We start from the raw sequence: 125,925 nt of genomic DNA, 5'->3' as shown, positions 1-125,925 counted from the left end.
TGACTTCACCCTGCTCCCACCGCTGACATCACCCTCCTTTGCTCACCATTGACTTCACCCTCCTCCCACCGTTGACATCACCCTCCTTCGCTCACCATTGACATCACCCTCCTCCCACCATTGACTTCACCCTCCTCCCACCGTTGACATCACCCTCCTTCGCTCACCATTGACTTCACCCTCCTCCCACCGTTGACATCACCCTCCTTCGCTCACCATTGACTTCACCCTCCTCCCACCGTTGACATCACCCTCCTTCGCTCACCATTGACATCACCCTCCTCCCACCATTGACTTCACCCTCCTCCCACCGTTGAGATCACCCTCCTTCGCTCACCATTGACTTCACCCACCTTCGCTCACCGTTGACTTCACCCTCCTCCCACCGTTGACATCACCCTCCTTCGCTCACCATTGACTTCACCCACCTTCGCTCACCGTTGACTTCACCCTCCTCCCACTGCTGACATCACCCACCTTCGCTCACCAGTGACTTCACCCTCCTCCCACCGTTGACTTCACCCTCCTCCCACCGTTGACATCACCCTCCTTCGCTCACCATTGACTTCACCCTCCTCCCACTGCTGACATCACCCACCTTCGCTCACCATTGACATCACCCTCCTCCCACCGTTGACTTCACCCTCCTCCCACCATTGACATCACCCTCCTTCGCTCACCATTGACTTCACCCTCCTCCCACCGTTGACATCACCCTCCTTCGCTCACCATTGACTTCACCCTCCTCCCACCGCTGACCAGGACTGCTGTATCTCCTCTTGTTCCTTAGACCAAGCTAATAATTCTGGTCCCACGCTGATGACACCCTCTCATGCGTAGTCAGCCTACCTCCAGTTTCTCTTGCTTTGCATAATTTATTCTGCATTTGCATATATATCTGATGGTGCTGGGATGATTAAATCTGTTGGATATTGGGTTTTTTTTAAAAAAAATTGACAGTGTGTGGCATTTCTTTTCCAGAAGCAGACTGTGCTTGGTTTTGCTCTGTTCTTTAAATTGATATAGTTTCTTTGCAGAGTAATCAAAGAATTGCGGAGTTGGAAGGGATCCCCAAGGGTCATCTAGCCCAACCCCCCACAATGCAGGAGAGTGCTGCTTGCAGGTTGCCCAGAGGCATCCGGTTGCGTTGCTGCTGTTAAAAGAATGCTGGGTGGGACAGACCAAAGTCTAGTCCATCAGGGCTCTTCTGGACCCTACAAAATGTGACCAAGGCCATGCCTCTGAGCATGTGCAAAGTGCTTTCCCTTTCCTGTGCTGCCACCACCAGAACCCCACCAGCAGCATCTAAGAAACAGCATTGCCTTTAAAGCCCTAAACGGCCTTGGTCCAGTATACCTGAAGGAGCGCCTCCACCTCCATCATTCTGCCCGGACGCTGAGGTCCAGCGCTGAGGGCCTTCTGCCAGTTCCCTCCCTGCAAGAAGCAAAGCTACAGGGAACCAGGCAGAGGGCCTTCTCAGTGGTGGCTCCCGCCCTGTGGAACACCCTCCCACCAGATGTCAAAGAGATAAACAACTACCTGACATTTAGAAGACAGCTCTGTTCAGGGAAGTTTTTAATGTGTGACATTTTAATATATTTTTAATTTTTGTTGGAAGCTGCCCAGATGGGCAGGGTACAAATAACAAATTATTATTATTATTATTATTATTATTATTATTATTATTATTAAGAATGCTTAGAAGAGGCATCCCCTTCTGAGAGCAAGCCATGCCTCTTTTTGGAACCTTCCTGTTATTGCTGGACTCGAACCCCTATCAGCTCTGGACACAAATTATGGGAGCTGAATCCCAGCAAGATTTGGCAACCATATATGTTCCTCTCCCCTGTTCCAAGAGGCGGCAAGGAAGAGATGAGAGCATGCCTCTGTTTTTAAGAGGCATTCCACTCTGAGAGTGGGGAACCCCTCTTCTCAAATCAGGGATGGGGGAAAACCTGTATCCATCCAGATATAGTGGTGCCTCGCAAAACAAAAAACTCGCAAGATGAAAGAGTTTTCCATTTTTGAGTCGTTCCGCAAGACGAATTTCCCTATGGGCTTGCTTTGCAAGAAGAAAGCCCATAGGGAAATCTCCGGGGACCTCTTTTAAAATGCTGGCCATCGGGAGCAAAGACTTTCGCCCACCGCCGGCCTTCAGAAGAGGTCCTGGACCTCTTCTGAAGGCCGGTGGGGGGCAAAAGTCTTTGCTCCCCCCCGCCTGCCTTCCCGGGACAGCGGAGACTTCTCCGCTGTCCCGGTGCGATCTTAAAATGCTGGCGGGTGGCAGCGAAGCCCTCCTGTCCCCGGAGCTTGCGGGGCGGGAGGTGGGGAGAAGGGTTTTTCTTCCCACCGCCAGCCTTCAGAACAGCCTTCAGAAGGCTGGCGGTGGGAAGAAAAGCCCTTGTGTCCCCCCCCCGCCTTCAGAAGAGGTTGGGGGACAGACTGTCCCCGGACCTGGTCTGAAGGCGGTTTCCATAGGAACGCATTGATTGATTTTCAATGCATTCCTATGGGAAACGGTGCTTCGCAAGACGAAAAACTCGCAAGAAGAAAAAACTTGCGGAACGAATTAATTTCGTCTTGCGAGGCACCAGTGTACTGGATTCCTCTATTTCAGGCATCTCCAAAGTCAACAACTTCAATACTTCAACCCTAAGAGAACGTCAACAACTTTGGTTGGCCCTCATGCGTGTTCACTTCACCAAATCTGGCCCTTTTTGAAAAAAGTTTGGACACCGCTGCTCTATTTGGAAGAGTCCTGGTAGCAGAACATGTCTCTTCCGAACAGAGCAGCGTTTGGGAAATCTGTGCCCCTTCAGGTGCCCTTAAGTTCCACCTCCCAGCAGCCCCAGAAGGCAGAACTGCCCAGTGGCCAGAGATCCTCAGGGGATCGTCACTGCGTGGAAGAAAAAGAAGTGTCTATCCTACATGTCTGAAACTTTTATTTAACCGATGTATTATAAACAGATTTAAGCCAAAGGGGTGGGGAGAAAAGAGAAGAGTTCTTTTAAGGGGGAAAAATCGAGAAAATTGGCTGGAGAATAAAAGGTGGGAGCTGAATTTAAGACTGCAAACACGATGGAGAGGAATCAGGATTCACACCACCTCTGAAAACTGCTTTGTGACAAAGGAGGAATGGATGGTTCAATCTGTCTTTTTTTCCAGGCACTGATGTATGGGGTGTGGATGTGTGAGCCAACCCCACTGCTTAGGGGGCGATATCTCAAGGTTTCGGGGGGGGGGGGTCTTCCATCTACCAAAGCAGCAGAGTCTAGCACAAAGGCCTCACCGTCCGTCACAAGCCGGTTTAGCAAACACTGCAACTTCTCCTTGCCGTTGCGGGGCGCCTCCCCCTGCCCCGTTATTGGGAGGGAGGCGTGAACACCCCAAAAAAGAGAGAAGAAAATGGGGGTGGGGTGGGAGAGGCTTTCTTGAGGTCAGAGGGATCTCCTGGGCTGGGCAGACAAGTCCTTGGCCGTGGCCCAAGATCCCTCTGCAGGTGGCAGGGCCTCGGTATTACATGTCTGGGAAGTGGGGCCAAGGGGAAGTTTGTGAGACGCAAGCAAGCGGGTCTCGCACTGCTCCAGAGTTGCCTGGGCCCCTGCGCCCGCCTGTTCGAGGGGGCAGGGGGTGTTTGGGAGCGCTGCTTCCCACGGCGGAGGGGTCTCAGTCGTGCCGCCTGGCAGGCTTCTGCAGGGGGAAGAGCGGGCGCTGCACCCGCAAGGGCTTCCGGCCTCTCTGCTCGTGGGCCTTGTGGTCCCGCTCTTTCCCACGGTCGCGCCCGTCCTTGGGGCGCCCCTTCCCTTCCTCCTGCTTGTGGGCCTTGGCTTCGGGTTTGGGCTGTCGGCTCCTCCTCTCCTCGCGCTGCTCTTTCCGCTTCCCCTCCCGCAGAGGCCGCTTGCTGCGAACAGGCTCCTCTTCCTCTTCCTCCTCCTCCTCCTCTTCCTCTAGGTCCTTGCGACCTTTCTGGGACTTCTCCTTGGAGACCCTCTCTCTCCGGGTAGCTTTCTCCGGCCTTTTCCTCTGCTTGACTTTAGCTCCTCCCCCTCCCTCCTCTGGCTCCTCCTCCTCTTCCTCTGGCTCCTCCTCCTCTTCAGTGGGCTCCTCCTCTTCGACTTCGAGGCTTTCCTCTTCCTCCTCCTCCTCCTCCTCCTCCTCAATGTCAGGTGGTTCGTCCATGTCCGACCAGTTCAGCCACCTCTCATAAAACCAGAGTTCTTCCTGGAGTGGGAAGAAAACACACAAACAAACACAACGGGTGTCACCAAAAACAGCCTCTGGACATTGTGGGACCACAACTCCGGCGGTTCGAATCCCCGCGGCGGGGTGAGCTCCCGTCTTTCGGTCCCAGCTCCTGCCCAACTAGCAGTTCGAAAGCACTCTTAAGTGCAAGTAGATAAATAGGTACCGCTTTATAGCGGGAAGGTAAACGGCGTTTCCGTGTGCTGCGCTGGTGCCGGCTCGCCAGAGCAGCTTCGTCACGCTGGCCACGTGAGCCGGAAGTGTCTGCGGACAGCGCTGGCTCCCGGCCTCTTAAGTGAGATGAGCGCACAACCCTAGAGTCGGACACGACTGGCCCGTACGGGGAGGGGTACCTTTACCTTTAAAGGGACCCCTGACCATTAGGTCCAGTCGTGGCCGACTCTGGGGTTGCGGCGCTCATCTCGCTTTATTGGCCGGAGCGGTACCTATTTATCTACTTGCACTTTGACGTGCTTTCGAACTGCTAGGTTGGCAGGAGCAGGGACCGAGCAACAGGAGCTCACCCCGTCGTGGGGATTCGAACCGCTGACCTTCTGATCAGCAAGCCCTAGGCTCTGTGGTTTAACCCACAGCGCCACGAAAAAGCTATTATTCTGCCTCAAATACTGCTTTAATGGCTTGAGGCCACAAAGTATTCTATACATTTGATAAATAAATGCATTTGTTAAATAAAGAAATGCATAAACGCCTTGCGGGACATCTCTGGGAGAATAAACAGAGCAGCGGAGTCCCTAAGGCTTGAGTGTCTCCTTCGGGCAACTCCTTCAGCCAAGCTGGTGCCAAAGGTCTTCCACTGCTCTCCTTTGGACCCTGTCAGTGAGGATGAGAGAGGGGTCTTGTCTGGGCAGCCCAGGACCCCCAGACGCACTGCCCAGGATTGCGCCCCAGGGAGGGCATTGCAGTTCTGCTCACACAGCAGTTTGACCACCCCTGGATGCCAATAATAATAATAATAATAATAATAATAATAATAATAATATTACCCCACTCATCTGGCTGGGTTTCCCCAGCTACTCTGGAAGGCTCCCAACAGAGTTAAAAACACAATAAAACATCAAAACAACATCAGCAACAACAACTTTAATCTGGAGGGCATCAGCTTTTCCCACCCCCCGCTCCAGGATGAAGCATTCTCCTTAGAAGTAGCAGTAATAGAAGGGCAGTTTGCAGTGGGTGGGGCCCCAATTCAGCATCCTCTGCCATGGATGGACACAACCTGCTTTGCTGGAATTGGGCATATTTTCCTGCTTTCCATCCACCCATTTGTCATCTCGACTCACCGCTTCCCCAACGCTGCCGTCTTGAGATGTCCAAGCGCTCAACTCGGCCTCAAGGATTTCCCCACCGTAGTCGACAATGTCTGTGGGAAAGGAGAGGTGACCTTTGATGTGCTCCAATACCAAAAAGCAGGTGCACTTTTTTTGCGGATGTTGCAAATCTGGGAATTGCCTACATCCTCCATCTCTAAGATCCTAGTCCGAGCTGCTTCGCAGCTGAAGCAACATCTCCCTTTTAGCCCCAAGCACCAGCCTTCCTGAATTAGGGGGAAATGGGGATTGATCCTAGCCAGTGGCGGCTGGTGCACTTTGGGACTGGTTGGAGGGAAGGCAGGGAGCCCAACAGCAGGTGGCGCCAGAGACAACCGCAGGAAGAACCCACTGATTCTGGCTGGCAGGTGGAGCTGGATGAGAGTTTGAGAACTGCCACCCATGGGCCCGTGGGAAGCTACTCAGAGAAGGGTGTTGATCAGGCCTGCTTGGATCAGGGCCAGGCTGAGAGCCAGGAAGGAGTGGAGCTTGCAGATCCTACTCTGAGTTGCTTCCTTGCTGAAGCAACGTCTCCCACCGCGCTCCATGCTCCAGCCTTCCTGGACCCAGAGCCAGTGTTAGAAACACAGATATAACCTAGGTGCCAAATGGCTCCTTGAACCAGGGTTATAGTCGCCAAAACGGAATGTCTACTTTGGGGGCAAAGTCTTATTTTTCAAATGATGGACTGACTGTGATTGATTCTCGGTTCAGATGACAACCTTGAGCCCAGTTAAGAGCTTTGAGAACTTAGAAAAGTCACTTTGCCCAGTTCACATATCTATTGGCCTATTCCGACTCCTTTTTCTTAATGGAGACACAGACCATTCATAACGCAGGAATATTCTTCCCAACTCTGAGCAGGGCAGTGGGGAAAGCCAAGACAAGCGACGACAATTCACTAAAATGCTCTTCACGGCTCCTGCTCAGGCTGCACAGAAAAAGCAATTTGGTTCCTGAAATTCATTCTGATTGTGCGGATAAAATATAATGGATTGAATTCTACAGGATGGGACCTTAGTGTGTGAAAACAGGCCCGATCCAAGGATCCCCGGATGGTGGAGACGTCAGGCACCATCCTGGCACCCAGGAATCTTCACCTGGTCGCAAGTGGTTGATATCCAGGTGCAAAACGTGCCTGGCGCCTGGCTAATTTCAAACCCTGCCTGGAGGGAATCCTCTGGAGAAGAAGAGCCTTCTGTTCTTGACTGGCCAAGCAAGGCAGACACCTGGAACAAATTCTACTCAGAGTAGCACCCCCTCCCCCCCCCGAAATTAATAGATCTGAGACAGTGGTTCCCAAACCACTTCCTTGCCTCAAAAAAAATTAATGCCCAGAGCCTGCTACCTTATACAGTGGACATTCGGGTTGCGAATGTGATCCGTGCGGGATGCATGTTCGCAACCCACAGCATTTGCGACCTGCGCTATTTAGCACTTCTGTGCATGCGCGACCGCCAAAACCCGGAAGTAACGTGTTCTGGTACTTCCAGGTTTCGGTGGTCCGTAACCCGAAAAAACGCAACCTGAAGCAGCTGTAACCCGAGATATGACTGTAAAAGTGTTATTCAGAATGGATTTGAGTCCAGATTTTCACTTTCTGAAATATGGCAACGCTATCCAGTGTCCCCTTGATGCCCCCTCGCTTCTTAGCTCCCACCTAGGTAATCCCAACATCCCCCCCCCCCAGGGGACAGTACCACCCACTCTGAGGCAAAATAGAATAATAGAATCATAGGGTTGGAAGGGACCCCTGAGGGTCATCCAGTCCAACCCCTTGCAGTGCAGGAATATGCAGCTGTCCCTTGCAGGGATCGAACCTGCAACCTTGGCATTATCAGCACCACACTCTAATCATACTCTGAATATGACTAACATCAGGTACAAGGCAGAATTTGTGCTTTTTTTTTTGAACCATGAGGACAAGAAATTTGCGGTTTGGCTGCAACTTGGATAGGACCCCGAGCCCTTTTACTCCTGTGTCCCACTCAACAAATGTGGGGTTTTCCTAACTGCAAAAGGGGGTCCCTGAACAGAAGGAGCTCACTACCCAAGTGGATAGCTCAGCTGCTTGGAGAGTGGTGCTGATAACCCAAGGCTGCAGGTTCGATCCCTGCCTGGGACAGCTGCCTATTCCTGCCTTGCAGGGGGTTGGACTAGAATTCAGGGATCAGCAAACTTTTTCAGCAGGGGGCCAGTCCACCGTCCCTCAGACCTTGTGGGGGGCCAGACTATATTTTGAAGAAAAAAAAGAAGGAACAAATTCCTATGCCCCACAAATAACCCAGAGGTGCATTTTGAATAAAAGCACACATTCTACTCATGTAAAAACACACTGATTCCCAAACCATCCACGGGTCGGATTGAGAAGGCAATTGGGCCAGATCCAGCCCCTGGGCCTTAGTTTGCCTACCCATGGGCTAGATCAGGCTTTCTCAACCTGCGGGTCCCCATATGTTGTTGAACTACAACTCCCATCACCCCTAGCTAGCAAGGCCAGAGCTCAGGGATGATGGGAGTTGTAGTCCAAAACATCTGGGGACCCAAGGTTGAGAACTGCTGGACTAGATGATCCTCACAGTGCCTTCCAACTCTACAATTCCATGATTCTGTGTTCCAGTAAGCAGCTGGTCCTATCCTGAAACCGCTCTTCTCCCTTACCTTGAACCACCTGGCAGCTGACACTGAGGAGGGCGAGGCAGGAGGCGACCACGAGGCATTTGTTCAGGGTCAGGCCCTCCCAAGGGAGTGTGTCCTTTGTTGGCCCTGCAGTGCGGGCCTCTGCTTTCCTCTTAGCCGGGACAGTCTTTGTGGCTTCCAGGAGAGAACAGAGAGAGGGAGAGAGTTGGGCACACTGGACCTCCTGCTGTGACCCAAAGGCTGTTTTTGGTGGGTCCATCGGGGGGGACATTCAGTGTTAAGACACACATCATGATTTGCGATATTTTGCTAGGCCAAAAAATTATGAAACCAATATCACACTATGGACTTTGAACTAGTTTTGGACGATATATTGATATAATAAAGGTAAAGGTACCCCTGACCATTAGGTCCAGTCTTGGCCGACTCTGGGGTTGCGGTGCTCATCTCGCTTTATTGGCTGAGGGAGTCGGCGTACAGCTTCCGGGTCATGTGGCCAGCATGACTAAGCCGCTTCTGGCAAACCAGAGCAGCACATGGAAACGCCGTTTACCTTCCCTCCAGAGCGGTACCTATTTATCTACTTGCACTTTGAGGTGCTTTCGAACTGCTAGGTTGGCAGGAGCTGGGACCAAGCAACGGGAGCTCACCTCGTCGTGGGGATTCGAACTGCCGACCTTCTGATCGGCAAGCCCTAGGCTCTGTGGTTTAACCCACAGCGCCACCCGTGTCCCTTATATTGATATTTTACCCAGCCCTAATGAGCACAAGTGCCGCCTTGTTTGTGTTCCCTGTTGCTCATCTCCCTTGTCCCCCACCCCTCTTAGTTTTTCCCCGCCCTCCAAACCAAGAAAGCTGTCTGGACAGGCACACACACATGCTACAAGGAGGAAAGGACCTTGAGGACTAGCCTCTTACTGTAGTTTTAAGGAAAAGGCCACAATGCAGGAGTAGAACAGCTGCTCTGAATGCAGAATGTCCTGGGTTCAATCCTCAGTGTCTCCCAGTAAGGCTGGGAATGTCCCCTGTCTGATATCCTGGAGAGAGGCTTCTGAGTTTAAATTGGCTCAGGACCATGAAGGAAAGTCCCAAAATCTCCAGGTGGGTTCAGAAAGATTCCATTGTCTGAAACCCGGGAAAACCGCTGCCAGTCAGAGTAGGCAGCCCTGAGCTACATGGAATAATGGTCCGACTCGGTCTAAGGAAGCTTCCTATGCTGCTAAAGTGAAGGTTGGAAACCCACCCTCCTGCCCCCTGGCCTGGATCCAAATCCAGCCCCCAAGTCCCTGCAATTTCTGCCTTTACAAGTAGGAAGCAATGCTGTCGTCACGCGTGCATCCGGCCCCAAGGAAACCGCATACCTGCTGGAGCTGCAGGCCGCACTTTCTCTGCCGGCTTCTCTGCCCGTGCCGTCTTCTCAACACGGGGCGCCTTCTCCGATCGGGGAACCTTCTCAGCCACCTTATCCATCCCGGAGTTTTTTTCTGCTCGGGGTGCTCTCTCCACCACCCTTTCAGCCCGCAGGACTTTTTCCGCCACTTGCTCAGCTCGGGGCTGTTTTGCGGGGACCTTCTCGGGAGCTGGGGGCTCCTCCGCTTCCAGCGACGGCTCGGGAAGCGTGGAGGAAGCTGCTTCTCCGATGCTGTCCACGAACTCATCGAGGTCTTGCTCGACCACGTGAAGCCTGTCTACATCCTTCCTCTCTATACCCTGAAATGGGAGGAATTCTAGTGGTTTATTTCATCTGAACACTGAAGAGGCCCTCTAAGCAGTTTTCTAAAATAATACATACTATGGGCTCATAGAATCATAGAGTTGGAAGGGACCCCAAAGGTCATCCAGCCCAACCCCCTGCAATGCAGGAATCACAGCTAAACCATCCATGACAGCTGCTCATCCAGCTTCTGCTTAAAAACCTCCAAGGAAAGATAGTCCAGCACCTCCTTTTCACTGTCAAACAGCTCTTACCATCATAAATTTTTGTTTAGTCGGAATCTCCTTTCTTGTAACTTGAAGCCATGGGTTCGAGTCCTACCTTCCAGAGCAGGAGAAAACAAGCTTGCTCCATCCTCCATGTTACAGCCCTTGAGCTATTGGAAGATGGCTATCCTATCTCCTCTCTGTCTCCTCTTTTTCAGGCTGAACACACCCAGCTCCTTCAACCGTTCCTCACAAGGCTTGGTTTCCTTAATCATCTTGGTTGCCCACCTCTGCACACCTTTCGGCTTTGTCAACATCTTTTTAAAATTGTGGTGCCCAGAATTGGACACACTAGTAAGCTGATTTCTTCCCCAGAAATCAATGCGTATGACTCTTCATTATTTTCAATAGTTGCATCCCATGTTAGACAACTGGGGGGGGACACACAGGAGCTCCCCATTCCTGATCTAGGTAAAGGTAAAGGGACCCCTGACCATTAGGTCCAGTCGTGGCCGACTCTGGGGTTGCGGCGCTCATCTCGCTTTACTGGCCGAGGGAGCCGGCGTACAGCTTCCGGGTCATGTGGCCAGCAGGACTAAGCCGCTTCTGGCGAACCAGAGCAGCGCACGGAAACGCCGTTTACCTTCCCGCCGGAGTGGTACCTATTTATTTACTTGCACTTTGACGTACTTTCGAACTGCTAGGTTGGCAGGAGCAGGGACCGAGCAACAGGAGCTCACCCTGTCGCGGGGATTCGAACCGCCGACCTTCTGATCAGCAAGCCCTAGGCTCTGTGGTTTAACCCACAGCACCACCCGCGTCCCATCCATTCCTGATCTAGGAAGTAGCATTTCTCTGCTGCATGGAGGAAATGGAACAATGCCTCTATTCCAAAGAGGCCTTCTCTAAAGAGAGGGGAATGCATCTTCTTCTTCCATCAGGGATGGGGAAACCTGTCTCCCTGTTGCTGTTTTCTGACTCCCACATGGTTCTCTCCCCCCCCCCATTTTACCCTCACAACGCCCCTGCCAGGTAGGTTAAGGTGAGTGGCCCAAGGCCCACAAGCAAATGGATGAGCATGGGGTGGTGGGATTCGAATCCTGGTCTCCCCATCTCTAAACCAACCACTGCATTTCACTACAGGGATAACAATTTCTGGCGCTTTGAAGTGTTTGTCGATGCCTCGTGTTGCTAAAAGTCAGAGAGAGATTTCCAGGCGGGACTTGGGGAGAAGATCAAGAGCAATCTCCTTTCAATTTCAAGGATGCTGTTATGAAGGTTCACGGCTCTGTAGAAGAAATTACACAATAGCAGCCTTTGTGTGTGTGTGTGTCCGTTTGATTGGAATTTCAGGGTCCTTGGCTGCTGTTTTCAGCTTGCCTCAGATAAGATGCTCGGCATTGTGGGTTGTGCAACTTGGGGAGCGGGAATTTGGTTGTCTTAACACACACACACACACACACACACGGGAGAATGCTCTTCTGTTTGATTCTTGCTAATTCTGTCTGATTCTTCTGTTTGATTCTGTTTGATTCTTGTTCACTCCCCCCCCAATAATCTTTATTAATTTTTTCCAAATATCTTAAGCACAATACAGCCTAACAATATTATTCTCCTTTTAACCTATATCTTATCCGAATTAACTTCCCTCCACCCCTCCTCTGGCTTCTCTGCATTGCTCTTACTTAAGCGTGATTCTATAAATGTCTCTAATTCCTTAATAAATTTTTGTATCATACTTTAGACATACATTCCTTATTATATTACAGCATTACATCTTGTGGTCTAACCAAATGTTTACAATAAACGTTACGAGTTTTATTTCAGTCCTGTGAGTGCATTTATTTATGTACGGTTTTCTCTAAGCGTACCATAAATTTGGACCATTCTTTTTGGAATCTCTCCATCATCCTGCTATCGGATTCTTGCAGTTAGGTAAAGGGTAAAGGGACCCCTGACCATTAGGTCCAGTCATGGCTGACTCTGGGGTTGCAGCACTGATCTCGCTTTATTGGCCGAGGCCGGCGTACAGCTTCTGGGTCATGTGGCCAGCATGACTAAGCCGCTTCTGGCGAACCAGAGCAGTGCACGGAAACACTGTTTACCTTCCCGCCAGAGCGGTACCTATTTATCTACTGGCACTTTGATGTGCTTTCGAACTGCTAGGTGGGCAGGAGCAGGGACCGAGCAACAGGAGCTCACCCCGTCGCGGGGATTCGAACCGCTGACCTTCTGATCGGCAAGTCCTAGGCTCTGTGGTTTAGACCACAGCGCCACCTGTGCCACAGCGCCACCCGTGAAACCTTGCTATTTCTGCATACTCTTGATTCTTGCTTTGGGGCTTTCCAGGATGCTAGACTAGAGGGGGTCAGTGGCCTGATCCACCAGGCTTCTGTGTGTGTTATACGGGGTTGACTAAGGACATCATAGACTCATTGAGTTGGAAGGTACCCTGATGATCATCTAGCCCAACCCCTTGCAATTCAGGAATATTTTGCCTCATATGGGACTTGAACCCACCACCCTAAGATTAAGAGTTTCATGCTCTTATCAACTGAGCTACTGAGAGTTTGGGGAAAGGGCTGTAGCTAATTGGGAATGCACATCATTTGCATTCAGAGCTGGCACAAGGCAGCATTCTTAGTTTTGAAATAAAAAAATTAAGGTCTTATATATATAATAAATGTTCATAAATGTACCAAGCAAACACGTACATAAATATATAAACCACATGTCTGAAGCAGCACAGGAAAACATCCATGGAACCATTTTGACTCCCAAATTAACCAAATGATTTCTCTGCAAGGTCAAGGAAAATGGAAAAGCCTCTTGTCTTTTCCTTCACAAATCCTGTCTTAAGGGTATGTCTGTGTATGAATAGGGTGAGCCTGCGACCTGGCTCAGGAACTAAGTATTTATCATTACAAAAGACTGCGCAGGCTTCCCAGGGTATCCAATCAAGTGAGCATTAACAGGTAACCTGCCAGACAGGAGGTAAACAACGCACTCATATTTCTGCTGTAGACCACCCCTTTCTGTGATGTAGGTATGATGTGTCTGGGGATGGTCTTGGACTCCAGGGTGGGCAATTTAAAATGTCTATATAAGGGCGGGCACACATTGGTTCGGGGTCCTCCTCCTTTCCTGCATGTGAGGGGAGCACCCTGTTGCAACAGTTCAATAAAGATCAGGCTTACGAGCTGCTTTGCTTCTCAATATTCTCTGGTTGGCCTCTGTTCTTTTCTCTGACCGATGGAGAACCTGCAAAGGACTCTATATGGGCTCTTGTGTCCCCCATAAGGGAATAAGGGCAGATTTTCATTTATTACAGTTTCCTACTTAAAGCCGGTTCCTTGAGGACTAGAATCTTGCTCTATCCCAGGAACAGCTGCAAGGAGGGAGGAGGGAGGACAAGGTTCAAAAATCAGCCCAGCCACAAACTGGCTGCCTGAGCTGCTCAGCAGGACAGCTTGTCCTTAGGCAGAGACTGGTGAGCTCACGCAGGAACAATGTTGGGACAGGCTGCCAAGCGTGAGTCTCTCCTCTCGAGGGACAGGAGGGATTCTGTTTTCTCATTATTATCATCATTATTCCATCTATTAATTGCTTCCTATGAAGTTGGTGCTGGGAATCTCTTTGAAGGGGTTCGTAGGAAGCAATTAATAAATGAAATGATGATGATAAGGGGTGATATGATAGCCATGTTCAAATATAGAAAAGGATGTCACATAGAGGAGGGAGAAAGGTTGTTTTCTGCTGCTCCAGAGAAGCGGACACGGAGCAATGGATCCAAACTACAAGAAGGAGACTCCACCACACTCCTTGGCAGCAAATTCCACGGTCAAACAGCTCTTACTGTCAGGAAGTTCTTCCTAATGTTTAGGTGGAATCTTCTTTCCTGCAGTTTGGATCCATTGCTCCGTGTCCGCTTCTCTGGAGCAGCAGAAAACAACCTTTCTCCCTCCTCTATGTGCCTAACAATTCTCAGCACCCTTAACAAAATATAGTTCCTAACTTTTGTAAAAAACAACAACCCAGAAGCCTTTTTAATTAGGTATTTTAGGTCAAGACATACCAAAAGAAATGAGGACTTTATTTATGTATGCCACTACAGCAGCAAGAATGTTGATTGCACAAAATGGGAAGACTGGAGAAATACCAGCTAAAGAACAATGGCAAGAGAAGTTGATGAACTATGCAGAACTGGCAAAAAACGACAGAAAGACTAAGAGAAAAACACAACAGGCTTTGAAAAAGATTGGGAACCATTCATATTATATTTGCAGAAACAAAGAAAAGCAGTAGACGATGGCAGGATTTAAATAAACATCCACATTATCAGCATCAGAAAATGTTCAGAAGATAGTGAAATGGGATGGTGTATTTAATTTTATTTTTATGTTTTTAGGTTTGATGTTATGTTATTAACAATTTTTTCTTTTGAGAGATAGCAAAGTGGGTGAACATAGAAACAAACCAGAAGCAGAAGTTGGGGGAAGCCTTGGACGGGAGGGAGGGAGGAATATATAGTAAATGTTAAGAAGTTGAGATGTATGTCATGAATGAAAAATTAAAATTAAAATTAAAATTAAAATTAAAATTAAAATTAAAATTAAAAAAATTAAAATTAAAATTAAAATTAAAATTAAAATTAAAATTAAAATTAAAATTAAAAAAAATTAAAATTAAAATTAAAATTAAAATTAAAATTAAAATTAAAATTAAAATTAAAATTAAAATTAAAATTAAAAACTACAGTTTCCAGGATCCTTTGGAGGAATAATAATAATAATAATAAATTTTTATTTATATCCCGCCTGCCCCAGCCAAAGCCGGGCTCAGAGCGGCTAACAGCATTAAAATGATACAACATTCTAAAATAATAATAAAATTTTATTTAAGTCGCAACTGTTAAAGCGGCAGAAATGCTGCTTTCAATGTGAGGTGTGGATGTGGGCCAAGAGAGGACTTGGAAAGCAAGGGTCTTAAAGCATTGCCACACGCAGTCGTACTTACGTTTGGGGTGCTGTTGATCTCTTCTTTACTTACTGGTATTGCGGCATCTGTTAAAGAAACACACACCAATTAGCATCACTTTAATGGTGGGACTTGGGTGGCGCTGTGGGTTAAACCACAGAGCCTAGGACTTGCCAATCAGAAGGTTGGCTGTTCGAATCCCCGCGACGGGGTGAGCTCCCGTTGCTCGGTCCCTGCTCCTGCCAAGCTAGCAGTTCAAAAGCATGTCAACGTGCAAGTAGATAAATAGGTACCGCTCCAGCGGGAAGGTAAACGGCGTTTCCGTGCGCTGCTCTGGTTCGCCAGAAGCGGCTTAGTCCTGCTGGCCACATGACCTGGAAGCTGTACGCCGGCTCCCTTGGCCAATAAAGCAAGATGAGCGCCGCAACCCCAGAGTCGGTCACGACTGAACCTAATGGTCAGGGGTCCCTTTACCTTTACTTAATGGTGGGAACCAGCGCTGAGATGATGGGGGAGACGATGATCATGGCCAGGTGAGGAGACCCAGCAGCCTCATCTTCTGTTCTCATGGTGTTATGTACTGAGTTGAATAGGATTCAAAATGCAGCAGTCTGATTGGTCCTAGAACAGTAGGATCTAGAATGCAGCAGTCTGATTGGTCCTAGAACAGTAGGATCCAGAATGCAGCAGTCTGATTGGTCCTAGAACATTGGATCCAGAATGCAGCAGTCTGATTGGTCCTAGAACAATAGGATCCAGAATGCAGCAGTCTGATTGGTCCTAGGATCCAGAACACAGCAGTCTGATTGGTCCTAGAACAATAGGATCCAGAACACAGCAGTCTGATTGGTCCTAGAACAGTAGGATCCAGAATGCAGCAGTCTGATTGGTCCTAGAACAATAGGATCCAGAATGCAGCAGTCTGATTGGTCCACAGGAGCCACCCAATCCAACTCCAGGTGGAAGTGAATCCGCAACCTGATTGGCCTACAGGAGAATCCCGTAATTAGCCAATCACGTGGGGCCCATTGTGTAAATAATGTATATAAAGCAGACATTCTGGGGGAACTTCCATTCCTCCTCACCACTATGAGCTGAATAAAGAGCATGAAATCCACTCTCAACTCCGAGTAGATTTCACTGGCGACGAAGGTGGGATTTGAACCCACCTGTGCATAGTATATTTCACATGTTCTTCTGAAAGGGCGTAAGTTGCTTAGATTCCCTAAGCCATGCTCATATCCCCGCATTGCAGGGTCCCTTCCAACTCTACAATTCTATCATTAAAATACCTTCTTTTATCTCCTCCTTCAATGGCTTCTGGACCGGAGGCTCTTTCAAAGAATCTGGAGACTCCTCGCTCCGCTCCAGGATCTCGCAGGGACCCGTCGCCATGTCGTCGCTGAGGAACCCTTGCTAAACGCAACAGGAGAAACGAGGCAGAGATCTGTTGTCAGCATCCCGACCAGGTTAAGTCACGAAACAAGCAGAAGTGACCAGAGCCGTGCGAATCCCAGCTGGACTGCAACTTTTGCTCGCACTGTCTCTGAATAACTCTCAGCACCCTTAAGCTACAGGATTCATTGGGGCGGGGAGTTGAAACATGGCTCTTTAAAGTGCTCCAAGGCTTTTCTGTGTATATATATATGTGTGTATATATATATAAATTTTTTAACAACCAAATTATCAATCAATATATCCATTTACATCCCCCACTTTTTATCCCCTCCCCGGACTTCCCTCAGCTCCTCTCTCGGGTTCCTTTGCACATATTATCCTCTGCATATTGTAACCTAGTACATATCATTGCCTTATTTATCATATATTCAACAAATAAATTTGTGGATGTTTATTCAAAACCTGCCAAGGACTCCAAACCATTTTGTTGTCTTTTTAAATAATTTGTGAAAAATTCCCATTCTTCCTTGAATAATAATAATAATAATAATAATAATAATAATAATAATTTATTTGTACCCCGCCTATCTTGCTGGGTCAACCCAGCCACACTGGGCGGCTCCCAACAAAGATTAAAAATACATTAAAATCTTGAAGTCATGATTGTCCTTGTCACACAGTTTATATGTCAGCTTGGCCAGTTCCGCATAGCTCATTAGTCTTTCTTGCCACTGTTCTTTTGTTGGAATTTCCTCGTTCTTCCATTTTTGTGTTAACAAGACTCTTGCCGCTGTTGTAGCATACATATTTTTTTTTTCTTGGCAGGTCTAAGGCTGTTTTCAATGCATAGTGCAGAGGGGACCTTTATTGATCCACTGTGTGTGTGTCTGGAGGCGGTTGGAGGATGGATGGCGGCTAATGGACAGAGATTACTGTTTTGGGGGGACAGGAGGCGGGCAGGTGTGGGGGACTCCTTGGTCCTGAATGGGGTAACTGTGCTCTGGAAGGGCCTGAAAATCTCTTCAAAAGCGAAATACTTGGGTATTCGGATCACCCCCAAGAACATAAACTTATTTCAGGATAATTACACCAAAACTTGGTTAGAGATTAGAAAAAACTTGGTAATCTGGAGGAAACTAAAATTAACATTTCTGGGTAGGATTTCCATTATAAAGATGAATGTGCTTCCAAAATTAATCTTTTTATTTCAAATGATTCCGATACCGGGTGAAGCAGGTTGTCTGAAGATATGGCAAAGAGAAATTTCCAAATTCCTGTGGGAAGGGAAGAAACCTAGGATTAAACACCTGATCTTAATAGACATAAAAGAGAGAGGAGGCTTTTCCCTACCCGACCTAAAACTTTACTACGAGGCTGCCTGTTTCACCTGGCTAAAAGATTGGTGCACGTTGCAGGATCCGGACCTCCTGGACCTGGAAGGTTTTGACAACCGTTGGGGATGGCACGCCTACCTGATATATGGAAAAGCGAAAATTCATAAAAATTTTACCAACCATATAACAAGAAAGTCACTCTTTGCTGTATGGGAAAAATATAAAGACCTGATGGAGCCTAAAGTCCCGTGGTAGACTTCTCCAGTAGAAGCCATAGCAGTAAAACAGAAAAATACTCAGGAAAGCTGGCCAACATATAAAATACTTCTAAAAAATGAGGATAACCAAATAAAATTTAAAAACTTTGAGGAAATAAGAGAACACATTTCAGACTGGTTCCAATACCATCAGTTATTTCAAAAATTTAAATCTGACAAACAAAAGGGGTTCTCAGCAGAAATTTCCCGATTCGAATCTGATCTTGTAAATTCTAAAAGAAAAACTCTTTCCAAAACTTACCGACTGTCCAGTCAAGGAGGAGGAGGTAACAGTGGCAATGGTGAGGTGGTCCCAGGATTTTGGCCATTCAATAACCATGGCCCAATGGGAAAATTTATGGAAGATCAATTGGAAATTCACAAACTGTTACACGATTAGAGAGAACTTTCAAAAAATGCAACATCGATGGTATCTAACACCATGGAAACTTTCAAAAATGTATAAAAATGTGTCAAGTAATTGTTGGAGATGCGGAGACTCAGGAACGTTCTTCCATATGTGGTGGATATGTAGGAAAATACAGGTATTCTGGGAGAGCATACATGCAGAACTGCAAAAAATGCTAAAGATCTCTTTCAATAAAAAACCAGAGGCCTACCTCCTGGGAATAACAGATTTGGATATTCCACAAAAGAGGAAGGGTATCTTTTTATATGCGACGGCGGCAGCAAGAGTTTTGATCGCAGCAAAATGGAAGAGTAATGAAATCCCCTCTATACAAGATTGGATCCAAAAGCTGACAGAATATGCCGAATTAGATGGTTTATCAGAAAAAATAAAGAATAAATCAAAACAGGAATTTGTTTCTAAATGGGAGGTTTTCAAAGATATCTGAAAAATAAATATAGTAGCTTAAATTCTGTTGCAGCATTCGAGGAACTTCAGTGATAGTTGCTAGGTAGATAGAAGAAATTAGATTTATTGAGAATAAGTTTAATTATGAAAAAAATGTGTATTGGCAATAAGTAATATGAATTTGAAATATGGAATAGACGGGAAGTTGGGTCTTTAGTGTTAAGACCAATAGATGTTTTATTGTTTGCCAAGAAAATTATGTGTCTATGTTTATTTTTGTAATTTGTGTGTAATTTGGTATTTGTGGGTTTTTTTGTGTTTTTTTTTCTTGTTGTATAAATAAATATATAAAAAAAGAAGAAGGACCAGATGCGCAGCCTGAGGGTCATTTTGGACTCACAGCTGTCCATGGAGGCGCAGATCAATTCTGTGTCCAGGGCGGCTGTCTACCAGCACCATCTGAGACCCTACCTGCCTGCTCCCTGTCTCGCCAGAGTGGTGCATGCTCTAGTTATCTCCCGCTTGGACTACTGCAATGCGCTCTCCGTGGGGCTGCCTTTGAAGGTGACCCGGAAACTGCAACTAATCCAGAACGCGGCAGCCAGACTGGTGACTGGGAGGGGCCGCCGGGATCATATAACACTGGTCCTAAAGGTCCCTATTTTCATCCAAGAAATGTTGGAGTGTATGGGGTTAGCGACCCCCGAGCCAAGGAGATAAGCAACTGTACAACATTTAGGAGATGTCTGATGGCAGCCCTGGATAGGGAAGGTTTTTTTTTTAATGTTTAATGTTTTATTATAATGTTTTTGTATATGCTGGAAGCCACCCAGAGTGGCTGGGGCAAATAATAAAATTATTATTATTAAGGCTCCTGTCTCGAAAGTGGAGAATTGGTTCTAAGCCTAGGAGATTCCCTTTTTTAAAATACCGAGTTCTGTTGGAGGGGTGGGGTGGCTGCAGGTGGGCGGGGGGTGGGGGTGGTGTAAGTAATATCCCCGGGCCTTAAACGGCAGTCCAGTTTCCACCCCACCTCTCCTGCAAGATGCCACAGGCTTCATTCACACTCGGATATGTCAAACCAGAGCCTTGGCTGTGCAGTCATCGTCAAAAACCCCATGGCAGCCTTCTAAGAATAGGGATCTGAAACCCAGCACGCTGGACCCTGTCCAGCCTGCAAAACGAGCAGCCCCATTTCCCCGTCCCGTTCACAGCCCAAGCAGGTGTTCGGAGACGCAAGAGGAGCCTCGCCAGCCTCCTCCCTAGGTGCAGTGGGAAAGAGTGTGTCGGATTAGGCACCTGGGAGACCCGGGTTCGAATTCTGACCATGTCTCAGCCACAAGCTCACTGGGTGTGGCTGCTTGTTCCTTTTTTAATAAACTGATTTACTAACAACAACAACAACGTGCAAAAAAAAGACAAGCAGTCAAAAGATTTTAAACCTTAAAGCGCCACAGCCCAGAAAGACAAAAGAACAACAACAACGTGCAAAAAAAGACAAGCAATCAAAAGATTTTAAACATACAGCGCAGCTCCAAAGGGAGAATAAAGGGTCAACTCATACAAACATAGAATTATAGAATTGTAGGGTTGAAAGGATCATTCAGTCCAACCCCCTGCAATGCAATGTAGGAATATGCAGTTGTCTCATACAGGAATCGAACTTGCAACCTTGCTGTTATCAGCACCACGCTCTAGCCCACTGAGCTGCCCTTTACAAATAATAAAGATTCATTAAAAAATCAAAGCATTCTCCAGCTGCGGGCTTCATCACTATTGAGAATACAGGTTCTAATAAATATCTTAAGTAAGCCAGATGTTTGCATATACTGGTGGCATAAAATCGTGGCATATACAGTGCTACCTCGGGTTAAGAACTTAATTCATTCTGAAGGTCCGTTCTTAACCTGAAACTGTTCTTAACCTGAAGCACCACTTTAGCTAATGGGGCCTCCCGCTGCCGTCGCACCGCCGGAGCTCGATTTCTGTTCTCATCCTGAAGCAAAGTTCTTAACCCGAGGTACTATTTCTGGGTTAGCGGAGTCTGTAACCTGAAGCGTCTGTAACCTGAAGAGTCTGTAACCCGAGGTACCACTGTATTACAAAAAAATACTTTGTGTTTACGAGATATTTTTTGGAGAAGGGCAATTCCCAAACAATCCAGCGACCCATTCCAACAATCCAAATGATTTATTATCAATTATTATGATTACTGATTGCATTTATATGCCCCCTTTTTCTCCAAGAATTTCAAGGTGGTACACATGGTTGTTCCCTTCACAACAGGGTAAGTTAGTCTGGGAGGCAGTGACTGGCTCCCAAAGGATTCAAACTCAGGCCTCCCGTGTCCTAGTCTGTTGTCCCTCTCATCTTAGCCTACTCCACAGGGTGGTTGTGTGAGAATGAAACACGAAGGGGTGAAGATTCTGCATGGTGCTTTGAGCAGCCTGGCAAAAGGGCAATACAGTGGTACCTCGGGTTACATACGCTTCAGGTTACAGACTCCGCTAATCCAGAAATAGTGCTTCAGGTTAAGAACTTTGCTTCAGGATGAGAACAGAAATCGTGCTCCGGCGGCGCGGTGGCAGCAGGAGGCCCCATTAGCTAAAGTGGTGCTTCAGGTTAAGAACAGTTTCAGGTTAAGTACGGACCTTCGGAACGAAGTAAGAACCGTATTTTTCGCTCTAGTTTTTGGAGGAGGAAAACAAGAAAAAAAATATTTTGAATCCCAGAAGCCAGAACAGCAAGAGGGATTGCTGCGCAGTGAAAGCAGCAATCCCTCTTGCTGTTCTGGCTTCTGGGATAGCTGTGCAGCCTGCATTCGCTCCATGAGACGCACACACATTTCCCCTTACTTTTTAGGAGGGAAAAAGGGAGTGTTATAGAGCAAAAAATCCGGTACTTAACCTGAGGTACCACTGTAAAGAAATTAAGAAAACCGGAGGTGTGAAGGCTTTCAGCTTGTGGGACGGACATAATTTCTGAGCTGCCTTCTGCTGAGTCCCATGGCTGCCCCATTGAACGGGGAGCAAACTTGCTTTCTCCGGTTCTGGAGGGTGGGACTTGAATCTTCGGCTTAAAGTTAGAAGAAATGAGATTCCGACTCTATGATTATATGACTCTGTAAATCAGAGCGCTCTTCCAGTCTAGCTCAGCATCATCTACGGGGCTCTCTAAGATTTCAAGGTGGGCACCCGTCCCCAGCTCTGCCGGGAGGAGCCGGGGATTCAACCTGCCACCTTCTGCATGCCAAACAGGTGTCCAACAACTGCGTTATGGTCTTTCCTCTTAAAAAACAAAAAGCGGTGCAAGACTCCAGTCCTCAATCAAACCACATTCTTATGCTACTTATTTAAACTGAATATTCATTTAATTGAATCTGTGCCGCAGGTGATTCCACAGCTGAGGAGCAGACAGTCAGAATCTCACTGTGCTCCTGACTGGGGAGGCCCAATATGGCCCATGGAGCCCACTCTGTTATTATTATTATTACTATTATTACTATTGTTGTTGTTATCTGCCCATCTGACTGGGTTGCCCCAGCCACTCAGGGTGGCTTCCAGCAAAACATAAAAACACCACAAGACATCAAACATTAAAAACTTCCTTATTTATGTGTACAACGACAGCAGCAAGAGATGGGAAGAAGAGGAGGTTGCAACAAAGGGAGACTGGCTTTTGAAAACGATGGCGTTTGCGGAGCTGGCAAGATTAACAGCAAAGATTAGAGACCAAAATGAGGATAAATTCCTTGAGGACGGGAGAGCTGTTACTGAGTATTTAAAGAACTACAGTACCACGTGGAGATGGAAACGCAAGCAGGATTTGAAATATGAGCATCAGAATTAATTATTGGTTAGCAGAAAGCAATTTATCCTATTTTTGTAGGAGAAATGTTGGAGAAATGTCCCTTTGCTAGACTATGTAAAGCACATTTCTACACACACACACCAATAATCCTGTTAACTGTAGCTTACTCCTCACAGAAGTGCTTAGGTTCCCAGCAAACGTACCGTTTTTTTCCATGTATAAGACTAGGTTTTTTTTAACCGAAAAATTCTGTTTAAAATTGGGGCTCGTCTTATACACAGGTAGTGCTGAGGGGGTGTTTTCTTAATTTGGAGTACCCAAAAATAGGGGATGTCTTATACATGGGGGGCATCTTATACACGGAAAAATACGGTAACTAATCAGAGTTCTCAATATTCTTTGGTCTGGGTGTGAGTGTGTGTACACACACGTGTGCTTTCAATGATCTTGGTATCTGCGCAAGCTAAAAACTCCCTCCAAATCCTTCCGTTTTTAACCTATTTGCTCTTATTACATGGTTTTTCAGGATCAAGCTTTTGAATGTTGTAAAACACCCTGACTCCCTCACCTTGAACCCAGCACCTCTCAGGTGGGTGCCATTACCATTATAAGAGAACAAGGGCGAGTTCTGGCACCTCTCTCTAGCTATTGACCATTATTATTATTATTATTATTATTATTATTATTATTATTATTATCATCATCATCATTATCCACCCTTCATCCTAAGGTCCTAGGAGCGTTACAGCAATTACAACGCAACTTTAAATATTAGAACACAACATTAAAAGCAATTGGAAACAATTCAACATTGCAGAAGTAAGTCCTAAAAATACACCCCTCAAGCAGGTTGGAGAGGTGAGCATTCCTCAACATTTGCCAAAAGCTGTATAACGAAGGTGCCAGATGTTCGCAAATCACCTCAAGGCATAGGTAAAAGGCGATGGTGTTGATCAATCTATTAATTTCATTGACCCAGTAATCAATAACCACTGGTTTGGCAGTGGGCAGAAGTTAATACACTCTTTGCCTGTATCTTCCCAACGTCGATGGTTACTGGGCCAGGAACACGTCGAGGTTAGTCTGCTTCAGAAAATGGAAATAATAATAATAGAGTGCAATCTATAGTTATAGATACCTTGCCAGCTTCATGCCTGCATTCAATTTCTCAGATGGGGAGCAGCCTTCGCCGCAGCTCCCAGGGAGCTGGTGTGGGGCTTTTGCGTCGACGGCTGCTGACTCAACATCAAAGCGTCACCCAAAAATAGTTTCCTTCCCCATCCCGGGCGACCTGTGGAAGGCGGCCCAGCTGGAATCTAGCCACAGAGGCTGATCACAAGCCAGCGAAAGGGGAAACTGAATCTCTGGGAGATCTAGGCAGGCTGGCCGAAAGTTCGTGGGATTGTTGCAAGCAGACACACAGACAGACGTGGTTCAGAAACCAGAAGCTGAGAGTGCCAAGACGCAGACAGACAGACAGACGGCATGCAGTTCATACCCAGGTCCTTTAAATCCGGCCGTCTGGCCTTCAGATTGTCGCCTGGATCAATCCTGCCCTCTCTCTCTCTGTGTGTGTGTGTCTCTCTGCACAGCTGAAATATACAGCGACAGGTGTCCTTCCCTTCCAAGGAAAATTCCAGCCAATGACGGGGACTTTGCCGCAGTTTCGTTTTTCGAAAGGCAAGGGGCTTTGCCCTGGTGGGTGGGGAAGACATGCCCTCCAACATTTCTCCAATGAAAATCGGGATGTCAACAAGAAGAAGAAGAAGAAGAAGAAGAAGAAGAAGAAGAAGAAGAAGAAGTCGTCAATCTGGGCGCCTTCCAACACATTCTAAAACATAATACGTAAACATTAAACATTAAAAATCTTCCTTCTACAGGGCTGTCTTCAGATGTCTTCTAAAGGTTGTCTAGTTAGTTACCACCTTAGGCTTGAAGGCCACATAACTCCCTACTCTCCAACATTTCTCCAATGAAAATAGGAACGACCTAAGGAAAAGCGAGGAGGAACGCAGGCGGCGCTGTGGTCTAAACCACTGAGCCTCTTGGGTTTGCCGATCAGAAGGTCGGTGGTTCGAATCCCTGCGACGGGGTGAGCTCCCGTTGCTCAGTCCCTGCTCCTGCCAACCTAGCAGTTTGAAAGCACATCAAAGTGCAAGTAGATAAACAGGAAATCATAGAATCATAGAGTTGGAAGAGACCACAAGGGCCATCGAGTCCAACCCCCTGCCAAGCAGGAAACACCATCAGAGCACTCCTGACATATGGTTGTCAAGCCTCTGCTTAAAGACCTCCAAAGAAGGAGACTCCATCACACTCCTTGGCAGCAAATTCCACTGTCGAACAGCTCTTAGGGAAGGTAAACGGCGTTTCCGTGCGCTGCTCTGGTTCGCCAGAAGCGGCTTAGTCATGCTGGCCACATGACCCGGAAGCTGTCTGCGGACAAACGCCGGCTCCCTCGGCCAATAAAGCGAGATGAGCGCTGCAACCCCAGAGTCGTCCGCGACTGGACCTAACAGTCAGGGGTCCCTTTACCTTTAAGGAAAAGCGGGACATTCCAGGATCAAACCAGAAACCAAGATGGGCTGTCTTAAGCATATGTGGCGCCGGGGTGCAAAGATCCACCCAGCGCCCCCCCGGTTGCCCAGTCCCAGGCACGCAGGACGTCTCGCTGGCTCAGTTGCCCCCAAACTCCTGGTGCAGAGCTGCCCACAGCAGAAGAGCCCGCTGCTGTGCTCCGACCAACTGCTGGCTTTTTCCTGGGCTCAACTCTCAGGCCTGGCACCGCTGAGAGCCTGGCGCCCAGGTGCCCTGCACCCCTAGCACCTATGGGCAAGACGGCCCTGGCTTCTATAAATCTGGGACTATCCCTGGAAACTAGGGACCCTTGGAAGGTCTGGGGAAAGTGACAGGGGGTGGCAAAGGAAAAAGGTGCAGGAGGGAGGGGTTTCTTTCATATAGGAGCCGTTCGTTCAACGTCTTGGCTTCTCGTTTTTGCTGTCTCAAATCCCCCATTTCTGTGGTGGTTTAAGAGCTGGTCCAGCAGTTAGAGTTTTGAGCTGGGAGTGGATTTGAATCCCCCCGCAGGGCCAAGAAGCCTGGGTTTGTCCTTTGGGGGTGGTCACTGTCTCTCTCAGCCGCACCCACCTCACAGGGGTGTTATTGTGGGGGTTTAAAGGAGAACCACGTACGACACCGGGAGCTTCTTGGAGAGAAAAATGTGGGATATGAATGCAATAAAATAAAATATATATTGGGTTGTCACCCTCTATATTCCACTCAGAGCAGACCTGTTCAGATTAATAGACCTACATTAGTCAGGTCCATTAATTTAAATGGATCTACGGCAAAGTGTGACTGCCACTGGGTACGAACCCGCTTTAAAAATAGAAATAAAATAAAAGCATCCTCGTGGAAATTTTGTCATAATTTTTGTGGAAATCTCTCATGAAGTACACAGATTTTGACTGATGCACACAGTTTTGCAAGCAAGGATAACGCATGTAAAGGTAAAAGGACCCCTGAACATTTGGTCAGTCACGGACGACTCTGGGGTTGATGTGCTTATCTCGCTGTATTGGCCGAGGGAGCCGGTGTACAGCCAGCATGACCAAGCCGCTTCTGGCAAACCAGAGCAGCGCACGGAAACACCATTTACCTTCCCGCTGGAGCGGTACCTATTTATCTACCTGCACTTTGACGTGCTTCCGAACTGCTAGGTGGGCAGGAGCTGGGGTTGAGCAATGGGAGCTCACCCCGTCGCGGGGATTCGAACCGCCGACCTTCTGATCGGCAAGTCCTAGGCTCTGTGGTTTAGACCACAGCGCCACCCACGTCCCGGGATAATGCATGTAGCTTTCACTAATGCAGGTATATCTATGTGTTCTCAGAGCTGATCCATCGAAATGAATGGACCCAAGATTGTAATATCCATCAGGTTCAATGGGTCTACCCTGAGTAGGAAGAACATGGATTACAACCCACTTCCCCCGAAACAAATACATTTTTGTACACGCTGGTTGCAAAACTGCACAGGAAGATCAAGAGAGATGCAAATGTCAAATGATATTTGGCTTGTGTGCAGCATTAGTCATACTCAGAAGTGAACTTAATTGGCTCAACTAGCTGTGAACCGTTCGTTTCAATGGACTGCTCTGAGAACAACCTGGTTGGCGGCTTGGTTTGAGAAGTGCCCACTGGAGAGTTTCTCATGGAAACACAAATAAAATTCTCCCCCATCTGTTAACATTGCAAAATAAAAAAAATGGATAAAACTTACATCTTTCTCTCCACACACACGAGATGGGAAATACATTCACAAGAGTGATTGACAGCCTTCAAATTTATTTACTTATTTTAGTTTATTATATGCCCTTCATCCTAAGGTCCAAGGGTGACAACAATTTAAAATGCAACATTTAAAAGCAGTTCTTTAAAACGTAACCAGCGTTGACACAGCTGCTTGTATTAAATTCCATTTCCAATCTTTCTGCAGGGTGTCAAAATGCTAAAGCAAGGCTGTAGTCCTCATGATCCTGAATAAAGATCTGATTTAAACAGGAATAAGAGAAGCTGCCATTATCTAGCTCAATGATGTATAACACTGACTGGCAGAGGTGCTCAGGCCGGGAACGTTCCCAGTCATGCCTAGAGATGTTCTGCCTCTGATTCCCCCAAGAGCCCATATAGAGTCCTTACATAGGTTCCCTATTGGTAGGAGAAAATAACAGAGGCCAACCAGAGAATATTGAGAAGCAAAGCAACTCGTAAGCCTGATCTTTATTGATCTGTTGCAACAGGTTGCTCCCCTCACACGGAGGACAGAGGAGGACCCAGAACAAAGGTGTGCCCATCCTTATATAGAAATTTTAAATTCCCTGCCCTGGAGCTCCAGACCACCCCTCTATACATTATGCATACATCACAGAAGCGGTGTAACCCAAGACCACCACCCCAGATACATCATACCTACATCACAGAAAAGGCGGTCTACAGCAGAAATCTGAGTGCGTTGTTTATCTCGTCTGACAGGTTACCTGTTAATGCTCACTTGATTGGATACCCTGGGGAGCCTGGCCAGTCTTTTGTAATGATACTTAGTTCCTGAGTCAGGTCACAGGCTCACCCTATTCAAACACAGACAGACATGCCCTTAAGACAGGATTTGTGAAGGAAAAGACAATGGGAGGCTTTACCATTTTCCTTTGACCTCGCAGAGAAAACATTTGGTCAGTTTGGGAATCAAAAATGGTTTCAGGTCGGTCTTCCTGTGCTGATCTATGTACGTGCTTGGTTGGTACATTTATGAACATTTATTATATATCTAAGACTTTAAAATTCTTATCAAACTTGCAGCTCTTCAATTCTACAATTCTATGAGCTGCAGCTCTTCCCGAAGGCAAGAAGCTGATCATAGGGTTAAGATATCAACTCTGATTTTTCTACCCACCTACCCCTTTGTTCCACCAACCACTGGCTCATGCAACATCTTCCTTGATGGAGAGTTCTGCAGAATTTGAAACCGGTACCCCAAAGCAATGAACACATTAGAAATACATATTCTACAGTTTCTGAATCAAGGTTCTCTGATCGTGTCGAAGTTCCTGTTCGGATTGGAACAGGGGGAAAATTAAAAAGGCAAATCAAGTGAAAAAACAACTCCGTCCTTCTGCAGATTCCTGCATTGCAGGGGGTTGGACTAGATGACCCTTATGGTCCCTTCGGACTCAACAATTCCACGGTTCTTTGATTCCATTTAAATAGGCAGACAGCACCCTCTAGTGTTGGCACCAGGTGCTCTCATGTTCTGAGTAAATCACGCTGTTCTGTTCTGTCAATTGAACAGAATTTGTCATGCACGATGGAAGTGGAGGGAAATTATCCGGATAGATCTGCTTATTTTGCATACGCCTACCCAATTTGCACACTGTAATTTACCAGAATTGGGGTCTCCCTCCACCACATCAGAAGCTTAGCAATCATTAATATTCAGGACAGACAACAGACTAAATAGGAAGGACCTCTTTGCACAGCACAGTTAATCTAACGTCTACTTTTTTGTGTGAGCTGCTTATAGTTTCTATTTCTGACCCAGCGGCATGCGCTGAGCTGCCACTCAGAATGCATGAAGGTGCCTTAGGCGGAGTTGGGTCCCTGTTTCTGATCAGGGAAAACCTTCACAGTCCCTTGACTGGAGATGATGGCGACTGAATCTGGGACTGCACGCACCACCTTCCCATCTCCAGAGAAAGGGTGCATGCCAAGTGTTGTAAAAAAAATCTGCTCTTTTCCCCTTATCCAAGAGCCCATATAGAGTCCTTAAGTGGGTTCCCTATCGGTCGCAGAAAATAACAGAGGTGAACCAGAGAATATTGAGAAGCAAAGCAGCTATTAAGCCTGATCTTTATTAACTGTTGCAACAGAGTCCCCCACTCACCCCATGCAGGAGGGAGGAGGAACCCAGAGCATTGGTGTGCAAGCTCTTATATAGACTTTTGAAACTGCCCACCCTGTAGCCCAAGACCACCCCCCTGAAACATCATACATACATCACAGAAGGAGGCGGTCTACAGCAGAAATCCTGCCTGCCAGGATACCTGATAATGGCCACTGATTGTTCTACCTGGGCAGCCTGGCCATTCTTTTGTGATGGTTAATACTTTCGTTCCTGAATCCAGGTCACCCTATTCATAAAGAAATATGCCCTTAAGACAGGACACTGACAAACTGGAACGTGTCCAGAGGAGGGCAACCAAAATGGTCAAAGGCCTGGAAACGATGCCTTATGAGGAACGGCTAAGGGAGCTGGGCATGTTTAGCCTGGAGAAGAGGAGGCTAAGGGGTGATATGATAGCCATGTTCAAATATATAAAAGGATGTCACATAGAGGAGGGAGAAAGGTTGTTTTCTGCTGCTCCAGAGAAGCGGACACGGAGCAATGGATCCAAACTACAAGAAAGAAGATTCCACCTAAACCACGGGTGTCAAACACAAGGCCCGCGGGCCGAATCTGGCCCGCCAGACCTCGTCATGTGGCCCGTGTAGCCGCCGCCGGCCGCCAGCCTTCACCTTTTATTCTCGCTTTTTTTTTTTTGACACAAGAAAGCCGCCTCTTCAGCGCATGCGCGGCAGCCTACAAGCCAGAGAACATCTGCCCTCTAGCGGTGCCAGCCGTTCTACACAGGAAACCTCCACTTTACATGTCCTTTACATAGTCCTACAGATACAACCAGCCCTTTGAGGGTGACCAAACTGCTGATGCGGCCCCCGATGAATTTGAGTTTGACACCCCTGACCTAAACATTAGGAAGAACTTCCTGACAGTAAGAGCTGTTTGAGAGTGGAATTTGCTGCCAAGGAGTGTGGTGGAGTCTCCTTCTTTGGAGGTCTTTAAGCAGAGGCTTGACAACCATATGTCAGGAGTGCTCTGATGGTGTTTCCTGCTTGGCAGGGGGTTGGACTCGATGGCCCTTGTGGTCTCTTCCAACTCTAAGATTCTATGATTCTATGACAGGATTTGTAAGCCTGATCGTTATTAAACTGCTGCAACAGGGTTCTCACTCATCACACGCAGGAGGGAGGAGGAACCCAGAACAATGGTGTGCAAGCCCTTATATAGACTCCCCCCCACACACACTGTGGCTCAAGTCCACCCCTCAATACATCATACATACATCACAGAAGGGGTGTTCTACAGCAGAAATACATCACAAGAGGCAATCTACAGCAGAAATCTTGTCTGGCAGGAAACCTGTTAATGGTCACTGATTGCATTACCTGGGCTCACCCTAAAGGTAAAGGTAAAGGTCCCTTGACAGTTAAGTCCAGTTGCAGACGACTCTGGGGCTACGGCACTCATCTCGCTTTACAGGCTGAGGGAGCCGGTGTTTCTCTGCAGACACTTTTTCCGGGTCATGTGGCCAGCATGACTAAGCCGCTTCTGGCGAACCAGAGCAGCGCACAGAAACACCGTTTACCTTCCCGCCGGAGCGGTACCTCTTTATCTACTTGGACTTTGACGTGCTTTTGTACTGCTAGGTTGGCAGGAGCAGGGACTGAGCAACAGGAGCTCACTCCGTCGCCGACCTTCCGAACGGCAAGCCCAAGAGGCTCAGAGGCTTAGACCACAGCACCACCTGTGTCCCTATTCATACCCTAATTCATACCCAAATGTGCCCTTAACGCAGGATTTGTGAGCACAGAGACAATGGGGAGGAGGAGGCCCGTGCACATGCGCACAAGCTATTTCTGGTGCTCCTCCGACCCAGAAGTGCGCTGGAAATAGTGTATGCGCACGCGTATGGGCACGCGCTCCCCCGCCCTCTGGCCCGCCTTGCGATCAGCACTGGAGACACTGGCCCGAGGCGTGGTAAGTTTGCTGACCCCTGTCCTAGCTGTTCTCCACTCAGCTCTGCCCAGCTGTTGCTTCCTGAACTATGCCCCTCTGCAAACCAGTTCTCTAAATCTATGCTGCTCCATTGTTCCTGGGCAGCTTCAGGATCCTGGTCAGGAGCAGGGAGAAGGGGAGGTTTCCACCATTCCTCACCAGAGCTCTAATCCTGTCTGGTCTCTGACACCACCCAATCCAGTCTGATGGCGGGATATCATCATCATCATCATCATTATTATTATTATTGACAGGGCTTTTTTCAGCTTGAACTTGCCAGAACTCAGTTCCTGCACTTCTCAGGTGGGTGCCATTGCCATCATAAGAGAACAAGGGAGGTGTACATGGTGAGTTCCGGCACCTTTTCTAGAAAAATAGCACTGATTATGGAATAGGATGTCCCTATTTTCATCTGAGAAATGCTGGAGGGTATGTAATTATACCTGCCTCTCCCTCATTTGGGGATGTCTCAGAATACCTGTGCATTCTGTGTGGTGCAGCAGCAGCAGCGGCAACTGAGAAATCACATGATGCTTTCATCAGCAGTGCATGATGGGAGCTGTAGGCATGAGCATGGGAAACTGAGGACCTTAGCCACAGTACTCCCAGCATGCACCGGGGCATTTTGAAGACACAGCTTCTTTCGATTTCACCCTTTTCTGGCCTTCCCATCTGGATCACAACCAAAAAAGGGGAACAGCTCCCAGAAAAGGAGTCCTCTAGCAATTTTGTTTTGTACGTTTCTTTGGAACTGTCAATTTCAAGCTAGGTTCTGATAAATTTTACACCCAGTTCTTAAAAGTTTGATTTCATCAGTATTTTTCCTATGTATTTTTTATATTGCATACTGTAAAAAGCTCAGTGGGTCTTTGTTACCAATTAAGTGGCACTGTATTTACATTGTGATTAATAAATAAGGAAACAACTGAGTTATCTTTAACCATCTGCAAGATGAACTTTGCAAGATTTTCATTGCTCTGCTATGGTTAAGGGATCATGCATAGACGAGGTCGCATCCTGTTCAGGCCAGTAGCACTCCCTCCTGCTCCCAAGTTTCTCCACCCTGCTGCTCCATCGACAAAGAAGCCTTGCTTTCGCCCTGCTGATTTAGCAGCCGCCCAGGTGGCTGGTTCAGGTTTCCCCTGCCTGCTTTGCAATATGTTAAGTCACCATTTCCAATTGGAAACCAGAGAGGTCAGCTTTCTTTTCCTGGGCACCTGATTATCTAGATGGGCACCTGTCAGTCACTGTGCTTCGCTAGGTGAGGGATGCATTGAAACCCTCCGCCAGCAAAACTTGCAAGCCGCAGGTCACCCTGGCGACGTGTCTTGCCTGTGTGTGGCTCCCAGTCTTGAAACTTAAAGGTTCAAAAGAAAAATAAAACGGTCCAGAGGAAAGTTTGCTCGTTCTCGTTTTTTTAACAGATGTTTTGTAGAGCCAAAGTGTGCCTCCAAGTTGAGAGGTGAAATGGAAAACCACTGTCAACCGAGGCAACCCCCCACAAAGAAAACCCAGGTAGCCAATAGAAATGTTGAAATGAACTCCACCCTACAGAGCCTAAAAAATGAATAAATATGTAAACAGCAGGCTGCAGTTTTGTTATTTATTGACCAGATCAATTGGCCATTATTTATTTCTTATCAATTTATTTCTTTTTTCTTTTATATACTTTATTGGAAGATGAAAATAATGTATGTACCGTATTTTTCGCCCTATAGGACGCACTTTTTCCTCTCCAAAAATGAAGGGGAAATGTGTGTGCGTCCTATGGGGCGAATGCAGGCTTTCGCTGAAGCCTGGAGAGCGAGAGGGGTCGGTGCGCGCCCACCCCTCTCGCTCTCCAGGCTTCAGTAGAGCCCCAGCGCCAGCCCCACAAGGTCAGGGGACAGCGGGGAGGCGGAACGCCGCCATCCCGCTGTCTCCCGATGTGGTTTGGAGGCTGACGGCGGGGAGACGCGTGCTTCTCCCCGCTGCCAGCCCCGCAAGCTCCGGGGACAGCGGGGAGGCGCAGTGCGTCTTCCCGCTGTCCCTGGACCTGGTCTGAAGGCGGGCGGCGGGGAGAAGAGCGCTTCTCCCCGCTGCCTGCCCCACAAGCTCCAGGTACAGCAGGGAGGCGCAGCGCGTCCTGGTCTGAAGGCGGGACCTGGTCTGAAGGCGGGCGGCGGGGAGAAGAGTGCTTCTCCCCGCTGCCAGCCCCACAAGCGCCTGGGGGGGAAATATTTTTTTTTCTTTATTTCCCCCCCAAAAAAACTTGGTGCGTCCTATGGGCCGGTGCGTCCTATGGGGCGAAAAATACGGTAATTGTAAGTGCACACGGTAAAAAAAGATGTGAAAAAGGGGGGTAAGAAAAGAAAAATAACATTCAAATACAATACCAAAATAAAAACCCGCCGGAAACAGAACGTATGAACATTACCAGATTGTTATTGTTTAATCTGTGTTTTATATATATATATATTTTACTGAAGATAAAAAGCAATGTGTATATAATTGTAAGTGTACAGGGTAAAATATGATGTGAAAAAGGAGGAAAGGGAAAGGAAGAAAAAAAGAAAAGAACACCATATACAATATAATTCAAACTTCCAAACAAAACAAAAGCTACCAGATTAAAATTATTCTAAAACCAGATAACAACTCCTAAAAGCAATTAGGGTTAGAGTTAGATATAAGCAGCAGCATCACCACCACCCAGGACAACGATCAGTCACACATTTGTTTTCATGGTGTTAAAACCAGGAATGGGGCAAAAATCCCAAGCCCCCACCACAGCCTCAGACTAAGGCCAGGACAATTGACAATGACACAGGCACCATACCTACACAACAGCAAAGAGGTTCAGAAAAATAGCAATAAGCGGATCCCATGTACCGTATGGTTTCCTCTGACTATCCAATACAGAATCAAATAATCTCCAAAATTCTTTTGCTGACCAGAGGGACCCGCGGGGAGTGGCACCCCGGCGAGCTGGGCAGAGGAGTAAATCCACACCCCAGGATTTTTCCTTATCAGTTGTTTAATATAGAAATTTCAGTTTGGGTAACAAACGCCTTTTAAAAACAGAGGAGGGGCTGCATGCTTCGAAGACGGTGCCTGGAATGAGAGGCCTGTTAGGCCAGGTGTGATTCCCTTGAACATCGGTGGGAATGTGCCCAGTTGAGGGTCCCACACTTTAAAGGAGGATAGGGACAAACTGGAACAGGTGGGGAACAGTCTAGGTTGGAAGGGAGTGGACATGTTTAGCTTGGCCGGGGTCAAAGATGCCCCACTTGCGGGCAGAAGTCCTCCGCCCTTGCCGCCAACCCCCCATCTACAAGGATAACACAAGGCTGCCAGGGTGCCCAGTTGGTGGTGACCCAAGACGGCCACCGACATGACTCTGGCATGTCCTGTTTCATTATATATATATATTGATTTTAACATATAAATTGCAAAATGTACCACAAAACTTATCACTTATACAATCTTTTTAGACTTCCATCAGCACCTTTGATGATCCACTGTTTTAACCACTTCTTATGCATTTCTTAACTTTATATTGCCTTTACATCTCTTAACAAACCATCCTTCCCCTTCTCCATTTTTGCAATACTTGCAATAATACTCCTCACAAAACTTCTTGCAAACCGACATACGTTGTCTGATGGCATGTCCCGTTTCAAGGAGGAGCTGGGAGGCCTGTTTCTGAATCAAATTGTTTATATTCCAACCTATCTTTTCCTAAAAGCAATCAGCAGGTCCGTCCCCCCCTTCTTTTTGGCTTGGGAGTTCCAGTGAGTTGTGGCTACAAAAATCCCCAAGGGTCACCCCTTACAAGTCTGCAGCTGTTTGACAGCGGCAGGGGTGGAGCCCAAGTGGGGTGGACCAGAAGCAGCGTCTGAAAGGGCCTCAGTCCTTCCAGAAGCAAGTTGCTCGCTTGGAGCAATCTGTGGCGCTGCAGTCTCTGCCCTGCTTTTCCTTGAGGGCTCCTCCTCCGGCCAAGACACCTGCCAGGGGAGCTGTCAGGTGAGCACAGGCCATTCACGGGGCAGGAAAGAACGCGAGGCATGAAATGCAATGAGCTTTGATGTGCAGGAGAGTTCTTCTGGCTCGACTTGCTCTAGCTGGAGACTCGAGTTCCCCTGTCACTAGTTCCCCTGTCACTAGCTCTCCGGGTGCCTCCAGGACAAAGAGAGTTCGGATTCAGGGAGGTGCCCAGCAGGGCTCATAGTGGCTTGGAAGGGCAGGAGGTAAACACAAATACAGTCTAGTGGTGATACAATTGAATGAGTGGTTTTTTGTTTTTTTAAAAAGATATTTCTCTGTTGGTTCAGTATTTATTTTGTAAGTTGCATGTGTTTCCAGGTGGACAGGAAGAATATCCCTCCCGCAGATGGGCAGGGACCCCCCCACAGCAGCCCTCCGGCACCAGTGGCCAACACAAGCGGGAACTGTCTCCAGAAGAGGGAGCACCAAGGGGGCGTGGAGCAGGAGCAGGCCAGGCACAAGCGGGTCGTGCCAGGGACAGGGCGTTACGCTATCAAATGCCTGGTTTAAACAAGGATGCTTTTAAACTTCTCCTGGAAACTAATAGTGAGGGAGACGGATGCACCTCGTGAGTGAGGGCGGCTCACAAACAGGAAGCCGCCACCAAGGATGCCCTGTCTAGGGGCAGCACCAACTGGGCACCCTGGCAGCCTTATATTAACCTTGGGGGTGGGTTGGGTGGAGGACTTCTGCCCGCAAGTGGGGCATTTTTTACCCAGGCCAGGCTAAACATGTCCATGCCCTTCCAACCTAGACTGTTCCCCACCCGTTCCAGTTTGCCCCTATCCTCCTTTAAAGTGTGGCACCCTAAACTGGGCACATTCCCGCTGAAGTTCAAGGAAATCACACCTGGCCTAACAGGCCTCTCATTCCAGGCACCGTCTTCGAAGCATGCAGCTCCTCCTCTGTTTTTTAAAAGGCATTTGTTACCAACAGACAGCAACGGCCCCCGTCCCATCCACGGCTCCCAAGCTGCCGAAAAGAAGGGGCAAGGGACAAGGTGGTGCAGCTCACCCCCTCTGTATTTTAATGTTTGAAATGGTTTTGTTTCATATATATTTGTTTCAAAAACTTAATTAAAAAATTATATAGAGAGACAGAAAGCTGGAAAAAGAGTCCGCAGTGGAGGACATCTGCTCGGAGTTGCACCTCAGTAAAGGCACCATCTTTGAAGGATGCAGCCCCTCCTCTGTTTTTTAAAAGGCTGTATTGTATTGGCCAGTATTGGCTGGCTACCCTCCCGCTTCTTTCAGCGGCTTGAGAGCCGCGGTCGGGAGGGGTGCCATTGTCCCGCCCCCCCCCAATGGCCCTTATGGTGGCATCCTGGGTGGGGTGATAGGGCGCTCTCCTTTCCGGGCTTGGAAGGCAAGGCCAATTTTTGTAAGGTTGCCAATATAAGCCGCACTTTTAACTTTCCCCGGGCAGAATTTGGGGGGAAAGTGTGGCTTATATTCAGGCTGAAATGGGTAATTTCTAAATTAAACAATGAAAACCCATGTGTGACTGATCGTGCGTCACAACCTCTTTCTGCAGGTTCCTGGGTGGTGATGCTGCTGCTGCTCCTGGAAGCACGACATGCCAGGGACACATTGGCTGTGGGTGGACGCGACTGCGGTGCTGGCCAATCCACCATCTCAGCCACCTGGCCAGAAGCCTGCTCCCCACTTGAGCCCCGCTGCTGGCTAGGTTGCACCGATGCCAATGGCAGTGGGGCTTTCCTGAAGACCTTCCGGACCCAGGAGACAAGGGAACAGAGACCGAGGTGTGAGGGGTCGTGTGGGGCTCTGGTGGGGTGCCGGGAGTCTCCTTGACTGAGGTGTGACTCCAAGCAGATGGCTCCCGCTGGGGACTCTTTATTCCGCTTTACGTCTCTAGCCCGATCTGCGAGAAAAGCAAACAAGTCACATCCAGATTCTGGGAAACCGCCATGATAATTACTAATTAATTAATTAATTAATTAATTGGGGGAACCAGCTGGGGAATGCTGAAAAGTAGAAAGATCAGAGCCCAGGGAGTGGGGGTGGGACGACAGTCAGCAGTCAGTGGGAGAAGACTGGGAAGAGGAGGTGTCTTAAGCTGGAGAGGTAACAGGGCTTAGCGAACTGGGAGACTGTTGCAGAGAGAAATCCACAATAGAGGCAGAAGCTGCAGCAGGAGAATGGGATGAGAGAGGCCAAGAGGCAGAGATGAGTCCGGCTGGGGAAGACTCGCGATTGTCTCCTCCTCATGTTACAACAAGCTTGCCTCCCTCCTGTCTCCCAGAATAAGGAGAGGCATGAAAAGCGCAGAGCAGAGGTTGACTGCACGCAGGTGCAGTCTCCAATTGCTTGAGAAAAAGCCCTGGGGGGCAGTGGACTTTCAGCCTCGGCAACTGATTTTAACGGAGTAAGACGGAGGAATAAGCTGCTCTAGGCCAGACACAGGTATGTGGAGATCGTGTTTTTGCTAATAAAGAGTTAACTCCGTCTTTGAACTGTGTGATTAGTGACCGGCACTCTGCTGCAACACATATGTACATACGTAGGTGCCTTGTTCTAGGTCAACACCTATTGTCCATCTAGACCAGCTATGCCTACTTTGGCCGTGGCTCTCCAGGGTCTGAAGTTAAGACTTTCCTGATCCCTTTAACTAGAGATCATAGGGAATCAAACGTGGGACCTCCTGCCCTTCAAAGCCATTGTGCTACGAGCCCTGCTGGGCACCTCCCAGAATCCGAACTCACATCGCACCCTACCTGTTTCGCATCTCCAGCAGCCTCCATGCTGTAAGAACAAACACTGACAGTTTCCGCCTCCTCTAGGCTGGGCACAGAGAGCTGGTTCTGCAGCTGTGACTTCAATTCCCCTACTGCGGCCTTCTCCTTCTCTGAGCATCCTTGGTGCTTCCTCTTCTGGGTACGCTTCTTGCTCACATTGGCCACTGGTGGTGGTGGTGAAGGGCTGCCGTGGGGTCCCTGCCCATCTGCAGGAGGGGTAATCTTCCTGTCCACCTGGAAACACATACAAACAGACAACTTACAAAATAAATACTGAACCAAAAGCAACCTAAGAGAAATATCTTTTTTTTAAAAAAAAAACCCACTCTCAATTGTATCACCAAGAGCCTGTATTTTTGTTTACCTCCTGCCCTTCCAAGCCATTACCATTGCCTCCTTGATATTGCAGCACACATTGAGGGCTCCTGCCTCCTCCTCCGGGCTGGGGAGCAGAGAGCACTGGTTTTGCAGCTGTGGCTGCAGCTCCACTGCTGTGGCCTGCTCATGCGCCTTCTCTGAGTCCCCTCTGTGCTTCCTCTTCTGGGGACCCCTCCTGCTCCCGTTGGCCGCTGGCAGAGGCGACAGAGGGCTGTCGTGGGGTCCCTGCCCCTCTGTGAGAGGGATATTCTTCCTGCCCAGCCTGAGGCCCCCACCCTCTTTGTCCTGGAGGCACCCGGAGGGCTCTGGTTGTACTTGTGCAAATAAAACCATGTACCCTGAAGACACCAGTCTCCGCTGACCTTCAGTCCAAAGAAACTGAACCTACGTAAGCACCTGGAACCCTGGGAGATTGCGGCATGCACAGCCGCATCTCTGCATTTATTTGTGGATGGGTGGAAACCATAATTGTGAAGCAAGAAATGAAATTATTCTCCTTTTTTGATCTAATAAGTAACAACCTGGTATTAGTTCTCAGTCCTCCTTAACGTGGAGCCATAGGTTGTGTTTCTATTTAAATTTCAGTCCTTATTCCTAAACGTATTGGGAGCTTGGATCCTGCTTGGGGGTTCCCCCTTTGGGCATCTGGACACAGTGAGAACAGGATTCCGGACTAGGGGCGACATTGGCATGGGTGTCCGGTTTTTTCCTTCTTGAAAGAGCTTGCAGGGCAGCAGCTGAAGAAGGAGCAAAAGAGTTTTCTTGTGTGTGTGTTTCTTTGTGGCTGATTAGCTGCTCTCCCTGTGCAAAGGTCAGAGGGGGCAGGGTTTCTGTTGAGGCAGGGGATTAGCTGTGGGGGGAGCTTATCAGAGCTTGCAGGGCGGCGCACAGTTTGATCCATCTTTTAGATTTAGGGGAGCTAGTCTCAAACATTTGTTGGGGGAGACCTGGGTTTTTTTGGGGGGGTTATTTGTCCTGTCTTCACGCTTTTTAAGATGGAGGACCACTGTAGCCACCCCCAACGACACGTTCTCAAGATGGAGGGTGAGGGAACAGCTGCAGTCGCCTGCGGTTCCTGCGCAATGTTTGCCATCTTGCCAAAGGTTGCAGGCAGCTTTACCTGCAGCAATTGTATGTTGATTGCCCTCTTAGAAGACAAAGTCCAGCAACTGGAGGAACGTGTAGCTACGCTCCAAAGAATTAGAGAGCTGGAGCTCTTCTTGGAAGCAACAGAGAACACCGTCTCCACCAAGGAGGAGACAGGGGACACCCCTGAGAAAGAGGCTAGTTCACCAACACAGGTGCCAGATATATGGAGAAACGTGACTCAAAGAAGTAGGAGGCCCAGGGTTCACTCTGATTGTTTAGAAATACACAATCACTTTGAAGTCCTTTCCCCAACATGGAAGATGAATTTGAGGATCTCTCCCTCATTACAGTCGATCAGGTATATGAAGACGAGCAGCAAAGTCAGTCCTCAGGGAATGTGCAGGCGACCTTGGAACGGACAGCTCACGGAAGAACCCCGACCAGACCTAAGAGGAGGCATGTAGTGGTGATAGGGGATTCCCTACTGAGGGGAACAGAAGCAGTGATCTGTGGGCCTGACAAGATGTCTCGGGAAGTGTGCTGTCTCCCCGGGGCTAAGATCCAAGATGTAACTGAACGACTCCAAGGAATCATTAAACCCACTGACAAATACCCCTTCCTCTTGGTTCATGTGGGAACCAATGACACTGCAAGCAATAGCCTCCAGAAGATCAAAAGAGATTATGAGGCTCTGGGCAGGAAATTGAAGCAATTAAATGCACAAATTGTCATCTCATCTGTCCTCCCAGTTGAACGACGTGGCCCAGGGAGAGAGGGAAAAATAGTGGAAGTGAACAGCTGGCTTCGCAAATGGTGTAAACAGGAACGGTTTGGATTCTTAGATCACGGACTGCAGTTTCTTGAAGATGGACTTCTGGCAAGCGATGGGCTGCACCTCACAACGGTTGGGAGGAATGTTTTTGCCAAAAATCTCAGAAACCTCATCAGGAGGGCTTTAAACTGACTAATGTGGGGGAGGGAGACAGTGCTCCTGAAGGTAGGAGTCTATCAATTGATGAAGATGATCATCCAAATGTCATAGACCAAATGGAGCAAACAGCACGCAGACCTAGTGGTGGGAGGAAAAAATCCTTAAATAAGAGACACGGGGGAATGATTAATGGACTTCAATGTCTGTACACTAATGCACAAAGCATGGGAAATAAACAAGATGAGCTTGAGCTCTTGGTATAGCAAACTAAATATGACATAATAGGCATCACTGAAACCTGGTGGGATAAGTCCCACGATTGGAATGTAATAATGGAGGGATACAATCTATTTCAGAGAAACAGACCAGACAAAAAAGGAGGAGGAGTGGCGTTATATGTCAGGGATGTGTATACCTGTGAAGAGATCCAAGATTTAGAACCTCAAAGCCAAAGTGAGAGCATTTGGGTCAAAATTAAGGGAGAGAAGAATAACAGAGACCTCATTGTGGGAGTTTACTATAGATCCCCAAGCCAAACGGAGGACATAGATGATGCCTTCCTGGAACAGATGGCCAAGCATGCAAAAGGAAGGGAGATAGTAGTAATGGGGGACTTCAATTACCCGGATATTTGTTGGATGTCAAACTCAGCCAAGAGCATAAGGTCAAACAGATTCCTCACTGGCCTTGCAGACAACTTCATTGTCCAGAAAGTGGGAGAAGCAACAAGAGGAACAGCCATTTTAGATCTGGTCCTAACCAATGTTGATGACCTGGTTAGTGGGGTAGAAATGGAAGGATCATTAGGCGCGAGTGATCATGCTCTTCTGAAGTTTACTATACAGCGGAAAAGAGCAGCCAAGCATACTAGGACTCAATTTCTTGACTTTAAGAAAGCCGACTTCATAAAACTTAGGGAAGTACTGGGTGAGATCCCATGGACAGTAATACTAAAAGGAAAGGGAGTTCATGATGGCTGGGAGTTTGTTAAGAGGGAGATAGTAAAAGCACAACTTCAGGCAATACCAATGAGACGGAAACATGGAAGGTGCCTAAAGAAGCCAGGGTGGCTATCTAAAGAACTTTTAACTGAGTTAAGATTAAAAAAGGATGTGTACAAAAAATGGAAAAGGGGGGAAACCACCAAAGAGGAATTCAAACAAATAGCCAGCACGTGTAGACACAAAGTCAGAAAAGCTAAAGCACAGAATGAACTCAGGCTTGCTAGAGAGGTTAAAAGCAACAAAAAAGGCTTTTATGGGTATGTTCGTAGCAAAAGGAATAACAAAGAAACAGTGGGGTCACTCAGAGGAGAAGATGGTGAAATGCAAACAGGGGACACAGAAAGGGCTGAACTCCTCAATGCCTTCTTTGCCTCAGTCTTCTCCGATAAAGAAAACAATGCCCGACCTGAAGAATTTGGAGCAAATGATTCAGCAGAGGAAACACAGCCCAGAATAACTAAGGAGATAGTACAAGAATACTTGGCTAGTTTAGATGTATTCAAGTCTCCAGGGCCAGATGAACTGCATCCAAGAGTATTAAAAGAACTGGCAGATGTGATCTCAGAACCACTGGCAGTCATCTTTGAGAATTCCTGGAGAACAGGCGAAGTCCCGGCAGACTGGAGGAGGGCAAATGTCCCTATTTTCAAAAAGGGGAAAAGAGAGGACCCAAATAATTACCGCCCAGTCAGTCTGACATCAATACCAGGGAAGATTCTGGAGCAGATCATTAAGCAAACAGTCTGTGAGCACCTAGAAAGGAATGCTGTGATCACCAATAGTCAGCATGGATTTCTGAAAAATAAGTCATGTCAGACTAACCTGATCTCATTTTTTGACAGAATTACAAGCCTGGTAGATGAAGGGAACGCAGTGGATGCAGCCTACCTTGATTTCAGCAAGGCATTCAACAAGGTGCCCCATGATATTCTTGTAAAGAAGCTGGCAAAATGCGGTCTTGACTATGCTACCACTCAGTGGATTTGTTAACTGGCTGACTGACCGAACCCAAAGGGTGCTCATCAATGGTTCCTCTTCATCCTGGAGAAGAGTGACTAGTGGGGTGCCACAGGGTTCTGTCTTGGGCCCAGTCTTATTCAACATCTTTATCAACGACTTGGATGATGGACTCAAGGGCATCCTGATCAAATTTGCAGATGACACCAAACTGGGAGGGGTGGCTAACACCCCAGAGGACAGGATCACACTTCAAAACGACCTTGACAGATTAGAGAACTGGGCCAAAACAAACAAGATGAATTTTAACAGGGAGAAATGCAAAGTATTGCACTTGGGCAAAAAAAATGAGAGGCACAAATACAAGATGGGTGACACCTGGCTTGAGAGCAGTACATGGGAAAAGGATCTAGGAGTCTTGGTTGACCACAAACTTGACATGAGCCAACAGTGTGACACGGCAGCTAAAAAAGCCAATGCAATTCTGGGCTGCATCAATAGGAGTATAGCAACTAGATCAAGGGAAGTAATAGTGCCACTGTATTCTGCTCTGGTCAGACCTCACCTGGAGTACTGTGTCCAGTTCTGGGCACCACAGTTCAAGAAGGACACTGACAAACTGGAACGTGTCCAGAGGAGGGCAAGCAAAATGGTCAAAGGCCTGGAAACGATGCCTTATGAGGAACGGCTAAGGGAGCTGGGCATGTTTAGCCTGGAGAAGAGGAGGTTAAGGGGTGATATGATAGCCATGTTCAAATATATAAAAGGATGTCACATAGAGGAGGGAGAAAGGTTGTTTTCTGCTGCTCCAGAGAAGCGGACACGGAGCAATGGATCCAAACTACAAGAAAGAAGATTCCACCTAAACATTAGGAAGAACTTCCTGACAGTAAGAGCTGTTCGAGAGTGGAATTTGCTGCCAAGGAGTGTGGTGGAGTCTCCTTCTTTGGAGGTCTTTAAGCAGAGGCTTAACAACCATATGTCAGGAGTGCTCTGCAGGGGGTTGGACTCGATGGCCCTTGTGGTCTATTCCAACTCTATGATTCTATGAAATATAGCAACCCTAGTTAAGGGGCCACCGCCTCCGACTTATGAGTGTCTTCCGTCCCTTTTAAGGCCACCCAAGTCTGCCCACTCACCACTTCTGGTGGCAGGCAGTTCCTAGGACTGAATCCCTATGCGCTTCTGGCGTTATTCACTCTTGGCTGCAGGTGTTCTTCTGTGTTGCCTCCAGGTGGAAGTCACAGCCCCTCCAGAGCATCCCTGGCCGAATTATTGTGGGGCGGCCCTTGTCTGCTAATATCTTCCGGGGTGATGCCAGGTCGCTCCTGGAAGGACCCCTCTTCCTTATCCTGAAGCTGTGGGACAAAAATAGCAACGTGAAGAAGTCTGAAGGACTGAGCAGGCCAAGATGTCCTCAGAGGATCTCTATTTCCTAAATAACTCATAGGAAAGATCTGCCTAGTCCAGCCTCATTTTTCTCACATTGTATAACAAGATATTTCAACTGGAGATTGGCCACCAGAGACTTGCCACGCACCCACTTGAGGTGTCCCGAGTCCCCCAAGGTGTCGCTCTCGTAGGCTTCGTAGTCTAAGCTCAGGGGGCTGTCCGGGCCTGCGTCTCTCTGGGGGGGTGAGGGGATTCTTCCCATTTGGGGTCCTCCTGCACACAACCTCAGAGTTGCATATATCCATTTTGGGGAACTGCGGAGGAAGAGGGAGAAGCCCCGTCAGCAGCGCTGGGAAGAGGGGAGAGACTTCCCAGAATCTCCTGCAACCTGGCCTGACCCTGCAAGGCTGTCCTTCGTCTTCCCTGCCTGGGCTTCCCTCCTCCTCTGTCTGCCACGTACAGTACCTCCTTGAGATCTCTGAAGTCCCCCAAGGTGTCGCTCTCGCAGGCTTCGTAGTCTAAGCTCAGGGGGCTGTCCGGGCCAGCGTCTCTCTGGGGGGCGAGGGGATTATTCCCATTTGGGGTCCTCCTGCACACAACTTCAGAGTCGCCAATATCCATTTCGGGTAACTGCGGAGGAAGAGGGAAAAGCTCTACGAGCAGCGTTGGAAGAGGGGAGAGAACTTCTGCCTCCAAGCAGGCATATTTTACCCCGCTCAGGTTAACATGTCCTCTCCCTTCCAACCCTTCCTCATCAGACTGTTCCCCACTGTTAAGTTGTGGGCGAAAATATCAGATGACACAGCGATTCTTCCAAAGCAGCTCTTTATTTGTAAGCTGGAACAGAACTGAACCAAGGAGCTCAGTCAGCCTGCTTATATAGAGCTCCACTAGAACGCAACAGTAACCATTTTCTGTAACTAGCCAATTACTGAACGTCACTTTCGATCCTTCATTTGCATAACTATCTACAGTATCCCCCTGCTGGCCCAGGGTGAGAACTTCAGTACATAACACCCACCCATTCCAGTTTGTCCCTATCCTTCTTTAAAGTGTGGGACCCTCAACTGGGCACATTCCCACTGATGTGCAAGGAATCACACCTGGCCTAACAGGCCTCTCATTCCAGGCACCATCTTCGCAGCTCCTCCTGTTTTTTAAAAGGCGTTTGTTACCCAAACTGTAATTTCTATTTCTATATCAGACACGTCCAACCCACCGATCCAGATTGCTCAGTCAATCAGGGGGTTGATCTTGGTGGATCACGGGCCCAAGGCAGGCCGAGCACAGCACGCTCCTCAATAGCCAGAAAGACAATGACTCCAAAGCCGGGCACAAAAGAGCTCCACACCCAGCTGGTTTGAAGAGAGGGAGAGAGAGAGAGGGGGGATGGAGGTGAGAAGGAGCTGGGTCTCTGAAGAGGGAAGGTAGGACCAAGACCAGCAACAGCATCGCCTCTGCAGGGGCAGAGAGAGGGAGGGGGAGAAGGCAGGATCGGCATTGCCCGCCTACCCTGCACCCGTCCCTGTCCCCTTGAAGGAAGCAGCCAGTGCCCACCTGCCCACCCGACTCCCATCATGCATTGTCTCCCCCTTATGCTACGACAAGCTTGCCTCCCTCCTGTCAGAATAAGGAGAGGCATGAAAAGGGCAGAGCGGAGTTTGACTGCACGCAGATGCAGACTGCAATTGCTTGAGAAAAAGCCCTGGGGGGCAGTGGACTTTCAGCCTCAGCAGCTGATTTTCACGGAGTAAGATGGAGGAATAAAGCTGCTCTGCTCAATAGGCCTGACACTCCACAGGTCTGTGGAGATCGTGTTTTTGCTAATAAAGAGTTAACTCTGTCTTTGAACTGTGTGATTACTGACCAACTCTCTGCTGCAACACATATGTACATACGTAGGTGCCTTGTTCTAGGTCAACACCTATTGTCCATCTAGACAAGCTATGCCTACTCTGATTGGCTGTGGCTCTCCAGGGTCTGAAGTTAAGAGAGTCCTTTCCTGATCCCTTTACCTAGATCCTGGGGAATCAAACGTGGGACCTCCTGCCCTTCAAAGCCATTGCGCTACGAGCCCTGCTGGGCACCTACCAGAATCCGAACTCACATTGCACCCTACCTGTTTCGCATCTCCAGCAGCCTCCATGCTGTAAGAACAAACATTGACAGCTCCCGCCTCCTTCTCTAGGCTGGGCAGAGTGCTGGTCCTGCTCATCTGACCATCAAAGAGGTTTCTTCTTTTTTTTGCACTTCCATGCTTTGATTGGCGAGGGAGGGCTGCTGTGGGGTCGCCGGCCCGCAAGAGGGGTGCTCCTCCTTGTTCACTTGGAAACGCATGCAAACAGATAACTTACAAGAAAAATACTGAACCAAAAGCAACCTAAGAGAAATATCTTTTTTTTTAATGACTGGATAAACCACTCGTTCAATTGTATCACCACTTGACTGTATTTGTGTTTACCTCCTGCCCTTCCAAGCCAATATAATTGCCCTACGAGCCCTGCTGGGCACTTCTCAGAATCCGAACTCAAACCGCACCCTACCTGCTTCGCATCTCCAGCAGCCTCCACGCTGTCAGAACAAACATTGACGGCTCCCACCTGCTCCTCTGGGCTGGCAGAGAGCTCTGGTCCTTATAAGTAACAACCTTGTATTAGTTCTCAGTCCTTCTTAATGTGGAGTGATGGGTTGTGTTTCTATTTAAATTTCAGTCCTCATTCCTAAATCTATTGGGAGCTTGGGTCCTGCTTGGAAGTTTCCCCTTTGGGTATTTGGCTGGCCACAGTGAAAACAGTCAAGCCAGAGGCTCCTCCCAGCTCTGTCTTGCCCTGCCCAGTGGGCTGGACCACTCGCCTCTAAACCCCGCCCTGCCTCTACCCGCATTCCACTGCCCCCCTTCACAACCTATTGTCTTCTCCCCGCCTCCTTTCACAATGGCTCACCTGGATTGGCGCAGGCGGCCAACACTCTCACGAGCACCAGAGTTTGCCCCTCCCCTCCCCCTTACCTCATGCTGATTGGCCGAGACAAGGGCATAAGGGGCGTGGCCTGGCAGGACCAGCCTGGGGGGAGGCAAGGTGACAGAAGCAGCTGGAGGAAATTCACCCCCCCAAAAAAACTTAATTAACCAAGATAAAAAAAACAGGTTTTGAACCGAAAACCCCTGACCATTAGGTCCAGTCGTGACCGACTCTGGGGTTGCGGCATTCTTCTCGCTTTACTGGCCAAGGGAGCCGACATACAGCTTCCGGGTCATGTGGCCAGCATGACTGAGCCGCTTCTGGCGAACCAGAGCAGCACACGGAAACGCCGTTTACCTTCCTGCCAGAGTGGTACCTATTTATCTACTTGCACTTTGACATGCTTTTGAACTGCTAGGTTGGCAGGAGCTGGGACCAAACAACGGAAGCTCACCCCGTCGCGGGGATTCGAACCACCAACCTTCTGATCAGCAAGTCCTAGGCCCTGTGGTTTAACCCACAGCGCCACCCACATCCCCAAATATAAAATACATGTTCATGAATGCACGTGGCAAACACATACCTAAGTATATAAACCACGTATTTGAAATAGTACCGGAGAGCAGTCCGGAAGTCATTTTGGTTCTCCCAGTGACCTCAAATATTGCTCTGCAGTAAGGGAAGAAAATGGGAAAAGCTTTTGCTTACAAATCCTGTTTGTGTATGAATAGGGTGAACCTATAACCTAGATCCAGGAATTAAGAGTATTTACCATCACCAAAGAATGGCCAGGCTGCCCAGGTAAAGCAATCAGTGACCATCAACAGATATCCTGGCAAACAGGATTTCTGCTGTAGACTGCCTCTTGTGATGTATGTCTGCTGGAAACCACCTCCTGTGATGTATGTATGATGTCCTTGGGGTGGTCTTGGGCTACCGGTGGGCAATTTTAAAAGTCTATATAAGGGCTTGGCACACCATTGTTCTGGGTTACTCCTCCCTCCTGCGTGTGGTGAGTGAGGACCCTGTTGCAACAGAACAATAAAGATCAGACTTACTAGCCGCTTTGCTTCTCAATATTCTCTGGCTGGCCTCTGTTATTTTCTCCTACTGATAGGGAACCCCCTTAAGGACTCTATATGAGCTCTTGGACACCCCATAAGGGAAAAGGAGCAGTTTTTCTTCTTCTTATAACACAGATGTTTTCTCCTCCTGGTTATTCTCTCCAATATATATGGGAAGAGTATATAGTAAAATAGCAGGAGAGTCATAGCCCAGCAGGAACATCTGCTCTGCATGAAGATCCCAGGTTCAGTCCCAATCATCTCCAGGTAGGACTGGGAGAGCTGCTGCTGGTCAGTGTAGATCAGGGGTTGGCAACCTGCGGCCCATGGGCCACAAGTGGCCCACAGGGTTCATTTAAACGGCCCACAAGCCGCCCCCGAACCGAGCCGCCTGTTTGGCAAGTCCCTGCGCACTGCGCTAAACCAATGCAGCACGGAGTGGGGACTCACTTCCGTGGCACGAGAAATCGTGTCTGACAGATGCAGACGCGATCCAGTCTACGGAGCGATCTCTGCGGGAGTGAACCGGCCCAGGCGAGGAAAACCTTGCCAACCCCTGGTGTAGATGATACTGAGCGACGTGGAGTAATGCAAGGTCTGACTCTGCATAAGGCAGCCTATCAAGTTTCTAGATCTCTCTCCCTCTGGGATGGCACCCAGGGCACCCCCCCTCCTACACCCCTGCTCCATGTGGGTTCTTAGCTCTCCTCAGCTCTAACCCCCCACCCCGTCAGAACAAACTCTCCTGGCAGAATCCAGCTCCCAGACCCCATTAATCTCTTCCCTCCATTCAAACTGTCTCTCCATCCACTCCAACTGCCGCCTTCGGAACTGTTTTCAATCAGGAGCTGTTGCTAGTTAACTGTTTGCTGCAGTACGACTCATGCAACACGTTGGCGACTAATATACACACAATAATTACCAAAACAATTATGCATTCTTTATCAATCTCCCGAGAAAAATACAAAACCTTATGCAAAGCCACAGAGACTTGCAAACTACCCAACCTAAGATGAACTTATAATGTCTAATTTCAATGGATTTTCCAAGTGCTTAACTCAGTCTCTTAAACTTAAGCCAAGAAATAGTATTCTCTATGAAATTGAATATCAATATACGTAGCAAGGCTTTGAGATTAGACCACTGAAGCAGCCCGGAAAACTACCTTCATTATAAAATCAGTTCAAATCAAATTAATGGCAAATTAATTGGGCTACTTGCACTGCCAGGGCGAAAGAGGTGCAAAACGCCGGCACCCTGTCTACAACCTTATTAACATCCATCTACAACTTCACTAGCATCTCTCGGTATTGTGAACAACATCAAACTTACCTTTTGTTAGTATCTTCATGAACTTACCTAAAAAGATAAAGAAAACAAAAGACTGAGCTAAGAACTTGAAAAATCCATTTAAATAAGACATTATAAGCTCATCTTAGGTTGGGTAGTTCGTAAGCCTCTGTGGCTTTTGATAAGTTTTTGTATTTTTCTCAGAAGATTGATAAAGAATGCATAATCATTTTGGTAATTATTGTGAGTTAACTGTTCGCTGGCAGGGAAAAACCCACACATACTCAGTGACTCAACCTGCTCAGTAAACAAACTTTTCCATCACATGTCCCACCCCTGAAAATTATTGCATGGGCGAGGTTGCATATACCAGCATCGATGCAGCAATGGGCAGGAATGGTAAAAAAGTATTTTGGGGTTTCTGTTTCAATACGCAAATATACGTGCATCGTGCACACGATACCTTATACACCGTATTTTTCCGTCTATGACGCCCCCTATTTTTGTGGTAACAACCAATCACCAGTCCACCCTTGGCACTATCCGTGTATAAGACGCCCCCTAATTTTTGACATTATTTTTTAGGAAAAACCTAGTCTTATACACGGAAAAATATGGTACTTTATAATACTATTAAGCTATAAACACTATAAAGTTCCAAATGTAACTATATAGCATAACACTTAACTCTATATTCTTTTACATCTATAGACAGGCATTGCACTTTAAAAATACAGGATACAAATACATTTTAACCACTTCTAAATTTGCATTTTAACTAATTGCATTTCAAACAATTACAGCTCGTGGGCTTCCCAGTGGGGGCATCTGGTTGGCCACAGTAACAACAGGATGCTGGTTGGAACCAAGGTTGCAGGTTTGATTCCCGTATGGGACAACTTGCAGGGGGTTGGAATAGATGACCCTCAGAGTCCCTTCCAACACAAAAATTCTGTTTCTTGATGGGCTGTTGGCTGGATCCAGCAGACTGTGTTTATGCTGCACAATAAGCCCACCCACAGTAAAACCACACCAGTCTGGAGCTAGATTTCTCCCCAATCTTTGCAAAGATGCATTGCTTTCCCCTGTGTATATAGACTGAGCCTGACCGTGCCGGTACCGCCAGATGGGAGTTGGAGCCCAAACATCTGGATGGCACCAGGTTGACAAAGGATGGTCCGCACCCAAACCTGGGTTTCCAGCTGTTTTTGGACTACAACTCCCATCCCTAGGTAGCATGCTCAGTGGTCAGGGATGATGGGAATTGTAGTCCAAAAAAAAAGTCCTCTCCTCCATGAATTTCATCCAAATCTCCTTTAAAGTCATCAAAGTTGGTGGCCCCACTGTCTCCTGGAGGAGGGAGTTCCAGAGTTTAGCTACGCACTGTGCGCCTTTTGATGCTAACTTCCTTACCGGTCACGATCATTCATAACATCTCAACGTCCGCTCGTTTTGCATCACAGGGATTAGCTGTACTCAGGCCGGCAGAATGGTGCTTCCGTGTTTTGAAGGCAGATCCCTCCCTCGCCCTGTTCTCTTTTCTTCTTCCAGGAAGGGACGCCCTGTAGAATTAGCTGATCCCACTTAATCTCTCTGTTATAGTGGAGCTGATCCACATTATGAAGGGCTGAGTGCGCCACACTGGCCTGTTATTGCAACCCACAGCGTCTCCGGGAAATGCGTTGTCCAAGCAAGCAGATGCCTGCGTTGTATGCGCTTTGTCAGGAATGCACCGGGGCTCGCATTCCGCGTGCCTAAACACTTCTCTTCCAAATGCGCACATTAGGCAGTTCATGTACGGAAAGCACTGATGCTGGTTTTTAATTATTCCATTTCTCCATCAAGTAGCTGATCAATAGGCCGGTTCGTTCGGTTCCATGTACGATTATTTAATATATATTTTATTTTAAATTTTTCAAACCCTTAGTACATATTTGATACCATTCTTTCTAATACATATGAACTTACCCTCCATCCCATGGTTTATTTCTCCTTAACTTGCGGCATATCATACCTAACTGCCCTCTTCAACTTAGCTTAATATCTAAATTGTTTTTCATTGCTGTTCACAGTTTGAATCCTACTGGCAAATTTATCTATTATATATCTTCAAAAATTCTTTGAAAGGCTTCCCCTCCTCCCTTAACACTGACTCCTCCTGGTCTCTAATTTTTGTTGCCAGACTTGCCAACTCCACATGTAATTCAGCCTTAGAGCATCTCTTTTGTAGGCATGGAATCTTGAGTTCAAAGCTTGAGCTCCCCTCAAGCGGAGCCGCTGCCAGCCAGTGTAGGAAATACTGAATGAGATGCACCAATAATCTGACTCAGCATTAAGCAGCTGAATAAACTGGCCAAGATGTACAAGACTGTATCAGGTAAATTTTGGAAACGCTGAAGGGTCATTTTTTCATATGCGGTGGACTTGTAAAAAAGTGGCAGGCTTTTGGGAAATGATAAACAATGAATTGAAGATGTTTTAAATAGTCACCCCCCCTCAAAAAAGCCTGAAGCATTTCTTTTTGGGAATAATAGGGGAAGAGGTCCCAAAATTTGGTTAAATTGTGTATGTTTCTACTGCAGCCAGAAATTGAAAGAAGAAGTAGTTGCGACAAAAGAGGAGTGGACGTTAAAATGATTGTACTGTATGGAGATGGTGAAACTTATGGCAAAAAAATGTTTGTGGAAGAGTGGAGATCCTTTTCGGACTATATGAGAAAATATTATACTCAAATGAAATTGCAGGCATGGCTGGAAATATGAGAAAAAGGAATGAGAATGATAAAGTAATATAATGTACAATATGAGCTGCACCAATGATCTGACCCAATATGAAGCAGCTAAATTAAGAAGTCCTTATTCCCCACAGTTTCTCAATTTCCTGAGAAGAGGGATTGATAGTTAAATCTTCTGGGAACTGTAGCTCTGTGCAAATAGAGTCGCCTGGCAACTCTCAGCAATCCTTGTTGTTGTTTAGTTGTTGAGTCGTGTCCGACTCTGGACCAGAGCACGCCAGGCACTCCTGTTTTCCACTGCCTCCCGCAGTTTGGTCAAACTCATGTTAGTGGCTTCGAGAACACTGTCCCACCATCTCATCCTCTGTCCTCCCTTTCTCCTTGTGCCCTCCATCTTTCCCAGCATCAGTGTCTTCTCCAGGGAGTCTTCTCTTCTCATGAGGTGGCCAAAGTACTGGAGCCTCAGCTTCACAATCTGTCCTTCCAGTGAGCACTCAGGGCTGATTTCCTTAAGAATGGATGCGTTTGATCTTCTTGCAGTCCATGGGACTCTCAAGAGTCTCCTCCAGCACCAGAATTCAAAAGCATCCATTCTTTGGCGATCAGCCTTCTTGATGGTCCAGCTCTCACTTCCATACATCACTACTGGGAAAACCATAGCTTTTACTATACGGACCTTTGTTGGCAAGGTGATGTCTCTGCTTTTTAAGATGCTGTCTAGGTTTGTCATCGCTTTTCCCCCAAGAAGCAGGCGTCTTTTAATTTCATGACTGCTGTTACCATCTGCAGTGATCATGGAGCCCAAGAAAGTAAAATCTCTCACTGCCTCAATTTCTTCCCCTTCTGTTTGCCAGTGGCCGTGATCTTAGTTTTTTTTTATGTTGAGCAATCCTTAGCAAACTACATTTCCCAGGATCCTTTGCGGGAGGGAGGCCATGACTGTTTTAAGTGGTATGATAATGCTTTTAGATGTGTAGTGCTGACGGGGCCAAAGATTAAAATATGTCGACATCTGGATGGCCTTGCCTAACCAAAAGTGATTCAAGCAGGCACCAGAAAAAGCTCACCCATGGTATCAAGAGGCAGGGAGTTCCAAAGCCTAGGTGCCTCCACACTGAAAGATTTATTTCCTATGACTGATGTGCACAATGATGGCAGAATACAGCCACAAAGAAAAAAACAACCCCATATCAGTATGGAGGTGCCCTTTATTTAATTCAGTGCTGGCTGTTGTTTTTTCCCTTCCTTTTTTATGTTATGATTTTATGATTTTGCAGTGTTTAAATGTCTTCATCGTACACCAGCCTGAGTGTTTCCTGCCCCCCACAATAATTAGTTTGATGGTTGATAAATATATTTTTTAGAAGTAAATAAATGTACGGTTAAGGGTCAAGGGGTTTTTAAGTCTGAAAAAGGTTCTTTTTTTGGGGGTAGTGTGTGTTCTACATGGGTTTCTCAATGTAACCACAGGGAATTGAATAATAATAATAATAATAATAATAATAATAAAATTCTATACATGGTCGAGGTAACTGGGGCTGCATCCAGTGAAGTCTTCCAAAGAGGAAACCCATTGAAATGAATGGGCCTAGCTGTGTGCATTGTCTCTGTGTAAGCCCCACTGAATTCAATGGAGCTTACTTCTGAGTAAACATGTTTAGGATTTTGCTGTTAAGTTGTATACAACCATCATCATCATCATTAACCGGCCTTCATCAAGAGATCCCCATGGCAGTTCACATAATAAAATACAAGTTAAAACACAAGTGAATAATTAAATTAAAACAATGAAACAATAACTCCCCCCTTCCCACAGACACATTTAAAAGGCTGTAGGATATTAATCAGCAAATATAACATAATCTGTTACAGAAAATGTGATAAAAGGGTGATAAAATGAGGGATTTTCTGTTCGTGCCATGAGGTAAAGAGAAAGGGGGTGGAATCCACATTTTAAGAAATTATCTGTGGAAAATTATTATTCATGAGAAGTATTTGTTTTATGGAAATCCTGTGGATTAAATGGGTTTCTCAGCGTTCATGTGTGATTATTTCAAAAGTATTTATTTTTATTTCAGCTGAGGCGATTTATGAGCGTCTGAGTAGAATGTTTTCTAGGAAGGAGTTTATGGATACTTAATATTTATTTATATTTGATTTACCTAACGAATAAAACTTTATATTATTCAATAACGAGGTATTTATTTATGAGGGAATAGTAATAAGAGCCCCCCTCGCGCTTCCACATCTGCGCATGCGCAACTTACCTCCTCTCACCGAGGCGCTGCCCCCTCCATCTCTCTCTCTCTCATTTTCAACTAACTTCAAGAATGCCACCTTCTCAGCCAATCGAATCGCCAAGATCATCTCCCTCGGCCAATTAGAGAAGTCCGCTTCAGCATGGCTCCGCCTTGCCTCTTTTATGTGCGTTTGTGTGAAAGTATTCTTCGAGCTGCCAATCATCTTAACCCGCCTCCTTCCTTTTCTGCGCCGCGGCCCCTCAGCCAATCAGGAAAGCCCTTCACGGTGAGTGGGGGAGGGGAAAGAAAATATTGTTTACCTCAGAGAGGAAAAACGGTAAAGATGAAAAAAGAGGTGGAACAGGGAGGGGGGAGCGGGGAAGGAGAAGTGGGCGTGGCCTTGCCCTTATTTGCGGAGGAGTAGGCGGGGCAACCCGCCTTATGCTAGAAGGTAGACGCGGCCTTTGCTCCCATAGGCGTAAAACGCGCGAGGTGGGCGTGGCCATAAGGCCCCCGGGCTCCGCCCACCACTACATAAAGGCGGCTGTCGGAACGTTCCGGTCCGCCATTTTGTGCAGCCGAAGGGAGAAGAAGGAAGGGAAGCAGCTGCCGCGAGGGGGAGCCGAGAAGGAGGAGGAGGAGGAGGAGGCGGCGGGGGGAAAGACCCGACCGGGGGTTCGGCGACCAGGGGGCGGCCCGGATGGTGAAATCCTCCCTGCAGCGGATCCTCAACAGTCACTGCTTCGCCCGCGAGAAGGAAGGAAATAAAAAGACCCACGTCCCCGCCGACATGCCCGCCCTGCCCGCCAGCGCCGCTTTGAGGAGGTGAGGAGGCGGAGGAAAAGAGAAAGGACCCCCCCCAGGCAGGCGCCTCGCTTCGCCTGACGGGCCGCGGCCTTGTCGCGCAGGCCACGCCCTATAAGCCACGCCCCTCCGCACGAAGGCCCGAGAAGGGCGGGGTTTGCTTTGGCCACGCCCCTCCCCTTTTTTTCTCCATGACCCTGTTTTCCCCCTCTAGCACCTCATACATATAAATGTGTGTATGTACAGTATACGTGTGTGTGTGTGTATATATATATACACACATATACATATATGTGTGTGTGTATAGGGAGAGGATAGAGATAAAGTAGAACATGTAAGGCGGCTAGGGATGAAACTATACTTTGAAAAAGGGAGGGGGCTCTAGAGCTTTTTTTTTTAAGAAAGGGGGAAGATATTCAAGTATTTCTGAAAAAGGAAGGGGCTGTAAATGTAAAAGTACTTCAAAGAGGAAGGAAAACCCGTGTTTTCCCCTCCCCTTTTTTTCTCTACCGCCCCCCAGCACCCCATTTTAAAGAAATATTTTTGGGGGGCTTTATTTGTAGGGATGGAGGGGAACTACAGCGAAAAATATGTTTAATGGGGGGATGAAACTAAAGGTTTAAAATGCAGAGAGGGCTAGAGATTATTTTAAAATGGGAGGGGAATTCGAGATGACCAAACCATTTTGAATAGAGAATAAGAGAGAATTTAAAAGCGATGTGATTTAGTAAGGGAGCAAGAGTTTTAAAAGCTAGGAGCAAGCTAAAGATATATAAAATGCCTTGAACATAATTTAGCTATAAGGCAGCATTTGTGTTTGTTGAGGGACATATTTAGGTTTCAGTTTCTGCCTGGTTAGGTTCTGCGCATACAGATAGTGTGTGGGTGATCTTTTCCCCAACACCTCTCAAAGTCTCTATTCAGTAGGGCCTTGCGGTTTGCCTAGGTGCCTCATAGCTAAATTATGTTTAGAGTTAGGGTGGAGGGGAAAAAAAGTGCTAGGTTTAAGTCAGGGGTTCTTTAAAATTAATAATTGTGAATGGTGGTGAAATGTCTCTTGTGCCTTACACTGCCAACTATACCTCATTGACAACCACTACTCATATACTGAGTGAGGGGAGAGAGAGTCGCCTTGGTTCATTACAGAACTCAAAATTCTGTATCCGTAGGGAGGAAGGGCAGAGTGAGACCCACTTCTGTTAATTAAGAAACGAAACAAATTGTTTGTTGCTCTTTCACACACAACCCAACACACACACTTATAGCACCAACGTTTAGGAAGAAAGGGGCCAATTTTAAAGGGGGAAGGGGAAGAATGTGAGCCTCATCCTTGTTCTTTTGGGAAGTTCAAGTTTGTCCTTCCACTTTCCGCTGCCCATACACCTACTTGGCAGCCAACACTTAGAGGAAAGTTCCTACCTATATATATTTGCAGGGAATGAGACTTTATTTGATCACACGGGACAAAATAAAATTTTATCAAACACGTGCCTTTGTGTAAAATGACAATTGGCCACCAGGCACTGAACACTCCACAAAGGAAGAGCTACTATTTTAAATATGTATGTATGTATATGCTGGGAGTGAGGATGAGGGAAAGCAAGCTGCACTTTTATATTCTGTAGTGAGAAACTCTTCCCTCTCGTCCTTCTTTTGGTACTCACCCCCCAGAGAAGAAGTCTCTTCCTAAATAGTATGAAGGGACAGATGAAGCAAAACCCATATCTGATCATTGTGGGGAAGAATATGGGGTCTTCCCTCTCCACTGCCTGCCCCGGAGTGAGGCAGAAGCATCTGCTCCCTAGGAAAGAATGAGGTTCTGCTCTCATTTGTTGCAGACGAGGTCATTGGTTACATGAGAGACCTTCCCCGACCCAGACAAAAAACAAATCCTCTTTTTATCATTAGGGGAATGGCTCCCTCCCTCCCTCAGACACCTTACTCAGTATATGTTTCAGGGAAAGGAGTGACATCATAAAGGGAAAATGGGCACCAGCTTCCACTCTTCCCTATCAAAACCTTGGGAGCCTTTTGTGAAAAACAGTTACGTGCAGGGATACGTAAAAGTGGAGCACCTGCCTAATCCTTGTGGAGAGATATTTACGACCCCTTTGTCAATCACGGGGAAGGCAGCGGTTCTACCTTTATTTAGGGAAATCTACATTAATGAAACACAGAATTGTAGAGTTGGAAGGGACCACCAGAGTCATCCAGACCAACCCCCTGCAATGCAGGAATCTTCTGCCTAATGTGGGGCTCAAACCCACTACCCTGAGATTAAAGAATCTCGTGCTGTAGCAGCTTGAGCTTTCACACATATACCCATCTGACTTTTCTTCTCTTTTTTGTAGAATATCCTATGTATTCATACAGCAAAGGCAAATCTTCAGCAGTGCAAATTTTCTCACTGATGTGCATTGTTAAAATAACCACATTTAAACAATTCTTCCAAGTGGATATGTATAACACTAGGGTCGCAAGTAGAGGGAAGCCCCGTTCGATACATAGAGAGTGTGTGTAAAAAGAGAACAGTATCTTTACTACATAATCTAAATCAGATTTCACCAACCTAGTGCCCTCCAAATCTTTTGGGCTGCAATGACCAGTGGCAGTCCTGGCTGGCGCTTACGGGAGATGGAAGTTCAAAACCTGTGGAGGGCACCAGGTTTAGTAAAAGCCACCTCTAGATTTCCCATGTCACTGAATTCAGAAATGGGACCACCTTTTAGAAAAGGGGTGGGGGCTTTAAACAATATTTGAGGTCGGGACAAATTCACTAGGCAAGCACTTAATTCATTCTTGCCAGCAGTAGGGCTTAATAACGTCTTTTCCTCCACTTTTGATCATGTTAGAAGAAGCACCTCAAACTGAGCATTATTGGGATGTAAATGTCTGCCTCCGGGAGAGTGGGGAGTTTCCTAGCTGTTGTCATCTGGGTGCGGCTTGCCCTGAACTTCCTTTCTTAGTGCCATTGGAGCTGACATGGGGCCTTGTCCAACTGCACCTTCCCAGAACAGGCAGAGGACCCACTTCCCCTTCCCCCCAAACCTGCTGTCTCGTCTCTTTCCTGCTAATATCTGCAGGTGCACACTTTATTGGCACTACCTAGGAAGGGATGTTCCTTCAAGAATGAGAAATGGGGGTGGAAGTGAATGCTGGAGACATCTTGGGTGGCACTTGCATCCCTTTAACCCTCTAATAGCCCTTCCTCACTTGCCTTGCCCTTCTTCATGAGCTCAGAAGAGATGGTTGTAGCCCCTGCCAGAACCATTGCAAAGAAGCTTCTCTGTAGTCGCCCATGCCTCAGCTCCCTTTACTCAAATCTCGGTGCAAAAGTAGCAGCTGATCCAAGAATTTTTTTTTTAAAGAAAGACATCTTGTTTTGACCAAGCCTGGGGTGGGAAATTGGATCTCTGACCTGCTTTAAGCAAGGTCCGGGCTTTTTTTTACATGTAATACTTTACACTGTGGCCTGTTCCCTACATAATTAAAAGGTACAGGCCATATTCCTTTCCTGCTCTGGGATTTGGACCTCTGAAGCATAGTGTACAAGGCATATACAGTGGTACCTCTACTTACGTACACCTCTGGTTACGTATCCTTCAGGATACACATGCGGCAAGCCCGGAAGTATTTTTCCGGGTTTCGTCGCATGCGCAGAACAGGCATCTCTGGTTGCGAAAACCTCTGGATCCGACCAGAGCTCCGGAATGGATCCCACCTGCAACCGGAGGTACCACTGTAACTGAATGCTGTGGCAATGGTTGCCTTCATGTTCTTCCTGACACCACCTGCCTAAAACCTTGTTGCAGAGAGCCCTGTTTAGACTAAACTGCCCCCAACATGGTGTCTGTCTTGTCCTTAATCATTGACCAGGCTGGGTTAAGTATGCAGTAGCACTTGGTAGTGTAAACTTGAGTCATCCCCAGCTGGGGATCTTGGTGGGGTGAGCAGCCTGGGCCAGCTCTTCTCCCAGAGATTGAGTTTGTCCCTTGATGTGCTCTGGGTGTTGATCAGCTAGGTTTGGATAGAGCACGGTCGTCATAGAAGGGACCCCTTGGGTCATTTAGTCCACCCCACTGCAGTGCAAGAATGAATCCCCTCCTCCTGTCAACTATCCTTTGGGGGTGGGGCCTGAATCAGACCACTATTTCTCAGAACAGCCCTGGCGGCGCACTCAATATGAGTGGGGTAGCTAGGTGCTGTGAGAAAACCAGTACCAGCCTTGTGTGCCCTGTGGTGCTGTTGAAATGACCTCAGAACGCAGGGGGGTTTGAGTTAAAGGCAAATGCTTTTGTAGAGAGATGAGGCTGGAGCTGGGTTGAATCCAGTCTGGAATAGTCTCCCTTCTTGCTTTGAATCCTCTCGGTTCAACAATGGGTGTTGGATTTACAAAGCAAGAGTACATAATTTGGATCCGCAGACAGGTGAGGCACAGCCAACCTATCTTTCAAGTGATTTTCCTACTGAAGAGCACCCAATACATCCATGCTTGCTCAGATCCAGGCCCGCAGGAGCCTGCCTTAGTTAGGTGATCCATGGGGAATTGGCGATTGGTTCCCCCACGAGTGGATTGCAGTCTTGGTGACACTGAATAGAAACAGTTGTCTTTAGATAAGGAGCCTGGGCTTCCTGCGTAACAGGGCCGATTCCTTGGCGGACTGCAAGGATAGAGGGGTGTTGAACCCTGGGCGTAATGGCTACTTAAGGAGAGAACTGAGTTCATGATGGAAAACACTAAGGGTGGTAGATCTTGAACACTAGAATGGACCTTTTTCTGTGGTGGCTCCCTGTTTCTGGAATGCTCTCCCCAGAAAAGTTCTCTTGGCAATCCTTTAGGCACCAGGTAAAAACTGTCCTCTGTAACCAGGCCTTGTAACTATCTGTGGCCTTTTAGAAGTGGGTGGGGTGTTTTTAATGTATTGCGGAATTGGAAGGGATCCCCAAGGGTCATCTAGCCCAACCCCCTGCAATGCAGGAATCTCCGCTAAAGCACTCATGACGGATGGGCATCCAACCTCTGCTTAAAAACCTCCAAGGAAGGAGATTTGATTTTAATGTACCTATGTGGCGTTTATTATTTGTCCGTTTGGTTGTATGCCATTTTGGGTTGCCCTGAGCAAGATAAAGCAACTGCCAAATTTAATAAAAAAAGATAAAACATGCCCTAAGTTTCCTGCCTGGAACCATTCTCCCACTCATCCAAACTGAAACAGCACAGAGCATTGTAAGACGATGGAGTTAGTAACTGGATGTTGGGCCTATGGCATCAAACCAGAAATTACAATAGCAAATGTACATGGAAAAGGCGCCCTTAATGAGTAGATACAGTGGTACCTCGGGTTACATATGCTTCAGGTTACATACGCTTCAGGTTACAGACTCCGCTAACCCAGAAATAATGCTTCAGGTTAAGAACTTTGCTTCAGGATGAGAACAGAAATTGTGCTCCGGCGGCACGACAGCAGCGGGAGGCCCCATTAGCTAAAGTGGTGCTTCAGATTAAGAACAGTTTCAGGTTAAGTACAGACCTCCGGAATGAATTAAGTACTTAACCCGAGGTAGCACTATACTGTCTGTCAGAAGACCTTAAAAGAAGTCACAAACCATTGTAACCCGGAGCAGCATTTTTCTGCGCCTCAGATGACTCAATCATTTCCCCCCCCTCCACATTTGAGCAACCTTGAGCCCAGCTTGTGTGGCTGGTGGGGGAATAAAATAAATCGGATTGTTGTGCAATCCTTTGAGCAAAGCACTGCATATCGCGTTAAGGGATTAGTGGGGCGGTTGTTTCTTTTTTGGCTGCTCAAAATGGTGGATGGCAGGGCTTCCTCCCCACCCCTTGTTTATACTGTTTTGCAAATGGCTGCTGGCAGGATGGTTGTGAGAATTTCCCCGAGGGGAACCTTGATCTGCTTCATCTGTTGAGGTGACGCATCCAGTCAGAGCCTGCAGGGCGAAGGATGGTGCAGAGGGAGGGGCTAAGTGGGACAGCGATTATCATCACCTGCTGTTGATGTTAAAAAGGAGACGGAGCCCATTCAGTTCAGCTGGCTTGCTGTTGACATAGCACTGTACGTGAATGCTGCGCGGCCAGCTTGCTTCAGCTGTGCGGGACATTTAAATGGCAGCTTAGAAATTCAGAAATAGGGGTTGGTATTTTGCAGCTGCAAGTTCCATTCTTAACGTGTGGGTGCATGCACTTTTTTGTTTCTGTTTTTAAATGGCAGCTCTCCAATTTAGCTTGCAGGCTTGCTGCTCCCAGTATTAAATTCCCAGTAGAAAGAAGCAAAACATATTATGGATTAATGACGTTTTATGTATTTTATTGCAACCAGTAAAGGGGAAAGGAAAGGGCTTCCAGTTCTATAGAATGTGAGTGCGGCAAGAGGCTAATAGGGAATGAACGTGTTTGTGGGCTGATGGGGCAATAGAGTGCTAGTTAAACAACTAGAATGGGAGCCTTTTAGTCCTCTCCCCGGCCCCTGCCTTCTTCATGGGTTGGAGCTCCTGTTAACTCTGAAAACTTAAGCAACTCCCCAGATAGCAAAACAGCAGGCTTGAATATCAGTGGAGTGCATCCAGATTGTTTTTTGTGTTAGCATTCAACAGACACAAGTGTGACATTTGCATGATTCTTGGAGTTGGAAGCAATTTGTGGGGGGTGTTAATTTTTGGGAGGCTTGTTCAAACTTGGAGCTCATGCTACTAGTCCATAAGAAATTCTGGTGTCCTCCCTAGGTGTGCAACCCTGACCACTTTCCCCCTCTCTTTTTCTCAGTTCCAGAGTGTCCTTCAGTTGCTGTAGTAACCTGGGTCCGGGGCCTCGGTGGTGCTCCTGATGCCCCTCACCCACCCCTGAAGATCCCAGGTGGGCGAGGGAATTGTCAGAGGGATCACAATCTTTCAGCTAACTTATTTTATTCCGTAAGTATGCTTGTACTCCGCAAGTGGGGTTAATCCCTGCATATTTTAAGGGTTTTAGAGATTAGGCTGAGATGTGTCCTTTAACTTCAGTGGGTCTACTCTGAGCAGGACTCGCAGTAGATTTCCCCACAGCCATAAGCAGATAAAAAAAACACACCTTTCTGTTTCCTTTAGGATAATCGGCTGAATGTAACAGAAGAGATAACATCCAATAACAGGACAAGAATCCTGAATGTCCAGTCCAGGCTTACGGATGCCAAACACATCAGCTGGAAAGCTGTGTTGAACAATAACAACTTGTACATCGAAATTCCCAATGGCGCTCTGCCTGAAGGGAGCAAGGACAGGTAAAGGGCAGAAGGAGTTCAGGTGTGCCTCGGTTGTTGTCATGGTTGGAGTGGGTGAGGGAGGCCGCCAGCTAATTTATAGCTCTGGTCAAGCCTCGTTCTTGAATCTGTGGCTTTTACAGAACTGCCCTCGGGGTCTGTCCTTGATACACCTCTTGGTGTTGTGTTGTGTTGTGCGGTGTGCTTTACACACTGATTAGGCAGGTTCACACTGGATGAGTGGTCTATCTGCTGCTATGGCTGAGTGGACCCTCTGTGTTTGCAGACAGGGTGCTTCTGCAGGGGAGAGTATTGTGTCTTTCAGACTGTCCTGATGGGCTTCCCAGAGGCATCTAATTGGCCACTGGGGATCAGATGGTGCTGGTGGCGCAACAGGCATTGGCTGAGGCTGTTCAAATACTAGGTGTCCCCCCCTTCCCTTTACAGGAGAATGGAGGAATTTCTCCTCGTTAAATTGGACCTGGGGAACCTGTGCTATTCTACTTTTGTACCTATTAAGTACATACATGTTTCCGGCTTTTCCACAGAGGTGGTGTGGGGCTTCAAAAAAGAGAGGCCTGTGTTTATTGGGAAAGGAATGCAGTCCAGGTTCTTCCAAGTTCCCACATGTGCATCTTAATTCCTGAAACCAGTTCTTGACAGTAGCATTGCGGGGCAGAGGCCATCCTGGGTAATTTCCGTTTCCAGGAGATTATTAAGCTATAAATGGCAGCTGCTGGCTCCTTAAGGAGCTTCTGCTGCTTTTCCTCTGCCCAAATCAAAACCGCAGTTGCATAAAATGCTTCTTGAGCAGGGAAGTGGAAAACAAGAGTTTTCACTTGCTTCCTGTCCTTTCCCCCCACCTCCAGTTTTGCAGTTCTTCTTGAGTTTGCTGAAGAACAACTTCAAGTGGACCATGTCTTCATTTGCTTCCACAAGAATAGAGACGACAGAGGTAAGAGTTGGGGGCTGGGTGTGTGTGCGAGGAACCCGTGTCACCTCCCCGGTGGCAGGGGGGGCAACCGGGGTGTTTTATTTCGTCTGGGGAACTCACCCTACATCTCTTCTCTCCCCGGCAGCCTCGCTGCTCCGTACTTTCAGCTTCTTGGGCTTTGAGATTGTGAGACCCGGGCATGCCCTTGTCCCCAAGAGACCCGATGCTTGCTTCATGGCGTACACCTTCGAACGAGACTCTTCCGAAGAAGACTAGATTGCAGTGTTTGCCTTGTTAGAGCTTTTCTCTCTCGTTTTCTCTTTGTCAAAGATGAATCTGTAGAAATTTTGTCAACATCTTTAAATGACGCGTAGCGCACAAGCGCAAGAAAGAAAGAAAGATGACTTGTTCCTTTGTACGAATTATTTGTGACAGGCTGCTCTGGTGGTGGTGGTGTGGGGGGAAAGATGTTGAAAATTTCCACCTTTTTGTCATCTTGTTTTTTTCCTCTCTCCTGGATTTGTCCGCATGTTGTGATTGTGCAAAGAAAAAAAAATAAATGCTCACTCCAAATTAGCAGTATATTTCTTGGAAGTTTAATATTGTGTGTTTGTGATACTGAAGTATTTGCTTTTAATTCTAAATAAAAGTTTATATTTTACTTTATTGCTAGTTTTAATGTTTAATAACAGTTGGTATGTTCGGCTAGGAAGGGTTTTTTTAGCCTGGACTTGCAGAGCAGTAGTGAGGCATGTTGGGTTCTCGGCTCCTCTCATTCCTAGCTAGTGTGGTGGAGGCAGATGGCAGTTGTAGTTCAGCAACATCGAGAAAAGCGGTGGGTGTTCCCTAGCTTTGCTGACGAGATCATGACATTGGTCCTACTGTGAAGGTTCATTTTCTGCAGGGAATAGTTTTTCACTCAAATCAGGGTCCTTTCAAGCAACACACTTGCATATTCCACAACATCACCTGGCCTTGTTGGGGGTCCTCTTCTCAATAACGTAATTTGGTGCCGATTCTGAGCCTTTTCAGGGTTGTGGCTCATTTGTGTTATTGTCAATATTGCTTCAAGATAGATGGGATTCTAGGGTGCTGAGTGGGCCTCTGAAGATTACTTTCCTGTGTCCTGCAAGCAGGGACTTGGCTGTTTCCTAGGTGCCTATTAGGGCTGGGCGATAGCTGGTGTTCAACATCACAATATATCACCAGCTAAACATCGCGATAATGTATCACACTGATTGATTCTGCATACAGGGCAGCTGTCTCCCAGCTCCACCTGGTACGCAGGCTGAGACCCTACCTGCCTGCGGACTATCTTGCCAGAGTGGTGCATGCTTTGGTTATCTCCCGCTTGGACTACAGCAATGCACTCTATGTGGGGCTACCTTTGAAGGTGACCCGGAAACTACAACTAATCCAGAATGCGGCAGCTAGACTGGTGACTGGGGGCAGCCGCCGAGACCACATAACACCGGTCTTGAAAGACCTACATTGGCTCCCAGTATGTTTCCGAACACAATTCAAAGTGTTGGTGCTGACCTTGAAAGCCCTAAACGGCCTCAGCCCAGTAGACCTGAAGGAGCGTCTCCACCCCCATCGTTCTGCCCGGACACTGAGGTCCAGTGCCGAGGGCCTTCTGGCGGTTCCCTCATTGCGAGAAGCAAAGCTACAGGGAACCAGGCAGAGGGCCTTCTCGGTTGAGGCGCCTACCCTCTGGAACGCCCTCCCATCAGATGTCAAAGAGATAAACAACTACCTGACATTCAGAAGACATCTTGAGGGAAGTTTTTAATGTGTGACATCTTAGTGTATTTTTGGTCTTTGTGGAAGCCACCTAGAGTGGCTGGGGAAACCCAGCCAGATCGGTGGGGTACAAATAATAAATATTATTGAGAAGGATGGAGCTATGTAGAGTCATTGGCTGGCTTCATGGGTTTTCCCCCCATCTTGATTTTTGCATAGCACACACAGACACCATGATTTGCAATATATTGCCAGGTCAAAAATTAAGAAACCGATATCGTGATACGAACTTATATCATCCAAAGCAGGTTTTATCAAGATATCGCTCAGCTCTAGTGCCTGGTAACCTTAAACTGGGACTGGTGTTTGAGTTGTTGCAGCAGTCCAGACAAGCAGCTGTAGGAAATGTGCACGTTTCTGCATTCTTACTTCTCTTACCATGTCCCCTCACCTCAGTTAAGCTTGTTGCTATGAGGAGTCCCAACCTCTGGCTTCTCAACTCCGTTCCTTTAATCCTAGGTGGCGGCTGGTTTTATACCCTGTAATGCAGCCCCTTGCCAGAGATTTTGTTAAAAAAAACCCATCCTGTGTTCCCATCTCGAGACAAACTACAGTCTACTTTTGCCAGTTACACTGCAGCAAACCATGGGTCTACACAGACAAATCGGACGCCAAGGCAAAATGCTTGCCGCTGTGATCTTTACCTGAGGGTCACGTACGTACACTGCTCACAAGATAGGCAAACTTTTTCAGCAGGGGGCTGGTCCACTGTCCCTCAGGCCTTGTTGGGGGGCTGGACTATATTTTTTTGGGGGGAGGGGGATTAATTCCTATGCCCCACAAATAACCCAGAGATGCATTTTAAATAAAAGCACATGCTACTCATGGAAAAAAGCACTGATTCCTGGACCGTTTGAAGGCGATTGGGCCGGATCCGGCCCCCGGGCCTTAGTTTGCCTACCCATGCTAGTCTACTGAGTCTATCCAGACCAGCAAGAGGTGTTACCGCAGTTCATTGGCACGTTCTGTCAAAGCTAAAAGCACGGGAGGAAAGTGAGTCAGGTCTGGGGAGTGTCCAGGGCCAGAGAGGAAGGTCTGCAGGACCTCAGTTGTCCCCAACGCCTGAGTTGCCCCATCTCTGAGCCAGAAGGGGAAAGGGGGCAATGTTCTGGACACATCTTGCCCAAGCCGAAAATTAAAGGGATGTAGATTTTTTTAAAGCAGAGTTTGGATGGCCATCTGTCATGGATGCTTTAGTTGAGATTCCTGCATTGCAGGGGGTTGGACTAGATGACCCTTGGTGGTCCTTTCCAGGTCTACGATTCTATGCTAAAGCTCTCAATCTGATGGAGCAAGATGCTGGCTCCAACCCCAATGCATCATAATCATAAAAATAAAGGCCAATGCAAACCTCTAGGTTAGAAGGACACTTGTCAAAGGATTCCACGATTCTAAGTCCCATTTGTTGAATTCATTCAACTAAATAGTTCCAATTAGATTTTAAATAAATTGCGACGGATGTTTACCGTTTTGAATCTTGATTGCCTCGTGATCTTCCTTGGCGGGCTGTGCAAACCGCTATTCTGAAGCATGCTTTTTGTAGGGGGTGCTGGTCCCCAAAGGTTTGGCAACCGCTGTTGTGTATAATAGTGAGCCAGGCGGCCTGGCTCAAAATAAAGGATCTTTCTATTTCCCTACGTGTTCTCCCCCTGCCTTGGAACGATCCGTGGCCATGGGTCCAATCCGCTTTACACAACTGGGGAAGCTAAACTCTGCAAACAGGCACACCCTTGATTTTTAGCAAATCAAAATGGGCCAAGGCTTCCCCTCCGATGGGCGTAGCCAGATTTAGGTTAGGGGGCTGCAGGCCCCCCACCTATCCCCACCCTCTGCCTGGCTCACAGCAGTTCTCGACCTGTGGGCCCCCAGATGTTGTTGGGCTACAACTCCCATCATCCCTGAGCTCTGGCCTTGCTAGCTAGGGGAGTTGTAGTCCAGCAACATCTGGGGACCCACAGGTTGAGAAAGGCTGGTAGCAGATTCGGAATGAAATGTCTCAACAACTGTTGTTTTAAATTACTTCCCTTTCAGTTACTTGCTTTTGAACTCAGTGAGGGTTTCAGTTCCAAATAATTCTGATTATTTTTTCTTTTAGTTAAGTATTTTTATTTACTTGATTGGGGTGGGCAGCTGCTCCCTTGGCTATGCCCATGGCCCCTCCTTCAAATGAGCATTCTTGCACCCTAAACTGACATTACGAAGAAGACAACGTGCATTTCGAAACGGCATTTTTAATTCCTTCCTGGGCCTCCCTGCCTCCCGCCCAAAAAAGCATTGCAACATTGTGCAGAGAACACATCAAGGCGGTCGTTGTGCAATGCCTCCATAACTCATATCCCTTTTTTAAAAAATCCCTACTTGCCGTACCCCTTTAGATAGCACCAGAACAGCAAAAAATATCAACACAATGAGTGCTAGGGTGCAAAGGTTGCCTTTGCTGGAAAAAAACCCACATGCCAAAGCATTTGCAGTTTTGGAAACAGCGGTCAAGGAGGCAGCGTTCCTGACTCCCATGTGCTTTGCAACGCATGTGGCGGGGGTTCCTTGTGCATGGCGCAAGCTCTCTCTGTTTCAAGAGCTGGTTTTGTATGATCTGGCCTGTTTACTGCCCTGCTTGGGCGCTAGGCCACAGGATGGAGCACTGCTCAGATCTTCTGAACATAATTCCCGGGGAAGAGGCCTTCTCTCCCATGAAGCCGTCCTTTCCACCATCCGGAGGGGTCTGCGAAAACAAAATAATAATATATGACAAGGTGTTTGTGTTGCTTGTCAACCCCACGTGCCGCCCTCCATCCCTGCTTTGTTGAAACAGCTGCTGTTTAAAACCATCTCTTGAAATCTAGCCTTTTTTGCTTTGCTCCTCTGCCCTAGCTACGTGCATACGCTTCAACATTCTCTGGTGAAAACAGGATCATTCTACAGTCCCTCAAAGTGTCCCTACTTTCCAGGGACAGTCCTGGATTTTCAGAGGCTGTCCTGGTTTCTGATTTGATCCCAGAATGTTCAGCTTTTCCTTAAAAAGGTACCCCTGCCCGTCAGGGCCAGTCGTGACCGACTCTAGGGTTGCGCGCTCATCTCGCTCAAGAGGCCGGGAGCCGGCGCTGTCCGCAGACACTTCCGGGTCACGTGGCCAGCGTGACGAAGCTGCATCTGGCAAGCCAGCACCAGCGCAGCACACGGAAACACCGTTTACCTTCCCACTATAAAGCGGTACCTATTTATCTACTTGCACTTAGGAGTGCTTTCGAACTGCTAGGTGGGCAGGAGCTGGGACCGAACGACGGGAGCTCACCTCGCCGCGGGGATTCGAACCGCCGACCATGCGATCTGCAAGTCCTAGGCGCTGAGGTTTAACCCACAGCGCCACCCACATCCCCAGCTTTTCCTTAGGTCGTCCCTATTTCCATCGGAGAAATATACAACCTTTAGAAGACATCTGAAGGCAGCCCTGGATACGGAAGTTTGTTAATGTTTAATGTTTTATTAAGGGATGCGGGTGGTTCTGTGGGTTAAACCACAGAGCCTAGAACTTGCCGATCAGAAGGTCGGCGGTTCGAATCCCTGCGACGGGGTGAGCTCCCGTTGCTCGGTCCCTGCTCCTGCCAACCTAGCAGTTCGAAAGCACGTCAAGTGCAAGTAGATAAATAGGTACCGCTCCAGTGGGAAGGTAAATGGCGTTTCCGTGCACTGCTTTGGTTTGCCAGAAGCAGCTTAGTCATGCTGGCCGCATGATCTGGAAGCTGTACGCCGGCTCCCTCAGCCAATAAAGCGAGATGAGCGCTGCAACCCCAGAGTCGGCCACGACTGGACCTAATGATCAGGGGTCCCTTTACCTTTACCTTAATGTTTTATTATGTTTTTATATGTGCTGGAAGCTGCCCAGAGTGGCTGGGACAACCCAGTAAGATGGACAGGGAATAATAATAATAATAATAATAATAATAATAATAATAATAATAATAATAATGCAGGAATAGGATGTCCCTACTTTCATCAGAGAAACGTTGGAGGGTACGAAAGTGGCAGAGAGAGCGGAAAGGGTGTCTGGTGGGGAGATGGCTTCAGAAGAAGGGGGCAGCCCTGCACACTTTTGCCACTGCCCGCCTGCCCTATGGCTGACCTCAGACCCACCTGTACCTCCCCCCAGAGAAATGTGCGTTTCTGCAGTGCAAAACCACAGCTTCCTCACCCTTTGCTTGCGTGAATCACAGACCGCATTGCAGACCTACCTTCCATCAATATATCTATCACGTCGCCCGCGTTGAAGCTGATCTCATCCACATCCTGCCCGACGTACTGGTACAGAGCGCGGCATCGTGGCCCAGAAGCCTTGGGCTGCGGCTTGGGCCTCCCCACGGCCGGAAGAGGTTTCTGGCTGATGCTCCGCTTCCTCTGCGTCCTGTTAAAAAGAGGCGGAAGTGAGTCAGCAGGCGGTGCTTGCAGCTCTGGGTTCGAATTCTGCAGGGCACCAGAGATGTTTCCACCTGCAGGGCTCATCCCATCTGCAGGATGACACAGGGGAACAGAATACGGCATTGGGCACAGAATCCTGCTTTTCCGACTGGTGCCAAATTGAATAAAATATTGGGGGCCCCAGGTAAGCCCTGCCCCACAAAATTGATCACATGATGCGGCACACTGCAAACAATTTGGATAGCAATGCCCATCAACATTTTTGGGACCCTCAAATATTTGGCAGGGCAGGAGCGGATACAAAAGGAGGAACAAGAAGAAATTTAAAGAATATTTAGCTAAATATTGTAATATAAGATAAATAGAAAATCCTTGGAAGTAACAAATAGGCTTACGAGTAGAATAAGAATATGTGGTAGTAAATATTAAGGATTAGAATATTAATAAAGGAGAAGAGGTTAGTAAATGAAAGGAGTTAATATTATTAGAAATATGAACTTGGAGAACTGTTATAAAGGTGATACAGTATAATGAAATTCAGTTAGAGGGGAATCGAGGAAGTCAGATATCAATGTTAAGAGAATTAGGTATTTGAAGAAATAATTTTTCTCTGTGTTTAATTTTATTGTAGTGTGTTTTTTGTTGTTGTGTGTTTTGTTATGTCCTTTTGTGATCAACGTGGAAAATCAATAAAAAAAACATTGGGGGAAAAAATAAAAGGACGAACAATAGACGAAAAGACAGATCCAGATAATCACACAAGCAAGATGAAAAGAAAAACATAATATAGAAATAATAATAATAATTTTATTGTTTATACCCCGCCTATCTGGGTATATACAAGTAATGATTTAAGGTGCAGAGGCAAGCAGCAGAGTGACCTCATTTTCTTTCTGTTTTTCTTTTTAAGGAAATAAGTAATTATACAAGCAGGGATTGATAAATAGACGGCTGAGGGGGAAGGGGAAAGGGAGGGGGAAATAAATTTTAAAATCTGGAATTAAAGATTAAATATAAGGAACGGAATGTGAATTGGAAATCAATGGCTGATATAAAGCAGTAATTAGAGGAAAGATGAAACACATGGACAACGAAGACTGGAAAGTCAATGGAAAAACTGCGTTAAATTTGATGTAATTTGGTACTAGTTTGTTAAAACTAATAAAAATTATTTGGTAAAATAAAAACAAAAATGTGGAGGGGCCAAGGGACCTCAGACCCTAGCAGTAGATTCCTATGGTTCCCAATAAGTTCAGTTTAATTTTCAAACCGACCCCATGATTCTAGTCTTTATGGTTTTGTTATCAAAATCTACCTTTTGCTTCTTGGTCGTAAGTAAAACCTCCAAGCGGTTTGCAAATAATAATAATAATAATAGGTACGCGGGTGGCGCTGTGGGTTAAACCACAGAGCCTAGGACTTGCCAATCAGAAGGTCAGCAGTTCGAATCCCCGGGACGGGGTGAGCTCCCGTTGCTCGGTCCCTGCTCCTGCCAACCTAGCAGTTCGAAAGCACATCAAAGTGCAAGTAGATAAATAGGTACCGCTCCGGCGGGAAGGTAAATGGCGTTTCCGTGCGCTGCTCTGGTTTGCCAGAAGCTTCTTAGTCATGCTGGCCACATGACCCGGAAGCTGTACGCTGGCTCCCTCGGCCAGTAAAGCGAGATGAGCGCTCTAGGAAACCCCAGAGTTGTCCGTGACTGGACCTAATGGTCAGGGGTCCCTTTACCTTTTAATAATAATATTGCCAGCAAAGGGGGAGGGAAACAGCTTTCCTCGCCAAGGGCACCCTGGGGCAGGTGATAGGTTTCAAAATCAACACATACCCTGCCATTCCCTGGTCTGGAACGTTGAGGAACTCCATGTTGTGGTCCGAGGGCGTCCTCGCCTTTGCCCGTCGCGTCATGCCCTGTCTGGGGAGTGCGCTGGCCGGGGGCACTTGTCCAGGCCTCTTGGGGGCGCTGTAGGTCTGTTCCTGGCACCTGGTGCTGCGTGCAAATTGTGGCGCTCCGTTCCTGCATGTGCCTTGAGGGGGCGCCCCTAAACGGGAGGCATAATACAAGCCTTAGCAAATAAACTGCAGAGTTTCGTGCTGGTTTTGCTCAGCTGCGTACAACCTGAGCCATTCGTTGCCTAGTCGCCTGGAGCAAACTGTCAGCTCACCACAGGCGAATTATATTGTGATGAATGCCCCAATTATTAGTAATGCCCCTGTTATTATTGTTATTAAAATTTGTGTACCTGCAGGTCTCAGGGCAGTTGCAGCATAAAATCACAATATAAAAGTACAAATTACATAATAAAAAGCAAGCCAATTTTTTTTACCCACCCTTCACTAACAGGCCCCAGGTGCGTCACAGCGATTTAAACTTCAGTATTAAAAACAGCTTAGAGAAAACAAGATGAGCGAATCTGAGCTTTCATCCAGGCCAATAAAAATTAGAGGGCAGGTTTCTAGACCTCAGGGAGGAAGAATGCAGGTTGATATTCCCAGCTAGTCTATGTAAGACAAGGTAACCCCGCAAAATGGGTTAGCAAAATGGTACTTTATCATCTACCCGTAGATCAGAAATGGGCAATTCTGTGGTTTTCTGGATGCTCCAGGACTCCACTTTGCAGAACCCCCTGGACCATTGAGCATGCTGGCTGCTGGGAGCTGGATTCCCATGTTGAATGTGCAGTTTTCTCCCTTCCTCCAAGAAGCACCATTGGCCAGGCTTACCTCTCGGGGCTGATGGGGCGGCTCGCGATGGCGTTGCCTGCTTGTGGCGGCCTCTGCTTTGAAGGGCCCCTTTCCGTGTTGGCTCTGAGGAAGAGAGGAAGAGATTTCACATACACCTTGGCCTGGAATTGGGATAAAATTCTGCAAAAGGGTCACATGGTCATGCGGACCGTACCCAGCTCTACCTCTCGTTTAAATCGGAACCAGTGAAGGAAGTGAAGGTCCTGTGTGAGCGGCTGGAGGATGGGTGTTGGTCAACGGATTGAGGTTGAATCCCGACAATACAGAAGGGCTGTTTTTGGGGGACAAGGGACGGGCAGGTGTGGGGGACTCCCTGGTCCTGAATGGGGTAATTGGGTGGGCAGCCTGGGAGTCATTCTGGACTCACAGCTGTCCATGGAGGCACAGGTCAATTCTGCCTCCAGGGCAGCTGTCTACCAGCTCCATCTGGTGTGCTGGATGAGACCTTCCCTGCCTGCTCCCTGTCTCGCCAGAGTGGTCCATGATCTGGTTATCTCCTGCTGGGGCTACTGCAATGCGTTCTCCATGGGGCTACCTTTGTAGGTGATTCAGAAAGTGAAACTAATCCAGAATGGGGCTGCCAGACTGGGGACTGGGAGAAGCTGATGGGACCATATAATACCAGTCCTGAAAGATCTACACTGCCTCCCAGTACGTTTCTGGGCACAATTCAGAGTGTTGGTGCTGACTTCTAAAGTCCTAAACAGCCTTGGCTATAAAGAGTGTCTCCACCCCCATCGTTCAGCCCGGACACCAAGGTCCAGTTCCGAGGGCCTTCTGGTGGTTCCCTCACTGCAAGAACTGAAGTTACGGGGAACGACAACCAACCCAGAACGCTGGTGACTGGGAGTGACCGCTGAGAACATATAAGACCTGCTCCCAGTACGTTTCTGAGCATCATTCAAAGTGTTGGTGCTGGACTTTGAAGCCCTAAACGGAATTGGCCCTGAAGGAGCGTCTCCAATCCCATCGTCCATCTCCAAGGGCCTTCTGGTGGTTCCCTCCCTGCGAGAAGTGAGGTTACAGGGAACCAGGCAGAGGGCCTTCTCGGTGGTGGCACCCGCCCTGTGAAACACAGATGCCAAGGAGATAAACAGCTATCTGACTTTTAGAAGACATCTGAAGGCAGCTCTGTATAAGGAAATCCCCCACTCAGCCCCTGCTTACTGGAGTTCTTGGGGAGGCCGCTCCCAATGGATATGGTCAGTGTCTTGCCGCTTGCTTTGAGGGCTGCCACGTCGCCCTGTCCACTCACGAACGACACCGTCCGGGTGCCCCCTCCTCCCCACCCTTCTTTCTTCACACGGAACTGTAGTCTGAGGGACGGAGAGAAGGAGAGGCCGGGGAAACGATTAGATCCACAAAAACCTTATTTGTTCATTGTTTCTCTCACATCCAAAGTGACTTGCAGTTTGAACCATTTAAGGACATCCAATAAAAATATTAAAAACAGCTAAACAGATAACTCAGGACATGCTGACCCCATCCCACTAAAAGAAGGCCGCAATTGCAGACCCTCCCAGTGACCCTGTTTTCCCGGGATAGTCCCGGATTTACAGAAGCCATTCCAGTTTCTGACTTGATCCTGGAATGTCCCACTTTTCCTTAAAGGTAAAGGGACCCCTGACCATTAGGTCCAGTCGTGGCCAACTCTGGGGTTGCAGCGCTCATCTCGCTTTATTGGCCGAGGGAGCCGGCGTACAGCTTCCGGGTCATGTGGCTAGCATGACTAAGCTGCTTCTGGCCAACCAGAGCAGCGCACGGAAACGCTGTGTATCTTCCCGCCGGAGTGGTACCTATTTATCTACTTGCACCTTGATGTGCTTTCGAAATGCTAGGTTGGCAGCAGCAGGGACCGAGCAACGGGAGCTCACCCCGTCGCAGGGATTCGAACCGCCGACCTTCTGATCGGCAAGCCCTAGGCTCTGTGGTTTAACCCACAGTGCCACCCGTGTCCCTCACAGCCCCTCATTATTCCTTAGGATCTCCCTATTTTCATCAAAGAAGTGTTGGAGGGTAAGGAGTTATGTGGCCCCCAAGCCAAGGAGATAAGTCACTAGACAACCTTTAGAAAAAAGGAACCCTCTCCCTTCTCATAGAATCATAGAGTTGGAAGGGACCCTGTGGGTCATCTAGCCCAACCCCAAATGTCTCTTGGCCTCACGGATGTGGTCCAAAGGGAAGCAGAGCAAGATGTTTGGCACCAGCTTAGCGGCACGAGGTGTGCAAGGCGTCATCCAACCATCTTAAGGACTCCGCTCTTGATTTGTGTTGGCCCCAGATTCCCTCTGCAGCATCTCCAAGCAGTGCTCGGGGAAACTCCCTGTCTGAGACTCCCCGCACTACAGGGGGTTGGGCTAGATGACCCTCAGGGTCCCTCCCAACTCTTCAATTCTCTGATTCTGAGAACTGGGAGAGCTGCTGCCAGCCAGTGCCAGTAACACACCATGGACTGATGCGGTGGTAAGGCAGGTTTGGTTCTTGGTTTATCTTCCTCTCTTTCTTATTAGATTTTCATAACTTTAACCCAGGGGTAGGCAAACTAAGGCCCAAGGACCAGATCCGGCCCAATCGCCTTCTAAATCCGGCCTGCGGACAGTCTGGAAATCAGCGTGTTTTTACATGAGTAGAATGTGTCCTTTTATTTAAAATGCATCTCTGGGTTATTTGTGGGGCATAGGAATTTGTTCATCCCCCCTCAAAAAAAGATATAGTCCGGTCCCCCACTGAGGGACAGTGGACTGGCCCACAGCTGAAAAAGGTTGCTGACCCTTGCTTTAACCAATTGAATTCGGACTTCAAATTTGTCACACATTTCTCTTATAGCAAAGCTACAGGGAACCAGGCAGAGGGCCTTCTCGGTGGTGGCGCCTGCCCTGTGGAACACCCTCCCACCAGATGTCAAAGAGATAAACAACTACCTGACATTTAGAAGACATCTGAAGGTTCAGGGAAGTTTTTAGTGTGTGAGGTTTTAATGTATTTTTAATCTTTGTTGGAAGCCGCCCAGAGTGGCTGGGCAAACCCAGCCAAATGGGCAGGTAACAAATAATAAATTATTATTATTATTATTATTATTATTATTATTATTATTATTATTATCATTAGACTTCCCATGTTCCTTCCCGTTTTTATAAATATTCCTTTAATATGCTGCATAATATCATAAAGGTAAAGGGACCCCTGACCATTCGGTCCAGTCGCAGACGACTCTGAAGTTGCGGTGCTCATCTCGCTTTATTGGCCGAGGGAGCCGGCGTTCAGCTTCCGGGTCATGTGGCCAGCATGACCAAGCCGCTTCTGGCGAACCAGAGCAGCGCACGGAAACGCCGTTTACCTTCCCGCCATAATGGTACCTATTTATCTACTTGCACTTTGACGTGCTTTCGAACTGCTAGGTTGGCAGGAGCAGGGACCGAGCAATGGGAGCTCACCCCGTCACGGGGTCGAACCGACGACCTTCTGATCGGCAAGTCCTAGGCTCTGTGGTTTAACCCACAGCGCCACCCGCATCCCGCATAATATCATAATTTTCACCTAATACATATCACGGAAAATGCTACTGCTGTTTTAGAGGGGTTCTGAGTTGGAACGGCAGGGCTGAGGAGGGGAACCGGGTCCATTTCCCTGCGACACTTTGGGAAAGGGGTGTTTTGTGTGCTTGTGTGTGTCGCTGGCCGTCCCGCTTACGTGTCGTTGAAGTTCAGGAGGAGTTTGCTGCGGGTCGCCTCTTCGTAGCGCTTGCAGAGCAGGCTGATGAGCTCCGTCTTGAAGATGGATTCCAAGAACGTGTCGGCCTCGGCTTCGTGGAGGATGAAGAAATCGTCTTGCCTCGTGCTGTGGTCGCCCCACCCCGGAGAAACAAAACAAAACAGGAAACAGCCAGAGAAAAAGAAGGCGTTAGTCCTCTTGGGAGAGGGAGGAAGCGGTGGGTTGAGAGGGAGAGTGGCGAGGAGTCCCTCTGACCCCGAGACGGCCTAGTGCGGAGCAGAGGACCATGCCATTTCAATTCTCTGAATCGGAGGGTTGTGGGTTCAAGCCCCACATTGGGCAAAAGATTACTGCGTTTCTGGGGGTTGTGCTAGATGACGCTTGGGCTCCCTCAGAGTTCTACAACTCAGCTTCCTATTTAAACCAGCCCTTTGTTCAAAACAATGAAGACTAGAATCTTGCTTCAGTTTTCACAGAAGAAGCTTAGAGGTGGCTTAGAGGGAAAGTAACTCATCATGCGAAAGGCTGGGCTGGATGAATCCCAAAGCTGGAATTAAGATTGCCGGAAGAAATATCAACAACCTCCGATATGCAGATGACACAACCTTGATGGCAGAAAGTGAGGAGGAATTAAAGAACCTTTTAATGAGGGTGAAAGAGGAGAGCGCAAAATATGGTCTGAAGCTCAGCATCAAAAACCCCCGAAGATCATGGCCACTGGTCCTATCACCTCCTGGCAAATAGAAGGGGAAGAAATGGAGGCAGTGAGAGATTTTACTTTCTTGGGCTCCATGATCACTGCAGATGGTGACAGCAGCCACGAAATTAAAAGACGCCTGCTTCTTGGGAGAAAGGCGATGTCAAACCTGGACAGCATCTTAAAAAGCAGACCTTGCCAACAAAGGTCCGTATAGTTCAAGCTATGGTTTTCCCAGTAGTGATGTATGGAAGTGAGAGCTGGACCATAAAGAAGGCTGATCGCTGAAGAATTGATGCTTTTGAATTCTGGTGCTGGAGGAGACTCTTGAGAGTCCCATGGACTGCAAGAAGATCAAACCTCTCCGTTCTGAAGGAAATCAGCCCTGAGTGCTCACTGGAAGGACAGATCCTGAAGCTGAGGCTCCAAGACTTTGGCCACCTCATGAGAAGAGAAGACTCCCTGGAAAAGACCCTGATGCTGGGAAAGATGGAGGGACCAAGGAGAAGGGGACGAAGGAGGACGAGATGGTGGGACAGTGTTCTCGAAGAGACCAACATGAGTTTGACCAAACTGTGGGAGGCAGTGGAAGACAGGAGGGCCTGGCGTGCTCTGGTCCAGGGGGTCACGAAGAGGCGGACACGACTAAACGACTAAACAATAATAAAAAGGGAAAGTGGCCCAAACAAAGAATGTGGCATCTCACCTGAGGGACACCCTGTTGACAGCCTGGACTTCCACTTTCTTCTTCAGGACCTCTCGGATCTGGCCTTTCTCAGGACCCTTTTTCACCTTCTCCCGGCCGATCATGTAGAGGTATTTGGGAGTCAGGATGAAGTCCCTCTTGATGGGCTGATGAGGAGGAGGAGAAGAAGTTGGTTGCCACGACCTCTCAAAGGGAGCGTGTCCCCCCTGCCCTTACTCACCTTCCCCCCAAACTCAAAAACCAATATGTACTGGGCAAAAATTTCAGCTACGAACAAGGAAGTCCTGAGATCGAATCTCATGTGAAACTGACTGAGTGGCTCTTAGGCATCCCATTCTCCCACGGTCTTCCCCATCTGTGAAATAGGGATTAAACGCTCCGATCTGCCTTGCACAGAACATTGGCAAGGTAAAACAGAGGTGATGTTTGTGAACATTTCAGTGCTAATGGAAGGGTAGGACTCTGGATAAAGGATTTGGAAGGGGAAATCTCCCCCTTACCTTAAAGCGCCTGTCGTATTTGGTGACGGAGTCAGCAAAATCGACACGCTCTCTCCTGGCCAAGAACTGGCGCAACTCAGGCTTGTCTTCCATGCCCAAATAGTCCCCCACGAAGTTCCGGTTGATGCTGTTGCGCCGCCTCTCTTTGAAGTTGTACAGGATGTGGGATGCTTTGGGGTTGGGAGAAAAAGAAGAGTCCGGTTTGAAAAGCGACCAGGCAGACCTGGCCTTGGTCAAAATGAAAAACGCAAGGAGCTAGTCCTTAAGACTGCATACCCTTGTGTGTTTTTCTGACCAGTTTTAAAACCATATGGACAAAATTTGAAATGCAAGGCGTTAGTCCTTAAGGCTGCATACTGTGCTTGTGCTTCTGGTCAGCTTTAAAAGCACACAGGCAAAATTGAAAAGCCAAGGTGCTAGTCCTTAAGACACTCTGCTCATGTTTCCGACCAGTTCTACAAACACCCAGGCAAAGTTAAAACCGCGAGGGGCTAGTCTCTTAAGCTTACATAATGTGCTCGTCTTTCTGACCAGATGATGATGATGATTAATGGCCTCAGCCCTGTATACCTGAAGGAGCGTCTCCACCCCCATCGTTCTGCCGGACACTGAGGTCCAGCGCCGAGGGCCTTCTGGTGGTTCCCTCCCTGCGAGAAGTGAGGTTACAGGGAGCCAGGCAGAGGGCCTTCTCGGTAGTGGCACCTGCCCTGTGGAACGCCCTCCCGCCAGATGTCAAGGGAAAAAGCAACAAACCTACTTTTAAAAGACATCTGAAGGCAGCCCTGTTTAGGGAAGTTTTTAATGTTTAATGCTGTATTGTGTTTTCAATATTCAGTTGGGAGCTGCCCAGATGGGCAGGGTATAATTTGTTGTTGTTGTTGTTGTTGTTGTTGTTGTTGTTGTTGTTGTTGTTTCCTCCCTTCCACCACTTGGATGAAATGTAATTAGATTGTAATGCCCCTGGGGCAGAGACCTCTTAAATGATGCTAAGCTGGAGGCACGTTGATAGCTCAACAATCACAACAACGGTTAAAATGGCTATAAACTGCTTTAAAGGCCTTCTTCAGGGTGGTGGAAAAGGGAGATAAATGACTTTCCCTCTCTCTCTCTCTCTCTCTCTCTCTCTCTCTCTCTCTCTCATCATCATCATCATCATCACCATCATCATCCTGCTTCTCTCTCCACCCTCCCTGAAACATTGGAGTGTTTGTGCACACCCCTTACCTTCTTCCCGCATCTGCTCGTATTTCCGGATGGCGATGTGGCGTCGCCAAGCTTTCTGGATTACCCGGGCGTATCCGTCAAACTTCCGTTCTCGCATCTCCTCTAGCAGAAAGAGCTGAGTGGCGATGAAGGTGGGAGGGAGAGAGAAACAGAACTAAAGGATTGTATCAGAAGGCGATCTATCCAAAACTAGTGGGTGGTGGGTGGGGAGGAAGCCATTTCCCCTTCCCTTTGAACTTCCCCCCTGCTCCACCCAAATCCTCTTTAAAGTGTACAAGAAGATGTCTTCCACTTAGCGGTGGCTGATGCCCAGATTTATTTCTGTTGATGTTTGCGAGTCTTGGGAATAGGCATGGCTCCCGGCTCCAGCAAAATATGCTAGGATGCTCTCAGGGACGAGTTGGACGCAGATACGTGGTGGGAGGAACCAGCCGAGGGACCCCCAAGGGATGGAGGCTCAGAGCCCGGGGAGAGGGGTGGGTGGGATGACAATGAGGGAGAAGACTTGGATGGGGAGGTGTCAAAAGTGGAAGAAGTAACAGGGCTTAGTGAGCAGGGAGAGTCTGTGGTAGAGAGCAGTCCAGAATTGGAGGCAGAAGGTGGAGCAGGAGAGGAGGGAGGCCAAGAGACAGAGATGGTGGAGTCTCCTGCTGCGAGAAGCTCCCCTCCCTGCTGGTCTCCTAGGACCAGGAGAGGCATGAAAAGGGCGGAGGAGAGGTTGGCTGCACACAGGCAGAGTCTCTGATTGCTCAAAAATAGCCCCAGAGAAGAGGGGATTTAGCTCCATCTGGTACGCAGGCTGAGACCCTCCCTGCCCGTAGACTGTCTCACCAGAGTGGTCCATGCTCTGGGTATCTCCCGCTTGGACTACTGCAATGCGCTCTGTGAGGGGCTACCTTTGAAGGTGATTCAGAGACTGAAACTAATCCAGAATGCGGCTGCCAGACTGGGGATTGGGAGCGGCTGAGGGGACCATATAACACCAGTCCTGAAAGATCTGCCCTGGCTCCCAGTACGTTTTTGGGCACAATTCAGAGTGTTGGTGCTAAGGTCCTAAACAGCATTGGCCCAGTATACCTGAAGGAGCGTCTCCACCCCCATCGTTCAGCCCAGACACTGAGGTCGAGCTCCAAGGGCCTTCTGGCGGTTCCCTCACTGCAAGAAGTGAGGCTACAGGGAACCAGGCAGAGGGCCTTCTCGGTGGTGGTGCCTGCCCTGTGGAACGCCCTCCCACCACATGTCAAGGAAATAAACAACTATCTGACTTTTAGAAGACATCTGAAGGCAGCCCTGTATTGGGAAGTTTTTAAAGTTGGATATCTTACTGTGTTTTAATTTATTGGAAGCTGCCCAGAGTGGCTGGGGAAACCCAGTCAGATGGGTGGCATATAAATAAAATAATAATAATAATAATAATAATAATAATAATAATAATAATAATAAGGTTGGGAAGCAGCTTCACTTGCCTGGGCTGCCTGTTCCTCCTCTTTTTCCAGACTCCAGCCCCCAGCCAGGATGGCCACAGAATGGAGCAGAGTGGGCACAGGGGCAGTGTAGCCTAGTGGGTTCAGGCGAAACGGGGGAACAGCAAAAAAGCAAGGCCCTCCGGTTCGTGCAACCTGGCTTACACAACAGCCAAACCCGAACCCAAGTCCCAGATCCTCCGACACCAGAGCGTTCTGCTTACCGACTCAGGGTTCTTGACGAAAACCTTGGAGCGGCCCATCTGGTACTGATCCGCGTCCATGTTGACGGACCGCAGCAAGTGCTGAACCCCCTGGCGCTCATCTCCCTGCCACCTGGGCCACGTCTCTGGGGTCAGGATGGCGTACCTGCCGGAGGGGGCAAACACACTTTGCTCAGGGCGCCGCAAAGGCACCTGGAGATATTGGGGGATCCCAGCAGGAACAGGAAAGTACGGGGGTGTCGTTGGCGGGGAGGGCTGGGAGGAACCTGGCTTTTAACATAAGGTTAGCAGATTTTTTTCAATGAATCCAGGGACTAAATAAATAAATACTACATGTTCAGGACGTTGATGCTGCAGTGATGGCGCTGGCAGAGGGGTGGCCACCGCCTTGACCTCAATCGCCACGTTTCCCCTTCCTCCGAGGCTTCTATCTCCTTTCTCCATGAGCCTGGGCAGCCCCTGAGTTGTTGGTTCTTTGGTGCTGGTGGTGGGGAAGCAGTGCATGGTGGGTCAGGCATGGAAGGCGGAGAAGGAGGGCCGAGAGCAGCGGTGGTGGCAAGGCTTGGGCAGTGCGATGCCTCCATTCCCATCAGAGCAGCCCCAATCCCATTCCTGCTTGGGTGCAAGCGGGAGGGGGCAGGGATCCCTCAGCTGGGAAGGGAGGCTTCCCGTTCCCTAACTGAAAGATCATAGAATCCTAGAATCCTAGAGTTGGAAGAGACCACAAGGGCCATCGAGTCCAACCCCCTGCCAAGCAGGAAACACCATCAGAGCACTCCTGACATATGGTTGTCAAGCCTCTGCTTAAAGACCTCCAAAGAAGGAGACTCCACCACACTCCTTGGCAGCAAATTCCACTGTCGAACAGCTCTTACTGTCAGGAAGTTCTTCCTAATGTTTAGGTGGAATCTTCTTTCCTGCAGTTTGGATCCATTGCTCCGTGTCCGCTTCTCTGGAGCAGCAGAAAACAGCCTTTCTCCCTCCTCTATGTGACATCCTTTTATATATTTGAACATGGCTATCATATCACCCCTTAACCTCCTCTTCTCCAGGCTAAACATGCCCAGCTCCCTTAGCTGTTCCTCATAAGGCATCGTTTCCAGGCCTTTGACCATTTTGGTTGCCCTCCTCTGGACACGTTCCAGTTTGTCAGTGTCCTTCTTGAACTGTGGCGCCCAGAACTGGACACAGTACTCCAGGTGAGGTCTGACCAGAGCAGAATACAGTGGCACTATTACTTCCCTTGATCTAGATGCTATACTCCTATTGATGCAGCCCAGAATTGCATCCCTGCCCACTCCTGCTTGCACGCAAGCAGGAGTTGGGAAGCTGCTCCAATAGGCAGCACGAAGCCTCCCTTCACAGCTGAGTTGCTGGGCTCAGGGAAGGTGGAGGCAGCCCGGAAGCTGCATTTTAGAGCCCCTGCACCACCATCATATGGGGGACTTCCGGGCAGCTCCTGAAGCCAGCCAGAGCCAACTGCCCTGGGCTGCTGAGACTGCCGCTGCTGCATTTCCCGGGGACATTAGATGAAATCCGGGGACATTCCGGGGATGCAATTTGTCCGGGGACTTATTCGCAAATCCGGGGACTCTCCCCGGGAAACGGGGACATCTGGTAACCCTATTTTAACACCAGCTAAACATCGCAATATACTGATATATCACCATGTCTGAAATAAGGGTGGAGCCAGGTAGAAACATTGGTTGGCTTCACGGTTTCCCCCCGCATCGTAAATTTTGCACAGCACACAAACACATGGTGATTCACAATATATGCCAAAAATTCTGAAACCAATACTGTCTTATAATATGGACTTGAAACCGGTTTTTGATGGTATATCGCTCAGCCCTAGTCTAGAGGGCTCTGAAACCTGCTGCCTTCTTCCCCCCCATAATATTCTGCTAAAACTGTGCTTTTGGGGAGCCCTACATATCACCTTGCTAGCCTGCCATCTTATTTTGCCCAGAGGTGTGTATATGTGCCTATATCACCATATGCAAATGATAAGCAGATTTGTGCGCTGGGCGTGTACCCTGAGGCTTTGCTAGGAGGAGTTTAAAACAAATTCAGGCTCTAACCTGGGGGGCGGGGCGGAGTGGGGGCTCTTTTCCAGCCTGGGAGAGTAGAACCAAAGACAAAGAGGGGGATTTTAACATGAGATGGGGGCTGTTATGTACTGAAGTTCTCCCCCTGGCCACCAGGGGTATTGCGTACAGTGGTACCTCGGGTTGCATGAAGGGATCCGTTCTGCAACATGAGCAGAACGCAACCCGCATCTGCGCAGGTCGCAATTCGCCACTTCTGCGCATGCGCATGATGTCATTTTGAGTGTCTGTGCATGCGCGAGCGGCAAAACCCGGAAGTAACCCGTTCCGTTACTTCTGGGTTGCCACAGGACGTATCCTGAAAGAGCGTAACCTGAACCGAACGTAACAAGAGGCATGACTGTATATAGTTTTCACTCAGGTCCATGTCAGTTAATTTAGGCAGGAGATCCTGGGTTGTTGTTGTTCCAATGTTGACAGCTGGCTGCCTATAAAAGCAGGCTGGCTGAGCTGTTCAGTTCAGTTCAGTTCCAGTTTCCTTATAAAGAACTACTTGGAGAAATCTCTGTGTCGTCTGCTATGTCCACCCACTACTTAATAGGGGCGCAGTGGGGGTCTTCAGAACCCACCTTCTGTTATAAAGGTGAAAAAACATGGAAGCCCAGCCCAGCAGCCCCTCCCCACTTCTGACCCCCAAGAAGTGTCTCTGCCTACCTCTGCAGGAATTTGTGGAAGAGCCTGCGATAGGCGAAGCCCGCTCTGCGGACTCGGATGTTCTCCTTCAGCCCCAGATACTCCACCTGGTGCTTCACCCTGAAAGAGAGGAAGAGCTGCCTTGGTTCTTTGTATTCAATGAATTGAAAAAGATGCGGGTGCCACCACCGAGAAGGCCCTCTGCCTGGTTCCCTGTAGCTTTGCTTCTCGCAGTGAGGGAACTGCCAGAAGGCCCTTGGCCCTGGACCTCTGTGTCCGGGCAGAACGATGGGAGGGAATGCATCTTTTAACATTTGGCACCCGCCCTTCATTCTGTCCTTAGGAGACGATGTGTCTTCTGAGAAGAGAAATTCTGGGTCAACCTAGAAGGAATTCCTCTACTAAGATGAGACGTCCCCTTCCAGCATTTTAAGAATCATAGCATTGTGGAAGGTCGTATTTTTGCCCAATGTGGAGCTTGAACCCTCAACCCAGAGATTGAGAGACTTTTGGGCTCCATCTCTCTTGCCTAGGAGAGTGGATATTCTGCAAAGAGTCGCTCTCCCTTCTTTGAAAACCGAACAAGCCTCAGACTTGATAATCTTACAGTCCAAATTTTAACTGTGGGCGAGGAGAAAGAGAGAGGAGATGAACCACAGAAGGAAAAACAGCCAGCGATTCACACTGAAATGAGCATAACATCAATGAATATTAAGCTTTGCTGTGAGGGGAGCAACTCCCCAATGAAGAAAAGTTGCAGCGTTTGGGGATTTTTAGAGTAAATGTGAATAAGAGGTGACATTACAGAAGTTTATAAAAGGATACATGACTTGGAGAAAGCTTTTCTCCCTTCCTCATCACGCTTAAGTTCATAATCGGCAAAATTACGTAAGAGGATCTAACGATGAGTGTTTTATGGAAGAATGGATGCATTTTTCAGACTGTTTGAAGGAAGATTATATTATAATGAACTTGTAGGCAGGATTTGAGCAATGAGCAATGGAAATAATTAGACTCTAATATTGTGGTTATGATTTAGTAGATAGAAGCAGAAGGGGGATAAACCAACTCCCTGGAAAATGGGGTGAAAAGTCGACAAAAATAAGAGAAAGGATGAAATTGTGTTTTGATTGCATATGTTATTGCATATGATTGCATATGAATGTTGGAAGATTTGGGACTGACGAAAGTAAGCATCTAGAGGGGAGGTCCGAAAAATATCTACATGGTGCCTAGGGAACAACTTGCACCTTAATATCAGCAAGACAAAGGAGATGGTGTTGGACTTTCGGAGGAAGAGAGGAGAACTAGCCCCGCTGTACATCGGGGAGGGCTGTGTGGAGAGAGTCTCTTCCTAGGAGTTTATCTCAGTGAAGACCTTACTTGGAAAATAAACACAACCCAGGTGGTTAAGAAAGCCCAACAGAGGCTCCATCTCCTCAGAGTATTGTGAAAGAAGGATGTCAATCAACATTTGATGATCTCCTTCTACCGGTCCACAATAGAAAGTGTCCTTTCATACTGCATCACGGTGTGGGACGCTGGTTTGACATCACCTGATAGGAAGTGCCTACAGAGGGTGGTGAATACAGCACACGATATTATGGGCTGTCCCGTGAATCCGCTGGATGAAATAGCGGAAGAACATTGCCTCAGGAGAGTGAGGAAAATTCTCGGGGATGATTCACACCCTGGCCGGCACTTTCTTGATCTCCTGCCCTCGTGCAGAAGATACAGAAGCATGATTAGTCGCACCAACAGGGTAAAGAACAGCTTCTATCCTGGGCTGTTAGGCTGCTGAAGGAAAAGATAACAACAGGGCAGGTGGCTTTTGGGTTTGGCGGGTGTGCGTCAGTAAACGAGGGGAATTAAGACTAAGAGAGCTGAGTGGGGGGTGCTGGTGTAATCTCACTGTATACAAGATGTACAAGTGACAATAAAGTATTTCAATTTCAATTCAATTCTCCATGCCGTGCAGAGTTAAACTGTGGAACTCATTGCCACAGGAGGCAGTAATAGCCACCAACTGAGATGGCTTTAAAAGAAGATTAGATTAATTCATGGAAAAGCACAGGGCTATTGGTGGCTCCTAGCAGCGATGCCTCTGAACACCAGTTGCTGGAAACCGCAGGAGGGGAGAGCTGTTCTTGTGTTCGAATTCTGCTTGGGGGTTTCCCACAGTTGGCCACTGTGAGAAGAGGATGCTGGACCGGATGGGCCATTGGCCTGATCCGGGCAGGACTCTCCTCATGTTCTCAGTTGTCAGATCTGGCTCTCTGTCCATCCTTTCTTACCTGCTCTCCTCCCAGTCTCTTGGTCTCTTGGTCTCGTTGGGTTTGATGCAGCGGATGTAGTGGGGCGTACACTTCATCAAGGTGTTCACCAGATCATTGGCCTGCCTCTTTTAAGGAAATAATAATTATAATAATAATTATATTATTTATACCCAGCCCGTCTGGCAGGGCTGCCCCAGCCACACATATAAAAACATAATGAAACATCAAACATTCACCATAACAATTTGATCCAATACAAATAAAGTCACAATAACTTTAAAATAAACAGGTAAAGTTAAAGGTAAAGGGACCCCGACCGTTAAGTCCAGGCCGACTCTGGGGTTGCGGCACTCATCTCGCTTTATTGGCCGAGGGAGCCGGCGTACAGCTTCTGGGTCATGTGGCCAGCAGGACTAAGCCGCTTCTGGCGAACCACAGCAATGCACGGAAACGCTGTTTACTTTCCTGCCAGAGCGGTACCTATTTATCTACTTGCACTTTGGCATGCTTTCAAACTGCTAGGTGGGCAGGAGCAGGGACCGAGCAATGGGAGCTTACCCCGTCACGGGGATTAGAACCGCCAACCTTCTGATCAGCAAGCCCTTGGCTCTGTGGTTTAGACCACAGCGCCACCCACGTCCCTTAAAATAAACAACTTATATCAAATAAAGCTATATTCAATAATCAATTAGAATGCAATAATAAACAATAAAATTAAATCAACAGATTATAATTAAACAGTTTACACTTATCAATTACAAGAAAGAATAGCTAAACTATAATAAGTAAAAATAATGGTAAGTCACAATGCACTCTTCCCAGCTGCTTTTGCTGTTCTCAAAGTCTGGGAAAGGCTCCCAGGGCTTGATCAGGATTTCCCAAACTTGGGCCGCTAGCTGTTGTTGGACTACAATTCCCATCATCCCTGACCACTGGTCCTGCTAGCTAGGGATGATGGGACTTGTAGTCCAACAACAGCTGGAGACCCAAGTCTGGAAAATCCTGGTCTGGACGGTGGAGCAAGGCAGGTGGGAAATGCCATTGCCTGATGGACAGCAGAAGACACAAGTTTTTTGGTGTTATCCAGCCCAGGGTGCAATGAGCCGGAAGTCAATCGTAGGAAGCAAATGGAGTTAACTCTTTATTAGGAAAAGCAGGATCTGCACAGCAGCCCCAGGCCTAATGAGCACAACAACTCTTCTTCACTGGGTCTTGAAGGTCCCTGCCTCCCCACAACCATCTAAGACCCCTTCTGTCCAGGACTTTCCCCAAGCAATCGGAGACTATGCCTGCATGCAGCCAACCAACCTCTCCTCCGCCCTTTTCACGCCTCTCCTGGTTCTGGGAGACCAGAGGGAGGGGAGTTGGTTGCAGCAGGGGTGGGAGAAATCTGTGACTCTTCACCAGACGGACTTCCTCTCTGCCTCTTGGTCTCCCTCCTCTCCTGCTTCTGCCTCCGATTCTGGACTTCATAATACATGGATAGTTTTATCCCACTCAAATGCTTCCGACCTTCAGCTATGAAACGGATCAGGCCAAACAAAGACTCACCTTAATTTTGGATCCCGCTGTGGTGGGTCTCCCTTTCTTATCCGAGTCGAGTTTTTCTGGGAAGAGTCCCCGGATGAACCCACTGGGAGGTGAAAGGTTGGGGGGCCTGGTTATGTCAAGGCAATAAACCCCACCCCACGTTCCCTGAAAGAGCAGTGCCATGCACTTTCCCAAGCACTGGAGCATGAAGGTCTAAAAACTTCATGCTCCAGTTTTAAGCTGGGTGAGAGTGTGAGAGTGCACACACAGCCCCAAAGCCAATGAACCCTTGACTGCTTTTTCTCTGCCCTTTCAGTGACCAAACAGAGGGATCCGGCGATAATACTAATAATAGTTGTTGTTGTTGTTAATAATTGTTGTTGTTGTTATTATTATTCGTACCCTGACTGGGCTACCCCAGCCACTCTGGGTGGCTTCCAACATATATGAAAACATAATAAAACATTAAACCTTAAAAAACTTCCCTATGCAGGGCTGGTTTCAGATGTCTTCTCTAAAGGTTGAATAGATGGGCAGGCGAGCCTCCTTTTCCAGGTAGGGTCTACCAGTCCCCTGTTGTCATCACGACTCAGGACAGCTGGTTAATTCTGAAATATTTTTGTCCACCCCACTTCCCCTCCGCCCTGCTTGCCCCTGACTCTGGGAATAGCCAGTGTGGTGTAGTGGTTAGAGCAGTGGTTCGCAAAGTGGGTGGTACTGCCCCAGGTGGTTGTGGTGGGATTTACTATTCTAAATAATAATAATAATAATAATAATAATAATAATAATAATAATTTATTATTTATACCCTGCCCATCTGGCTGAGTTTCCCCAGCCACCCTGGGCAGCTTCCAAAGGAACACTAAAATACAATAACCTATTAAACATTAAAAGCTTCCCTAAACAGGGCTGCCTTCAGATGTCTTCTAAAAGTCTGGTAGTTGTTGTTCTCTTTGACATCTGGTGGGAGGGCGTTCCACAGGGCGGGTGCCACCACCGAGAAGGCCCTCTGCCCGGTTCCCTGTAACTTGGCTTCTTGCAGTGAAGGAACTGCCAGAAGGCCCTCGGCGCTGGACCTCAGTGTCCGGGCTGAACAATGGGGGTGGAGACGCTCCTTCAGGTATACTGGACCGAGGCCGTTTAGGGCTTTAAAGGTCAGCACCAACACTTTGAATTGTGCCTGGAAACGTACTGGGAGCCAATGTAGGTCTTTCAAGACCGGTGTTATGCGGTCTCAGCGGCCGTTCCCAGTCCCCAGTCTAGCTGCCGCATTCTGGATTAGTTGTAGTTTCCGAGTCACCTTCAAAGGTAGCCCCACATAGAGCGCATTGCAGTAGTCCAAGAGGGAGATAACTAGAGCATGCACTACTCTGGCGAGACAGTCTGCGGGCAATTAGGGTCTCATCCTGCGTACCAGATGGAGCTGATAAACAGCTGCCCTGGACTCACTCACATCTGAGGATGCCTCTTCTGAACAGATAATCTCTGTGTAGCTCAGGACTGAGTGCCTCTTCTAAACAGATGTGTTTCCCCATCTCTTGCATACTGCAGGGACTAAATCTTATTCTGTCAAGGATAGGGGAACCAGCAGCCCCTCCAGAAGCCACTGAATTTCACCTCCCAGGAGCGTTGCTGGTTTCCTATCCTGGATCTAGCAAATTCCCAGAGCCTGTTTCTAACTGCCAGATGTTTTGGGGGAAACTCACGACCGCAAGGATCCCGGCAACTCACAATTCGCTGCTCTGCATCAACTCGATCAAGTCGGTGAAGAGCACGTCCCGGTTGCGTTCGCAGAAGCCGCTCACGTCGTAGGAGACCTGGAAACGAGCGCCATGGAATCTTAGGACGGCGGAGTTGGAAGAGGGGTCCCCCAAGGGTCATCCAGTCTAACCCCTGCAATGCAGGAGTCACAAACAGAGAATCCCCAGCAGCTGCCACATGTGCAGAAATGAAATGAAGGGAGGAAGGATCCACAAGTTTTATTTAAAAATGGGCTTTAAAAGTAAAATAATACGAGGATAGCAAATTAGCTAATTGGGAACCACCGATGTAGATAAGAATAGCCCCCCTCCCGAGCTCCAGAGACCTTTCCAGCATAATGGTGGATGATGAATCCCATGTTGGACCCATTGAAATGTTCGTGGTTCCCCACAGCTGACTGCAGCTTCTGAAGGAGTGTCTGGTCAGCTCCGTCGCCCTTGGCGTACACAGTGGCGCAGACGTCGTCCAAGACGCTCATGATGCCAGGAGGATTCTGGGAGTTGGAAGAAAAGAGTGGAGGGGGGCTAATTACGTCCTGCTTCAGCCTTGCTGGCATTCAGCCACAGGCCTTGTTCCACCCAACCTCCTTGTGTTTTGCCTGTTCTCTCTGTTAGAATTCCTGCTCCCTGATTTCAGTCATGGGATTGTTGTCTATCACATGACGGTGTATGTTTTGACTCCACCGTGTGGGAAGTGACGGAGACAGGATGTTTGTGTTACTGTGTTCCGTGAAGTGGGACTATTGTCCTTTGTTCTTTTTCTCTTTGCTGTCTGATGCTAGAGAGAGAGGAAGCCATGTTCGCAGTGCTCCATGTGTGTTTATATGTAAATAAAGTAGATTAGCCAAAATGCTGAGTTGCTGAGGTATGTCAAGCAAGGTGCGCAAACTCTGTGGATCCCTAAGTGTGCCGGTGTCGGTTGGCATCTGTCGCTGTGATGTTTGGGCTGAAGAAAGCTTATGAAGCTCCCGAACGATCAACCAGGAGGGAGAGAACGTGACAGTCGGGCATGTGTCTCTGCCAGGGTCCTACTCGAGTGTAGGCTGAGCTCCTGACACTCTATGCACACATTCTGGGTCGCACCCAACTAAATTCTACTCGGAGTAGGTGTGTTAAAATGAATGGAATTAAGGTACGCATGCCCTTAAGTCTGAACAGGCTTCCTCTGAGTACAGCTGTGTACAAACCACCCATTGCAAGCCCATGACTGCTAAAGAACCACGGGAAATGTCGTTGGTTCAGGGTGCTGGGAATCATAGCTCTCTGAGGGGTGAACTACAGTTCCCAGGATTATTTTTTCAGAGGAAGCCATGTGATTTAAATGTACAGGGTATAGCAGTCTATGCTCAACTATTCCTTTACAGTTTTTTTATGTAAAAGGGGACTTTTTTGGGGGGGGGGCTCTCTTACCAGCTTGTTTTCGATGAGGTCACACACCACTTTGTTGTTGAAATATTCGATTGGGGTCCATTTGATCCCTTCCTGCACATACTCTTCCTAAGGCAAAGAGAACGAGCTGGAAATGCAAGGTTTTTTATTTTCAAAGAAACCATAACATATCAAGAATTGAGGAGTTAACTCTTGATGTCACCCTGATTGATGTGTGGGGAGGCCGTCTGTCAAGTGACTGAGATGGGCACACTTGCTGATTTTGCTGTTAGAAAACCCCCTCTTTTCACCTTGAAAGGGGGTGGGGGAGGAAACCCTTTCCAAACTCCAGATTTTTTTCTTGCTATATAATGCAGTTGTAAGGCTGTCATCACTCTGCAGTTGGTGGCTGCAGTAGCTCCAGCATTACAGCAGAATATTGGGTAGGCAAGCCAGCAGGGAATGTTTATTCATTTCATTTAGACTCTGCATTTCATTATTAAAATACGTTCAAGGTGGGCATGCATAGATATCAGCAACAAACCCATTAAAGGAGTTTAAATGTTTAATGACTCATCTACTGCAGGGGGCCATATAAAGTGGTCTGGAGCGTTGCATTCACCCTCCTGAGCTCTGGCGTAGACCTCACCTGCTCTGCTTTCAGCGTCAGCTCAATGAAGATCTGCTGCAGCTTTTCATTCACAAAGTTGATGCAGAATTGCTCAAAGCCGTTTCTCTGATGGGAGGAGAGAGATTAAAAGGCATTACCTCTCTCGCCCTGACCTAGCCACTGTGATCCACGCGACGGTCACCTCCAGACTGGATTACTGTAACTCGCTCTACGTGGGGCTGCCCTTGAAGATGACCCAGAAACTCCAGCGGGTGCAGAAGGCTGCGGCGAAACTCCTTACGGGGTCTTCGCTGCGAGATCACATTCACCCGGTGCTATACCAGCTGCACTGGCTTCCGGTGGAGTACAGGATCAGATTTAAGGTGCTGGTTTTAACCTTTAAAGCCCTTCACGGCCTAGGACCCTCGTACCTACGGGACCGCCTCTCCTGGTATGTCCCACGGAGGACCTTACGGTCTTCAAACAAAAACATCTTGGAGGTTCCGGGCCACAGAGAGGTTAGGCTGGCCTCAACCAGAGCCAGGGCTTTTTCGGCTGTGGCCCCGATCTGGTGGAACGCTCTGTCCCAAGAGACTAGGTCCCTGCGGGACTTGACATCTTTCCGCAGGGCCTGCAAGACAGAGCTGTTCCACCAGGCCTTTGGTCAGGGCACAGCCTGACTTCCTCCTTTGGCAATCTCCACAGAACTTTAGCTTAATGGTTGCCATCAATTTGATTTTAATTATTTTTTATAATGAAATGATTTTAGAATGTTGTATTATTTTATTGTTGTTGGCCTCCCTGAGCCCGGCTTCAGCTGGGGAGGGCAGGATATAAATAAAATCTATTATTATTATTATTATTATTATTATTATTATTATTATTATTATCATCATCATCATCACAGGGAACAGAGACATGCCCAGTTCAGGTCGCAAACTGTGGCGATCGGTGTATTGTGGTTTCTGGAGACGGCAAGAGAATTAAACCCCCACATCTATCTTCTAAACCTGGGGTGGTTTTTCAAAGTGAGATCCGTGTTCCCCTTGGGCGAAGTTTCCGGGGGCCACATGGCAGCGGTGGGCGGGGCCAGAGGTCAAAGTGGGCGGGGCAGTGCATGCAAATGTCACTCCTGCACCCCCCCACAGGGACACCCCTCTTGACCCTTCACCCCAGCAAGCGAGAGGCATTATCAGAGTTCAAGGACCTATTTTCAGCCAGGTGAAAAGGCTCAAGGAGGTGTGGAGCAGGGCCTTGAGAGGGGCCACTCTGAACAAAGACACCTACCTGGAATATTTCAAACCCATAAATGTCCAGGACGCCAACGCTGTACTCTTCGTGCGGCTTCTGAATGGCTCTGTTGATGGACTTGAGGCAAAGCAGAGAGGATTGGTCACCATCAAAACATGGCGGAAGGATGACAAGAAGGTTGCACAAATGCAGAGCGGACAACCAAGGAACTGGCAGCAAAGCAGGCTGTCATCTTGCCCAACCCACTAATCCTAAAGGCAAAGGGTTGCTTCCAGCTAAGTTCCACTCAGAGTAAACCCATTGGACTTAATGTGCCCAAGTAAACCCTTTCCGTGGATTTCAAGGAGTCTCATGTAGGACCAATGGTGGATCCTGCCCAATAGTCCCCCCCCACCCCTCTATTTCAAAGAACCATAGAGCTGGAAGTGCCGAACAGGCGGCTCTCGTCTTTCCACGTTCGGTTTTTAAAGGATCATAGAGCTGGAAGGAAGAAATGGGCCACCATCTTGTTCCAACACTCTCAGGCTATTCCTCCCTTCCATGTTTGGTGTTCAAAGAACGACAGAGTTGGAAGCAAGAAACAGGCTGCTCTCCAAACAAGTCTCATCCTTCCATTAATGATTTTGAAAGAGCCACAGAACTGGAAGTGATGAATGGCCCACTCTCACCCTTCCATATTTGATTATGGCGGCTAATGGATTGAGGTTGAATCCTGACAAGACAGAAGTACTGTTTTTGGGGGACAGGGGTGGGCTGGTGTGGGGGACTCCCTGGTCCTGAATGGGGTAACTGTGCCCCTGAAGGACCAGGTGCGCAGCCTGGGAGTCATTTTGGACTCACAGCTGTCCATGGAGGTGCAGGTCAATTCTGTGTCCAGGGCAGCTGTTTACCAGCTCCACCTGGTATGCAGGCTGAGACCCTCCCTGCCCGCAGACTGTCTTGCCAGAGTGGTGCATCCTCTGGTTATCTCCCGCTTGGACTACTGCAATGCGCTCTATGTGGGGCTACCTTTGAAGGTGACTCGGAAACTACAACTAATCCAGAATGTGGTAGCTAGACTGAGGACTGGGAACGGCCGCTGAGACCACATAACACCGGTCTTGAAAGACCTACATTGGCTCCCAGTACGTTTACAAACACAATTCAAAGTGTTGGTACTGATCTTTAAAGCCCTAAACAGCCTTGGCCCAGTAGAACCCCCTCGTTCTGCCCGGACACTGAGGTCCAGCGCCGAGTGCCTTCTGGTGTTTCCCTCACTGTGAGAAGCAAAGCTACAGGGAACCAGGCATAGGGCCTTCTCGGTGGTGGCACCCGCCCTGTGGAACGCCCTCCCACCAGATGTCAAAGAGAAAAACAACTACCTGACATTTAGAAGACATCTGAAGGCAGCCCTGTTCAGGGAAGTTTTTAATGTGTGACATTTTAATGTATTTTTAATCTTTGTTGGAAGTCGCCCAGAGTGGCTGGGGAAACCCTGCCAGATGGGCGGGGTACAAATAAGTTGTTGTTGTTGTTATTATTATTATTATTGAAAGAACCATCGAGTTGGAAGCTATGAAGGGGCTGCCATCTTGTCCCAACACTTTTGGGATCCAAAAAACCACAGAGTTGGAAGCGATAGACAAGACTCCCTGTTGCCCCAGTGGCCCCAGCCTCCCCTAACAGGATGAGGCCAGTCCTCACCTCCACAAGGAAGTCAAAGACTCGGGAGTACAGCCCTTTGGCCAGGGCGTCGCGGGTGTAGGAAGCTTGCTCAACGTTGAGGGTCACGTTGATGGACTCCTTCTGGTTCCCCCACTTGCTGTCCATTTTCCGGCTGGTCAGCTTGTCGTTCAGCCGGTTCTTGTCGATCCCCAGGAGGTAGGCAGGAAAGGCCAGCACTGGGGTTGGGAGGGAGAGGCAGTTGAGCATCTCTAGAGGGGCCTGTGGAACTCACGGCCACTGCATAACCCTGAACTTCAGGGCTAGGGAATGATCTTCACAACAACCTTGTAGGGTAGTTCAGTTCGCACTCCCTTGCTGGGCCACAAAGATTGCCTGACGAACTTGGGGTCGGTTGCCGTCTTCCCTCAGCCTAACCCATGGGTAGGCAAACTAAGGGCTGCGGGCCAGATCAGGGCCAATTGCCTTCTGGATCCGGCCCGCAGATGGTCCAGGAATCGCTACATGGATCGCTAGCGCATGCGTTCTTTCCCTCTTGGAAATATACTCAGAGTCGCAAAGTGATTTCTTGCTCTTTACTCAGCTCATAGTGGTGAGGAGGAATGAATGAAAGTCCCCTCAAAGTATCTGCTTTATATACATTATTTACACAATGGGCTGCACATGATTGGCTAATTCCGGAATTCTACTGTAAGCCAATCAGGTTGTGGATTCACTTCTATCTGGAGCATGATTGGGTAGTTCCTGCCAACCAATCATACTGCTGCATTGTTCTAGGACCAATCAGACTGCTGCAGTTTGGATCCTATTCAACTCAGTACATAACACTCTCCCTCTCTCTCCCTCCCATGGCGGAGCTGGTGGGGCCTCCTCCCTCCCTCCCTCCTCCTGGCTTCTCCCTGCCCTGCCTAGAGGAGGAAGGGGGCTGCGCTTTGTTGGTGCCAGCAGCAGCAGCAGCAGCGCTCCAGCGGCGCCATTTTAAGCAGCCCCTCTTCAGAGCCCTTTCGCACGCCACTCATCATCTCGCCACTGCTGCTGCCAGCCCCTGCCATTCGCAAGACACAGGTAAGCAGCCACCAGGGCTCGTGGGACACTCCCAGATTTACAGAAGCCGCCCGGTTCCTGATTGTTACTGTAATTAAAATTCCAGTTATGTCTTAAGAATGCCTCATATCTATGATTAAAGGGGGGAGGAAATGAAGGTTTTATGGTCTTTTTTGGGGGGGGGGTCATACTGATGTATATTTTGCTCTAGGACATGGGTAGGCAAACTAAGACCCGGGGGCCGGATCTGGCCCAATCGCCTTCTCGATCCGGCCCGCAGACGGTCCGGGAATCAGTGTGTTTTTACATGAGTAGAATGTGTCCTTTTATTTAAAATGCATCTCTGGGTTATTTGTGGGGCATAGGAATTCGTTCATTTTTTTCCTCCAAAATATAGTCCGGCCCCCCACAAGGTCTGACGGACTGTGGATCGGCCCCCTGCTGAAAAAGTTTGCTGACCCCTGCTCTCCTAATCTTCTTCTATCCATGGTAATCATTAATCAATTTTAAAACATTTATGTCCGATACCTCTTGAAGGACACTTTGCATGAGAAAAACACATTCTCCCAGGCTAGGGCAAGTTTCTTACACACAACACACACACACACACACACTCCCTATTCTCCATCTGTGAAGCAGGGCTGGTGAGGGGCGTGGCTTAGATAAAAGGGGCGTGGCGTTGGAGTCCCGAAAGGCCATGTTTTCTCCCCCCCCCCCGGGCCTGAGGTTCCCCAGGCCTTTTGCACCGCTTCATTTGGAGCAGTATTTCATGGGGTCGTAGAATTGTAGCATTGGAGGGGACCCCAAGGGCCATCTAGTCCAGCCCCGCTGCAATGCAGGTTGGCAAGCGACTCACAATCTGGGCTCTCCACCTGGGCGTAGTTGCCCTGCTCCTGGAATCCAATGTTGCCAAGGTGAAGGATGCCGGCTGTGATCTGTAGGATGAGCTGTTTGTCTTGGCCAGAGATCCCGATGACGTCCATGGCGTTCTGGGGTGGTGTGGGGGGAAGCCCAGGAAAGAGAGAGAGAGAGAGAGGAAGTCCATGTTTGGACTGCGAATAACAGCCAGTGGTTAAAAAGGTAAAGGGACCCCTGACCGTTAGGTCCAGTCGTGGCCGACTCTGGGGTTGCGGCGCTCATCTCACTTTACTGGCTGAGGAAGCTGGCGTGCAGCTTCTGGGTCATGTGGCCAGCATGACTAAGCCGCTTCTGGCGAACCAGAGCAGCGCACGGAAATGCCATTTATTTTCCCGCCGGAGAAAATAAACTTTTATCTACTTGCACTTTGACGTGCTTTCGAACTGGTAGGTTGGCAGGAGCAGGGACCGAGCAACAGGAGCTCACCCCGTCGCGGGGATTCGAACTGCCGACCTTCTGATCAGCAAGTTCTAGGCTCTGTGGTTTAACACACAGCGCCACCCGCATCCCCAACAGCCAGTGGTTGCTGGTGCCCACTGGAGCTGATAGAGAGGCAGGGAGAGCATATAAGGGTGTTACAGATTTGGGAACAGGGGACGCCTAAACTGTGGAATTAATAAATGGCAGGATTTTGATGATTCGAGATGCGAAAGGAACAATATGACCACACCATTGTCTCGTGGAATTCGCTCCGGTCGTCTGTTCCATCCACTTTGTACGTTTCTGACTGGGACAGGTAGTAGTAATAATCTGGGCTCATGATCCCCAAATTGTGCTTCTGGTCTTGGGAAGCCCCCTCAATGAGCTGAAAAACAAGACATGTGGGGGAGAAAAAATATGCAACACAAACACAGATGGCAGGACTACCAAAGATTTCTGCGGTGAGAGAATGTATGGAAGAGGCAATATTCTTTGTGCATGGACTAGCAACAGTGATGGTATAATGCTCAAGGTTTGGAAGTTGCACTTTTAACAGATCTTGGGCATGGGAAAGTGCTTGACCAGCCTACTTCTGGCCGGGCAGTCAGTGCACAGTGGTGCATGTTGTGAGCTCATCCCTGTGCCTCCTTGCACAAGCACTTTTCTTTACTTTCTCAGTAGTTACAGATAGGTAGCCGTGTTGGTCTGCTGTAGTCGAAACAAAAATTTAAAAATCCTTCCAGTAGTACCTTAGAGACCAACTAAGTTTGTTATTGGTATGAGCTTTCGTGTGGTATCTGAAGAAGTGTGCATGCACACAAAAGCTCATACCAATAACAAACTTAGTTGGTCTCTAAGGAGCTACTGGAAGGAATTTTTTTATCTAATTTCTTACCTTACAATAAAATTGTAAGGCTGTCACCATGCTGTACTTCACCTAGCCACCAGTAGGTGGCCACGGCCACTCCAGCATGCTTGCAGAACAGGAGGCAGGCAGGCGAGGAAGCAACAATGCATTAGATGCGCTTCTTAGGCAGATGCACAACTAGACACTTAACTGACCCAGCCCTGCTTCGTCAGCTCCTACCTGGTAATAGATATGGAAGTTCCTCTCGCTTTCGTTCTGGCTCACCACACGGGATTTTTCCAGCAGGAAGTTGGAGATCTTCCCGCCATCGGGCTCCCCTCCACGACTGAACTGGATCTCAAAGTACTTCCCCTGGCAGGGAGAGAGGAGACACAGGCTCGTATTGAATGTTTGCCCTGAAACCAATGGGCATGAGTCACCAAGGCCCATTTGTTTCAAGTGCTCTCTGAGTAGAACTTAGCAGGAGACAACCCACAGCACCGGAGGCAGGTCATTTTGCAAATTGTAGGAATCTCAACTAAAAAACCCCCCAGCATGTATTTTGGCTGTTTGGTCCCCTTCCTTGAGGTCCCCCATCCTGTCCTATTTTCAGCAGCAGGAACCAAAGTTGGAGGCTCCAAGTCTTCACTCCCCAAACAACCACCTTGCAGAGACTTACGAATCGACTGGAGTTGTTGTTCCGGACAGTCTTGGCATTGCCAAACGCTTCCAGCAGTGGGTTGGACTGGAGAATGATATCTTTAACGTGCTGGAAGGAAGAGAAACCGACGTCGAGAGAGCAAGGCAAAATGGAACTTAAATAACTCTGAATTCAACCCAGGATCCTGCGCTGGGGAACCCCCAACCTGACCTGTACCAATTCAGGGGCAAGGCGAATGTTCAGTTCATGTTTTATAATTTATTTGTGTTTCATTAGCCTTGAGGGCTGGTGAGCGGAGGGTTCGATCCTGCAGGGCACCGCATCCCCAGCAGCTTCCCTGCAGGGAGCATGCCAGTGAAGGAAGACCTGGTAGCCCCTCTGACCCATCTAAGAGTCCCAGATTGCTCCCGAGACGGCCCAACTTGAGCAGGGGCGATCTAAGGCTGCTTTAAACCTGACTCAACCCACAGCCAGATCCTAAATCAGCCCGAATCAGTTTGTCATCCAGCCAGATGTGGAGCCCAGACCTAGCCCATGGGACAGGAAGCAGAACTGAAACAAAACACAGACTTGGGAGAGGGTCAAAGGGCGAAATGACCTACCTGCACCTTTTCGCCACCTCCGGAAACTTTGGAAATGTACCCCATGATGTACTTGGCGGCCACCGTCTTCCCTGCACCACTCTCGCCGCTGAAAGACACACGTCAAAATGTCAGAAGCTGCCTTGTATACAGAGTCAGACCAACATGGCCTACCTAGTTCAGCATTGCTGACAGCCGTCTGTCTCAAGAGACAGCGTGTTTTTGGGGGTGAAGTCAAACCGCTGCGTGAGTGGCACAGAAATTACCTCCCCGGGGCCCAAGCCTGGTCAGTGTGTCTGGAGGTCCTGGGCTGTCCAGATGACAAGACCTGCCTTTCAGCCTTGCTGGTGTCCAAAGGAAAGCAGAGCAAGATGTTTGGCACCATCTTGGCTGCAGGAGTTGCTGGAAGAAGGCAAGCAAGGCGCCATCCAACCGCGAGGGCCGTCTTACCCATAGAGGCTAGTGGCGCGGGGCACCAGGGCACCAAGTTCTGGAGGGCGCCAGTGAAGAGGCGGAGGCTGGACGTGGCACCTCCTGGCATCAGCTCGCTGCCCTTGCCCGCCTCTGCCATGCCACGCCGAAGCAGCGCCGCGCCCAGAACCTTTGTCTGCCGTGGCCACCGTGGCACAAAGCGGCCAGCTGAGCTGGGAGGCACCACGTCCAGCCTCCGCTTCTTCTCTGCCGGAGGAGCCGCCCTCCAGCCACTGCCCACATCCTCCAGCCCCACTGGCAGGGATGTCCTCCCTAAAAAATTCTGGGAAACGTAGGGAGCTTTGCACCACAGCGCCGGATATGCTTAAGACGGCCCTGCCCGCCGTAGGGACTTCGCTCTGGATATGTCTAGGATTTACTCCTGAGTCCTTTTGTCTCCCAAATATATCCCGTAAGGCAGCAGAGATTTGGGATCCCCGTTTTCCTTCTCCTAGATAGGAGACAAGCCCCACCAGCCCCTCACTGCTGAAATAAAAAAATTAAGGTCTTCTGTATATAATAAATGTTCATAAATGTACCAAGCAAACACATACATAAATATATAAACCGCATGTCTGAAGCAGCACAGGAAAACAGCCCTGGAACCATTTTTGACTCCCAAACTGACCAAATGTTTTCTCTGCAACGTCAAATGGAAAAGCCTCCCCATTGTCTTTTCCTTGACAAATCCTGTCTTAATGGTATGTCTGTGAATGAATAGGGTGAGCCTATGACCTGGCTCAGGAACTAAGTATTTGTCATTACAAAAAACTGGCCAGGATCCCCAGGGTATCCAATCAAGTGAGCATTAACAGGTAGCCTGCCAGACAGGAGGTAAACAACGCACTCAGATTTCTGTTGTAGACCGCCTTTTCTGTGATGTAGGTATGATGTATCTGGGGGTGGTCTTGGACTCCAGGGCGGGCAATTTAAAATGTCTATATAAGGGCGGACACACCTTGATTCTGGGTCCTCCTTCTCTATCCTGCGTGTGAAGGGGGCACCCTGTTGCAACAGTTCAGTAAAGACCAGGCTTACAAGCTGCTTTGCTTTTCAGTATTCTCTGTTTGGTCTCTGTTCTTTTCTCCGACCGATGGAGAACCTGCAAAGGACTCTGTAAGGGCTCTTGTGTCCCCCCATAAGGGAAGAGGGGCAGATTTTCGTTTATTACACTTCCCTCTACAGCACGGGCAGAAACCGCCTTCTTGACCATCGGGCCCACTCACGGTCTCATCCATTCTGTCCACCGGAGCCTGTCTTTACCTGGAGGGGAAGCCTCTAGCTCACCGAAGGCTTGAGACCCTCCGGCTCCCCTCGAAGCCCAAGGTTTGGGAAATCACCAAGGTTAAGGGGACCCCAAGATGCCCTCTTTGTTATTATGGGAAGCACCCCTTTGCCCCATGAAACTTTGCTTGCAATGCAAACCTTCTGCTAGAACGCCGCAGACTTCAATGGGGAAGTTGCTCAACATTTTGCAACAAATCTGTTGCAATGATCTCATCAGGGAAAAACAAACAAAACCCCCAAGCCCTAAATTTATACAGTATATATTTTTTCCTTTTCCTTTTCCTTTAACAACAGGCCTCTTCCTAAGTCACTGCAGCCGTGGTAAAAAAACACAACCCCACGCCTGCCCCAGGAGTTCTGCTTGAAGGGCAACGGCAGAACTTCTGCAAGAGGAAGAAGTGTCTATGTTTGTATGTTAGTGTCTGCGTAACCTTCATGCTGAGTTTTGAGTTGCTCAATCATCCCAGATGGTCCACAAATGTTTCATCAGGGGGGAGCTGAAGTGGTCTCCTGATTGCTGGGTTTCTCTTTCTTGCCATTGGAATGAGACACCCATATGAATTCAGAGAAGGTTGATAGACTGGGCAGATAAGTTTGTATCTCTGACCATTTATAAAAAAGAGGCTCAGGTGAGTCAGGATTCCTCCTCCTATCTGCCAGAGCTGGGATGAGGAAACTGTGGTCCTCCAGATATCACTCCCAGGTGGCTAATAATAAAAGATGTTGGGCGTTTTGACCTATAAAGCCTTAAACAGCCCAGGGCCGCAATATCTCAAGGACTGCCTCTCTCCATATAAACCGACCCGGACTCTGAGATCATCCTCTGAGGCCCTTTTTCGTGTGCTTCCTCCATGTGAGGTCCGGAGGGTGGCAACACAAGAACAGGGCCTTTTCTGTGGTGGCTCCTCAATTGTGGGAAGGTTCGCCTGGTGCCTTCATTATACACAGATATTCCCTGAGCTAAGAAGAAGCAAAATCTACGGCATGCAAGAGACGGGAGAACGCATCTATTCAAGAACAGGGAATGCCTCTTTTTAGAACAGCAATAGGGAAATCTGCCCCTTGTCTAGATATCACTGGAGGAACGCAGAAGAGTTGCTCACTCCTGAGAGCAGGGAATGCCTATTATTATTATTATTATTATTATTATTATTATTATTATTATTATTATACCACCCTATACCTGCAGGTCTCAGGGCAGTTTATAAGATAAAAAGACAAAATAAAAACAAAAGATACATAATGAAAATAAAAACACGGACAACCCAATAACCTCCCTCTTCCCCAACACATTTTAAAAGGACATCAGATGTCAATCAGCCCATGGCCTGATCAAAGAGGAATAAATAATGAAGGCGCCAGGTGGGCATCCCTTGGGAGAACATTCCACAAACGGGGAGCCACCACATAAAAGGCCCTGTTCTTGTGTTGCCACCCTCCGGACCTCACATGGAGGAAGCACACGAAAAAGGGCCTCAGAGGATGATCTCAGAGTCCGGGTCGGTTTATATGGAGAGAGGCAGTCCTGGAGGGATTGCAATCCTGAGCTGTTTAAGGCTTTAGAGCAGGGGTCAGCAAACCTTTTCAGCAGGGGGGCCGGTCCTCTGTCCCTCAGACCTTGTGGTGGGCCGGACTATTTTTTTGGGGGGGGGGAAGGAACGAATTCCTATGCTCCACAAATAACCCAGAGATGCAGTTTAATTAAAAGGACACATTCTACTCATGTAAAAACACGCTGATTCCTGGACCATCCACGGGCCGGTTTTTGAAGGCAATTGGGCCGGATCTGGCCCCTGGGCCTTCGGTTGCCTACCCATGCTTTAGAGGTCAAAAACATCACTTTGGGTTGGGCCCGGAAACTAATTGGCAGCCAGTGCAGTTGGACCAGAATATGCTCAACCTGTTTTGCCCCAATAAACAACCTGGACCCTGAATCCTGCGCTGAAGTTTCCTAACCGTCTTCAGTGGCAGCCCATGTGCAATGTGGACCAGTAACCTCACCCCGAGGTTAGATTAAAGGTAAAGGTAAAGGGACCCCTGACCGGTAGGTTCGTCGTGGCTGACTCTGGGGTTGCGGCGCTCATCTCGCTTTATTGGCCGAGGGAGCCGGCGTACAGCTTCCAGGTCGTGTGGCCAGCATGACTAAGCCGCTTCTGGTGAACCAGAGCAGCGCACGGAAACGCCGTTTACCTTCTCGCTGGAGTGGTACCTATTTATCTACTTGCACTTGGACGTGCTTTCGAACTGCTAGGTTGGCAGGAGCAGGGACTGAACAATGGGAGCTCACCCCGTCGTGGGGATTCGAACCGCCAACCTTCTGATCGGCAAGCCCTAGGCTCTGTGGTTTAACCCACAGCGCCACCCGCGTCCCTAGATTAGATCACGGAAAAAAACATGAGGAGTTTTCTATCCCCTGAAGCAAAGCAGGGAAGCCCTGATGCATCTAGGTTTCACCCTCGTGACAACCCCAAAGCTGGGAGAGGCCGTGAGGCGGGGCAAGGGACCGAGTGGGGATTAAACCCCACGGTCTCTCTACCTTGCCAGGACATCAGGCTTCCCAGCTGCCAAGGACTCCATGATTCAATATATAATGATTTATATACAGTGGATGCTCAGGTTGCGAATGTGGTCCGTGCAGGAAGCACATTTGCAACCCGCAGCGCTGCGTCTGCACACACGCAGGTCGGGATTCGGTGCTTCTGCGCATGCGCAAAGCACGATTTAGCGCTTCTGCGCATGCACAAGCGCCGAAACCTGGAAGTAACCCATTCCGGTACAGTCATTCCTCATGTTACGTCCACTTCATGTTATGTTCTTTCAGGTTACGTCCCGGGTTTTGCTGCTCGTGCATGTGCAGAAGTGCAAAATGACATAACGCGCATGCGCAGAAGCGGCGAATCACGTACGTGCGCAGATGCGCCGCTGCGGGTTGCATTCTTTTCATGTTGCGAACGGGCCTCCGGAATGGATCCCGTTCTCAACCAGAGGTACTACTGTACTTCCGGGTTTGGCGCGATGCGCAACCCGAAATCGCACAACCCGAAGCGTCTGTAACCCGAGGTACCACTGTATTTCAAAAGAGCTTAACACAACTTTTTCCAATTAGCAATCAATTCACTTTGGACTTCCCCTCTGCCCTCCTTCCTGCTTTCCCTAATTTTCCAAATAATGATCCCTGTTACAGTCCTTCTGTGCCTTATCTTCTCCACAATATTTTCAAATATAGGTTTTACCGCTGCTCTTTCTCTAAGGCTACTTGCGCCTCAACACATTTTACAGTATTTTTTTAAATGATGGAGTATCCTGAAATGGCAAAGCTAACTGGAAGACTTAGAGATAAGGACAACAGAGACTTTAAACAAGACTGGGAGCTGTTTATGTTGTATTTACAGAAGCATTGTAAAGAAGTGGACTCACTAGCAAGGTTTGAGCAGACACAACTAACAAAGCAAACATAGAGATCAAGATGTAATAACAGGGAAATAACAAAGTGAAAACAATCATGGTGTAAAAATGCTAAGAATATAGCAATATTCAACTTAAAGAATGCAATATTAAGGTATAATATTGAGGGACTTGACATCTTTCCGCATGGCCTGCAAGACAGAGCTGTTCCGCCTGGACTTTGGTTTGGACTCAGTCTGACCCTTCTGTTTCCCTCCCCTTATGGTCTTGATCTATGGGCTACTTTTAAAATGAGGCTGCATTTTAACCTGTATTTTAAATTGGGTTTTTTTCTTTTCCTATTATGTTTTTACTGTAATTTTACTGGTGTTAGCCGCCCTGAGCCTGGCTCTGGCTAGGGAGGGCGGGGTATAACTAAATATTATTATTATTATTATTATTATTATTATTATTATTATTATTAAAATAAGCAGGAGGAGTTAATGTGTAAAGAACCAGAAGAGGAATTTGAGGGAAGCTGGGTGTGTGTGTTGGGAATTGTATTTCTTCTTCTTCTTGACATAATGTTATTGTGATGAATATAAAATTGTAAAACTTAATAATTATTTTTTTTAAAAAAAGCAATCTTTTTTCTAAAAAAACCCGACCAACCTTTTCCAATGCTCCTTCTGAAGGAGGTGAGGACAGGTGACCCCACCTAGGCCTGAAGTCACCCCCCCAACCAGGCCTCAAAACTGTCCAAAATTCATTTCTTGTCTTCTAAAATCCACAGCTAAAGTTTTCCTCTGTTTTCTCACAAGATGCTGTGCAAGGGCAAACCGTTACTTTTATCAGTACGAGAGAGCTTCAAAAAGGCTAATGAATAGGCTCTGTTCAAAGCAAGCCTGAGAACTGACTTTTATCTCATTCAGTTGCAACATCTTGGACATGCTGAACCACAAGGCTCCTCGCCCTTTCCTGGGAAGAGTACAAAAGAGTCCAAGACAGGAGCTTTCTGTTCGCGCTCAGAGAAACTCATGGGGCAGGACTCTTGAAGAGGAGGAGAAAGGGGAGGGAACTGGAAGGGGAATATATGCTCTGTGCAAATGACTGTGAACCTGTGCTTGTTTGTGAATCTATCACACTTGCTCCTTCTACCAGTTCATGGATGGTAGAAATAAAGCTTTTCCTCCGAAACTATTCCTTGAGTGTCTGTTGACTCCCATTCTCCCTCTCCCGGGTGCAATACTTTTTCCCACCCGAGGGCAAAACCTTATAAGGCGACACTTCAATCCTGCCTCCTAATTTCACTAGTTGGACTTGCCAATTTGGCAGGTCAGCCGCCAGTCCTCTTTAGCGTGGACAGTGATTCCATTCTGTTTTACCCTCCGTCTCCTTACCTGATGATGACGCACTGGTTCTCCCCGTCGATAAGCATGTTTCGGTACATGTTGTCGGTCAAGGCGTAGATGTGGGGCGGGTTTTCGTACTGCGCCTAGGACAGAACACCAGAGAGGCGTGAATCCGGGGCTCCTGCTGCTGCCAGACCCGTGTCAGAGGGCAGGGAGGGGCTCGGCCACCTTAAGAAATTGGGGGGCCCACGGGCGGCCCCCTGACCCATTCTCCCAGACCCACAACTCCAGGGCCTTACTGCTCCTTGGTAGAGTTCCACTTCCCGGTCCGTGAAATAGGGCATTTGCTTAAAGGGGTTGACAGAGATGAGGACGGGTCCAATATAGGTCTGAGAGCCATCTGTTAAGGAATAATCTGTCTGTCTGTCTCAATATATTTTGTCTCTCTCTACAGGTAACCTATAGAGAAATATCAACAACCTCAGATATGCAGATGACACAACCTTGATGGCAGAAAGTGAGGAGGAATTAAAGAACCTTTTAATGAGGGTGAAAGAGGAGAGCGCAAAATACGGTCTGAAGCTCAGCATCAAAAAAACCAAGATCATGGCCACTGGTCCCATCACCTCCTAACAAATAGAAGGGGAAGAAATGGAGGCAGTGAGAGATTTTACTTTCTTGGGCTCCATGATCACTGCAGATGGTGACAGCAGTCATGAAATTAAAAGACGCCTGCTTCTTGGGAGAAGGGCAATGACAAACCTAGACAGGATCTTAAAAAGCAGAGACATCACCTTGCCAACAAAGGTCCATATAGTTAAAGCTCTGGTTTTCCCAGTAGTCGTGTATGGAAGTGAGAGCTGGACCATAAAGAAGGCTGATCGCCGAAGAATGGATGCTTTTGAATTATGGTGCTGGAGGAGACTCTTGAGAGTCCCATGGACTGCAAGAAGATCAAACGCATCCATTCTGAAGGAAATCAGCCCTGAGTGCTCACGGGAAGGACAGATCCTGACGCTGAGGCTCCAAGACTTTGGCCACCTCATGAGAAGAGAAGACTCCCTGGAAAAGACCCTGATGTTGGGAAAGACGGAGGGCACAAGGAGAAGGGGACGACAGAGGACGAGATGGTGGGACAGTGTTCTCGAAGCTACCAGCATGAGTTTGACCAAACTGCGGGAGGCAGTGGAAGACAGGAGTGCCTGGCGTGCTCTGGTCCAGGGGGTCACGAAGAGGCGGACACGACTCAAGGACTAAACAACAACAAATAGCCTGTTGGATGAGGCCAGTAATGCATTTAGTCCAGGGTCCTGTTCTCATAGCAGCCAGCCAGATACCTATGGGAAGCCTGGAAGCAGGATCCAAGCACAAGGGCAACTCTCTCCTGTCCTGGGGTTTCCACCAACTGGGATTCACAAGCATCACTTTCTCCACCTGTGACTAATAGCCATCGAAAACCTGTTCCTTCTCCTTGGGCGAGGGAGTTCCGCAATTTAAGCCTGCGCTGTACAAAGAAGCTGCGGTCAGGCAACATCTGGGTTGTTTTTATTTAAATTTTGATTATGCGCTTTATGGGGGTTTTTTAAATTGCGATTTTACCATATTTTTCACTCTGTAACACGCACCAGACCATAACACGCACATAGTTTTTAGAGGAGGAAAACAAGAAAAAAAATATTCTAAACAAAATAGTGGATATATGATTTTTGTGGTTCATGCTGTGGCCACGGACATGTGATCTGACAGTGAGTTTGGAGTAGCCCAATGCAAAAATCCTGAGGATCCATGTGGATCCATGCTTTGTAACCACGGAGGAGGGAAGGAAGGGGAACCATGGATCCTCTGCTCACGACTGCAGCAGATCCCCCCCGCCACCCGCAGGCATTCGCTCCATAACACGCACAGACATTTCCCCTTACTTTCTAGGAGGAAAAAAGTGAGTGTTATGGTGCAAAAAATACGGTATATTGTGAACCACCTATGGATATAGGCGCTACACAATTATTATTATTATTACTATTACTGCTACTACTATTACAGTGGTACCTCGGGTTACATACGCTTCAGGTTACAGACGCTTCAGGTTACAGACTCCGCTAACCAAGAAATAGTGCTTCAGGTTAAGAACTTTGCTTCAGGATGAGAACAGAAATCGCACGGCGGCAGCGGGAGGCCCCATTAGCTAAAGTGGGGCTTCAGCTTCAGCTTCAGCTTCAGGTTAAGAACGGACCTCCAGAACAAATTGAGTACTTAACCCAAGGTACCACTGTAAATAGTATAATAATAATAATAATAATAATAATAATAATAATAATAATACAGTGGTACCTCAGGTTACAGATGCTTCAGGTTACAGATGCTTCGGGTTACAGACTCCGCTAACCCAAAAATAGTACCTTGGGTTAAGAACTTTGCTTCAGGATGAGAACAGAAATCATGCTCCGGCGGCATGGGGAGGCCCCATTAGCTAAAGTGGTACCTCAGGTTAAGAACAGTTTCAGGTTAAGAACGGACCTCCGGAACAAATTAAGTTCTTAACCCGAGGTACCACTGTAATCTGAAGGTCCACAGAAGTTCTAAGAATTATCATGCAAGAGAGCTGGAGATGGGCTTAGTCAAAGTCACAGGACTCTTTAGCTATGTGGGATAAAGGCACACACACCGAAACTGAAAAGCCGTTTCGCTTTCATCTTCCGGCTTAAAAATAGCACCACCCACAGCAGCCGTTGTGAAAAGGACTTCCGTACTGCGGCCTGAGTCATCCAGAATCGCCACAACCCACATAAGTCAGGTGCCCAGGGTGATGCTAAAAGGTCAGGTTCGCCCCCTGAGGGCTGGATCCGAACCTGGGTCGGATGCTCCTGGACCACGCAAAGCAGAACCCCAGCCACTGCCTCTCGACGCTGCAAGTGCAGTTGGTGGTTGCTGGGAGGGTGGGAGCCCAGGAGCCCAACAGTAGCTGGCGCCAGAGAGAAGGCCGGATGGTTCTGGCTTGCAGGGCGACCAAGTTTGCAGGCGCAGCCGCACCTTGGGCCAGTTGTACATGCCATGGCGCCTTGGGGTCCATGGGCCACTGCCCCCCTCGCCTCGGTCAGCCATGCCCCGGCCCTCACCTGCTTGCTATGCTACTTACAACCAACCTGGGAGCTGAGCTTCCTCTTCCTTAGTCCCGGTGCTGCTTCTTGCAGAATTCAGCAAGGACCAACCCACCAAGTGTCCTGATTTTCCAGGAATGGCACCGGATTTACAGAAGCCATCACGGCTTCTTATTTTGAATCAGAGTTTTGTACAATTTTTGTTCCTTCAGCTTGTAAACTGCCTTGAGTATTGTAAGATAGAAAGACGGTATACAAATTAAAAATGATGATGATGATGATGATGATGATGATGATGATGATGATTCTATGACTGCCCCTGAACCGGAAGGCCCAATTTATCCTCCTTAGCTAACAGCTGCCAGTGGATCTCATCTCCATGGGTTCATTCTAACCCAGCCTCTCTCAACCTGTGGGTCCCCAGATGTTGTTGGAGTACAACTCCCATCACCCCTAGCTAGCAAGGCCAGAGCTCAGGGATGATGGGAGTTGTAGTCCAACAACATCTGGGGACCCACAGGTGGAGAACCGCTGTTGGCAAACTAAGGCCCGGGGGCCAGATCTGGCCCAATTGTCTTCTCAGTCCAGCCCTCAGACGGTCCAGGAATCAGCGTGCTTTTATGTGAGTAGAACATGTCCTTTAATTTAAAATGCATCTCTGGGTTATTTGTGGGACCTGTCTGGTGTTTTTACATGAGTAGAATGTGTGCTTTTATTTAAAATGCATCTCTGGGTTATTTTTGGGGCATAGGAATTTGTTCATCCCCCCCCCAATATAGTCCGGCCCCCCCACAAGGTCTGAGGGACAGTGGAAAAGTTTGCTGACCCCTGATCTAAACCATTTTGCTTATTAAACAGAGCTGCTGGATCAGACCACAAAGACCCACCAAGGGCAGGGGCATCTCCTCCTCCAGATGTTGCCAGACTTCAGCCTACAACTGCCATGCTGCCTCGAGTTGGAATCCAACAACATCTGGAGGTTTTTTTACAGGTTTCCCCCTCCCTGACCCCCAAAATGGGACAGAAATCTAGGTACGGAATGCCTCTTTTTAAAAGAGGCATCTTCCCATTTCTTGCAGGAGTTAGGGAAGACTGCTTCTCAGAGCAGCACCAGGGGATTTCGCAGAACTGTGGAGTTGGAAGGGACCCCTGAGGGTCATCTAGTCCAACCCCCCGCAATGCAGGAACTCACACTGGGAAAAGAGTCCCTCGATGGGAGCAGCAAAATATTTGGGAAGTGGGCAGAGAAATGGGCTTGTGGAGCAAAGAGGAGGCTTTCAGCGCTCTGCTGGGACGGCCAAATTTGGCGAGGATGACAGGAGAGGAAGAGCGGGGCGAGGAAAGTACTTGGCCACAAACCACAGGGACATCTGAGCGGAAGTGACACAGGGGGACAGCAGCACAGGCAAGAGCAAAACTATAAATTTAAGAAGGGTGTTGACAAAGGCTGCCTTCTGAGCTTGGAAATAACCTTCAAAGTCAACAGGTTACTTCCAAAGGTACCCAAACAGAGGCGGCTCTCTGCAGGACCAGGTCCACTTGATAGGCACGGAAAAAATTATTAACGGGTTACTTCTGACCCTCGTGGAAAATTCTACACCTCAAGAAAGAGACACATAGAGCCAAAAATGAACAACCTCCCCGAAGCAGCTGATATAAATCATCCAGTACTCAGTAAGAAATCACAAAGACAAAAACCTGAAGCAAAGAAGAAGAAAAGCAAAAATATCAAAACACGAAGGAAGTCAAAGATAACCCACCGTGTCTGCAAAAAACAATGGCAGAAACTTTACAACCTAATCTCATCATCCTCTGAAAGGTAAAGGTAAAGGGACCCCTGACCATTAGGTCCGGTCATGACCGACTCTGGGGTTGCGGCGCTCATCTCGCTTTATTGGCCGAAGGAGCCGGCGTACAGCTTCTGGGTCATGTGGCCAGCAGGACTAAGCCGCTTCTGGCGAACCAGAGCAGCACACGGAAACGCTGCTTACCTTCCCGCCGGAGCGGTACCTATTTATCTACTTGCACTTTGACGTGCTTTCGAACTGCTAGGTTGGCAGGAGCAGGGACTGAGCAACAGGAGCTCACCCCGTCATTGCGGGGATTCGAACCGCCGACCTTCTGATCAGCAAGTCCTAGGCTCTGTGGTTTAACCCACAGCACCACCCGCGTCCCTTCATCATCCTCTACACCTGGCTTAAACAAATTCACCTCAAGGGGCAGTAAAGAAAAAGGCTAAGTAGGAACAATCAAGGCAAAGCCCCAGTCTATATCTGAGAATGAAACCATGAACCAGAGCTCTGAAATACAACAATGGAAGTAACTTCCCAGAGCCCTGGAAGAATAACAACAGACAGCACAGGTAGTAGAGAGGTGGCGACCCATAATATCAACGGGAACATACTACAGGTCCAGCAAGTTTCGAGCCAGAAAAAAGGCTGGAGCTTGCTATTAATTCCCCAAAAACTTGTGTTCACCAACTACCCAAAACCGATAGATCGCATAAAGCATCTCTTGAACATCTTAAATGACAGGTGTAGTAAAGCCAACTGATATAGTTTCTATAGAGTATTTATACTATGATGGTCACTCGGTACGAGGAATGATCACCTTCCATGATCAAAATCTGGCCAACCTTATCCACAGAGCAAGACAACTAGTCACAAAGGAAAGGATAGAAATACTAAGGTTCTTCGAAAATAGGGTACCAAAGACCTCCCTCTTTGAGGCCAAGGGTGATCAGCCAATGGCAAATGAGGATCAGAAAAAGGATGTTGACAAGCTGGAAGGTGTGCAGAGGAGGGTGACCAGACCTGATGAGGAATGGTTGAAGGAGCTGGAAAAGAGGAGGCTGAGGGGCGATAGGAGAGCCATCTTCAAATATCTGAAGGGCTGCCACATGGAAGAGGGAGCAAGCTTGCTTTCTCCTTCTCTGGAGGGCAGGACTTGAACCCATGACTTCCAGTAACAAAGAAAGGCGATTGTGACTAAACATCACGTAGAACTTTCTGACTGTAAGAGCTGTTCGACCGTGGGATGGAAAGTGGCGGAATCTCCTTCCTTGGAGGTTTCGAAGCAGAGGTCGGGTGGCCTTCTGTCACGGATGCTTCAGCTGCATTGCAGGGGGTTGGACTGGATGACCTTTGGGGGTCCCTCGCAACCCAACAATTCTAATTCACTGCCCGAAATGAAAACAGATGCCCCGACTCTGATCACGACGGGCACACGTGGCACGAAACGGCTAGAAGGGAACGCAAGAAAGAACGACGGAAAGGACGAAAAGGATACGAAGATATAGTCATCCATGAACCGCTTCTTCAGATTTTCGACGATGGCGTCTTCGTTGATCTTGCTGAGGAGGACCATGTCGTCCACCCCGCTCTGCTTGACATTGTGGCTTTGCCAATGGAACCGCTCTTTGCTGCCCTGGAAAGATTTGAGAGAGAGAGAAGAAAGCGGAGTCAGGCCGGCAGAATGGATCCAGAGTTCGGATGGATGGATCTGTCCATTTACACTTTCATTCAGCCTCTGATTCCACCCCCACCCCCCAGTTTCAACTATTTTTTTATTTATTACCATGGAATCGTCGAATCATGGAGTTGGGACCCCAGAAGGTCATCCATCCCAACCCCCCGCAATGCAGGAATCTCCGCTGAAGCATCCAGGACAGACAATAATGCCATCCAACCTCTACTTAAAAACCTCTAACCCTTAAAAAAAACCCTTCACTGGAATATCACAGGGCAGTCTGCAACACAAAAACACAAAACGAGAACACAAAATACATAATAAGCAAAAACAAAACAAAAGCAAAGCAACAACGATCACAGACCTCCCCCCCCCAACATTCCTCAGGTGAAAATAAGGACATTTCTCACTCCCATCAAGCGACCCTCCTTGATGCCCCCATTTTTGGCACACAACACCTCCCCCTGAGCTTTTCCACCACTTCTCCAACGGGACACAAGAACCCTGAGAAAACTCCTTAACCCCTATTTTATTTTTTAATAGCAAGCTTTTATTAAATTCTCGAAAGTTTGACATATACACTTCAATACGTAATGAATTTGTCTTTTTCCGACTTCCCACCCCTTCTCTCTCCCCCGCTGCACAATACCGTCCAATGCTTATGCCATCAAATTCAATCCTGTAATTCCTAATACCTTCTGTTGCACATATTTCAAATCCCGCTTGCAAGTTCTGTTCTATTCTATTCTATTCTATTCTATTCTATTCTATTCTATTCGTATAAACACACATTGATAAATAGATTTTAAAGGTAAAGGGCCCCCTAACCATTAAGTCCAGTCGTGGCCGACTCTGGGGTTACAGCGCTCATCTCGCTTTATTGGCTGAGGGAGCCGGCGTACAGCTTCCGGGTCATGTGTTCAGCAGGACTAAGCCGCTTCTGGCAAATGAGAGCAGCGCACGGAAACGCCGTTTACCTTCCCGCTGGAGTGGTACCTATTTATCTACTTTTTGGCATGCTTTCGAACAGCTAGGTTGGCAGGAGCAGCGACCGAGCAACGGGAGCTCACCCAGACGCGGGGATTCGAACCGCCAACATTCTGATCGGCAAGTCCTAGGCTCTGTGGTTTAACCCACAGCGCCACCCGCAATAGATTTTAGAAAGACGCAAAATCAGACGTGGATGCACAAAGCATTTCTTAGAGTAAGGGAAAACAAGGCTTTCTTCCTGCGCAGGTTGGCCTTGCCTGCACTTCAGGGCTAGCGCGTCTCAGGGGCATGGCCTGGGTGGTGGCAGCCCCTCCTCTACCTGGCCAGTTCTGCAGCTGCCCGGGGAGACTGACAGCAGCAGCGGCCGTGGAGAGGCCACAGGATGCTCCCTAGCAGCTGCCAGAGGGCCATTCTTCTATCCGTGGGCTGTTAGGCTGCTGAAGGAAAAGATAACAACAGGGCAGGTGGCTTTCGGGTTTGGTGGGTGTGCGTCAGTAAACAAGGGGAATTAAGACTAAGAGAGCTGAGGGGGTGGTGTGTGCTCGTGTAATCTCACTGTAGACAAGTTGTACAAGTGACAATAAAGTATTACAATTTCAATTTCAATAAATCAGAAGCAGGAGTGGCTTTTGTAATTCCAGGACTGTCTGCAGACCCCACAAGTGTCCCTCTTTTCCAGGGACAGTCCCGGATTTACAGTAGCCGTCCTGGTTTCCGATTTGATAACGGAATGTCCCGCTTCTCCTTGGGGCGTCCCTATTTTCATCAGAGAAATGTTGGGGGTAGGTAACCAAACAACCTTTAGAAGACATCAGAAGGCAGCCCTGTAGAGGGAAGTTTGTAAATGTTTTATTACAGTGGTACCTCGAGTTACAAACACCTCAGGTTACAAACGCTTCAGGTTACAAACTCCGCTAACCTGGAAGAGTTACCTCAAGTTGAGAACTTTGCCCCAGAATGAGAATGGAAATCGTGTGCCAGCGGTGCAGCAAAAGCAAACCTCTAGTTAAGAACGGACCTCTGGAACGAATTAAGTTTGTAACTAGAGGTACCACTGTATTATGTTTTTATATATGTTGGAAGCTGCCCAGAGTGGCTGGGGCAACCCAGTCAGATGGGTAAGTATTATTATTATTATTATTATTATTATTATTATTATTATTATTGAACAGGATGTCTCTATTTTCATCGGGAAAATGTTGGAAGGTATGTACAGTCCCTGGAACACCAGGACGCTTGGAGGGTATGCAAACACAGCAAAAAGGCCCTGGATAGTTTTATCAGCCAAAGGCCTGGTTATAGAGGAATGTTTTTGCCTGGCGCTGAAATATACAACAGCCGCTCGGGTTGCAAATGTGATCCGTGCGGAATGCACGTTCGCAACCCGCAGCATTCGCAACTCGCATCTGCGCATGTGCGGGTTGCGATTTGGCACTTCTGCGCATGTGCAAAGCGTGATTTAGCGCTTCTGCGCATGCGCGATTGCCAAAACCCAGAAGTAACCTATTCCAGTACTTCAGGGTTTTAGCAGACTGCAACCTGAAAAAACACAACCTGAAGCGGACGCAACATGAGGTATGACTGTATGTCATGGGGGAGAGAATTCCAGCAACGGGGAGCCACCACAGAAAAGGCCCTGTTCTCGTGTTGTCATCCTCAGACCTCAAGGGGAGGAGGCACACAAAGAAGGGCCTTAGAGGATGATCTCAGGGTCTGGGCAGTTTATTTGGGGAGAGGCGGTCCTGGAGGTGTTGTGGAGCTCCGTGCAGTGGGCTCGTTCCTCAACACGCATCTCTTGATCCTCTATCCGGTCAAGCAAAAATTACAGTTGGAGTTGAAGGGCATATTCTGCACGGGCAAAAACGCTCTCCAGGAGGGCGTGCAGAGCCAATGAGGGCCATGGCTTGGGACAAGGCTTGCGGGGAGTTATGAGGGCCGGGCAGAGAGGTCCCAGGGGCCGCATTTGGTGTCTTCTCCACCCCCCCACTGTAGTCATGGACAGAAGTATTTCCGAAGCGGAAGTTTTAACTGCTCTTACATGCTGCTGATTGCTTAAGAGGTGGTTTAGCTGCAGTGGGGCAATTTTGGAAGATCTCGGCCTGTTGAGTTGTTCCGGTGCTTTTAAAATCGAGGGCTGAGATCCGACAAAGTCAGGCTCAGAACAGACCCACTGACTTCAATGGAACGAGGCAGGCCTGCAGATATCAACAATCTATTAATAAATTAGCAAACAAACATTGCCCCCCTTGCCTATTTAAGTGTGCATTGTTGCCGGGCTGAAAATAAGATGAAGAACATCCAGGGACAGGCTGAGACCAGAGAATTCGGGACTATTTTCGATCGAGAGGGAGGCAGGAAGAATTCACCTCTACCTGCTCCAGGATTCCCAAAACACAACTACCCTCTGAAATCTGGGTTTTAGGACCCGGTTCTCCAGCCTCCCCGCTTCTGCAAATGTCTTCAGCAATATGCATTGGGCTTTTTTGGGGGGGTCAGTCTGGATGATATCCCGGGTCCCTTCCAGTTCTTGAGATCCTATAACTGTTTGGGGTGAGATGCATGAAAGCAAGCTCTTTGGCTTTTATGCCTCTGCAGGACTTTTCTGATTTCCATATATGCCTTGCGGGGGGACGGAATGCACATAGGCCAATTTGCTGATGTTAAGGGATTTTTTATAGAAAAAGTAATTTGCAAATGGATGAGGAAATGCGGTGGGGTTGAGATGAAGAAAAAAAAGGAAGCCGAGAGAAAGCAAATTGGGAGGGATTTCTGGAGATCCTCAGATCTGGCTGCTAAACTCAAAGGCCTCTCCTGCCTTCACTGAAACCCTCGTCTGCCCCCAAGGAATTTATTTTGGACGTAGTGATTTTTGATTTATTGTGGATTGCTAACTTGTTGATTAACCTCACTTGCAGATATCGGAAATGTTAGAATATTATATGTTCAGGAACTGATGAGTGGCTAGCCAATGGTACAGGATAATAAACAACAACAAAACATTGCAATAAGGTTAATTGCAAGGAATGTGAATTAGAAATAACTGGGAAAGCAATGCAGAACAAGAGGAAACGATGGACACATCGAGAACGGAGTGCAGGGAACCAATTTTTGGAAAAACCGTCTGAAAATTGCTTTCATTTGTGGTTGATTTTCAATTTGGCAAAAAAAGGGGGGGCAGGGGAGAAACCATAGTCTGCCCCTTTCTTGGTGTGGTAACTGTTTGCAAAAGCATCCACATCCTCCAGATCTGAGGCAGAACACAAGAAGGTCTCTTCCTCTGAGGTTTGGCTTCTGCGGCCGGAGAGCTTCGGCTTAAAGGAAAGGGGAACTGAGGTAGCTGTGTTGTGAGTGTGTTTGTGTGAGTTGTGAAACCCGTCTCTGCGTTTCCCAGGACATGGTTTCGAAAAGGCGGCCAGAGAGAGGGGGGCCCACAATCAGCCCCAAAGCAGTGAGTTTCCCCCCAACATGGCATGTCCTGCGGATCGCAAGGTTAGCGGAGGGTGTCTCCCGCTGCAACTCTGCATGAGTCTCCGTTCCAGGCCTGGCCTCCTTTGAATCAGCAAGCGCCCCACCCCGGGCAAGACCGCTGCCGCCCATGGGTTTCCTGTGTCACACGCAAGCTTCAGAGGCAGCAGGAGGCACACTTCCTGTGGTTGAAGTCAGAGGAGCGATCAAGGGCCTAGTCCTCAGCGAGGTGAGGGGAGTGCCGCTTCAGAGTGTTGCAGGAATTTATGTATAAATTGGGGGGGGGGTTGCCCCTCCAGCAGATATCAGGCACATGCAGCCCACTACCAAAATCAGCACCATCACTTTTGTGACTTTTGTGATTTGTCCCCGCAAAACACTTCATCACAGTTTCTTCCTATCTATTCAAAGGGCCTTTGCTGCACGATACCAAATGTAAGAATTCACTGACAAATGTCTCTATGTACTGGCTCACTGGGGAAACTTCAAAAATTCATATAGACATGTGAGCTCAGCTCCTCAGCAGCCCCTCTGCCTGAGTGATAATTTCTGGCATCCTGATACCTGAGTGCCAGACAGATAGCCATTCCAGAAATAACAAACCCAGATGAAGACAAAAGGGTGTGATTCACTTGGCTGGGAAGCAGGGAAATGTAAATGTCTCTTTTGTTCCACTTGATGGGTGTTTGGTGGAAGGCAAGGAGAACCATGGGGCAGGGTCCAGGATGCTCAGATTCCTGCCACCAGACCTCCCCTTTCATGATGTAACCATGATGCATTAGTGATGTAGTTTGGGGGGTGTAACATGGGGATCAGCAGCTAATAAAAGTTTGGGTTCTCTTTTGTTTGGGGCTTCCATCTTTTTCCACCTTGTGGCTGGTGGGAGTCCTGTCGCGACCGTCTTCAATCAAGACCAAGCCTACTGGCTGCTGTTTTGCTCTGGTATTCCTGGCTGGTGTCCTTGTTTTTTGTCCAAGGGAGCCTTCAGATTTCTCCGTTAACAAGAGGCAGAACTTCCAAGTGTCCCTATTTTCCAGGGACAGTCGTGCACTTACAAAAGCCGTTCCAATTTCTGATCTGATCCTGGAATGTCCTGCTTTTGCTTAGGACGTCCCAGTAAACATCCGAAATATCTGGCAGTGCATTCTTGAGCCTGTGACGGAGGGAGGTGGATAAAACTAAAGTTGGCATCCAAACCTCTGACCCTCACAGAACCATAGAGTTGGACAGGGTCCCAGGGGTCATCTATCCCAACCCCCCTGACATCCAGGGATCTTTTTTTTTAAAAGATATTTATTGAAATTTTCAACTTTAATACATTAAAAAAGAATCAAAAAAGGAAAAACAAAAAGGTTTAAAAACACATAAAGTTCACAATCCTTGTTTTTCTATAACATAAGGTGGAAGTTGGAGCTTTGGGGACATTTGGACTTGAAAGGAGTAAGAAACAAGATTCGGGCTCCACTTTTAAGTATGGAGGTCTGGCTGGAAGAAACATGGATCCCGTTGGGCCAGAGCTTCTCCGAGATCTGGTGTTTAATATTAAGGACTATCAAAAAAACCGGCAGAGAGGAATTGAGAGAGAATTAAGAGCCTCGGACGTGAGGTCTCCAGGCTGATAGTAGACTAAGACTGATGGACATTTGTTGGGGATTGAAACCGGGAAAGGGGGGGGGTGGAGTTTGGGAATCCAAAGGGTGCATAATCACAATTTGTTTTGTTTTTACTTTGCTTTGTTATTTGAATGAAAATTGGGGAATTCGTGGAAGGGAAATTGGGTCGACGTTAGAAAAATGTTTTAAGAAACAAGTGCATAAGTACTGTGTTTAAGTTTGGATAAGGCAAAATTGCTTTTTTTAAATGAACTAAATAGAAAAAGGTTAAAATTAGGGATAAGAACTTGCTGAACTAACATTTTGAATTGGAATATAAGAAGGGGAGGTGTGGGGAAGTCAGGGAAATATGTTATAGAAAAATAAGGATTGTGAACTTTATGTGTTTTTAAACCTTTTTGTTTTTCCTTTTTTGATTCTTTTTTAATGTATTAAAGTTGAAAATTTCAATAAATATCTTTTAAAAAAACACACAATTCAGCTTGAATTTTCCCTCCTCCAGCCATTCTTGTAATGTCCCAAATCCCCCTCTAGAGGGATTTTGGTAACTTAATTCCTTCCAGTTCCAATCCAAAAATCAAGTTTGTTTATATCAGTTCTTCCTTGTTTTCAACAAATTGTAACCAAATTGTAACAAATATAACCAGCAGAAGCAACAGAAACAAAGTTCTCTTTTCCCGTCTTGACAGCTAATTTGACAGCCATCAAACTCTTCAATACCTCATCAACAGGCTCTCTTGCGGGTCCGGGGGGGGGGTGGCACTTCAGCTCCCAAGATTAGCTCTTTATCCTCCAGTAAGATTTCTTATACTGCCAAATCGTGAAATTAATGTCTTTTACCAAGTAAAAAAAAAGAAGGGATTCTCTCGACCTTAGTTAGCAGGTCCTTGCTTTAGATTATTTACAAGACGGGGAGACGGACTTCCTGTTTGCGCCTTCCCCGATTGTGCCTAATTCAAAAGAAAAAAATTTCTTTCCAATTTCCGTACTACTCATGGGTTGTTGCTTTAAAGTCCAATTGCTCACAAGAAGAAGTCAGCGCTCTCCGACCATGGCATGCGGCTTCACTCCGCAGGAGAAGCAGTCGACTCTCAGCACCGCGCCGCTCACCCCGTCCCCGTTCCGAAGCCTTTAAAAAGGCTCTTTCGCAGGTTGGGGGGCGCAAATGGTGCCCGCCGAGTCACCAGGTTCACAGGCTTCCGTGCCTGTGATTTTTGAGGGTCCCCGTGTCGCCGCAGCGGCAAGACCCAATCCTGCGGAGCCGATTCCCTCCGGAGCTTGGAGGGAATCTGCCATTAGCCGATGGCGCTAACCCGGAAGTCCCCATTCAGGGATCTTTTGCCCAAGGTTGAACCCACAACCCTGAGAGCCTCATGCTCTACTGACTGAGCAGTAGGTAGCTCATATCAGCTGCATTGATTTATCTATTCATGTTTAGTTTTAAATGTATTAATGATTATTCTGGGCAACTTACAAACATTGCCTTCCGGGGTGGGCGGGGCCAGAGGGAAAAGTGGGCGGAGCAAACAGAAACATTACAAGAATGTTTTAGCAGGTGCCAAAATAGGGACAGGCGCCTGTTGTCAATAGGCGGGGAGTTCCAAAGATCAATTTCTTACAAATGAGGAATGGGTATTATGTGGCAGCAGTTGACAGGCCCAGTTCTGCAGATAGAAGAGGTCAAGGGGGCGCGTATAGGGTATGGCAATCCCACAGGTTAGGGGTGGCTTAGTTTTAGGGATGGACATGATCGATATTTCTTTCTCTGAGTTTCTTATCTGCCCAGATTTAAGTCCTCCACCTTTCTGCATCAATGTGGATCCTCGTGAAAATACCCGTGCAAATTCACCAGAGCTTTTGTGCCAATTTCTCCAAATATGCACATTTTCTGTAAGCCATTTCCCCCTTGCTATTTCCACTATTATAGACATCTGTGCACACCCGTAATTATACAGATTTTGGGAGCTGGATCACCGCATCGCAAAATTCAGAAATGTGCAAATTTCGAAAGATCACTGTCAATTTCGGTCTTGCAAAGTGCAGGTCTGCATTGAGCGAACCAAATTCCTCCTCTCCCTCTTTCCTCCTTTGGGTGCTGTGCTCTTTTCAGTCCTCATTTAAAAATGCACACATTTAAAAATACAAGCGCGAGAAGAGACGCTGGATCGGGGCCCCAAAAGGAAGCCCATAAGCAAGAGTGAGTTACACAGCTTCCCAAAGTAATCTCTCCAGATGATGTTTCCCCTCACCTACCCTCCTGCATTGATGGGTCTCTATCCTCCTCTTCTGACCTCTCCATTCTGTTTTCACACCTCCCACCACTGTCACTTTTCTTCCAGCCTCTCATACTGTCCACACCCCATGCTGTTAAGCTATTATGGGATTGTTTTGGTGTTTCTGGCGCCTCCCACACACACCCTTAAGATCTTTTGCCTATCTGCAAACCTCGGGGGTTACTCACAGTTTACTGATATTCCTGTCTTAGAATCATGAAATCGCCAAGTTGGGATCTCCAAAGGTCATCCAGTCCAACCCCCTGCAATTCTGCCCACAGCCCTCCCTGGGTGGGCTTGAACCCCCAACCTCCTGGTTCACAGCCAGACGCACTGACCCATTTGAGACCTTTTCTCCCTGTGAGCGTAAAGAAGAGGCAAATTGGCTCTCCCCCCCTCTCTCTCAGATCAATCCATGCACACAGAAAGCTAGCACGCAAGGAGAAGGCTGGCGCACTAGTTTTCTGGAGTACAGGAGAAGGATTCCACTGCTACAGCCTCATGTGCTGCAACTCTGGCACGGGAACCGCCATTCGCCGCAGAATGCACAAAGAATGCAAAATTAATAAAAAATAAAATCCTCCTCTCCTGCCGAACCCCTTTATGGTTTTGGCAAATCTTTGGGACTGTTAAGTATTAAATCTGATCCTCTCTCTGCAGATCTCAATTTCTCCTGTCCTCGGGTGTGAGGTGGTTCTTTCTGTTACGCTTGTAGGTCTGACTAAATGTCAGGAACTTCCTAAATATCAGGAAGAACTTTCTGACAGTCAGAGCAGTGGACAGTGGAACGCCTAGGAATGTGGCGGACTCTCCCTCCCATTTCCAAACAGAAGTTGGACGGCCAGGGATTCTTTATCTGCGTTTCCTGCATTGCAGGGGGTTGGACTGGATGACCCTTGGGGTTCCCTTCCAACTCTACACTTCTATGCTTCTATAACCTGGAGCTTTCAAACAAGTCAATGCTGGTTTAATTGTTATGTTGGTATTAGAACCTTAAACAAAGCATTGCTTGACATATAAACTGGCTTCCTACGACAGAATGGAAGTGTAAAAAAATGGAAGTGTAAAAATTCCCGAAGGCTGTCAAAGGCCACTACTTCTCAATTTTTGCAATGTATGGATCATTTTGTAAGCAGAAAAATGAAAGCTGCAAAAGCACAGGAATAGCACCTCATCTAACCTATGGGAATGGGGGTGTTATTCCGCTGCTTTCCTTTTTCTTGTGTATTTTGTGTTTTTATATTGTGATTTTGTGTTGGAACTGCCCTGAGACCTGCGGGTATAGGGACGTATAATAATAATAATAATAATAATAATAATAATAATAATAGCATATAAAATTTTATTTCTTAATTGAATTATTAATTATTATTATTTTTTGGTGGATAGCTGTTCAGTGGAAAAAGCAGGACAGGAAGACTTCGAGTCACAACCTAAATACCTACAAAGAGATCTTTCACTTCCTGTTGTTTTGAAGCTGCAAAGCTCAGCCCCCTGCGTGCTTACTCAGAAGTAAACGCTGCTGCGCCCACTGTGGCTTACTCCCAGATAAACATGCAGAGCAGCACGGAGCAGCGAACTTTCTTCCAACCCGAGGGCCGCATCTCCTCCTGCGAAACTTTCTGGGGGCCAGGAGTCAGAGGTGGGCGGGGCGAGAAGCAAAAGTGGGCGGAGCACCAGAGGTAAACCCCGCCTTCTCACCATAGCCAAGTTTCCACACACCCCTCTCTGTCTATCTTCCATGCAGGCGAGCGAAAGACAAGATTGGGGTACGAAGACACATTCCCAGCCGTGGGAAAATGCTCTGGGGAGCGAGCATGACCTGGAGAGAGAGGGTAGGCGGCCTCAGCACATTTCCGAGGGCCAGACAGAGATGCATGGAGGGCCACACCCAGACACAAGGGGTCTAAATTGAAGCTAAATTGAAGCAGGTGCTATTTAGGTAGGTTTAAAAAAAGCAAAGCAAAATGTGAAAACAGTGTGTTTGTCGGCCGTTGAAGGATTGACAGCAGTCACTGCCCCCCAAAATTTCTTGGATGAAAATAGGAACTCCCTATTCCGTAACCACAGAGCCTAGGACTTGCCAATCAGAAGGTCGGCGGTTCGAATCCCCACAATGACGGGGTGAGCTCCCCTTGCTCAGTCCCTGCTCCTGCCAACCTAGCAGTTCAAAAGTACGTCAAAGTGCAAGTAGATAAATAGGTACCGCTCCGGCGGGAAGGTAAACGGCGTTTCCGTGCGCTGCTCTGGTTCGCCAGAAGCGGCTTAGTCCTGCTGGCCACATGACCTGGAAGCTGTATGCCAGCTCCCTCGGCCAATAAAGCGAGATGAGCGCCGCAACCCCAGAGTCGGCCACAACAGGACCTAATGGTCAGGGGTCCCTTTACCTTTACCTTATTCCGTAACAACAACAACAACACGTCTGTGACATTGCTCTGTCAGGAGCACCACAGAATCACAGATCTGGAAGGGACCACAAGTGCCATCTCGTCCTACCCCCTGCAAGGCAGGAACCTTTTTGCCCAACGTAGGACTCGAATCCGTGACCCTGAGACACATACCCTCCAACATTTCTCTCATGAAAATAGAGACTCTGGGCGGCTTCCAACATATGTAAAAACATCATAAAAACATGAAACGTTTAAAAACTGCCTTCAGGTGTCTTCTAACGGTTGCATAGCTACTTATCTCCTGGGCTTGGGGATGGCACAACTCCAGACCCTCCAACATTTCTCCGATGAAAACAGGGACGTCCTAAGAAAAAGGGGGACATTCCCGGATCAAATAAAAAACCGGGACAGCTTCTGTAAATCCCTGGAAAATAGGGACACTTGGAGGGTGAATGCCTGGATAGCTCTGTGCTGACAATGCCAAGGTCGCAGGTTCAATCCCTGTATGGGACAGCTGCATTGCAAGGGGGTTGGGCTGGATGATCTTCAAGGTCCCTTCCAACTCTACAGTTCTATGGTCTGACTTCATTTCCTGGTGATGCTAACCTTCCACAGCAATTAACGCCACCGAAAGTGGCCTGGGGGGCGGCGAAGGTGCTGAGATTCCTCTCGGATGCCTGTGACAAGAACTACAATCCCCCTTTCCCAGCCTGGAAAGAGAGAGCGGTTGCTAAACCCCGCAGGCTCCAGGAAGTTCTCAAAGAGGATGCAAAGGTAGCAACCACTCCAAGGTAGACTGCCTTTGCATTGAGAGCTCTGCTGGGTCAGAGCAAAAGCCTGCCAAGTCCAGTGGCCAATCAGACTCATGGGATCCTGGAATCGTAGGACTGTAGATTCGGAAGGCACCGCCAAGGATTATCTAATCCAACCCCGTGCAATGCAGGAATCTCAGCCAAAGAGATTCTCTCCCTCAAGCCCACAAGCAGGGTGTGAAACGAACGAGGTTAATCCCGAAACGCGGTGGTTGCTCCCTCTCCTGCTCCCTCTGGTTTGGGTTCTTTGAGGTAGACTTCCTTAGATCATGGAGGTTCCATTACACCAATAGCGATCGAGAGATCAGCTTTCCTTCCCCAAATCTGTGGAACGCCCTCCCACCAGATGTCAAAGAGAAAAATAACTACCAAACTTTTAGAAGACATCTGAAGGCAGCCCTGTTTAGAGAAGCTTTTAATGTTTAATAGGTTATTGTATTTTAGTGTTTAGCCAGATGGGGGGTATAAATAAATTATGATGATGATGATGATGATGATTATTATTATTATCTCTTCAGTCTAGTGGACATTACCACATCTTCTGGCAGGGAACCCTGTCAGTTAGAGGAACAGGATTCCCCCCCCCCCAGCCGGCATGTGGGTCCCTCGTGGGCACTTTGGGGTCATGAGGCAGGGCTGGTGACGATCCCGGCTTGTGGGGAGAGTCACAAGCCCTGGAGGACTTCATTCAAATCTTCAGATTATCCACTCCCTGCCTGCTTTCACAGTGGGTACGGTACACAATGCAGAACTTGCACAACTGGTCTGAGATTCTGGCCTGAATCTACTGCTAAGTTTGTTCATTCTGAATCGATTGTTCTGAATCTCCTGATGGGTAGGGATGCCCCAGGATCCGAGGATCACAGGAGAGGGAGAACAAAACGTTATTTCAAGCCACTTTCTCCCTACTAATTTTAAACTCTGTGTTCAGTGTGGCTATGCCCCAGAAATACATCTGAACCTAGACCCAATTGTTAAGCGTGTAAGGACAAAAGAAGTAATTATAATTTAACAGTTTTCACGTTACTCTATTTTAACAAAGCAACTAAGGGAAAAAATTATCATGGGAGGATCTCACACAGGTGAAGGAAAGCAGTGGGGAGGGGGGGAGGGTTAGGTTGAATTTGGGGGGGGGAATAATATATGGATATAATAGTTTCTTGTAGAATAGTAATATATTGCAATCAGAATAGAGGTTTAAAAGGGGAAGTAAATGTACTTTTAGTATTTTCATTATTGTAATAGGTAGTTGCAGGGACGCGGGTGGCGCTATGGGTAAAACCTCAGCGCCTAGGACTTGCCAATCGCATGGTCGGCGGTTCGAATCCCCGCGGCGGGGTGCGCTCCCGTCATTCGGTCCCAGTGCCTGCCAACCTAGCAGTTCGAAAGCACCCCCAGGTGCAAGTAGATAAATAGGGACCGTTACCAGCGGGAAGGTAAACGGCGTTTCCGTGTGCTGCGCTGGCTCGCCAGATGCAGCTTGTCACGCTGGCCACGTGACCCAGGAGTGTCTGCGGACAGCGCTGGCCCCCGGCCTCTAGAGTGAGATGAGCGCACAACCCTAGAGTCTGGCAAGACTGGCCCGTACGGGCAGGGGTACCTTTACCTTTAATAGGGAGTTATTATTATTTCTTACCGGCAGAAGGCAATGTTAATTTAGGCTTCTTTGTTTTGCTGTCTGTATAAATTTTTTTTAAAGCCCATAATAATAATAAAAAGAAATACATCTGAACCTGGACCCAAATATGTGCCAGCTGGGAGCTGAATGTGGGATTTACTCTGTCTTTAATTAGCACAACAGAACGTCAGGTCTCAGTGGGAGTTGGAAGGGCTCTCAAGGATCATCTAGTCCAACCCCCTGCAACGCAGGAATATGCAGCTGTACCATAACAACACACAGTGAAAACAGCATCAAACAGAATCTGCCCCTTCAGTAGCTTGGAACAGGGCTTCTGCTGTAGATCGTTCAAAGGGTTGGTTTTGTATTCGCCGTTAGCCACAGAGTAGACCCTCTGAAGTGAGTGGACATGACTGACTTAGGCCTGTGACTCTGAACGTGTCTACTCTGAGTAAAAACCCAGCGGGATGCAACTGATGGATGCCAGTCAGAGTGGCAGGGGAGTGAAAAAGAGCAGAAACCACATCATGGACCTCATAAGGACTAGCCACTTGAACTGCCCAGGCACCTTCTTATGCATACATAGAAATGAGGTCACAGCCCAGCACTTCTGCAAGTTGCTTTTGGGAAGAAGGCTGCAAGCGAGGCCTGCTGGGTTAGGCGTCTCCTCTGGACAGGGAAGCTTAATTTTGCCTTTTTTATTTTTAGCAAACCAGCTGAAGAACGCCACCCACCCTGGAATGAATCAGGAGGACCGAAATACACATGTGTCTGAATTGCACATCCTTGCACCAAAAAACAGAAGCAACGCACCATACACAGAAATGGCAAAATTCCTTTTGGCCTGGGTAAGTACAACTTAATCCATCACCTCTGAATACACACACACACACACACATATAACAGTGCTGCCTTATTTTATCTGAAATAAGTCCCCATCGATTGAGTTTTTGAGTAAGCACACTGAGGACTAGAACTTTTATTTCCCTCCCCAAATTCTCATGCCAAGTGGATGCCAAGCGGCAACTTTCCTTCAAGCAACCCTCGTAGTTTAAGCAACAAGTGGCAAGCAATTTGTCAGGGAATTTGGGGTGTGTGGGGGACTTACCCCTGCCGAACCCCCCTCTCTGACACCAGACACCTCTGGAACTCGGTCCATTTTGAGCAGTGCAAGCTGGGTGGCAAACCGGTTCCCGAAACAGGATGCCACAGCCAACCTTGCCACCCTGAAGCACAGACTTACCATGATCTCGGCTCTGCCCACGCCCCAGGTTGGTGCTGAGACCCCCGAGATGGGTCACTGAGGTTCTCTGTGGGTCATAGATGCATTCCTGGCGCAGGGCAAGGAGCAAGCGGGGAGAGATCTTGCAGCGGTGAGCTTCAGAGCTGTGCAGGCAGCAAGAGAGAAGTGGAAGCTCAACAGTCACAGCAAGTTCCTCTATCCGGCCCTCACCCCCCCCCGCCTTAATCTCCCCCATACTTCCTCCTTCAGAGTTGTGCAGAGTTGTGCAGGTGACAGGCCTCTGAGAAGAGGAGTCAGCGCAAAACCTGCACTTTTTCAGAATGACACTCTTGAACCCAGTGCCGGAATAGAATCGTAGAATTGGGACCCAAGGGCCATCTAGTCCAACCCCC

At 48.1% G+C, this 125,925-nt stretch overlaps 4 protein-coding genes across 5 annotated transcripts; 1 reads left to right on the top strand and 3 right to left on the bottom strand.

Moving 5' to 3' along the window:
* Positions 1-2,925: 2,925 nt before the first annotated feature.
* Positions 2,926-24,400, bottom strand: JSRP1 (junctional sarcoplasmic reticulum protein 1). 2 transcript variants are annotated; one of them, XM_053372504.1, is made up of 7 exons: positions 24,222-24,400; positions 16,400-16,523; positions 15,147-15,193; positions 9,572-9,920; positions 8,232-8,384; positions 5,544-5,623; positions 2,926-4,221 (listed from the first exon to the last, which is right to left on the bottom strand). In XM_053372504.1, exons 2-7 carry the CDS (start codon positions 16,500-16,502, stop codon positions 3,667-3,669), a joined length of 1,287 nt encoding a protein of 428 aa, XP_053228479.1. In that variant the 5' UTR covers positions 16,503-16,523; positions 24,222-24,400; the 3' UTR covers positions 2,926-3,666. The 2 variants fall into 2 exon arrangements, with proteins under 2 accessions (XP_053228479.1, XP_053228478.1); XM_053372503.1 differs by lacking the exon at positions 24,222-24,400 and adding an exon at positions 23,862-24,207.
* A 10,597-nt stretch (positions 24,401-34,997) lies between these two features.
* LOC128405849 (uncharacterized) lies at positions 34,998-47,296 on the bottom strand. The gene is made up of 6 exons (XM_053372847.1): positions 45,761-47,296; positions 44,107-44,271; positions 43,790-43,955; positions 37,870-38,124; positions 36,657-37,016; positions 34,998-35,107 (listed from the first exon to the last, which is right to left on the bottom strand). The coding sequence occupies exons 1-6, from the start codon at positions 45,854-45,856 to the stop codon at positions 34,998-35,000; spliced, it is 1,152 nt and encodes a 383-aa protein (XP_053228822.1). The 5' UTR covers positions 45,857-47,296.
* A 7,209-nt stretch (positions 47,297-54,505) lies between these two features.
* OAZ1 (ornithine decarboxylase antizyme 1) lies at positions 54,506-63,586 on the top strand. The gene is given in 6 exon segments (XM_053372431.1): positions 54,506-54,754; positions 61,515-61,572; positions 61,574-61,660; positions 61,835-62,007; positions 62,856-62,941; positions 63,066-63,586. Coding segments are annotated over 6 exon segments (660 nt in total). The 5' UTR covers positions 54,506-54,629; the 3' UTR covers positions 63,197-63,586.
* A 3,288-nt stretch (positions 63,587-66,874) lies between these two features.
* On the bottom strand, positions 66,875-125,698 carry MYO1F (myosin IF). The gene is made up of 28 exons (XM_053372596.1): positions 125,534-125,698; positions 110,950-111,087; positions 104,866-104,955; positions 104,615-104,709; positions 98,094-98,181; positions 97,510-97,599; positions 97,071-97,202; positions 96,234-96,368; positions 95,502-95,634; positions 93,623-93,819; positions 91,976-92,056; positions 90,728-90,814; positions 90,121-90,207; positions 89,037-89,204; positions 88,682-88,767; positions 86,972-87,053; positions 85,439-85,545; positions 83,166-83,264; positions 80,404-80,548; positions 78,717-78,831; positions 77,493-77,662; positions 76,993-77,138; positions 75,569-75,715; positions 73,046-73,194; positions 71,858-71,941; positions 70,962-71,175; positions 68,953-69,122; positions 66,875-67,445 (listed from the first exon to the last, which is right to left on the bottom strand). Exons 1-28 carry the CDS (start codon positions 125,534-125,536, stop codon positions 67,369-67,371), a joined length of 3,315 nt encoding a protein of 1,104 aa, XP_053228571.1. The 5' UTR covers positions 125,537-125,698; the 3' UTR covers positions 66,875-67,368.
* Positions 125,699-125,925: the final 227 nt, after the last annotated feature.

Source organism: Podarcis raffonei, chromosome 18 (genome assembly GCF_027172205.1).
Source record: "Podarcis raffonei isolate rPodRaf1 chromosome 18, rPodRaf1.pri, whole genome shotgun sequence".
NCBI classification, from domain to species: domain Eukaryota; kingdom Metazoa; phylum Chordata; class Lepidosauria; order Squamata; family Lacertidae; genus Podarcis; species Podarcis raffonei.
This window is presented reverse-complemented; position numbering and strand designations above follow the sequence as displayed.

Coding starts and splice junctions, on each gene's coding strand:
- JSRP1 (XM_053372504.1), bottom strand. CDS start 16,502: ATGGCGACGGGTCCCTGCGAGATCCTGGAGCGGAGCGAGGAGTCTCCA. Junction 15,194..16,399: donor GAAGGAGGAGATAAAAGAAG/GTATTTTAATGA, acceptor TTTCTTTAACAG/ATGCCGCAATACCAGTAAGT. Junction 4,222..5,543: donor ACGGCAGCGTTGGGGAAGCG/GTGAGTCGAGAT, acceptor TTCCCACTCCAG/GAAGAACTCTGGTTTTATGA.
- LOC128405849 (XM_053372847.1), bottom strand. CDS start 45,856: ATGAGCAGGACCAGCACTCTGCCCAGCCTAGAGAAGGAGGCGGGAGCT. Junction 44,272..45,760: donor CTGCTGGAGATGCGAAACAG/GTAGGGTGCAAT, acceptor CTTCCTCCGCAG/TTACCCGAAATGGATATTGG. Junction 43,956..44,106: donor ACTTCAGAGATCTCAAGGAG/GTACTGTACGTG, acceptor CTTCCTCCGCAG/TTCCCCAAAATGGATATATG.
- MYO1F (XM_053372596.1), bottom strand. Junction 98,182..104,614: donor AACCAGTGCGTCATCATCAG/GTAAGGAGACGG, acceptor TGTGTCTTTCAG/CGGCGAGAGTGGTGCAGGGA. Junction 83,265..85,438: donor AGAGACTGGGAGGAGAGCAG/GTAAGAAAGGAT, acceptor CCTCTCTTTCAG/GGTGAAGCACCAGGTGGAGT.